Source organism: Mya arenaria, chromosome 15 (assembly GCF_026914265.1).
Source record: "Mya arenaria isolate MELC-2E11 chromosome 15, ASM2691426v1".
Lineage (NCBI taxonomy): Eukaryota > Metazoa > Mollusca > Bivalvia > Myida > Myidae > Mya > Mya arenaria.
Genome location: NC_069136.1, coordinates 28,180,779 through 28,314,700, shown reverse-complemented (window position 1 = coordinate 28,314,700; position 133,922 = coordinate 28,180,779). Strand labels below are relative to the sequence as shown.

Here is a 133,922-nt window from a genome sequence, read left to right as displayed (position 1 = left end):
AACGTATGTAAATCTAATGGATCTTTCTATTTCACTTGTCGGATATGTACTTTTAAATTATTACCTTTTTATTTTTGTGATGACTTACACTATATTCATGATAGAATTCTGTCAGATTTACATGACAATATGGAGAGTTTTACTGAATCGTGTAGTAATTTTAACTGCTTTGAACTTGAATGACTTCCTTTTATTCATTTCAACATACGATCACTATTACCAAAGTGGCCAGAAGTGAGACATTTAATATCAAAGTATAGAATTGCAGCCATAGCGTTTTCAGAGACCTAGCTGGACAATGCCGGAAATTAAAATTCAAGGATACAACGTAATCAGAAACAAACATATTTTGTTGATATTTTTGAAAATGTTTTATCTATGGTTAGATCTGACACAGAATGGTACATCCTAGGTGATTTTAATATTTGTTTTGTTTTTTGCCAAGAAATCAGCTCTTTTTAAAAGGTTTCAACAAGTTCTAAATATCTTTAATTTAAAACAGATCATAAATGACCCTACCAGAATCTTGGAGTCCTCCTCTTTTATGTTAGATCACATTTTATGTAGCCATCAAGATCACCATTTGAGATATATATTTAATAATTTATGTTAAAGCTGCACTCTCACAGATTGAACGATATGGAAACTTTTGTTGTCTTGGAACGAGCCATTCTTGCGAATATCAATGGAAACCAGTCATGTAAGACTAAAAAAAGAGATCGCAGATTTTTATATTTAAGTTCAAAAACTGATGTTTTATGCATTTTTCTTAAACCGTTAGCCATAAAAAATGTTTTTCGAACGGAAATAGATAAATCTACGATCTTATTTTTTTGTCAACAATCTTTGTCATTGGTTTGCAGATATTTACGCAAAAAAATGTTCTTTCAAAGACAACTTTTTTTCTAAAAAGTGGTAAAATTTGTATAACTGTGAGAGTGCAGCTTTAGTGTGAATGTGTGCTTGTGCGTGTGTGCGTACGTATCTTTCAGCGTAAACGTACGTTCATGTGCGTGTGCGTGTGCGTGTGTGTGTGTGTGTGTGTGAAATATATCAATCCTTCACATATGATATTATTGAAACGATTCAATGTTTTCGTTTATAATTAGTGCAACTCTTATTAAATAATTTTGTCATAACGTCAACAGAAAGAGAAGCATTAAACACATTACGCAATGCATAATCATCTAAGTGTGTGTTTATGTTAACGCCGGTGTAACTCTCAATTTTGACCACAGCAGTCATTTTTTCTGTTTAACGTGTTAACGGATCAGTATTGAACTGACCCCGGCCGTTAATTAATGTCCCATCGTTGCGTGAAAAATGACCCTTTGAAAGTTGATCAAGGGTTATATTCACTATTTAACTTAGTCAATCAAATGGCCATACGCTGGCGACGGATTTGTATATATATTTTTGTGTAGAAGAGAGTTAAATGTGCCTGTCTAATTTGTTTCTTTTGGTAAAGTTACCTAGTAATCTCATAATTACTTTCGCGAGTTTTAAATCAGTCACGTGTTTGAAGGTGTTTGGTCATTTTTTGGTGGAAAATTTAAATTGAAAGTCAGGTGTTCAGATTGAAGAATATCTTACTTGTACTTGCTTTATTCAATCTTCGGAAAGTCAGTGTTTGTTTTTTTAATCATTTATGTCATTATTTCAAATCGCATTGTTGGGAATCTGATGTGCATTTCGCAGATTTTAGTTTAAACATACATGTTCATGAGTATAATCTGTGATATATTGTCATTTTGAAGGTCTGGTTTAAATTACTAAGTCGTATTGTCATCCTTTATCTTTTTCAGAAGAGCTGGGTATTTCTGCACAAGGGGCACGTTGACTGTACATAGCAGCGTAAACATAGTGACGTCTGGCGTCCAGTGAAATGTTCTTGCGTGTTAGATATGCAGTTTTCAACAGATATGTGAGTAAAACAGCCAATTGTGATTGCTATTCAGAAATTGCAGTCAACTTTTTTTTATCTTGTGTCAATTTTGTTTTTGAAGGACTTGCAGTTTTGTTTTATCATTTGTGTACATGGATGTTGATCTTTTTGTTTATTCAGAAAAAAGAAGACGACTATTAATTTAATATTACACGTAATATACATTTCAGGAAGACCTATATTCACATATATATGTATGTGTTTTTTGTATTGGTGTAGGTTCTCTGATTTACTCGCGTTAGTTTCGGTGTTGAAGTGGTGGGACATATTATTTGCTTTAACCCAGTGTGGACATACCACGTGGTTTGTGACGTCACATTTAGTTATAACGTGAAGTAAAATACCGCTCGACTCAAAAAGGATTATCGCTGTAAGTGTGTTATTTTTATATCACTTTATAAAACCTAGCGGAGGCTAAGCGGAAAAATGTACACTACACTCGGTTACTAAGCGGCATGTTGAGTAATTTATAGTTTTTTCAAAAATCGTGGGCAAATGCTGAAAATGGACAAAATATTGTTTGTTATGACGAGAAGCAAATTACGTTTCTGGTCCAAAAAGTTGTTTATATATATATTCACCATGTTTGCCTTTAAACGGAAGTCCCGGAATGCATATTCTATCCTCAGGATATATACATACCTACAAATAAGGCATACCGTATATTGTTGTGATCTGGGAACCAGTCACATTATTCATTTATGATAACCAGTCTAATAGAAGCTGATGTAGGGAACCAGCTAGCAGGAGACAGACTTTGACTGACCACGACTGAGACCTGACGGACTTATTACTTCTTGACGATCATCTTATATCCATCATCATCCGATACATAGATTCGACGCTAGTGCTCATCTTTATCAGGTATGTTCGTATGGATATTAGTTATTATGTCGGGATCACAATAATGGCGCTGCGACTTAAACTGGTACATTTTACCTGCGTTTAAATTGTTGCCAAAAAGTCTCAATTTTGTGGTTGGCAGCCATCTTGAAAATTTGTGTTTCAAGATTTTCAAATCATTATATTGCAATTATTTCTCAATGACATGTTGAGAATACATTGGATGTATGGTATATTTATGAATTGCAATTGATTTGGACCAACTTTTGATATTTTGGTCCGTTATTTCAGGATTTAATATTCTGAATCTGATACTTTCACTTTCACTTTGAAATTTATCGGAACAGGCTTCCGTTTTATTTTCAATTGTAATATTGCAATAACTGTTCAGTGTAATGCTGAGATTACATTGAATCATTGAATTGTGTATAACATGCAATTGAAATAGACCAATTATTGGCCTTTTTGTATCATAATTTGGAATTTGAAATTTTGAAATTAGCCGGGAGATTTTCCGTTGAATATTTCTATTTCATCTATTTTGTTTGCACTAAAAATTGTTTACTGACATATTTTTTATGCATGTCTTGTAGAATTAGTGCGTATTTCATGCATATTACATTCCGACGTTAACCGGAAGTGACGTTTCATTGACCGGAAGTGGCGTGTTCATCGCCATAAGTTGGGGAATATTCAGCTCTCCTATACCTGAGGGCGCCAGTTGCTGACTTTTGACGGTGAAGTAAGTCAGTTAAACTAAACATCACATCCAAATTGTTGGATATTGGATGTCTGACAAATTAGAAATAATTGTCGGTGAATACTACTATGTTAAAGAATCCAACTATTGGATATAATAATTTTCACTAAATACTTCTGTGTCAAAACAACGACAACAAGTGTCTGATATAATAATCGTCACTTATTAACTAGGGTGTACTACCCTGTGTCAAAGATCCAACTATTGGATATACAACAATTGTCACTTAATTCTAATGTGTAAAAACAACAAGTGTCGGATATAATAATTGTCTATATAAGTTTCCAAAGTGTTTGGAAAAGCTATAAATATAGATTAAATATTGAATTACCAAGAACTTGGTATATATGTATTCTGTAGACAAATAATGCAAGCTGGGGAGAAAGAGTTTTACAGAGTGCTAGTTATTTATACCAATTATTTGGTAATATTCATAATGGATGAATATAATGAATTGACAGTTTAACCATAAAAGAAATTTTTTCAAGAAGAAGTGGATTGTTCCTAAGTTCTTAGGAAACACGTAGGTATTTTGAAATTGTGATTTTATAACGATAATAAATATAAGTAGTCAAACTGAATTAGGTTGTATTCTTTGAGAAAATAAAATCATAAAAAGGGTGTTAACTTATGCAATCATTAATTATTTAACATATTAATGAAAACTAATAAAGGTACTATATCTGCTTCTGGGAATAAGAATTTATTCCAAGAAATTGGATTTTCACCTTAAAAACAGCATTTGATTTAAGTTTGCTATCCGTTACAAGCGTATCTATAATAAAGATTCCAAGTAATTTGGAAAGTAATGAGATGAAATGAAAATAGCCAAAGGTTTAAATACAACTAAGCATTTTAGGATAAGGGTTAATTTGGTGAAAAGGGGGAGATGTTTAGGGTTGTATTAAATTAAAGAACTATGAATGAAGCAAGTGAAAAAGTAAGGGAGGCACAAAAGTTCAAAGCCACAAAGTTCTAATAATTAAACTGTAGGAAACGCATCAAGGGACTCATGGCATATTCAGTTCCTCTTGTTGGTACATTACCACTAGTGTATCCATCAATGCAACCAACATGTGCGTACCAATCCCATCTACCATTTCAACCACCCAATCCATATCCAATGGGTTCATTTCCGACTATGATGCCGCCTTGGATGTATCCATATCCCATGAATCCATACATGATGCACCCACAAATGCAACAAGGCCTGGGAATGAATGGCATGTGCCCAGGTTACATGGGTTATCAGCCAGGGTACCAATGTGTACCAAATGCTGGTTTCATGAATGGGGTTAGGAATAATGAACCTAATAACTTGAGCAGTGTACATGAGGAAATACCTCAAAGTAAAGTTCAGAACCCGATTTCGGGTACGTTAAGGGATAGTGGAGAAAGTATTGGGGTTATGAATTATGAACCTAATAACTTGAGCAGTGTTCATGGGGAAATGCTTCAGAGTAAAATTAAGAACCCGATGTCGGGTATGTTAAGGGATAGTGGAGAAAATACTTGTATAAGTGATGCCCAGGATAGATTGGACGATTTAGATAGAGGGCCCCACTTTGACAATTTGGGTAAATGTGGGGATAGAGAAAGTAACTCCCGAACAACAAATGGTAATGTCCGGGAAAGAAGGTCCCAATTTGATGATTTGGGTAGTTCTGGGGCTGTAGAGAGTGACTCCCGACCCACCTATGGTAATGTTCGGGAAAGAAGGTCCCAGATTGATGATTTGGTTAGTTCTGGGGCTAGAGGAAGTGACTCCCAAATAACAAAGGGTAATATCTGGGAAAGAGGGTCCCAATGTGATGAATTAGGTAGATTAGGAGCTGGTGAAAGTAAATTCCGACTTTCGGAGAGAAATGGCCTGGACACAAAGTCCACGGGAGACAAACTATCACATCAGTTTAGGTACAAGGAAATAACCCAAGACCAAACATGTGATGAACGTGCCATAAGAGAGAGGCCAGCTACTGTGGCACAAGTAATGGACAAAATGACTTGCTTGTGCCAAGGGTCTAAACCCATAAAGAAGGTGTCAGCAGAGAAAAGCGTAGCTGCGGTCGCTCAAATGTCCCAAAGTAAGATGCTTGAAATCTCAAACATATCCAGACATATTGGACTAGATTATTTGAACTGGGAGAGAGTAAAATCAAAGGTACTGATGTTACGCTCAATTTCAGCAAGTAAGCGATGTTTTCAATATGCACGAATGGGGCATTTCCAATCAGATTGTCCTGAACATCATCAGGTTAGGGTTAAAATAAAGTTGCAAGGAAAGCTTATTGTGGAAAGCTAGAAAGGGTTGTTGGTAGTAGTTTTTATCTCAAGTGCAATATTGATATTTCATGAATACAACACTCAACAGTTCAGTTCAATGTTTTATCAACAGTTTATGTTTTAACAGCAATGTCCAACAAATAAACTGCATATATACCACTTCAAGAGAAACACTATCAACAGTACATGTTTTATCAACACTAAATGTCCAACAAATAAAAGCATATACACCACGTCTAGAGCAACACTTTATTCAAAACATTCACCCATAATAAATGTCTAAATTAATAAAAAGGGGGAGAACTGTAGAAAATAACATTAAACAAATCAAAGCACTGAAAGCACTTAAAATAAGTTCAAGATTACCAAGCATGATATAAGGAATCATGATAAATTATTTTACAGAAAGTTTATTATAAATGAACTTATATAACTAGAATTTATATTGCTGCAGACGCTATTGATAACGCTATATGATTAAAAGCGAAGTGTATTGAGTTGCAATTAGGTGTTCAGAATTATTTAAAATAAAAACCTGAAGACGTTATAATTGTTATATGACTTCATCACAAACAGAGATTAAATGTAGGATACACTGTGATAAATGTAAGGATATGTTTTTATGAGCGCTGTGTGAATGATAGAGGAGAGGAGTGGGTGACTTTGAGTATGTATGATTGTACGGCTTGCGAGAAGGAGAATAAGGGCATCTCAGGATAATGGAATTTGATTTAACTTTACAGGATGACAGATTCCGAGTCTTTGGAAGGGAGCCCAAAAAGGTCATGGAAAGAAACAGAACGGATAATTCCAATTAATCCCGATGATATTGTACGGGAAATGGAAACCTTATGTTCTCGCAAAGTACAGATGCCATCTGCCAAATTATTGATCTTTCAATTAGGTTTGGTCAAGGACCAAGAAAAGATTAATAGGATTGTTACAGAACAATGTCAGATTGCACAGAGTCGTAGAAATTTTCCAAACAAAGGGTCAAAGGTGCGTATCAATGACCAATCGTGTCCACTGTCTTGTGGGGCTTTCAGAAATCTTCGTCAACACGTTGAGGATCATCATCTTCCAAAACAATTTCATCAAAAGAACATGAACAATTCCCAAATGCATAATTTTAGGCTTGAAAGTTTGTTTTGGCTCGCGGAGAAAATTGTTAGCAAACGTAGTATTGTCAAACTCTATCATTATTGTCAAAAAACAATTTGGATTTCCAGGAATGTTCCTATTACAGATGAAGTGAAGGAGTGGTTAGAATTATGGAAAGAACTTGAAAATTGGGATTGTCCCAAACATTTCCAGTTTAACCCAATTAATTCTTGGGCACTGGTTGGACATTGGAGGATCCTTTTAGAACTTATCCAAACTCTGTCAGTTGAAGATAGGCATCAATTTCGTAGAAACATGCCAGACACTCTGGAAGTTACTCTAACTGAAGGAAAAAGAACAGTGCATTCTACAAACACAGACGACGCTGCAGTCCAACTTTCTACTCGTTCGTCTACAGTACAACCAATTTCTATAAACACTTCAACGGCACCGGTTCAACAAGTCAGTTCAGTGCCAACAAATTCTGAAGCCATGGACAACAATTTTTCTGTTCAACAAGAGATTCCAGTGCCAACCAAACCTAAAGCCATGGATAGTCATTTCCATTTAGACCGCTCACTGTTCAAACTAAATTTAAACAAGTTCAGCTCTACCCAAGATTTGATAAATGTGTCTGTGGGTTCAATTCCAAGAAATGAAGTGGAAGTAGTAGGTGGAATAGCCAATTTTTGCGATCCCAAACACTTTTTGGGAGATTATACACATCTTGGGCATGGTTTTTCAGCCTCGGTAGGAATACATCCACGGAACGTTTCATCCATTGACAGTTTACCGTCAATTCTTTGTAAGTTAGATCAACAATTAAAACTTGCCAATGTTGTGGCTTTGGGTGAAGTAGGATTGGATCATACGGAACCAGAGGAGAAGTGGGAGAACCAAGAGAAGGTGTTGGTAGAAGATTTAAGTTTGGTCTCAATCCGGACTCCCGTGATTCTACATATAAGAGATCAAAGGGACAAAGAACCTGGAGAATTATACCGAAGATGTTTGAATCTCATCAAAACTAGTGGGAACACTGCCAGAAATCAACCTTTTCATTTACATTGCTTTACTGGTACAACTGAGACCATGAGAAGTTGGCTGTCTGAATTTCCCAATACTTATTTTGGGTTTACTGGAATGATCTGGTTCTTTGACAATTATCAGCAAGCAGCACTGCAGAAAGTACCACAGAATCGGTTATTAATTGAAACGGATTCTCCATATCTGAAAATGTCAAAAGCTGCAAGTATGAACAATCCCAAATTCATTGGGGATGTAGCTGCTGAAATAGCCAAATGTCGGAACTCGACCGTAAAAGACATATGTAGCATGACTATGGAAAATACCAGACGTTTATACAAATTATAAACGACAAGGAGATTGGAAGACAAATAAGCCATAACTCAGATTCGTTAAATAACATTCAATTTCTTTGTACTATAACCCAATGGTTGGGTCAAACTTTTATATTTTATTTGCATATAGCTCAATATGTGTATGGGCAGTTATGCATGGTAATTAGTAATCAATATTATGTGATAACCCAATGGCTGGGTAATTTTCAAGTGAGTAATACTCAGTTGACATTCATTTATTTATATATATGTAGATATTTGTAAATATCAAACATTTTAGTTAATGGGGTATCATCCAATGGTTGGGTGTTTTTAAGTGATCTTTTTAATGAGAATTTGGGAAGTTTTCACAAATAATAATTTCCCAATTGGTTGGGTATATTTTAGCTTTGTCAAATTGACATAAGGCTTATTTACTATTTTCATATATCTAGATAGATAATGAAACATCTTAAAAAATAGAAGGGGGAGGTGTGTTGTGATCTGGGAACCAGTCACATTATTCATTTATGATAACCAGTCTAATAGAAGCTGATGTAGGGAACCAGCTAGCAGGAAACCAGACAGACTTTGACTGACCACGACTGAGACCTGACGGACTTATTACTTCTTGACGATCATCTTATATCCATCATCATCCGATACATAGATTCGACGCTAGTGCTCATCTTTATCAGGTATGTTCGTATGGATATTAGTTATTATGTCGGGATCACAATAATATAGAAATATCAAATGTTTGTATTTTGTTATGACGAAAAGCAAAACCTATTTGGTTATGACGAAAAGCAGTTTAAATGAACAATTACCGACCTCTCTCAATCTTGCAATGAGCCCATTTTAAACCTGTTTTGCAATGAGTATCGGTTATGTTTTACAGCAATTAAAAGACATATACATATATGACAACTACATGTCACTGCTAAGTATGTCACTCAATTTATTGATCAGAAAACTTTATGATTCCAACAACACGTTGCATGTTCTTCATAAGCTTGTCTGGTATTTTTTGACAAAAATGGAGTTTATGTGTCGTCGGAAGGTTAGAGGTGCACCTACATGTAGTTCACAATAATTGTGTTTCAATTAAAACCCTTAAAACAATTGAATGTAAGTTAACCAAACGTTCATTGAAGTAAACGTTGCCATTTTGTCTTTTTTCATTATCAAACTTGATTAAATGCATATTGATAGGCATATGTTAAAGTGGATACGTCAGTGATAAACCTTGATGTCGAACAACTGAAGCAAGCCATGTGTATCGGCACAATATAGATGGTAAATGATTTAATCAAATAAAATGTTTTCTTTTTTCAGAATGATGCGGCCTCCCCTTGCCATGGGGAAGCGCTGCAGGCGAGCAAAGAAAAAACAAGGGGGAGGACGTAATTTCGTTTCATGCAAACATTAAGTGAGAATTTTTTTTCAAGGCAAACAAAATGGCGGATTTAGAATGAAAAGTACTGATTCAGGAACCAACTTTTGCCTGGTAAGTGGACGTTTTCTTGAAATTTTGAGTGTACGCGTCCAGTATGTGGCAAAAAACATCTTAGTTAGGTATCATAACTTTAAAGATAAAAAAGTTATTGAAAAGATTGTGGCTTAGGAGGCAAAGTGTACAAATAAACGTGTTGATTTTATCCACAATTTTTCGTATTTTCTCGGCAAATATGGCATATCGATGCATGTTGTAACTGTGCTTGCATGTATGTCTTCCTATTTTCAAAACTTCATGGTTATTGCTCGACTGTACACTTTTCCTGGACGATTTTTTGTGTCGCCTGAAAAGACGACATATAGGGGTTACTTTTGTCGGCGGTGTCGGCGGCGGCGGCATCGGCGGCGGCGGCGTCCGCGTCCCATTTTCGCTTGTCCGGGGTATATCTCCTAAACTATTAGTGGTATCAACTTGAAACTTCATATGTAGATAGATCTAATTGAGGGCAAGTGCAGAGCACAAGAACTGTTACTCTTGCTTCCATATTTTTTAAAGTTATTGCCCTTTGTTATTTTTCATGCTTAAAGTTTTGTCCGGGGCATATCTTGTAGAATATAAGAGGTATCAACTTGAAACTTCATATGTAGATAGATCTCATGGAGGGCAAGTGCAGTGCACAATAACAGTAACTCTTGCTTTCTTAGTTTTAAAGTTATTGCCCTTTGTTAATTTTCATGCTTAAAGTTTTGTCCGGGGCATATCTTGAAGAATATAAGAGGTATCAACTTGAAACTTCATAGCTAGATAGATCTCATTGAGGGCAAGTGCAGTGCACAATAACAGTAACTCTTGCTTTATTAGTTTTAAAGTTATTGCCCTTTGTTAATTTTCATGCTTAAAGTTTTGTCCGGGGCATATCTTGAAGAATATAAGAGGTATCAACTTGAAACTTCATAGCTAGATAGATCTCATTGAGGGCAAGTGCAGTGCACAATAACAGTAACTCTTGCTTTCTTATTTTTAAAGTTATTGCCCTTTGTTAATTTTCATGCTTAAAGTTTTGTCCGGGGCATATCTTGAAGAATATAAGAGGTATCAACTTGAAACTTCATAGCTAGATAGATCTCATTTAGGGCAAGTGCAGTGCACAATAACAGTAACTCTTGCTTTCTTAGTTTTAAAGTTATTGCCCTTTGTTAATTTTCATGCTTAAAGTTTTGTCCGGGGCATGTCTTGAAGAATATAAGAGGTATCAACTTGAAACTCCATAGCTTGATAGATCTCATTGAGGGCAAGTGCAGTGCACAAGAACCGTAACTCTTGCTGCCATATTTTTAGAGTTATTGCCCTTTATTAATTCGCATGCTTAGGTTTTGTCCGTGTCTCCTCTGAAACTACCGGTCTGGATAGCAGAGATGCTCATTTCACACCTGAAAACGTATTAATCCATTATCTTCAAATTATTTCTCAATGTCATTGACTTCAGTATTTATTGTGCTCATTTTTGCTTATATAACCAATTGCTTGCTCCTGGCTTAACGTTTGTTGACAGTAAATAATTCGTCAGGCGACACATCTGACTCGCGGAGTTCTAGTTTTTTTTTAAGAATATCTGAATGCATCATCTGTTGTCTGTGAATAGCGAATATGTAAATTTTTAATGCATAATTCATTTTTAAATTCCAAACACTCCATTACAGTTGGGGACTTGACCCAGCAGCTCTTCTTCCCCCATCATGCCCAGCAGACTCCAACATTTTTCAAAGCTCCACAGAAATGTGATGCCTGGAAATTGGCTGTCTTTGGAGTATGTGCAGAAGGCTCAGGTACATTGTAGATCTTAAAAACTGAGCTCATGTATTATTCAACTGTGTAAATAGACTTTTTTTTCTTCAACTTTTTATTTACTTTGAGTCAATTTTTTACTTGCTTCCTGTTGTTCCTAAATTGAGATGAAATACATGTGCGCAGTGCAGTTCAAAAGATTTATGTCGTAATGTTAACATACTTTTAAACATTTTATTCACTGTAGTACCATAGGTCAATGTCATTATGTTAATGTAGTAACATTTTAATAACTTTTTTCTAATTGACATGCGCATGTATCTGTTGTAGGGCTACATATGCGGATTTAGATATCTAGGATAGCCATTAGGAGCTCCTTGGCCATTTTCCATTGAAAACAACCTCAGATGTTCATGGACGGTTTACAAGGTCTGATATCTTTACATTTAACTATGCTGCAATAAAATCACACTGTAATTTAAATTTTCAATTCAGCAGTTAAATTTTATGATGTTTCTTATGGGAATCATAATTCTTAATGCAATATTTTTATGCACTTTAATCAATTTAAACGTAGATGTACAAAATACACATTAAAACACTACACTCTATTTAAACTATTATATAAATTGTTTATGAATTACTTCTACAGATGTACTGGCAAACAACGAGCTATTTTTTATGAAAAATGGCCGAGGAGTTCCAAATGCAATGATGGCAGGAAATACAAAGTTCCACCTGGATCTACACTGGAGCACTTCAGTCCATAGTAGGTTAATAGTAGTTCCCCAAAAGACTTGCGATTCACTTTTGTTTTAGCCTTAGTGTTGTTGTTGTTGTTGTTGTTGTTAGTAACTAACCTTGGTCAAAACTTAAATACTGTTGAAAATATTTGAATACAGTTTTGTTGACATGTTGCCAGAAGAATTATGTAGATGTGTAGCAAGAACCGTAGCTGTGTTTTAAGTAATTTTTTTATTAGTTTAATTCTTGAAATGAACAAAATAAGCAAACCCTCCTATGATTTCAGATGGAAAATCAAATGCTGAGCTGATAGGAGAAGTGGCTGCGACTGTGACCAGCTCATCAAGGAGTGGCCTTAACATTCTCCAACTTGTAGCTGATGCCTGAAAACCAGTCGAGCTCTTCAATCGGAAACACTACCTTATACAACTGTTTTTCAAGCTATAGAAAAACATCTCGAAATAACACCATTTTGTACTGAAGGTATGATAACATAAAATATTTCATATCACCATTTCTTTAAGCTTACATTTATAAGCATTCAATATTAGATTTCAATTTCCCAAGATGTTTAAATGAACATAGTTAGGCCCCAATTTCTCGAAACTTCTTAAGCTTAACAGCCTTATTTCAATAATTCAAAATGCATGCTGAAATTGAATTTTTATAAATGAAAATGGTTAATTGTGATTATCATGAACATAACTCCTATCTTAAGTATAAAAACTCTTAAAGTAGTAAATATTATGCAAATTATTGGGAACAAAAAAATAGTGAGCTTAGTTTAATCCTGTTATAAGGGACTTAAGAAGTTTTGAGAAAATGGGGCCTGCTGTTTAACATCATTTTAATATATTATAACTAGTCAAGTAATTTCCCACCTGGTCAAACATACTTTCATGATTTTTGTTTTAAAACCGGTACCTGATTCAGTATATAAAAACAAATAAGTAACATTTTGCTGTTTTACATAAAAATGATCAATTTGTCTTGAATTGTACTCGTCCTAAATCAACAGTATGAGCCGTTTTCCTCTTGTCCTAAGACGGCATTGGACCTTCCAAACCTAATTTTAAAACAGCATCCCATTCATGTTTTTTAACTCTTTTAATAAGATTTTGCTCAGCTTGTAAAATGGTTATCTTCTTTTTTTGTTGTGATAAACTTTTTACGAAGTATTAAGACTTATTTCATAGTAGTTTGGTGTTGGGGATGACATTCAGCCTATCGGCTTCAGGCAACAGTTCAGATGTCACCCCCTTCAGTGACCTTGGGGCAACAGTTTTGACTGTTACCCAAAATAACATGAAATTAATGTATACTGAACACAAGTTCTTGTTATTCTTTTGTGGAATTTTGTCGGTTTTAAATATGTTTTATCAATCCATAATTTCAGCAGATGGACCCAGATTTGAGCAGTGCAGAGAGATTGCTGAATCATATGCTGTGGAGTACAACTAATGCTTCATTGTTGAAAATTGGAGGAGTTGCCTGAACTCCCATGCGAAATCTGCACCAAGGGAATGGATCTTGAACAACAGTGATATTTACACGGGAAAATAAGGAAATACTTCAGAATTGACAATAATAAAGACAAAGCTTACCCTAGACCGTCTCAACCAAAGCAGTGAACACACTGTAACCTTTTCTTCTTACAATTTGTTTTAATATATCTGTCATACAACTGATGTATGAAATATGTTTTCAACTATAATACTGTTCTCTATTGAAGGTTGTCTATTGTAACTAACAACTGACATTTATTGTATTATTCACCTGTGAACTTTTTACAAAATTCCCTGGATAGCTTATCTTTAAAGATACTCTCTTACTCTTAAATAAGATATACCACATTTAATACAAATGTTTTTGTATACCATAAAGGTCAATAACATGTCAAACACAATTTTAAGTTCTTATGAAGGATACACAGTTAAGTTTTAAGGAAACCTGCAGAAAACATGATTTATACATTATAAGTGGATAGTAGATCACAATCTTTTAGCACTCAACAGTAATTAAATATTTTTTGCTTTTTTAGCTGTTTAAATAATACATGGTTTTAATCATGTTATCAGTAATTAATATTTTTCATAAATGCAAATATGTAGTATAAAGTAGTTAAGTATTCAAAATTTACATATGTTATTCGTGTATATGAATTGAATTTGAACAATGGTGTCACTTTAATGTAATTTCTGTAAACTTTTAATGTCTGCCTGGATCATTAATTTGAAATCCATTGTTTGACCAGGATTATAAGATTGCTTAACTGCAATGTCAAAACAAAACATGTATAATATATATTTAAATGTGTATTTAGTTTTGTCATGGTAACATTTCAGTTTGTTTTCTTTATCAAAATGATTATTTTAACTATAACTTTGTATCTTAGTAAAATAGGTATACAACATAAGAACACTTCAGAAAAAGAAAGGTTATTAGGACTTTCCTGTAGAATTCGGAGCTCCTGGGCCATTTTTATCGAAAACAACCTCAGATGTATTTGGACGGTTTACATATTCACAGAGTTGCACATTTAAGTCTGCTGCAAGAAGATCGCTAGTAATTTTATTTAGCAGTAAAACTTTATGACCTAACTCTTGTGAATCTTAATTATGTTTGCAATAATACACTTCACTGGCAATCAATTTAAACAATAAATACAACTCTTAAACACTACTTTTAATTAATGACATAATTAAAAAAAAAATATTTCAACTGATGTACCGCATTACATCCAAGGTTGTTTCGATAAAAATGGCCGAGGAGTTCCGAATTTTCCTGTTGTTGATAGAGATTGATTTGTGAAATAAAATTACCATTACTTTATCATTTAATTTATTTGATTTTCTATATTCGTCTTTAAAATCGTTGAAAATTGAGTTCTAACTGACTTATTGGGAAAGGTGTTAAGTGTATTGTTTTTTTACTAAGTTTGGTAAAAAAAAGAAAGGAATTATATTGTGTATAATGAGTATAGCTACAAATTGCATAAATACCAGAACAAACCTGTTAATTGTATTACTATTTCTGAATCTTTGGGATGTAGTTTTTTTGTACAACAATGATCCACTCTAGACATGATTGAACACATGTCTAAACATATAATTCATCACAAAAGTAAACAGGGTTCCCACGGTCAGGAAAAAGGTTGTTTTTTGAAAAAAAAAGAAATAGTACAAGGAGGTAAGGGTTGGCTATGGGGAAGGAAGGAGGCCAAGATCTTAAGTACATTTCATGCTCATAATGACCTGTATGTGTGGTTTTGAGCATGAGAATTGGACAGAGATAATTGCAATTTAGTCAGGGAAAAGTCAGGGAATTTTGCTTTCCATCTTTGTGGGAACCTTGGTAAAGTCTTTGCATGTAATTAAAGCGTTTTATGTCACCTGATGTATGGTCAGTCGAGTGGAAAGGTGGACTTATGCAAAGGGTTTAATTGTATTGGTCATTTTTGTGCTAGACTTAGAAGTTATCTTGATTTTATTCAAATTTGAGTTGTTGAATGTTGGCACAAAGATGTTTAATGCATTTAATGTAATAGGAAAGGAAATTATAATAGGAAAGTTGTTAAATTCATTGAGAACGTTTTTATAAACATGTGAATCGTTGGTTAGAAAAAAGGAAAGGTCACGTAATTTAGATATTTAAAAATGTATTGTTGAATAATGAATGAAATACGGATACATTTTGATCTCATAGAAAATATGAATGAATTTTGAAGCATTATGGTATTCTGAGGTACAGTTTTCCAGAGTTATTTTACAAATAGTTGAAGTTTTGATCTCTGGTTTTTACCCTGTCTTGGAATATCATTTTTTGTATAATATTGTATTATTCGAACATTGTATATACCGTAGGTGTTGTATGGTAACAATTTTTGGTAAATATGTATATTTGTGATTTAAAGTCTGCCATAGAAAAGTAATTTGATCGCAAGTCTTGCTCAAAGCAACAAATGTGTTTGCGTTTAGTTGTATTAAGACATAACTATAACAATATAAGTATTATTACACATACTCTTTCCTTTTAGTTGGTATTTCTAAAATGACTGCCTATACTTTTGTAATTGGTGTAGATTTTTAATGCCTATACTTTTGTGATTGGAGTGTTTTTTAAATGCCTAGCTAGTCCCAATTTATCGAAACTTCTTAAGCATAACAGACTTTGTTAAATGAAGCCAAAATTCATACTTGAATTGGATTTTGATACATGAACAATGGTTAATTGTAATTGACAATTCCTATTTAAAGTATAAAAATCCTCAAAAGAAGTAAATATAATGCTAATTATTATAAAACAAAAATAGTTAGCTTAGCTTAGTCCTGTTATAAAGGATTTAAGAAGTTTTGAGAAATTGGGGCGATCATGTTTGTTTTTCAAGTATTTTTTTAATGCCTTTATTTTTGTTGAGTAGTTTTTTTAAGATCTCTAGTCTGATCCCTGATGTGTTGCATATTGTATCGCATTTTATTGGCGTTACCATGGTAACATTGTTAATATCAATGACAATGAAAGTATTGCAATGGTAACTTTGTTAAAATCAATGAAAGTATTATCATGATATTACTAGAAATGTGTCACTACTAAGATTATGTTATTTTGTGTATGATATAATTATATAACTTCAAAATATATGAAGTCATGAAAAACATGTTTTCTTGGATTATTATCTCTAGAATTCGCCACATATAATAATCTTTACATTATTTGTAATAAAGACTATGCCATAATCGTGAAGGTTTCTTTAAAATCAATCAGCACTGCGCCATATATAACAGTCTGCACCATGTGTTTTTTGGGTCATGCACCATTTATAAAAACGAGCCAGGTCACAGGTGGCTTCCATCAGCATGGTTTCCATGTCCAAAACCTTTGGCCAAATCTGGACTCTATTGTATAAGGCCTAATGATGCATGTTGTCGGCAGGGTTATCTTAGACTAAAGTAGTGAACAAAAACTCATGGCCAATTTTTCTTTTTATTCATGCTTCGGAAAACCCCAGGTTATATGATTAGGGTATGCTGATGTTGGCCTTCTTATGTTTGCATCTTCGTCTTCGTCTCCTTCCATCCATAATTACCCAGCACGTACATTGTGCACTTAAGATAACATGCCGTTTTATTAATCAGAATACACAAAAATGCAATGACGCTAAAAAAGAGGTGTTGCACAAATTCAGACTGATATGTGAAGTGAATCCACGTGACAGTCAGTGCAGCTGTTTTGGGGACATTTTTTAAGATGACAACTCTTGAAAAACAACAGCATTGTTAATGTTAGTTTATCAAGTTCAGTTTTGAGGACTGTCTGCACCCGCTGGCTGCATTGTGGCTTGACCACACTGTGGCTTGACCATACTGTGATGTCATAACGACTTAAATGGTGTTTTAATGCCATATGTGACATGAAAGAGAAGTGACTGCTAAAAGAAGTGACATCAGTCACATCCAGACATTGGAAGACTAGAAGAAACAGAGTGATGTACAAGAGATCAGAGTGCAATAAAATTCATTAATCTTTGCAAAGAGACATCTTGGTTCTTTAACATATGCTTTGCGTAAAGCACCTATACACTGGGTTACAACTTTCCTGGGTTGAACCAGTTACAAAGTGAGTGCACAATTGTTTTCGTTCTAGAGTTAAAATGCATAGTACTGGGCAAGGTAGCTATTAGTACCATATTTTGACCTCTTTAGGTTCTACATGGCCAGGGTTTGAACCCCTGACCTTCCACACCCAAAGCAACACTCTACCAATGAGCCATCTGGGCAGTAAAATTAAACGCATAAATAGTGTGTAAGTTTAATTAAACACGCACTCGCAAAGCCCATTCAGCAAGTGCTGAAATGAGATCGTTAGTCATTTCAGTTTCTTTAGAACAAAGTGCACAGACATTTGGCCATCTCCCCCAATCTTCAATTCTGTTTGATACTGGCCATCATGTTTTGATTGAATGCACAGACAGAATGTTATCCTGGTTAGAGCTACCCATTTTCTTTAAAGCTGCACTCTCACAGATTGAACGTTTTGACAACTTCTTTTATTATTTGTCTTTGAAAGAGCAACTTTTTGCGTAAATATCTGCAAGCCAATGATATAAGATTGTTGACAGAAAATCAGACCGTGAATTTTCATATTTCCGTTCAAAAATTAACGTTTTATGGCGTAACTAGTTTTTTGTCAGATGTCTTGTATTTCTGGTTTTAATGGATTTTCGCAAATTTGGCTCGTTCCAAGACGAAAAATAAAAAAAATAATAATGTCATAACGTTCAATCTGTGAGAGTGCAGCTTTAATGTGCACCAATGTATAGCACTGGCACAGGGGACCACCATATTTATCGTCCCTCCTGGAGGATGAATAGTATGTGTTAGCGTTCCTCAGGGGTGTTGAACCTGCGACAACTGGATTGAAAGTCAAGTGTGTTACCTCTAGACCACCAATCACAGCTCCTCTTACAGACTAATATCTGCCACCACTGACTACTACAAATTCTCTTTCTTTCCAAGAGCTGTCTTCCATTGGAACAACCTCCCACCCAACATAGTGGCCTTCCACTACCCTGGAGCAGTTAATTCAATCAGGCTGTCTGTCAGATTGAACATGTCTTGCCATAGGGAGCTATCAAAACTATTTTTACTTTTTAAACCTAACCTGTACCTCCTTATTTTAACTTTGTTTAAAAAACATACTGTTTCTTTCACAACTTTTACTTACATTCTTGCAGCTTGACATGCAAATGTCTAGGTCCCCGGTAGGGGTTTCAGTGGCGGATCTACCGGGGGTAGGTTTAACTCAGATTAGTAAATGCTATCTTTTTTATTTAATTGATCTACCAAACATCATTGACAGTGAAGACAGATGTTAATTCCATTTCATTATATCATTAAAATAATGCATTCAAAAAAAGATTGATATGTTTATACTTAGTTGTGACCTCCCCCCCAATTTTGAAAGTCACTGGTTTTGACATTGATGGAAGATTGTATCTATCATGTGTTTCCGGTCAGATCGAAAATCCAACCCGAGGGCACGTGCGTAAGCCGGTAACGAGGCTCGCCGAGTTACCGGCCACGCAGCGTGCCCGAGGGTCGGATTTTTTTTAGCCGGACCGGAAAAAAACATGACGTAGAAAACGAACTTTTGTACAATTACACTTAAAAGCGCGTGCGACGTTGTATACTGACGTCACAGAAGGCAGTAATTTTAAACAACTTTAATAGCGTTTTTTTACGATTATTTATTTTCATTTTTAATTTAAATTCTTGAAAACATATTTATTTGATTGCGCTTAATTGAAATTGCATAATATATTTTTTTCATAAACCATACAATAAATGAAATAAGAAAGATAGATCCACCACCACTGGCACCGGATTTTCAAACTAAAAAAACATTTATTTATTTTTTAAATAAAAAATTCTTATAATTTCTCACTAAAAATTAAAATACCGGATATGTGAAAAAATATTGATTCTTTTAAACATGCACTTTGTACTGTATATTATACTGTATGTTAGTATAATATACAGTATAAAGTGCATATTTAAAAAAAATCAATATTTTTTCACATATTCGGTATTACAATTTTTAGTGAGAAATTATAAGATTATTTTTTTTATTTAAAAAAACAACAACATGTTTTTGATTTTGAAAATTGCCAGTGGTACCAATAACTGTACAAACGAAAAAGAAATATACTTATATCTGTTGGTGATACCAAACAGTATGGATAAGGTATTCAGTGCATAGACGATTATACCAAATTGTTTGTAATGATTATCACGTAAGAATTGTTCTAGTATGAACTTCATATTTTCATTGATTTTTCATTGATTAATTGTCAAAAAAAATCAGCCAATGAGCGCCAATTGCTCTCACGCCAACAATACAAATTTTTTGACCAACTTTTTAATTAGACAGTGTTAATTAACATGCCATCATTGTTGACCACATTTTCACAACTGCCAGGACCAATAGCATTTTATTCTGTCGGGTGCATGGATATCGGGCTTTTTAAAATAATTCTAGAGCCGATTGAAGGGTTGACAAAAATATGTCCTTTCCGCCTGGCGATAGATGTACACCATCGGGTAAAAACAGACCAGGCAATTTGTCGTTGAAGTCCGAATGTGTGATGGCCTTATGCCCATGCTGTATCACATAATGAATCAGTTCCCTATTTACACGATCTCTGGATTTTTCCATTATTTTGTCGTTGAATGAATTCCGCCAATTCAACCTAGAAAGAATGCATGTATAAACTATGTTAGTATATGGAAACAATTGCAGCAATGCAAGAATTACTTGTTTCATGTTTTTACGGAGTAGACCACAGTTCTCGGAGCCCAAATCATTCCCACCGAAATGAAGGTTTGGAGTAGGAGTACACTGACGTAAGGAATTTGCAATGTTCAGTACCTGGCTATATCGGAGGCCGGGCACACCGGCCCAAATGACCTTACATGCCAAGGTGTCGTTCTATTGGCCGTCCTTTTTACGTACGCCTCTGCCCGTTTGATAATTAACGAGCGCAGAATCAACACAGTTTGCTCTGTAAATATAGATGAAATATTTCAGAGTTTTATCAGTAAGTTATAACAATTATGGGATTATTTTATCAAGGCGAATATACCGCCTGTTAGTGCTTCCTCTACTTGACCATCGGCCCATTAGTTTTATGTCATCATCGGGTATGTTTAGCATACTTGCTAATGCTGTTGCACCGATTCTAAAAGAATGGCTTTTAATGATTGCTCTAATTCCACAAAATTCAAGGCATTTCATTAACATTGCTCTAAACTGGTATTTCGTCAAAGGCTCCTTTCTAAAACGACAAAACAACGGACCGTCAATGTTAGGACGTACCGATAAATACAACTATAAAGACAGTACAGGGCATATAGTATTATCCGAAGAATGTGTAAACATCAATGACTCAGAGTTGCTATACTGGTCTGTTTTTGAACACCTAATGAGAAGTGTGCACTTGCATTCGGATAATGATAAATCCGAAATCTGTGCCACCTTCGTGTAGGGGCCTGCTTTCGCATCTACTGCGATTTCTCCTACCCTCAGAAAACCAAAAAAATGCAATAACAAATGCTGCATTAAGCCTAAGTCACACATTCAGGATTTTTACTGCCGTCCTTGATAGGACCATTCCCGATTAAAATGTGTCTAAAGTCGGATCAAGATCCTGTTATTCGTGGCTGGAAATTCAAACTTTTATTAAAATTTGTAAAAACATTTATTTAATCACGACAACATATTGTTCAGGAGGCGTCCCGATCCAGCCGTTTCCAGCAGAATTCGTCCTGATTATCCCGTTCTCAATCCGATTCTGATCCGATTTGTATCTTTGTCATGGTAAAAAACGCCCGAATCTGTCACGACATAGTCACGATTGTAATCCGACTAGACAAAATCGGCTGTGTTTCCCGAATGTTACGGGACGCACCTAACTGTCGGGAGTGCTTGGCCGACCTCTCCGGACCATTCCCGATCCGTAGGACTCTATTACGAACATATACGACTGCGTTTAGACAATGATAGGACATTCCAGATCATTGAGGATAGTAATCCGACTTTTTCGCTTTTCGTGTCGTAGCGCTGTCTGATCTCAAACGGGAGCCATAATCGGCACTGTGTGAACGCCGCATTAAAGAGACTTCTTTCAAAAGCTGACGATGCTACAAAAGGCAACGCTCTCAAAATCTGCTTAAGAATATAAATGGTTAAAGGCATTCTGGTATCTTTTACGGGGCGATTCCGCCGTAAACCACATAACATTTTCTATATTATGAATGCTCGATAGAAATCTTGTAAATTGTTGAGCTTTAGAAAAAATGAAATCTCAGACGAATAAACATTTATTGTGGAAAATGAACATTTTTTGAATTTAGACAAATGTGCGACAAATTGAACAAAATGGGGCAATGAAGGAGGCCAGCAGTCAGGTAAACTGTATTCGTTTAAATATTTTTATAATGCAATGGCCTGATTATAAACTTGCTTGGTGTTTTTGAAGACAGACTAATTTAACAGGTAATTTACTTCATCTTTAAATATGTCCAAAATGCCTGCGGAATTGGCGTCGGCTGGGTATCCGCATTTGGGGCCAACTGACGAAAGATTTCCCACTGCATCCGTGAAATAGAGTCAACATGTTTATTATTAACACAGCCCTAATATGAAAACTAAATTGCATAGACCACATGCCGATTGGAATCTGAACAACGGCCATGTTATCACAATTAAAACATATTTTCAATGAGCAAAACCTGTCTTTCCATAAATAGCATGCTAATGCAGTTGGTACCATTTTCAAATATGTAATGTCTGACAGAATATCGCTGTTCATCCAAATTTCTGGCCACTGCAGAAAAGTCCAGGTTCCCTTACACTTTCTAAATAAGGGTATGACATGTGTGTGATCAATCTAAAACCATCTGTACGTTTTGGCACTAGGCCAATATGCGAAACTCTTAAATTTGAAATGGGTTTATTCACAAACGGTCCTGATATTATCCCAGCCGCTACTTCCGTTAAAAGTTTTTGCCGAACAATAGACCCATGACCGTTAACAGATTTCAAGTTTTTACATTCGAAAGGTTCACGCGGTCCCGAGAAACCTAGAAGAAACCCGTTTTCTAAACCATTAACTGAATACTCGGCTTCTTCTCTATTAGGATACTGATCAAGCAATTGCCTTAAAACGTCGCATTTTATTGGAGTTTAAACTTTTTCCAAAATAGGGATGAAAACTATGCGTGGCGGTTGCATGGAAATGTGACATGTTTATATGGGAGGGAGAGAACCGCTTTCCAAACTGGGGGCGAACATTAGGGAGAGTTACGTCCCTTGACTCTGGGGCGACGCTCTGAGGACAAGACCTGGTACAATTTACAACTGGATGAACCGCTTTGCAAACCATGCTTGTATGAGCGTACTTACAGAAGGGTTTTAAACAACCTGCCTTGTAGTTAAAGTCATAACATTGACCTACAGTTTTTGGCTTAAGCATCGGAGGTCCGCTGGCTGTTCCGAACAGACTACAAGTTATCCATAAATGACCGTCATCATTTGACCATGACCTTGAAGGGTCATTAGCCATACGGAGACGAAACTGGATATCGTACTGGTAACAACAGGTTCGATTGAGCAGCCCTCCTTACAAGTGCCATGTACTTCAAAGTCTTAGAGGCCATACTGGGGGTAATATATGAATGCGTCAGTTCATGTATCGATATTTTCAATTTTCTTGACTTAAGACTGTGGTTTTAACATCAACTGGTTATTAGTTAACGTCAATTGTACATTATTGTCAAGGTAATTTTGAACATATGGAAAAAATATATACAAATTTGCTATTCCAAATCATTTTCTTAATTTGATCCGAAACAAACATATCAATTTCTGTGGAATTTTACAATAACAAAGGATCTTTCTCACCTAATGTATTTGTTTTGCCATGCCTTGGGTCGTCATATTAACAGGGGCGGCAACGCTGTCTGCAAGGGAGAAACATCACTCACAGGAGGGACCGTTGGCTGGGCAACCGGAACTGCATGTGTCGTTGCGGAAAATCGGCCCTGGTAAAGTCTACCCTGCTAGCGGTGCGGAGGTCCCAACGCTTGTCGGAACCATTGTCTGGTTGCCCGGCTGACCGACATTACTAGCATCGTGGAAAACGTAAATTGCTCGCTTGCGGCAGAACTCGTGGTAGCCCTGGTCCACTGCACTGGTGTCGAAATACTGATGCATGGCAATTGCTGATTCGAAGACTTGGAGACTAATTGCTGTGTACCTGCACCTGCAGAAGTCAAAGTCCATTGGCATAGTGGCCCGTCAGCAGGTTGTTCCAAGATTGTTGTTAAGGTCGCTGTACATACCGGAGGTTGATGGCAAAGGCGAGAACCCGGGCCCGGATTCGCACGCCTTTGCTGAATATTACGTGTCTGCAAGTTTCTTACACGATCCAAAAAATGACAATATAGTCGCCGGTTGCAGGGCTTTACCCCTCTGCCCCTTGTAGTGGTCAAATGTTTGAGCCGGGAATTGGGCATAATCATCCGATGACAAGCAATTTTCTTAGTTAATTTTTTTGTTCAAAGAATGCTGCCGTTTTGTTCCGAGCTGAAAACATGTCGTATGACGTCACTAAACAAACGCTACATGGCATTATAATCTATAGCCGATCATTTTCATTGTCAACATTTATACCTTTGTTGGCACCAATTGCTTTGAGGCTGTTATAGAAGGTCTACAGGTACTGGTTCTTCGGAATCAGTTAATCCTAACCCTTACAATAAGAAAATTCCTTTACCCTTACCCCTAGCTCTAATCCTCGTCCTTCGAAACTAGATAAGGACCTTCCACAGTCTTAACGTCGGTGGGGAATGTAAAACATTAAGGCGTTTAGAAATGAAAGTGTTAGTAATTTATGAGGTGAAATATTTATCAAATGTAATCAAACATGTTTTTGTGTAATGAGGAAATGAGCAGATTTCACAAGGGAAAATCTTGTCTGAGATTTGTTAAAATTTCTTTGGCATTTTCACGTTATTCTTCAAAATGAGATCACACAATACTTACAATGTCATTTGCTTGATATCTCACTTTGGCAATTTAACTCCTGTGTATGTATATTTATTCACTATGTCTCTATTTCAGTTCATTGTGACCGAAGACTCACATTATTTGAAGTCGGTTCCGTTTCCGTTGGACACCGAAAGTATTGTCAGGGTTGTGTTTACTCTCAAGGAGAAAAAGTAAATATTGTTTTTTTTTGTGAAACTAAAACAATAAGCGCTCTTACGTTGACTTACTGCTGTTCTCAATCGGAGCACTTCGGGACTTTTTCTTCAAAAAACTTTGGATGCACATGGACGATTTACAATGTCAGAATTCTTTACATTTAAATACGCTTAAATAAGTAGTTCAAGTAGTAATTTCAAATAAGGAAATTACTCTGTATAAGGATTTATGAAATTATACATTTAATAGGGGATAAATTTCAACTGACTAATCAAAAAACATGCTTAAATGCTATAACTGATTAATATGAATACTATTATTAATTTTACGAACTACTTTTACTAATGTAATGGGATATATCTGATGCTCGTCGCATGGCGGAGATGGAAGAGGTATTCCGATTGTTTTGTGGTTTTGTTAGGTTCACAAACAAGCAAGTATCATGCCTATACATTAGCGATTACTTTCGTGATCTCAAGAGTACAAGAAAATCAAGTATCATAACATTGTGGTAAACTGAAAGCAATTTAAGTCTCTTTTTGAATTTTGCAAGCTGCCATTTATCATAATCACAATGCTAAAGAAGGACAACTTCAGGCGTATCAATATCTTGAGCAATATTGATTTAATTGAGTTATGTCAATTTCCTTTGCATATGACTGAGAATTAATTCTAAACATCATTTTTCGCCAACTTACAATTTTAAAATAATCTGGCATTGATATTATAGACGTAAAAACCACCAACAGGTTAAATACAACTGTTATATCAAACCGTGCAAAGTGGTTGAATAATGTAATAGGCTTGTGATTCAAAATAGGTTTAAACAAAGCACATTTATTTTCAAAACAGTCGGAAAACAAAAACAAAATAGCTTCCTTTTAAAATAATTTCCAGCATATTTTTCATATTAGGCAAGTTTCGACAGCCAATGAAAATGGTCGATTTTTCAAATCCTATATTTGGCGAGTTTTGTAGCCAATCAAAACAATATTGTCAACGGTATTATCCCCGTATCGCGATAAATACATAATAGTTGATTAATAATACAAATTATTGTTGTGGAATAGATGTTGTATATAACAGAAAATGAGCACACCTTCCTTCAAATACATGTCTAAATGTAAAACCTTTTTTTTACCTGTCTATGAATAAAAAAACACAACAGATGACGATCACTGACCGAAACGGTGACACTGATTTAATCCATTTCACCGCGAAACCAAAAAAAAGCATATGCGCCTTTTTCGACCATGATCATGTACGTCTGTTGATCCAAAAGTTTGCGGACACTGTTTTAAGATAAAGTTGACAACCAATGGTTATATTTTTAGATTGTGTATTGGATACAGTATCAAATGTTACATTCTATGCACTAGAGCTCTTTGACGACTATCGCGCGATACATGTAAAAGGGGCAATCTAAAATTTCGCGGATTTTGTCTTAAAATTTTGTTTATAACTATTAGTTTTATTTTAAACAGTTAAACTGCGATCGCTCGAGGACGCCGTGGTCCGAGCTAAAACCTCGAAGGAACCGATGTTTTGAACAACCCAAGTTTTAATTTCCCAGTCTGTTATGAAATGTCTTTCAGTGTATTTTAATTTTTCGACACGGAATATGCATTGCATTGTGGAAATCGCTCATATGTTCAAAGACTGTCTACTAAATGTAAAAAAAAAATACATGAATAAATAGTAAAGTTTATTTGTAAAAAAGGCACACTTTCTGAACAAACAGTGCATATTATGGCATATGTCAGATTAAGGATTGATAATTGGCGCATCTTGTCTGTCTTGCGTAACTGTGGATTTATAAGTTGGGTGGTGTGTAAGCTTATTTGTGCTCGCACTCGGGCCTCATAAGTTGGACCGCTATGATATTGCTTTAATAATATTTTATTACTCATTTACATTTCTGACAACTAACTTCTCATAACTATCTTCTCAATTGCCCTTATATGCGTAAACAGTGATAAACGGGTTTTCACACATTATCAAATTTCCTTTCAACGGTCATTGAATTTCAAAAATGCAACTAGCATTTTTTTCTTTATTTTGGAACACGCATTCGGGAAAAATGTTAGAATATATGACCTCGAGTGAGTCATAAGGTTTTTTGCATGATTTGTGTATTTGGGACCGGCTATTGTGCTCGACTCCTCGACTTATTTAGTTTTCGATGCAGAGTCTGTATATTTCATATGAAAATAGAAGGGAAAATGTTCGGGACTAAGCTTTGACCTCGAGGGACCGCTGGTTCTCGAACGACCCCATGTTCGAACGACCACAGTGTAACTGTAATTGACTTTTGTATTATGTATAAAATGAGATATTCGTTTCAACGGCAAAACTACTAACAGCTATATAATCATTTTTGTCTAGGGATGGAAGCGAATATCCGAGTATCCGGATATCCGGATATCACGCAAGTATTCGGATACCAAAATGGGTATTCGAATATTCGTTAAGAATTAAAATTTCAATGAAATAGCTTAGGAGAGACATAGCAATTGTTATAAAACTTTTCAGATGAAATATTTCAGGTGATCAACAGTGTCTGTCGCGAAGTGGGTATGTGTCACAAATCGTCTGCTAATTTGGTGTTTGTACAAGGCGTGATATTGTGTCCTTGTGCAGCACCCTGTGAAGTTCTATGACCTTGTTTACAATGACAAGTGTTGTTTTATGATATCAGATGTGCTTAATTGACACTAATTGATATTAAACGGATTGATCATTAATCCGCAGGAATTGATCGTCCAATCACAAGATAAGGGTCGTGCAATCAAAGCTATTAATGACCAATCGTATTTTTGATGAATATGCATGAAGAAATTATTGCTATCTGAACAATAAATATAAAAACAAATTTGTTTATCTTTTCACTTTTCAATCAAATTTCCATCATTTTGCATCTTGTAATTGTGTTTTGAATTATTAATCGTTATTCCTGTATCATGACAACGGAAATATGCCTCCAACATTGACTTCAAGTTTTTGGAAGTATTTCACAAAATCCGAGGATGGTAAAAGTGTTGTGTGTCAACTGTGTAATGTTAAACTGGTATATTGTGGTGGAACTTCAAACCTTAGAAATCACATGAAAAAACACCCCGTATGCAGTCCACCGACTACGCCTTCAAAGTCCACCATGAGGCAGACAACTCTTGACGTCACCATGTCCACTATTTTTTTTATACAATATGTTAACATGTTTAGTTTATTGATAAATAAAAAAAAGTACACGCATGTAAATAAAGAAAAATCAGATCGTTTTTTTGTCTTCTTATCTTTTCCGCAATTATATCCTTCATCAAAAAACTCCGCAGAAATTGTAGGTATTGCATTAAATCAAACAATATAATAAATAAAATTACAATCGACTATTCAAATAATCAAAGCGTCATTTAACATGAAACCTGCTGATAAATAACAAACTCGAAAGCACGTGGCAGTAACCAAGCAACCACCTCGGCCGAAGTGACTATCAAATTCGCGAGGTGTTTATGTGGTATTCATCATGAGTTTTATGACGTAAAATGAGTTGTTTAGCTTTGAATTATACATGATAAATTTCTAAGACTGATAAAGAATGAATGAAAAAGTGAAATTGCCATATGACGAATTATAAATTAAGTGGACACTTGTGTCAAATAACAGAAGGTGGGTGACATATAATTGGAAATTTACTTATTATGAAAACAATTTGATACGAGTATCCGGATAGTATTCGAATACTTGATACGAATATCCGGATACCGATTTGGTATACGGTTTCCATCCCTAGTTTTGTCTTAAGAGACGGACGCTTTATTATACACAAATATGACCTTTTCATTGAATTTAGTTTCACTTTTTACAGATTCGTTTTAAACCTGTATCTGGATGCACAACACATCTTCCTGCATGTCGTTGCAAATGGACGAGTATCGTTTGTAGATCATATGGTTGATAACGTGTGGCAACAACAATTGATAGTCGGTTTGTATCCGGGCAACATTGGCCAGAGACAAGAATTTATAGTTAAGATACACAAAAACTACGTCCAGGTATGTCATGGTGATCATTTTACTAGTATGGGCATTTATGCTGTGGCATTTAAGATGTCAATTTCGTAGCCCCTTTAGGATTTTCGTGTGGCATGTTCATCCTTTTCCGAGAATGAGTGCTTTCAGTAATACATGAAGGAACATGCGATTTATTTCGGAGAAAATGTATACGATAGTTATTCCAGAAGATCGAATACAAAAACTGTTATAAAGTAAATATGGTAGAAATATGAAATGTTCGGATTTATTTCATTTTCACATAATACTTTTCATCAGGTGTAAAATTTGGTAACATCGTGTTATAACATGAAACAATGTTTTTTTTATAAAATATCAGACGCAGCGCACACCAACTCACATAGTTATTAAGACATATTCCCATTAAAAGTCGACACCAACGTGCGTGGCTTATCATATATATATATACATATTCACGCATGTCGTGGCGCACTCTTACATACAGAGCTATATAGGCATTTCCACGCAGGTTGCGGCGCATACTAATGTACATACCTTACCATGTAAACATTTTCCAGCATGTCGCGGCGAAAACAAACGTTCATACTTTCAATATAGACATTTTTTGCACGTCGCGGTGCATTCAAACGTTCCTTCTTTCAATGTAGGCATTTTCCTGCATGTCGTGGTGCATGAAAACGTTCATACTTTCAATGTAGACATTTTCCTGCACGTCGCGGCGCACACAAACGTTCATCCCTTTCCATGTAGACATTATCCTGCACGTCACGGCGCATACAAACGTTCATACATTTTCATGTACAGCTATTTCTGCACGTCGCGGTGCACACAAGCGTTCATACCATTCCATGTAGACATATTCCTGCACGTCGCGGTGCACACAAGCGTTCATACCTTTCCATGTAGACACATTCCTGCACGTCGCGGTGCTCACAAACGTTCATACTACTCCATATAGACACATTCCTGCACGTCACGGCGCATACAAACGTTCATACCTTTCCATGTAGACACATTTCTGCACGTCGTGGTGCTTACAAACGTTCATACCTGTCCATGTAGACATGTTCCTGCATTTCGCGGTGCACGCAAACATTCATACCTTTTTTAAATATAAAACTATTCAAGCAGACATCGTTGTGCACTTATTCCCGCATGCTGCGGCGCACACAAACGTAAATACGTAGCTTATTAGGCATTTTCGCTGCCCTGCATACACACTCACTTACATACATTAGTTTATAACTTTATACACATATTCCTTCATGTTGCCACGCATCAAAGATTCATGCCTTACTTGTAGACATATTCCCGCATGTCTGTTTCGCGTAGGCATCGTGTTGCGATTTATAATGCCTTTTGCTATGAGTTTAGTCCATTGAGCTTTGTATTCGTTACAGGTGTTCCATGACAACGTGTTTCAGATTCAATGCAACACCATGCTACCGTCTACGCAGATACGAACCTTTATGTTTGCACCTATGACCCATTCAAGTGTGATCGAAATGCACGCCATGGAATTTGAGCGACCATAACTGTTGCGTTATACAATTCAATATGTAGCAATACATTTCGAGAAATTCATATACTCAAGACATTTCAGAGCCAATATTAATCCGATTCGATATATCACTTGGAAGGAAAGATTAGCGAATACATGTCGCTTTTATTATTAATAATGTTTTCATCATTCGTTCCCAGCTTTTGTACATTGATGCTTTGTATAATAAAACTCTATGATCACACAGTTTTAAACATTTTATTTTATAAGGCAGACTGTTTGGGATGTTTATAATAAAGACTGCATCGTATCTTTGAAAAGTTTTTGCATTAGGTGCTCTGAATTGTTTTCATCCGTCTGCAAATAAAGTTGGGATCTCTAATCATAGAAGTACTTGGGGATTACCTATACGTTTATTATTATTTGTTTTTTGATAAGTTTCCTCAAGGTAATGCATACTTTGATAAGATTTACCTTTTGCGTTTGATCTTTATTAAGAATTGTTGGTTTAAACCCACATTAAATTTACATTTTACTGACCGTTCCAAGGCGGTACCTAACCATTCTTGATAAGCATACCTATTTTTTATATATATAGTATGTATGAACTGTGCTGTTTGTGGAGTTTTGTGCTGTTCTTCTATGTTTCTTGTTTTTGATTTTGTGCTATATGTCTTTAGCGTTTGCCCAGAGCCACTAAACCGGGTTTATGTTTAAACTTTTTGCTACTGAGCTTTTTTCTGTAGCTTTTTGCAAAAATATTGCAATTCACATTTTGTTTGATAATGTCAACAAATTCGAGCTTTTAATATTATGGTGTAAACATAACACATGTTTTAGTCAGAGCAATAAGAAATTAAAATTCTGAAAAATAATGCTTCATATTGATGGAAATTTTGAGATTTTTAGGGTTTATTATTTTCCTTTCATTATAAGTCAATTTTGCTACTCGTTTCTCGGCCTTTCTAAACAAAGGTGATCTATGCATGCCAAAGAGATAAAAATCGTGTTTTAATCAATCTTCTTTAATCCCGAAATTTACTGAAGGAAATGAAGTCGCATTTCTTGACTTTCATTGTTCGGAGCTGTTTCTGCACACTTGAATTTTGCTTTATATTTCAAACGCTAAAAAATAGATTCTTCAAATTATGACCACGTGTTGTATCGTTTCAGATGAGTTCAATAAAAAGTTTGTGTTTTTAAATGTGCTGATTTATATATTGGCCAAACGCCATATTACAGTTGCCACCCAGCGCAAGAAACTAACAGATATAACAACCAAGCTGCGCTAAATAACCTCCTACTTCCGTTAGTGTTTCGGGAAATAACGTCTAACATGGAAACACCTTTTGTAAATGTTATATTGGTGCTAATGTTTATGTTCATTGATGTCACTGTTCCAGCTTCGCGAACAAAGGTGACGTTTGTTTTTGTCGTAACGTTGTTATGGTCCATCAGCGGAACGTAAAGTTCCCACGGGTATGTTATCTCCATCAAGAATCGATCTTTGTCTTGGGTTGAATAGAGATTTCCCCCGAGTCTTCCTGATTCGAAGTTCAGCTGCGTTTGTGAACTTCCATTCACAGTTAATATGAACTCTGGTTGAAACTCATTTCCGTAGATTCCGGTGTACTCGGAAATGTCCGGTAAAAAAGCAGAAATTTCCGTCAACCTCGAATCTGTCTCGTCTTTCCAGGGTTCGGGAAAGGAGCAGGCAGTTGAAGAGTTCAACCATGGTTCTTTGTCCAGTAATAAGTCTGCCAGGTAGTACATAGTTGTAGTCAAGGATGTGTACTGGTAATCCTCTAACATTCCTCCATTTGTACTAATAAATATCCCTGCAATAAGTATTTGTACATTTACTTCAGTGAATCAAGTCTTAAAAAGATCAAATGGTTCAATTATGTTTTTTCTCCAACTACGAAACAATTGTAGAACCAAAACATAAAATCATCAACTTACAAAAAGAAAAAACAAAAAAGAACAAGCTAACTAAATACAGTTTCGAACACAACTGATAAATATCCTTTGCTGCCGACTGTGGCGGTACCCATTTTCACCCCGTCCCCCATACATTAGTTTTCTAATCGGATGGGAACTATCAAGAAGGATATAGTGAGTCTTACATTAGTAATTGTTAGCTATGATATACCAAGTCCTTATGATGAGATACTAAGTCTTAATTTTGATATACTTAGTAATTCTTAGGAGATAAAAAAATATAATTACGAGACATTCCGTTTAGCACTCATAATCTCCTAATTACGAGTTAGTATCTCCTATTAAGGACTTCAGAATTCATAGTTAGAAAATTGTTCATTCACTTAAAGCATATATTGCGGATAGTGACCCTTCCAGTAGTAAGTCATTATTAAAATGTATATATTTTAATTTTCTACATCATGCTATTACTAGTTCATCGAAACATTGCAAAATAAAAACCGTTGGCTCGAACTCCCAAGGACCAGCGAAAATACAGCGAGCCTCGAAAAATTCGAGGCAAGCGAGATGATTTACCTTGATTTAAAGAAATTGGTCCTTTACATCAAGTTCGAGCCAACGGGGTTCGACTGTATATTACACTTTATAAATACCTTCATGTTAACATTGGAAATAATACATCACACTAACACGGTTTTAAATGTATTTTGTAAAAGCATTATAAATGTTTACATGTTAATCAAAATACACATGTAAGCATAGATACCAATATTTTCTTCCGGAAACAACCAGACTAGCGTTATGTAAGACCAAAATCCTCCACTGTGCCACAACGCTCTGTGACCTGGAAATAAAGACTAGGGTTTAAACCACAAGCCACCACTGTGCCACGCCGCTCAGCTCCTTGGAAACTAAGACCAGCGTTACGTAAGACCACAAGTCTCCACTGTGCCACACCGCTCGGCAACATGGAAATACAGACAAGCGTTATGTACGACCACAAGTCACCAATGTGCCACGCCGCTCGGTATTTTGGAAACAAAGACCAGCGTTACGTAAGACCACAAACATCCACTGTTCCACACCGCTCAATAACCTGGGAATATAGGCTAGCGTTATGTGACACAATAAGCCTCCACTGTGCCACACCGCTCTGTAACCTGGGAATATAGAGAGGCGTTATGTAATTCCCCAAGCAACGACTATGCCACACCACTCTGTAACCTTGAAATAAAGACATGCGTTATGTAATTCCACAAGCCTCTACTGTATCATAGCCGCTGTGTCCTAGAGTTATAGACCCGCCTTATGTAAAACAACAAGCCTCCGTTGTGCCTCACCGCTCTGTCTCCTGCAACAATAAACTCGCGTTATATAAGACCACAAACCTATCCCAGCAGGCACAACAACGTTGAAGCAACGTTGAAACAACAGTCATCCTTCAACGTTGAGAAAAGGTTGAAATATGGTTGTATTTTAAAGTTGTATTGCGTTGTGATTTCAACCTTGAAACAACGTTGCGGTTTAAACGTTGAAACAACATTGAAATAAGGTTGAAACAACGTTGAAATGAGGTTGAACCAGCGTTGCAGTTTCAACATTGAATAGACGTTGCTGTTAAACCGCTGAAGGGTTAAGGTAAGGTAAAAACTATAAAGAACACAGTTTTGTTTGGATTACCTTTATACAGTATGTACATGTAAATGGTATAATGAGTTTAAATTTAATACGAGTCATACAAAAGATATAATTTGCCAATGTCTCCTCATCCACTGCCTCATCAACAATGCGATGCACCACCCCTTCTTCATCCATGCTGGAATGTAAAAGATTAGAACAATAAATGTAAATAAACCATCCTTTATAAACATAATAGATGCAAAGAAGAGTAGTGTTGCCTTCCCACGTAACATATTTGACATAATTTATCACGTGCCAGTATACACACACTTGTAAATGAATAATTCAAATACCCCCAAAACCTAACATCATCTTATCTGATTTTTCGGGAATGGGTCCGGTACCACAGAAAAACCCTGTTACTAGCAAAAACAAATCGCCATGGTGCATTAGAAATAAAAAAAATCTGTTTAATATTTCAAAACACAATGCAAGTTCTATAAACTTGACAATAAAACATTTAATAAGATTAATACGTTAAGTACCTGTCAATTAATTGTTGAAGACTAAGAATGAAATCAAAGTTATACAGGTTTTGTGTGTGATAAGTAGAAATAAAACACATTAACTTATTGAAAATCTGAAATAAATAGTCTTATGATGTACAAATATAAGTTTATCTTTTTGTGTTACATTATATGTTAGGTGCAAGTTTTACTGATTGCTGAAATACTTGCAACTGTCGTAGGTCAATTAGACATTTAATACTATTAATTCAGATTTTTCATTTTAACATACTTTTTATAAACATATATATTTATCCATTTTGAAATCATTTGAAATTAATATTTAATACAACTATCCCATGTTTGTACCTTTGTTTACTCCCTTAGGAAAAGAAGATGTATATTAGGAACATTTTTCATCATAATTTGAACAATAGAAATGGTATCCGAAATCCCGTCGTATCCGAAATGCATGATTTTCAACAAATAATTCTTTCGAAAACATAATTTTTTGACATTTTGTAAATAAATACCAAACGTACTTACTCAAATGGAACCGACTGTCACTTCCCACACGTAGTTAGCTTGAACTAATGGAATTTACGATAAATCGGTATAACTCTGTATTGCGGTAGATGGCCATTCAGCCTCAAAAAAAGAAGTCTACTCGTCAAGCATGAATGGCTCTCTATAAAAGATTGAATGTGGATATGATAATATAAACAGAACAGAATATCGATCTATATTCGAATGTCATGACAACATCAATATGACAACCATTTTTCAACCATCCTCAATGTTGAGGTATCGACCGTATTTCAACGTCGAAATGTCGAAAAAAAAATTAACGTTGAAGCTTCGACGTTGTTTCAACGTTGAAATATTGTTGATCGACGTTGATCAGCCTTCCTGAGGTTGATAACTGGCGATAAATTACGTCATAAGGCAACACCGTGCATGACAGTTTACCTACAGTATATGGTTATATATATCAATTTATCATTTTGTTTACAGCTAAACTTTTGTACCGGCCTTTTACATCGTTCTTGAAATAGCGCTAGTTAACTAGCGACGGAGCCATTTAATAAAGTTAACCAAGACTCGCGATTTCTTTAAAAAAAACTACGCCAAAACGTCTTCGCACCACCCACTTTAGTAATAACACAAGTGAAAACAACAGGGTAAAACAATTGTAATTAAATATTTTTAGCGCAAATATGCACAATACATAAACTTGAATGCATACCATCATAATTACTGACGAACCATGCGTATCCATACCCAACTTGCACGTCAGATATGGGGAATGTGGGTTTAGATACGGTGTCCATCTCATCCGTAGGAATGACAGCTGAAATGCAAGCAAGATTCACAACATTTGACGTACAGTAGGGAATCCATTTACAGTTAATTGACACAGTTCAGTCTTGATAACATTTAAATGAACAAACGAAAAGAATCTAAAATTAAGAAAGCAAATGTAAATATTTGTTCTATATTTGCTTATTTTAAGTATCTGACTACCTGAGAAAGCTTCACCGAAGAGCTTAGGGTCTATCAGCTTGTCCCCAGTCGTTGTATTCACATTGTTCAAGACAAACTGTAAATAACGCACCATGTCCTCTGCAGACGACAATATGGCTCCTGCTGGCTCCACCGGGTGCAGTCTGAAAATAGTAACAAGCTCACAACATTTCTCAAATATTAATGTAAACATTTTAAACAAACATAAATCAATACGCTTAAATCCGTTTGAAATAAGTAACGTTCCGTTTTTTACTTCTTGCGTTGTTTAAGTGACTTTAATAATAAATATAGTTAAAACTATTGTCCTTTCCGATAACTCGATTATCTTTCCCTGAATACTCTTCAAGTGGGCATGCGCAAAAAGCGGAAATTTACTTCCGGGGACTACACAAACCAGGAAGTAAACAGCAACAAGTGAAAATGGAAAGTAAAGATTCAAAACTAATAAAGAAAACGGGCAGGAAAACCCCTAAGTACTGTTGTATTTGTAAAGGAATTTACAGAGGAAAGGTTATTGATGGGAGAAAAGTGTCATTGCACCGTTTTCCTCAGAACAAACGTTTAAAACGTGTGTGGGTGCAGCGATGTAAAACGGTCATGAGATCGTTCCAGTGGAATGAACACAGACGATTGTGTAGTGAGCATTTTGTTGGCTTCAGAGGACCTTCATTCCAGCATACACTTCCATCTATGTTTCCAACTGAGACTGGTGCTACCAAAACCTTCCAGCCAACGGTATTTTTTATTTCTTATATTAGTTTAAGTTCTTCCTTACATGCACCTCAAAATGAATTATGTTATATCAACGGTGCTTAAAAACAATGTCACAGCACTTATTTGTAAATTTTGTAATTTAAGAAATGATTAAAGAATTGTTTTCAAATACAGCCTGGAAAAATGTGTACCATATAGCCTGGCAGATTTTGTACTAAAACATTTATCTTATACAGTTTCATTTGCAATTTCAGCTCCTTGATGAAGACGTAGGTGATGATGATGATGGTGATACGGTCAATGACGATTTAGACCTAGAACTGTCAAATGATGATAGTATACAGCCACAACTGTCATTTGTATCCCCTTCCGGGCATGCCATTGATACCTCTGTCCACCTGCATGATTACTGCATGGGACCAGTACTACAGCCACAGAATCAGTCCTTTAGGTATTGTTCAATATATATATATATTGCTTCTTGTGCTATGAAATCGATCTGATAAGTTAATTACTTCTGATCATTTTTCTTCATTCTTTAACAAAAATAGGAAAATTTAAGTGTTTGTAAATGTTTAAGGCCAAAAAAACAAACATTTGGTTAGGGTTACCAGACTGTACATGTAAGATGTGGTAAATGGGTACATGATCAATTTGTATATGTTTCAGATGTTGTGACACACAGACTGAGAACAACTGTGCAGTGATGGAAGTACAAACTGAAGAAAGTTTCCTGGGAAAAACAGCAGACTTCAGTTCACAAACAGAACATTCTACTAGAGACTTTGGTGTACAATGTCAGCTACCTATGCTCACATATGATGACGTAAAATACAATGACGATTTGGTCAGTTTTTACACCGGAATCCCTAATCGAGTTGTGTTTGAAGCTTTGTTTGATGAAATCAAGGATGAAGCTGAAGTGCGGACATCAAGGCGGAAACTTAACTATAAAGATTCAGATGGAGGACGGCCAAGAACTCTAAGTGTTCTGGATGAATTTTTCATGGTGCTGATGCGCCTACGTCTAGGTCTGTTATTTGAAGATCTAGGTACTAGGTTTTGCATATCCACTTCACAATGTAGTGACATTGTTGAAAGATGGATCAACTATTTACATGTACAATTATCCTTTCTTGTTCAATGGCCATCTCGTGAGGTAGTGAAAAATAACATGCCTGAACAATTTAAAGAGAAATATTCTAACACTAGAATTATTATCGACTGCACTGAAATTTACAGTGAAACATCCAGTTCTCTTTCTTTGAAAAGTTTAATGTACAGTGATTACAAGTCTCACATGACTCATAAGATTTTGGTGGGTATAAGCCCAAATGGTGTTGTAACTTTTGTTTCTGACTGTTGGGTGGGCTGTACCAGTGACAAGAAACTCACAGAAAAATGTGGACTCTTGGACTTGCTTGAAGAAGGAGACGCCATAATGGTTGATAAGGGTTTCACTATTACAGACCTTACTACTCCAAGAGGCATTCATCTCATTATTCCACCATTTAAACAGAAAGGAAAACAATTCTCTAAACGTGAGGTTCTCCTTACAAAAGATATTGCAAGTTTACGAATACATGTTGAAAGGCAAATGGAGAGAATCAAGAACTTTCGAATATTGCATGGCAATATTCCTATAACACAGTCAAGGAGAATTTCTAAAGTGTTCAAAATATGCACATATTTGACAAATCTATGGCCACCACTTGTTCAATAATAACTCATGTGTCAATGAAAGCGTTTGTATATATCAAGCATTAGATTTAGGGATAAAAACTTGTATACTTCTAACTAGAACAATGAAATTACAATTTTGTTTTAAAATCATTTTTTCGAGCAAGTTATATGATAACATATGAGATTACACATTTGATTCAGGTTTGACAAAAATGGATAAGGAAATATGCTCATGTGAATGGATTTCAAGATTTGATTTGAAACATGTATGCATTAACTGATCAATTTATTGATATAATTTTTTGTTTGTGAAACATCTGCTTTGTATTTTGTGGTTTTATTATTTGTAACATTTCTAAGAATAAAAGTCAAAGATCACTTATTAAGTTTGGCTCTGAAATGAGTTTTTTTTTATTTGCCATGTGTAATTGATCTACCACGTACTTCAAATCATTAGTATTGAATTGCTTAAAGGATTTTTCAGTATGAACCATTTTCATATCAGTTTCATAATTGAACTAAGTGGAAATAAGAATAGGCAAGAGTGCCATAGATCAAACTGAAATGCCCGACAAATGTTAACTTTAAGATACATTAGATTAAAAAAACTAGCCCCATGCTAAATATGTCCCAATGTTTAAAGGGACTGTACACCAGATTGGCACCAATAAAGTTTTTTTCTGTAACAAATCTCAGGACAAATTATTTAATAAAATGTTTTACTCTTCTGATATGATAATGGTAAAGAAATACCAAAATGTAAAAGAAAATTGAGCTATGGATTGAACTAGTGTCACCAAAATAGCTGTCCAGTGTTGTATCCACTTTGCTACGAAGGCTTATCCGAAACCATATGAATGCTTAAGCTAATATACCTTACTTGGTTATATCCCATGATATCATCAACTAGCAAATCACGCATAAGAATGAATTCTACTAGGTATACATACCCAGTAAAAAAAAATTAATGGAGAAATATGGAAAAAATAATGCGAAAATAAATTAATTGTATACTACGGTATGTGGTACTTCAGTTAGTTAGTTTCAATGCATTGTACACATTGATACCAAGTTTATGTCAGTTTTTGACAAGTTTCTTTTTTTTTTCGATATTTCATCACACGGTGTATAGCCCCTTTAAGTTTTGCACCCTGCAAACATAAGAAAGTAACACTCATTTGTTGTTTTTAATTAGCAAGTCAGAAAAGGAGAACAACTCGACAGTCTTGAGTTATGGGCCGTGCAGTAGCTACATGCAAACCAATATTCAATTGAACATCTTCAATTGTTTTAGAGTAAAACTCAGCTACTTCTTTAAACAATGGCAATATAAACGCTATCACTATCCTGCACACAAAATGCAATAATAACACACTTGAAAGGTTAAACATATGTCCATTTATTAAGCTCAGAAATACATCCCTGAAAACTAGATAAATGGAAAGGAAAAGTAGAAAAGGTCAAACATAAAACACTTTCGACAGAAGGATCCAGGGTTGGTACTCTGGTGACTTTCTTTTGTCTGCAGTTGGAAATGATGGCAGCACGGAAGCTTGAACATAACAGTGGCTGCACTCTTCGCTTATGAGATGGACCTGAAGAATAAATTATAAATAATATTTTAATTTAAATGACAATAAATAAACAACATACATCATAGAACATATGAAAATTGTACAAAATACATTATTTTTTTTAAAATTAAGATAAGTATATAGTCAGTGTGGTTCGACACATACATGTGCTTGCATCCACCACACCCCCCTTAATTGTGGCTAGCCCCGCCTACATAAAAATGTTGAGTACATTTTTCACACCAAATTATTTTTATGTCCAAGTCAAAATAGTCCCCTTGAGCTAATTATATAACTAGATGAAGTAAACATGGCAGAAAAAACAGCCTCAGACTTATTATAAACTCACTATTTGACATACCTCAACTTTCTGTACATGTCCGTCCACATAATAAGTCCTCGCCTTCAATTGACGTTTCGAGTCTCTTTTCAGTACAATGTAGTTGTATATATCCTTTTCCTCTACAGCAGGAAACAGATCAATAGTGGACTTCCATGCCTTCAGTGTTGATGGCGGTGGAAGACCCTCGCCACATGGGAGGATAAAGCGTTCGGTTGCTCTTCTCTCTCTTTCTTCCCGATCTCTCTCCTCCAGCACGCGTTTGTCAGTTATAGAAAGTCTATATGCGCCTTTTATCCTCTCAATCAATTCGCATTTAAGACCTGATACATTCAATTTCCGGTTCGCAAGGTATCTTTTCAAATCGACGACCTTAAATGGTGTCAACTCATTGTTATTCATACACGCCCCAGTGATCTCATTGTCTACGTCGGCCATCTTGCAAAATGTATTCCCCGGAAGTAGGAAATGGAGTAGCCTCCCTTAGAAATCAGGGGAAGTAACCAAGTTATCGGAAAGGACAATTATGAACTAGTAGTATATAAGGGAGCATACTCATAAATATCTGAAGTTGAGTTTTCAAACGAGTTGTCCTTGTATATGTACGGATGCGCCATCTCACTTGAAAGAACGTCCGATTTCTTTTTCAGTATTTTAGTTGACTTCATTCCAAGGGGTACAAATATTCTTGACGTCACAAGATTTTCCCACGTGTCCCCACCTAACTTTTCTGCCACATGGCCAAGTAACATGTACATGTAATTGTTGTAGATGAAGGAGTCCCTAAAAGGGATTTGCTCTGGGAGATATCTCATTCGTCTGCAATAATTTATCATATGTGAACGATTCATAACGATTGATCCATTCTTAATATTGAACGTGTACGTATTTTGAGCTAATATGTTATAAAACTTGTGACTTTTACTAAACAAGATTACACTTTATACAAAAGTCCGCTCACGTTGCATTGCTCATTGTGTTGTGTGTATTTAACTAGAGCATGCAGCAATAAAATAAGACATATACATGATAATTGTGTACATATCAAGTGATTCATTACTTGCAAAGGTCTGCCCTCGATATGGATGGCGGGAACCCAGCCATAAAGCCATTGTCGGGGCTGGCCAGGCCTGTTCTATGTGACAAAAGGTCTCGAAGAGTTGTCTCACGTGTCCTATGGTCGTCAATGAACCCATACTCTGAGCCAAGAATATCGGATAGCTTCGCCGTCCACTGTAATCTGTACTAAATAGCCATGTATTGCGGATTTTGATTGTCATATAATTCAAATAACTGGTTTCACTCAACGATATTATCATTACAAGTCCTATATGAGAAACCGAAAAAAAAACTTACACCAGGCTCTGAAGCCCAAAACTCATCAGTGAGAGACAGTCGAGAGTGAGAGTACACCCGGCACTGGAACCAATGACCCATGAGTGAGAGTACACCCGGCACTGGAACCAATGACCCATGAGTGAGAGTACACCCGGCACTGGAACCAATGACCCATGAGTGAGAGTACACCCGGCACTGGAACCAATGACCCATGAGTGAGAGTACACCGGCACTGGAACCAATGACTCATGAGTGAGAGTACACCCGCACTGGACCCAATGACTCATGAGTGAGAGTACACCCGGCACTGGACCCAATGACTCATGAGTGAGAGTACACCCGGCACTGGACCCAATGACTCATGAGTGAGAGTACACCCGGCACTATAACCAATGACTCATGAGTGAGAGTACACCCGGCACTATAACCAATGACTCATGAGTGAGAGTACACCCGGCACTATAACCAATGACTCATGAGTGAGAGTACACCCGGCACTATAACCAATGACTCATGAGTGAGAGTACACCGGCACTGGAACCAATGACTCATGAGTGAGGGTACACCGGCACTGGAACCAATGACTCATGAGTGAAGGTACACCGGCACTGGAACCAATGACTCATGAGTGAGGGAACACCCGGCACTGGAACCAATGACTCATGAGTGAGGGAACACCCGGCACTGGAACCAATGACTCATAAGTGAGGGAACACCCGGCACTGGAACCAATGACTCATGAGTGAGGGAACACCCGGCACTGGAACCAATGACTCATGAGTGAGAGTACACCCGGCACTGGAACCAATGACTCATGAGTGAGTGTACACCCGGCAATGGAACCAATGACTCATGAGTGAGTGTACACCCGGCACTGGAATCAATGACTCATGAGTGAGTGTACACCCGGCACTGGAACCAATGACTCATGAGTGAGTGTACACCCGGCACTGGAACCAATGACTCATGAGTGAGTGTACACCCGGCACTGGAACCAATGACTCATGAGTGAGTGTACACCCGGCACTGGAACCAATGACTCATGAGTGAGTGTACACCCGGCACTGGAACCAATGACTCATGAGTGAGTGTACACCCGGCACTGGAACCAATGACTCATGAGTGAGTGTACACCCGGCACTGGAACCAATGACTCATGAGTGAGTGTACACCCGGCACTGGAACCAATGACTCAGGAGTGAGTGTACACCCGGCACTGGAACCAATGACTCAGGAGTGAGGGTACACCCGGCACTGGAACCAATGACTCAGGAGTGAGGGTACACCCGGCACTGGAACAAATGCTCAGGAGTGAGGGTACACCCGGCACTGGAACCAATGACTCAGGAGTGAGGGTACACCCGGCACTGGAACCAATGACTCACGAGTGAGGGTACACCCGGCACTGGAACCAATGACTCACGAGTGAGAGTACACCCGGCACTGGAACCAATGACTCACGGGTGAGGGTACACCCGGCAATGGAACCAATGACTCACGAGTGAGAGTACACCCGGCACTGGAACCAATGACTCACGGGTGAGGGTACACCCGGCACTGGAACCAATGACTCACGAGTGAGGGTACACCCGGCACTGGAACCAATGACTCACGAGTGAGGGTACACCCGGCACTGGAACCAATGACTCACGAGTGAGGGTACACCCGGCACTGGAACCAATGACTCACGAGTGAGGGTACACCCGGCACTGGAACCAATGACTCACGAGTGAGGGTACACCCGGCACTGGAACCAATGACTCACGAGTGAGGGTACACCCGGCACTGGAACCAATGACTCACGAGTGAGGATACACTCGGCACTGGAACCAATGACTCACGAGTGAGGGTACACCCGGCACTGGAACCAATGACTCACGAGCGAGGGTACACCCGGCACTGGAACCAATGACTCACGAGCGAGGGTACACCCGGCACTGGAACCAATGACTCACGAGTGAGAGTACACCCGGCACTGGAACCAATGACTCACGAGTGAGGATACACCCGGCACTGGAACCAATGACTCACGAGTGAGGGTACACCCGGCACTGGAACCAATGACTCACGAGCGAGGGTACACCCGGCACTGGAACCAATGACTCACGAGCGAGAGTACACCCGGCACTGGAACCAATGACTCACGAGTGAGAGTACACCCGGCACTGGAACCAATGACTCACGAGTGAGAGTACACCCGGCACTGGAACCAATGACTCACGAGTGAGAGTACACCCGGCACTGGAACCAATGACTCACGAGTGAGAGTACACCCGGCACTGGAACCAATGACTCACGAGTGAGAGTACACCCGGCACTGGAACCAATGACTCACGAGTGAGAGTACACCCGGCACTGGAACCAATGACTCACGAGTGAGAGTACACCCGGCACTGGAACCAATGACTCACGAGTGAGAGTACACCCGGCACTGGAACCAATGACTCACGAGTGAGAGTACACCCGGCACTGGAACCAATGACTCACGAGTGAGAGTACACCCGGCACTGGAACCAATGACTCACGAGTGAGAGTACACCCGGCACTGGAACCAATGACTCACGAGTGAGTGTACACCCGGCACTGGAGCCAATGACTCACGAGTGAGAGTACACCGGGCACTGGAACCAATGACTCACGAGTGAGAGTACACCGGCACTGGACCCAATGACTCACGAGTGAGAGTACACCCGGCACTGGACCCAATGACTCATGAGTGAGAGTACACCCGGCACTGGACCCAATGACTCATGAGTGAGAGTACACCCGGCACTGGACCCAATGACTCATGAGTGAGAGTACATCCGGCACTGGACCCAATGACTCATGAGTGAGAGTACACCCGGCACTGGACCCAATGACTCATGAGTGAGAGTACACCCGGCACTGGACCCAATGACTCATGAGTGAGAGTACACCCGGCACTGGACCCAATGACTCATGAGTGAGAGTACACCCGGCACTATAACCAATGACTCATGAGTGAGAGTACACCCGGCACTATAACCAATGACTCATGAGTGAGAGTACACCGGCACTGGAACCAATGACTCATGAGTGAGGGTACACCGGCACTGGAACCAATGACTCATGAGTGAGGGTACACCGGCACTGGAACCAATGACTCATGAGTAAAGGAACACCCGGCACTGGAACCAATGACTCATGAGTGAGGGAACACCCGGCACTGGAACCAATGACTCATGAGTGAGGGAACACCCGGCACTGGAACCAATGACTCATGAGTGAGGGAACACCCGGCACTGGAACCAATGACTCATGAGTGAGGGAACACCCGGCACTGGAACCAATGACTCATGAGTGAGAGTACACCCGGCACTGGAAACAATGACTCATGAGTGAGAGTACACCCGGCAATGGAACCAATGACTCATGAGTGAGTGTACACCCGGCAATGGAACCAATGACTCATGAGTGAGTGTACACCCGGCAATGGAACCAATGACTCAGGAGTGAGTGTACACCCGGCACTGGAACCAATGACTCATGAGTGAGTGTACACCCGGCACTGGAACCAATGACTCAGGAGTGAGTGTACACCCGGCACTGGAACCAATGACTCAGGAGTGAGTGTACACCCGGCACTGGAACCAATGACTCATGAGTGAGTGTACACCCGGCACTGGAACCAATGACTCATGAGTGAGTGTACACCCGGCACTGGAACCAATGACTCATGAGTGAGGGTACACCCGGCACTGGAACCAATGACTCAGGAGTGAGGGTACACCCGGCACTGAAACCAATGACTCAGGAGTGAGGGTACACCCGGCACTGGAACCAATGACTCAGGAGTGAGGGTACACCCGGCACTGGAACCAATGACTCACGAGTGAGGGTACACCCGGCACTGGAACCAATGACTCACGAGTGAGGGTACACCCGGCACTGGAACCAATGACTCACGAGTGAGGATACACTCAGCACTGGAACCAATGACTCACGAGTGAGGGTACACCCGGCACTGGAACCAATGACTCACGAGTGAGGGTACACCCGGCACTGGAACCAATGACTCACGAGTGAGAGTACACCCGGCACTGGAACCAATGACTCACGAGTGAGAGTACACCCGGCACTGGAACCAATGACTCACGAGTGAGAGTACACCCGGCACTGGAACCAATGACTCACGAGTGAGAGTACACCCGGCACTGGAACCAATGACTCACGAGTGAGAGTACACCCGGCACTGGAACCAATGACTCACGAGTGAGAGTACACCCGGCACTGGAACCAATGACTCACGAGTGAGAGTACACCCCGGCACTGGAACCAATGACTCACGAGTGAGAGTACACCCGGCACTGGAACCAATGACTCACGAGTGAGAGTACACCCGGCACTGGAACCAATGACTCACGAGTGAGAGTACACCCGGCACTGGAACCAATGACTCACGAGTGAGAGTACACCCGGCACTGGAACCAATGACTCACGAGTGAGTGTACACCCGGCACTGGAACCAATGACTCACGAGTGAGTGTACACCCGGCACTGGAACCAATGACTCACGAGTGAGTGTACACCCGGCACTGGAACCAATGACTCACGAGTGAGTGTACACCCGGCACTGGAACCAATGACTCACGAGTGAGTGTACACCCGGCACTGGAACCAATGACTCACGAGTGAGTGTACACCCGGCACTGGAACCAATGACTCACGAGTGAGTGTACACCCGGCACTGGAACCAATGACTCACGAGTGAGTGTACACCCGGCACTGGAACCAATGACTCACGAGTGAGTGTACACCCGGCACTGGAACCAATGACTCACGAGTGAGTGTACACCCGGCACTGGAACCAATGACTCACGAGTGAGTGTACACCCGGCACTGGAACCAATGACTCACGAGTGAGTGTACACCCGGCACTGGAACCAATGACTCACGAGTGAGTGTACACCCGGCACTGGAACCAATGACTCACGAGTGAGAGTACACCCGGCACTGGAACCAATGACTCACGAGTGAGAGTACACCCGGCACTGGAACCAATGACTCACGAGTGAGAGTACACCCGGCACTGGAACCAATGACTCACGAGTGAGAGAACACCCGGCACTGGAACCAATGACTCACGAGTGAGAGAACACCCGGCACTGGAACCAATGACTCACGAGTGAGAGTACACCCGGCACTGGAACCAATGACTCACGAGTGAGAGTACACCCGGCACTGGAACCAATGACCCACGAGTGAGAGTACACCCGGCACTGGAACCAATGACCCACGAGTGAGAGTACACCCGGCACTGGAACCAATGACCCACGAGTGAGAGTACACCCGGCACTGGAACCAATGACCCACGAGTGAGAGTACACCCGGCACTGGAACCAATGACTCATGAGTGAGAGTACACCCGGCACTGGAACCAATGACTCATGAGTGAGGGTACACCGGCACTGGAACCAATGACCCACGAGTGAGAGTACACCCGGCACTGGAACCAATGACCCACGAGTGAGAGTACACCCGGCACTGGAACCAATGACCCACGAGTGAGAATACACCCGGCACTGGAACCAATGACTCACGAGTGAGAGTACACCGGCACTGGAGCCAATGACTCATGAGTGAGAGTACACCGGCACTGGAGCCAATGACTCATGAGTGAGAGTACACCCGGCACTGGAGCCAATGACTCATGAGTGAGAGTACACCCGGCACTGGAGCCAATGACTCACGAGTGAGAGTACACCCGGCACTGGAACCAATGACTCACGAGTGAGAGTACACCCGGCACTGGAACCAATGACTCACGAGTGAGTGTACACCCGGCACTGGAGCCAATGACTCACGAGTGAGAGTACTCCGGGCACTGGAACCAATGACTCACGAGTGAGAGTACACCGGCACTGGACCCAATGACTCACGAGTGAGAGTACACCCGGCACTGGACCCAATGACTCATGAGTGAGAGTACACCCGGCACTGGACCCAATGACTCATGAGTGAGAGTACACCCGGCACTGGACCCAATGACTCATGAGTGAGAGTACATCCGGCACTGGACCCAATGACTCATGAGTGAGAGTACACCCGGCACTGGACCCAATGACTCATGAGTGAGAGTACACCCGGCACTGGACCCAATGACTCATGAGTGAGAGTACACCCGGCACTATAACCAATGACTCATGAGTGAGAGTACACCCGGCACTATAACCAATGACTCATGAGTGAGAGTACACCCGGCACTATAACCAATGACTCATGAGTGAGAGTACACCCGGCACTATAACCAATGACTCATGAGTGAGAGTACACCGGCACTGGAACCAATGACTCATGAGTGAGGGTACACCGGCACTGGAACCAATGACTCATGAGTAAAGGAACACCCGGCACTGGAACCAATGACTCATGAGTGAGGGAACACCCGGCACTGGAACCAATGACTCATGAGTGAGGGAACACCCGGCACTGGAACAAATGACTCATGAGTGAGGGAACACCCGGCACTGGAACCAATGACTCATGAGTGAGGGAACACCCGGCAATGGAACCAATGACTCATGAGTGAGAGTACACCCGGCACTGGAACCAATGACTCATGAGTGAGAGTACACCCGGCACTGGAACCAATGACTCATGAGTGAGTGTACACCCGGCACTGGAACCAATGACTCATGAGTGAGTGTACACCCGGCACTGGAACCAATGACTCATGAGTGAGTGTACACCCGGCAATGGAACCAATGACTCATGAGTGAGTGTACACCCGGCACTGGAACCAATGACTCAGGAGTGAGTGTACACCCGGCACTGGAACCAATGACTCAGGAGTGAGTGTACACCCGGCACTGGAACCAATGACTCAGGAGTGAGTGTACACCCGGCACTGGAACCAATGACTCATGAGTGAGTGTACACCCGGCACTGGAACCAATGACTCATGAGTGAGTGTACACCCGGCACTGGAACCAATGACTCATGAGTGAGTGTACACCCGGCACTGGAACCAATGACTCAGGAGTGAGGGTACACCCGGCACTGAAACCAATGACTCAGGAGTGAGGGTACACCCGGCACTGGAACCAATGACTCAGGAGTGAGGGTACACCCGGCACTGGAACCAATGACTCACGGGTGAGGGTACACCCGGCACTGGAACCAATGACTCAGGAGTGAGGGTACACCCGGCACTGGAACCAATGACTCACGAGTGAGGGTACACCCGGCACTGGAACCAATGACTCACGAGTGAGGGTACACCCGGCACTGGAACCAATGACTCACGAGTGAGGATACACTCGGCACTGGAACCAATGACTCACGAGTGAGGGTACACCCGGCACTGGAACCAATGACTCACGAGTGAGAGTACACCCGGCACTGGAACCAATGACTCACGAGTGAGAGTACACCCGGCACTGGAACCAATGACTCACGAGTGAGAGTACACCCGGCACTGGAACCAATGACTCACGAGTGAGAGTACACCCGGCACTGGAACCAATGACTCACGAGTGAGAGTACACCCGGCACTGGAACCAATGACTCACGAGTGAGAGTACACCCGGCACTGGAACCAATGACTCACGAGTGAGAGTACACCCGGCACTGGAACCAATGACTCACGAGTGAGAGTACACCCGGCACTGGAACCAATGACTCACGAGTGAGAGTACACCCGGCACTGGAACCAATGACTCACGAGTGAGAGTACACCCGGCACTGGAACCAATGACTCACGAGTGAGAGTACACCCGGCACTGGAACCAATGACTCACGAGTGAGAGTACACCCGGCACTGGAACCAATGACTCACGAGTGAGAGTACACCCGGCACTGGAACCAATGACTCACGAGTGAGAGTACACCCGGCACTGGAACCAATGACTCACGAGTGAGAGTACACCCGGCACTGGAACCAATGACTCACGAGTGAGAGTACACCCGGCACTGGAACCAATGATTCACGAGTGAGTGTACACCCGGCACTGGAACCAATGACTCACGAGTGAGTGTACACCCGGCACTGGAACCAATGACTCACGAGTGAGTGTACACCCGGCACTGGAACCAATGACTCACGAGTGAGTGTACACCCGGCACTGGAACCAATGACTCACGAGTGAGTGTACACCCGGCACTGGAACCAATGACTCACGAGTGAGTGTACACCCGGCACTGGAACCAATGACTCACGAGTGAGTGTACACCCGGCACTGGAACCAATGACTCACGAGTGAGTGTACACCCGGCACTGGAACCAATGACTCACGAGTGAGTGTACACCCGGCACTGGAACCAATGACTCACGAGTGAGTGTACACCCGGCACTGGAACCAATGACTCACGAGTGAGTGTACACCCGGCACTGGAACCAATGACTCACGAGTGAGTGTATACCCGGCACTGGAACCAATGACTCACGAGTGAGTGTACACCCGGCACTGGAACCAATGACTCACGAGTGAGTGTACACCCGGCACTGGAACCAATGACTCACGAGTGAGAGTACACCCGGCACTGGAACCAATGACTCACGAGTGAGAGTACACCCGGCACTGGAACCAATGACTCACGAGTGAGAGTACACCCGGCACTGGAACCAATGACTCACGAGTGAGAGTACACCCGGCACTGGAACCAATGACTCACGAGTGAGAGTACACCCGGCACTGGAACCAATGACTCACGAGTGAGAGTACACCCGGCACTGGAACCAATGACCCACGAGTGAGAGTACACCCGGCACTGGAACCAATGACCCACGAGTGAGAGTACACCCGGCACTGGAACCAATGACCCACGAGTGAGAGTACACCCGGCACTGGAACCAATGACCCACGAGTGAGAGTACACCCGGCACTGGAACCAATGACCCATGAGTGAGAGTACACCCGGCACTGGAACCAATGACCCATGAGTGAGAGTTCACCCGGCACTGGAACCAATGACTCATGAGTGAGGGTACACCGGCACTGGAACCAATGACCCACGAGTGAGAGTACACCCGGCACTGGAACCAATGACCCACGAGTGAGAGTACACCCGGCACTGGAACCAATGACCCACGAGTGAGAGTACACCCGGCACTGGAACCAATGACTCATGAGTGAGAGTACACCGGCACTGGAGCCAATGACTCATGAGTGAGAGTACACCGGCACTGGAGCCAATGACTCATGAGTGAGAGTACACCGGCACTGGAGCCAATGACTCATGAGTGAGAGTACACCCGGCACTGGAGCCAATGACTCATGAGTGAGAGTACACCCGGCACTGGAGCCAATGACTCATGAGTGAGAGTACACCCGGCACTGGAGCCAATGACTCATGAGTGAGAGTACACCCGGCACTGGAACCAATGACTCATGAGTGAGAGTACACCGGGCACTGGAACCAATGACTCATGAGTGAGAGTACACCGGCACTGGAACCAATGACTCATGAGTGAGAGTACACCCGGCACTGGACCCAATGACTCATGAGTGAGAGTACACCCGGCACTGGACCCAATGACTCATGAGTGAGAGTACACCCGGCACTGGACCCAATGACTCATGAGTGAGAGTACACCCGGCACTGGGCCCAATGACTCATGAGTGAGAGTACACCCGGCACTGGACCCAATGACTCATGAGTGAGAGTACACCCGGCACTGGACCCAATGACTCATGAGTGAGAGTACACCCGGCACTGGACCCAATGACTCATGAGTGAGAGTACACCCGGCACTATAACCAATGACTCATGAGTGAGAGTACACCCGGCACTATAACCAATGACTCATGAGTGAGGGTACACCGGCACTGGAACCAATGACTCATGAGTGAGGGTACACCGGCACTGGAACCAATGACTCATGAGTGAAGGTACACCGGCACTGGAACCAATGACTCATGAGTGAGGGAACACCCGGCACTGGAACCAATGACTCATGAGTGAGGGAACACCCGGCACTGGAACCAATGACTCATGAGTGAGGGAACACCCGGCACTGGAACCAATGACTCATGAGTGAGGGAACACCCGGCACTGGAACCAATGACTCATGAGTGAGGGAACACCCGGCACTGGAACCAATGACTCATGAGTGAGTGAACACCCGGCACTGGAACCAATGACTCATGAGTGAGGGAACACCCGGCACTGGAACCAATGACTCATGAGTGAGGGAACACCCGGCACTGGAACCAATGACTCATGAGTGAGGGAACACCCGGCACTGGAACCAATGACTCATGAGTGAGGGAACACCCGGCACTGGAACCAATGACTCATGAGTGAGGGAACACCCGGCACTGGAACCAATGACTCATGAGTGAGAGTACACCCGGCACTGGAACCAATGACTCATGAGTGAGAGTACACCCGGCACTGGAACCAATGACTCATGAGTGAGTGTACACCCGGCACTGGAACCAATGACTCATGAGTGAGTGTACACCCGGCACTGGAACCAATGACTCATGAGTGAGTGTACACCCGGCACTGGAACCAATGACTCATGAGTGAGTGTACACCCGGCACTGGAACCAATGACTCATGAGTGAGAGTACACACGGCACTGGAACCAATGACTCACGAGTGAGAGTACACCCGGCACTGGAACCAATGACTCACGAGTGAGAGTACACCCGGCACTGGAACCAATGACTCACGAGTGAGAGTACACCCGGCACTGGAACCAATGACTCACGAGTGAGAGTACACCCGGCACTGGAACCAATGACTCACGAGTGAGAGTACACCCGGCACTGGAACCAATGACTCACGAGTGAGAGTACACCCGGCACTGGAACCAATGACTCACGAGTGAGAGTACACCCGGCACTGGAACCAATGACTCACGAGTGAGAGTACACCCGGCACTGGAACCAATGACTCACGAGTGAGAGTACACCCGGCACTGGAACCAATGACTCACGAGTGAGTGTACACCCGGCACTGGAACCAATGACTCACGAGTGAGTGTACACCCGGCACTGGAACCAATGACTCACGAGTGAGTGTACACCCGGCACTGGAACCAATGACTCACGAGTGAGAGTACACCCGGCACTGGAACCAATGACTCACGAGTGAGAGTACACCCGGCACTGGAACCAATGACCCACGAGTGAGAGTACACCCGGCACTGGAACCAATGACTCACGAGTGAGAGTACACCCGGCACTGGAACCAATGACCCACGAGTGAGAGTACACCCGGCACTGGAACCAATGACTCATGAGTGAGAGTACACCGGCACTGGAACCAATGACTCACGAGTGAGAGTACACCCGGCACTGGAACCAATGACTCACGAGTGAGAGTACACCCGGCACTGGAACCAATGACTCACGAGTGAGAGTACACCCGGCACTGGAACCAATGACTCACGAGTGAGAGTACACCCGGCACTGGAACCAATGACTCACGAGTGAGAGTACACCCGGCACTGGAACCAATGACTCACGAGTGAGAGTACACCCGGCACTGGAACCAATGACTCACGAGTGAGAGTACACCCGGCACTGGAACCAATGACTCACGAGTGAGAGTACACCCGGCACTGGAACCAATGACCCACGAGTGAGAGTACACCCGGCACTGGAACCAATGACTCACGAGTGAGAGTACACCCGGCACTGGAACCAATGACCCACGAGTGAGAGTACACCCGGCACTGGAACCAATGACCCACGAGTGAGAGTACACCCGGCACTGGAACCAATGACCCACGAGTGAGAGTACACCCGGCACTGGAACCAATGACCCACGAGTGAGAGTACACCCGGCACTGGAACCAATGACCCACGAGTGAGAGTACACCCGGCACTGGAACCAATGACCCACGAGTGAGAGTACACCCGGCACTGGAACCAATGACCCACGAGTGAGAGTACACCCGGCACTGGAACCAATGACTCACGAGTGAGAGTACACCCGGCACTGGAACCAATGACCCACGAGTGAGAGTACACCCGGCACTGGAACCAATGACCCACGAGTGAGAGTACACCCGGCACTGGAACCAATGACCCACGAGTGAGAGTACACCCGGCACTGGAACCAATGACCCACGAGTGAGAGTACACCCGGCACTGGAACCAATGACCCACGAGTGAGAGTACACCCGGCACTGGAACCAATGACCCACGAGTGAGAGTACACCCGGCACTGGAACCAATGACTCACGAGTGAGAGTACACCCGGCACTGGAACCAATGACTCACGAGTGAGAGTACACCCGGCACTGGAACCAATGACTCACGAGTGAGAGTACACCCGGCACTGGAACCAATGACTCACGAGTGAGAGTACACCCGGCACTGGAACCAATGACTCACGAGTGAGAGTACACCCGGCACTGGAACCAATGACTCACGAGTGAGAGTACACCCGGCACTGGAACCAATGACTCACGAGTGAGAGTACACCCGGCACTGGAACCAATGACTCACGAGTGAGAGTACACCCGGCACTGGAACCAATGACTCACGAGTGAGAGTACACCCGGCACTGGAACCAATGACTCACGAGTGAGAGTACACCCGGCACTGGAACCAATGACTCACGAGTGAGAGTACACCCGGCACTGGAACCAATGACTCACGAGTGAGAGTACACCCGGCACTGGAACCAATGACTCACGAGTGAGAGGAGTGAGAGTACACCCGGCACTGGAACCAGCGACTCATCTTCTACGCAGTAATTTTCCTTTAGCGGAAATCAATTCAAAACTTTAAATGTGTATTCCATTAAGACATTCAAATATAGTTGATGTGGAGGGAAGACATCTGCACCAAGCACAAACAGAAGGTTTTTGTTGTATCGCGCACTGGTTTGTTTCAAAAATGAATGTTTCGAATTTAATGGTCAAACTATACTTGTTTTCAAAATATAAAACGCGGAAACGTGATTTTGCTCAGAATCTTATTATGTATCAGACGGCAATAATTACTGTCATGTAAAAGGGATGTAGCCGTTGCGTTGTGTTAGCACTCATTCTACTTTACCACATCATTATCAAACAACAGAATTGGAATTTATGCACTTTCATCATTAAAAAGTTTCATCATATTTAGTGTAAATGATGTTACGTTTTATTGATCGGTCACTGTATTTTATAAACTGATTATGAACCGAAATAAATTAGAACAAATGAACAAACATCGCTTTCAATTCAAGAGTTTAAAACTGTTCATTAAATACAATCCATATATTTCAAATCATTCTTAAGGGTTTTGTTATTATTGCATATGTCTTGCTTTTACTTTAATTTCAAGTTACAAGCTTTTTAGGCTATGTCGGCAATACAAATATATTTGAAAATGAATCACTGCTGGAAACACTATGATATCTAACTCTTTGATCTATCTCTGAAACTGCTTTTTATGGATATTATTAAGTGGGTCGAATTCCTATTTAAGGTCATATAAGATAAAAAAAAAGAATTTAACGTATCTTACATTGTAGTAATGTATAAACAATGAAATATGGAATTTAAAACTAGGTGAGGAATAGGATACAATAATGTTAAATAAAAACATGTGAATTCTATCAGTTATTTCTTGCAAAGCAAGGCTTCTGCTTGATATACAGGACAATAAAATCATCGAGTTTCAGAGTAAACAAAAGATATAAAGTTCGACCAAAGCCTGTAAATCTTTAAAACCTATAAGTATCATGATGTCATTTTTTAGTTTCTATATTTGCCCTTCCTAGCGACGCGTAAAATAAACTAACTGCTTTACTAGATTTATTATACGCCAATATTGCAAAGAGATAAGAAAGGGATATACACCATAGATATCCTGATAAGCCTCAAAGTTGGCAATGACTATTAGCATTATCCACACCATACTTTATCCGTGCCACTGCATCAGTTTACTAGCAGGTATACATAGTCTGGTATGTGATGATCTGTTTCCAACGTGAAGTAATTACCAAAGACAATAGAAAAGTTGCAAAACACTACTTTTACGGGTACGTGTACAAGAGGACTTCTTATTTTTATACGTCATCATGGTAAGTGTCTTTTGAACCCGTTAAGAATGACACGTACGGTAATAACAGAAAAGTTGATAATGCGAGTTTAACAGAGGATACCAGTATAAATTTAAACTAAAATTTCGCAAACTAGTTTAAAACTCATCCGCAGTGCTAGGAAAGCTACACACACAAGTGCACGAACACTTCGTTTATCGCAATTTATTTTTGTTTCAGTTCCGTGACAATGTATATTACATATGCGTAAATACTTCCACATTCCTTCATTCGATAAAATGATGTGTTCATATAAATACCGCGTTGCTGTCATACTTGTTCTCTTCCAGCAGGATTGCCAGCAGAGCCATGGTAAATGACTTGGTTACAGAACCAATGTTGAACAATGTATCTTCGTCAACGGGCCGCCCGCTCTTTAAATCAGCCGTCCCAAACCCTTGTGTCCATTTATCGTTTTCTGTATAAAACAGTAAGTTGTCCACACTTTAACATGGAGTGAACGCTAAAGTAGGCCAATGTAAGCTATAATATGAAATACAATGTAAAGTATACTTGTGGCGTATATCACACCAATGCGCTATAGTATACCAATGCGCTATAGTATACCAATGCACTATAGTGTACACATTAATGATAAAGTATACCAATGCGCTTTAGTATACAAATTAATGATGAAGTATACCAATGCGCTATGGCATACAAATAAATGATATTGTATACCAATGCGCTATATTGTACACATTAATGATAAAGTATACCAATGCGCTATAGTATACAAATTAATGATGAAGTATACCAATGCACTAAAGTATACCAATGCGCTATAGTATACAAATTAATGATCTGTGCACTTTAGTATTCCAATGCAAGCTACAATACACAAATTAAAGGTATATTATACCGAATGCACGCTGAGAAAATGAAGTCTGATGTTTGTTAAGCTCTGTTGCTTGGTGACCCCGTAACAGATTGATTTCAATTGCTTGTCACCAGTAGGCATAATAAGGGGATGGAAATATTTTACCAATATTGCAGTGACTGTGGTTTTTTTCTTTATTCTGTATTTCAAATCGGGTGTGGAATAACCTATTTCATGAACATTTATGGCCAAAACACCTTTTGGTAATTTATTAAATAAATCAAATATCTCTCTACACATAATTCAATAATGAACAAAGCTTGTGGCGATCCATAAGTGTTGTTTAAATAACCATATGTTAATATCTTATGAAATACTCGTGGTGGCATTTCAATTTCACGGTGTTAATTTTTGCAATTTTAAAAGTTAAATAGTTCACATTCATTAATTCACAGTGCATACAATATAACTTTTCGTTTGTCTATTTTAATTACAGAAACTTATATAATATAAATCATGATGGTCGTATGTAAAAGTCATTGTAGATTTATTTCATCGTTAACGATGGTCGAATATAAAAGTAATTACGGAATCATACCATACCGATTCGAATAAAAAAACAACTATATACCCTCTCCTCATAAATAATTTTGTTACCTTTGAAGATGCCGACCGTCATACCTGGAACGTGATGGCATTCTATCGATGCCTGTATAAGTTTCACAACGTCTTGTTCCGTTTCACCGTCAAACACTGCTCCATGTGCGCTGGTTAACAGGAAGGTCGCAACAAAATAACGGAGAACGTACCGCATAGCTTACTAAGTATTTGTAACGTGAGTGTGAGTAATCCAGCTGTTACCTCGTTTTTTCAATACAGTATGTTCAATTAAACTTCACAACTACTGTTTGTTATTGGCTTACTTTCTTTGCAGAGGATATTTGAAATGAAGAGATAGACGTTCAAAAACCTTTTTCAAAGTCATATACAGATAGTAAAATGTCTATATATAATATCGTTTTGTAGAACGTTATCTTGTTAGGTTTCAAGTGTTCAGTTTTACCACCGGCAATATAAATAACGTCTTCGTTTAATTTGCAACTCAAGCAAATATTTACATATGCTTTAGTTGTTAAGGTACGTTATAACTACGAATTACATGACGTGGTCTAGGATGCCCTCTCCATGTATAATGCTACTTCAGATTGATATGTTTTTGAAACCTGAGTAATGCACACAATTTATAGTTGTTATACTTGAATTTAGTCAGATATATTAATTATTTTTAAAGAAAGAAATATAATATAATCAATGAAAACAATAATTGTATAAAACACTATGAGGATCGACAAACAAACAGAGGCATATTATGTAAGATGATAATACGCTATATCATGTCGGGAGATACTATCTATACATGTATAACACTTACTTGAATTAAAGATACTCGTAGTACATTAACAATGGTAAGACGAAGAATAAATACTTCTGAAATACATATAATTGTATATTTAGTGTCTTGCATGAGATCAACTAGCCTTTCTACGTATTTTCGTTTTCAATTCAATCTACGTAGTTCGACATATACATTCCTAACATTTTCTTTAAAAAAGCGTCTTGTTGTAACTTTTTATCGCATTTTTATGTTTGAAGTATTGAATATTTCAAGTTGATCGGTCAAAATATCACTGTTTTCAATAATTAGAACACTGATATTTGATATTGATTATAAGCACGTGTTTTCCGCAACGACAATGAAGTGGATTTAATCTTTGTGTTCTTGTGCCTTTATTTGTTTGTGGAAATAACTTGTCTCTATATCGGACTTAAATCATCAAGAACAGTTTTAGAAGCAAATTGGGATAACTGATGTTTAACCTTTGATTTTGCCTTTAATATATGGAAAGAAACAGGGTCTAAAAGTTTATGGCCTAACTATCATAATATCCAAACAAAACGTTTGTACTTAAAACTGCCATGCGGGATGAGAATTTTAAACTTCAATCTGAAAACTAGAAGCGAAGCATGTCGACATTTCCAAGATTTTAATATAGACAATCAAAACTAATAGTCAATAACTTTCTTACATCAGTTACTAAAAATAGCAGTCCTTAACTTGACTTCAATTTTAAATTATCAAAAAGAGACGTATCTGAAAATTACTCTAGTTAAGTATCTTATATGTTTAGTTTCCATCAATTCTAACTAAAATTCTTCGGCGGGAACCATTTTCCTATTTTAAGTGACACTGGCTTTTCCTTAAAAGCAATCCTAATCTAGCTGTTTACACCTACGTACATTTCTATCCATCAATTTTAATTCAAGTTCTCGTGCAGAAACCATTTATCTATTTTTGGTAACAATGACTTTGGCTCAAGACCCTCAAAGGTAATATCAGCCTAGAACTTTACATAACCTTCCTACACACCAACCCTCATTACTATCCATCGATTCTTACCAACTTTATTTGGTAGAAAACATTCTATTTTTAGTAACAGTACCTTTGACCTTGACCCAAAGTCTCTGAAAGCTTACTGCGTTAGCTGTTATACTATTCTAAACATATATTATACTTAAAATTGTCATGTGGGATCATGAAAAATGGCTACTACAAAATGGATAACACCATACTCAAAATAAGGTAATGGTTGATTTGAAGACAAATAAAAGACATAAAAACATCAGCTCAAAACAAACAACAATCCAGAAATACATCGATAAGTTTCCTAAGCAATTATTTAATACTTTATAATATAGAACAATGATGTAGTGCATTAATTCGGGATCAAATCCACAATACTTGTCAACAATGTAATAACCAACTTGATCGCTACAACAATCAGTTTGTCATACGATGAATCCAAAAACAGCCAACCTCAATATTTATATGGAAATGAATACCTTACAATAAACCTTTCAGTTCCGGCTTCCAATAGGTCTGAATGTCTCTAACAAATTGTCAACCCACTTTTTTGGAAAGAATTTACAAAATGTAAGCCCGGTAGGTAAAATTCGTATTCGGATTTCTAAAAGCAGTTGGTCCAAAGTACCAGTAGAGTTTTTAACAATGTGTAAGAGACATTGAAGTGTGACTGATTGGTTAATTGTTAGGTTAAATAACTTGAGGTTAACAATAGCACTAAGACATACAACAAAGCGCTATATTTGTTCATTTTGCAAGCTGCGGGCCAATAGATCGTGCCATCAGCGCAGGCGAATGCTCTTCTAATTATGTATTATAATAAATGGCGAGAAGTTATAAAATAGCAATCGCTAAATTATTTTTGAGCGATATTTTACAATATATTTCTGCATTTATCACATAGAGAAATTCCTGACTGTTTGCAAGTTAAACATAAAAGACTTGCTCCACATATTATTTAAGAAAAATAAATCACTTCATTTTTCCTCAGTCATTGTGACTTAATAATGCCGGGCTTATTAATGTATTTTGTATGTCAAAAACACTGTCGTTTTGATCACAAATCAGAGCATTTGGTGAGTGTCAATGTGTGTCACTAACAGAAGTAATCGCTATTCGCTGCATAGTTGATCTCACCGCGCGGGGAGGCATTAAAGTGTCCACAAGGGTTCACGTGAATTGTGTTTATCTGACTTGCCAGCTCTATAAAATACATGTGTAGCTAATTACCGCTCGATTTCTTTTTAAGTACAAGTTTTTGAAAAATAGTCAATGAACAAGTAGATTCTTACTTTAAAGAAATTTACCATATTTATAAATTTCAGTCTGCCTTTAAAAGTGTATAAAATATAAATGGATAAGGGTAATGTAATAGGCACTATTCAGAATGCGTTCGGAACTGATAACCGTGCCCGATACCATTGGCAAGACATTCTGCTTATGAAACATCTAGCATCGGGTCTGGGTGATGACACACTGAGCTGGATTAAATCTTTTTTTAGACAACAGCTTGTATATACCGCTGCTGTACATTCTGCAACTACCCAAGTACATGTGTTGTTTCTCAGGGAACACTTTTATTTTTAATCTATGTCAATGACATGTCCATAGTGGTTAAAACAAGCTTTTGTTTAATGTAGATGGTTCAGGCATACTTATATCTGGTCTGATATTGATAAGATTTTACTGAAGATCTAACTGTTGTGAGTCAATGGAAAGTTGATTATAATGTGTCATTGCACCTGAAAGACTGAGTCAATTTTGTGAGGATCCAAGTCTATATAAATATCTACCTCTACCCTGTGATAAGGAATGGTACAATTAAAGAGTCCACAGCTTCTGTCAAATATTTTGGAGCTAATTGGATCAGAATTTGTCTATAATAAATTGACACAGTCAGGTTTTTAGAAGGCAACATCCATGTTAAGGTTCTTGTACGGCGAGAAAACATTATAGGCGCCGTTGTGTATGCGATTGCTGTGGTTAATCGCCATTTCCCCTCGAATGAACATGGACGTAGTTATTTTAATTCAGCAGTTAAGCCGAAGGATTTGAGTCTAAAGAGAACCTAAGCAATAAACCACTTAACTGGGAATCAATTTGAACTAAGTGATAAATAATACTTACTAAAATGCTATAATTAATTAATATTATTATTATCTTTTTTACGAACTACTTTTCACCTATGCACCGGTTTACATGGCGGAGATGTAAGATGTGTTCCGAATATATTGTTGTCTTGTAAATTTCACGATCACGATATTATAATGCTTGTAAACCAGCGATTGCTATCTTCAACTTAAGAGTGGATGAAAATCAGGTATCATAACATTGTGGTAAATTTTATGCAATATTAGCCTATTTGCCTATTTTGGACCTTTGCAGGCGGACATTGACTTGAGTTATATCATTGTAAGCTTCTAATATACACAATTCAGAGTAATTGATCAGTCAATTCCTATGGATCTGAGTTAAAACTTATTCCAGGCGGCCATTTGCATCAGTTAAAATAGTATTTACACACATTTCTAATTGGAATCGCATACTCAGAATACTAAGAATATGAATTCAATCTACTGATTAAATGCAAATATCAGGGAATGATCATTCCTTCCTAAAAATACTTGTTCAAATGTTAAACTTCAATTTCGGTTTCACCGTTTGATAATTAACAGATGACCATCACTGACCGATACAGGGACTTCTGCACTTATTTAATCCATTTTGCCGCGAAACCAAATGTGAGGCGCATATACTGTATAAAATGTATAGGAAGTATAAAAAGGATATATTATCCTAAAATATTTTATCAGATGTATATTTTTTTATATATTTTTTAATTTATTATGTAATTATTTAAATATCTTGTCAGATTAAATATATAATATATTTTTTTAATAATTTTACTGTGAAGATTTGAAACGAAAATCACTATAAAACAGTTATGGTCAAGAAAAGTATAATATTCTTAGAATTCCAGCAAATTATTTGGCACTTGGAGGCACTTTTGGCAATTGAATTGACGTGGGTTCATGTTTCTTTAGAGATGATTTCGCTTTAAACGCATACAAAAAATAATTATTTTCATCACGACCCGACGTTGTATCGTTACAGTTTGTTTTTGTGGTAACGTTGTTATGGTCCATCAGCGGAACGTAAAGTTCCCACGGGTATGTTATCTCCATCAAGAATCGATCTTTGTCTTGGGTTGAGTAGAGATTTCCCCCAGTCTTCCCGATTCGAAGTAAAGCTGCGTTCGCGAGCTTCCATTCACAGTTAATATGAAATTGGGTTGAAACTCATTTTCGTAGATTCCAGTGTACTCGGAAATATCTGGCAAAAAAGCAAAGTTTTCCGTCACTTTCGAATCTGTCTCATTAACTTCTTTCCAAGGTAGAGGAAAAGAGCAAGCAGTTGATGAGTTCAGCCATGATTCTTTGTCCAATAATATGTCTGCTATATAGTACATGGTTGTCGTCAACGATTTGGACTGGTAATCTTTAAACAGGCCTCCATTTGTACTTATACATATCCCTGCAATAAACATTTGTATATTTACTGCAGTAACTACTACAGTTAATCATGCTGTTAATAAGTTTAAAAAATCTCCAACTACGAAGTTGTTGTTGTAAAACCTCAAACATACATTCATCAAACTACAATAAAAATCACAAAAACAACAGTTTCGCAATCCAATGAGAAATATGCTGCTGACTTAAGCATACCCTATTGTTATCCCCTACAAAAATTAGCCTTTGTAGTTTCTATAGAATGCATGTTCATCAAAACATTGTTCTATGTCTTTGACGTTGACCAAGTGTCATTAAACCGGGTTGACAAATAAACTTTTTGCTGCTGAACTTGTTTCTGTTTCAATTTTATAATAACAGTTTATAAATACCCTGTAACCACTGGAAGTGATTATGGTCTAACATTACTTCATTCTAACACGGTTTCAAGGGTATTTTGTATATTCATTATATATTTTATGCCGGTCGGGACGAGTGCGACTGTCGAGAGTTGTCAAAATAGGAGGTCGCGGGAGTTGTCGGGTCGCTGAGGAGATTGTTCCCGAAAATGGGAGCTTCACTGACTGAGCTGAATAATGAAGATGAAGTTTGTTTAAAAATCAAGTCCTATATTTATTTTGAAAGCAAACACACATATATATATATATATATCAATAAACACAAAGTACAAATGGATGTTACAAATACTTAAACTAATTTGGGGATACAACTCGCTTTTAAAAATGCATGTGAAAGGTTAACTGGTTGACAACATTTCATATTACAATTAGTTTAATTTAATAATTGTTTGTTTAGTAACTTTAATAAAATGAGCTTTATAAATACTTGCAAACAGAAATAACATCTGTACATTTCTAAGTGAGTTCATATTTTAAGACAAATAATTGAATAATCATAATTTCCACATAATTCAAACTTCTTATTATATGAATATAACTTCTAAATGTTTTAACAATAAATTCACAAAATATTAAAACTATTATATTTAAAAGTACTTTGATAAAATAAATTGAGTTAAACACAAAAAGTAATATATAAAAATAATGACAACATACCTGAATAATGAAGATGAAATTTGTTTGAAAATCAAGTCCTTTATGATTTTCAGGACACAGGCTTCATCTTAAATACTAAGTTTTTAACAATATGATGCAGATCTCAGATTTGATAAGCATCATTAAATCATTAACTTGTCAGTACAAAAATTCTAAAATTGAAGCTGAGTAGCCTGAGGGATTGTGCTACTGTTTTGAAGAAAAATATATGATAGGTTGACATCAATTAATGTAATTAAAGGAAACCACTTAGCCTAAGGTGGCCAAATTATTAAACTAAAAAACAAGTTAAGAATCTAAAAAGATATTTATCAACTGCCAAAAATAGTATACAGGCTGCAGGCATTAATATGTTTACATGATTTATAGACATACAAAGTTCGAAAAGGAGTTTTTAGTCATAATAGTTATTCTTAAACTATAAATCTAAATAAGTAATTCTGAGTTATTTAACAACATACACATCCTCCACTGTGCCACATCGCTCGGTGACGTGGAAATACAGACTAGCATTAAGACCACAAACCTCCAATGTTCTACACCGCTTTGTTACCTAGAATTGCAGACCAGCGTTAGGTAAGATGACAATCCTCCACTGTGCCACACCGCTCGGTAACCTGGAAATACAGTCCAGCGCTATGTAAGACCGCATTCCTCCACTGTGTCACATCGCTCGGTAATCTGGAAATACAGACCGGCGTTATGTACGACTGAAAGCCCCGATTGTGCAACACCGCTTTGTAACCTGGAAATAAAACCAGTGTTATGTAAGACCACAAGCCTCCACTGCGTCACACTGCACGGTAACCTGGAAACACAGACAAGCGTTTAGACCACAAGCCTCTACTGTGCCACACCGTTCGGTTGCCTAGAAATACAGACAAGCGCTATGTAAGACCACAAGCCTCTACTGTCCCACGACGCTCTGTCACCTTAAATATACATGATAAGGATAAACAATATTTTAACTGAGGAATCTGTGGCCATGTAGCTTTTTATGGACAAACCCATATACAGTGTGTGTATACAACGTAATAAATTACAACATTTTCTACGTCGGAAGGCAACCTTTCGCTTAAAATGAACACTTAAAACAAAGATAACTCTACTTTTACTATACCATTTTAAATGAAACAAAGGGCAGCCTATGCCGCTTATGGAGTCCCGCCTTCGTTTTATAACAGGAGTTTGATCAGGCAGGGCACTGTAAGCGGCGTACACTGCGCTATGTTTCATTTAAAATGGTGAAGAAATAGTGATATTATCTTTGTTTAAAGCTTTCATTCGAAGAAGTATTCTTTTCCAACGTAGCATTCATGACGCAATTTATCACGTGGTATACACACACTGATATATAAAGGCTTACATTTTTATTTGTAAACAGTGTTTTATCATTATATAAATGCAAATGAGTTACACATAACAATGCGTTAAAATTATTACTTTTCTTTCGTGCTTCTATCTAGACTTGATACCTGAATACCTTTAACTCTTGATGCTAAAAATGTGATGAAATAGACGTTCTTGACATTTGTATTTTATCACTGGAAGTGCGGATAGTTATATTTTGTGTCTGAATTCGAGGTTGATTTCATCACTCAATCTAAGGTTAGCCTATTCGAAGTGAGGTACTATAATGACCTTGTCAGACTATCACGATACATCCGCCGACTAACATCAAGAAACATAAGCATATTATACATCTCAGCCTATACTTTGAATAAATGTTTGCCTATTTTATGTTAAAAAATCTATGATTTTGCACCTATAATACGAGTCTAATGCGACTTTCTTCCGAGTTCCACATTTTTACATAAGTACAAACTAACTTCAATATGTATTCGACATTTTAATGAATATATGGGTTTTCCTGACAACGATGGGAATACTTAAAAGTGTACAGTAACTTCATTGTAACTAAATTCAAACATTTCTCGAGCAATGCTTCATAGAACTCTCTTTTGCAAAATGGTGTGCATGATCCGTCTTGCATTGTACGTTGACGCCTTATATAGACAGGGTTATTGAGGCTGGTAAATGACGCGAAAAAACGACGATTGGCAGCACCGTGCAAGGCAGTTTAACTACAACATATGGTAAAGTAAAGGACTTTGATAGAGAATAAAGAGACAACAGTCTAAAAGTCCCTAAGACACTGTCCAGACATGTGCGAAAAAAACAACAACAGTTTAACTGCGAATGGAAAAGTTCCCGTCAAATTTCCACTAATATGACGCTAGTTTTGTAAATATAGTGATCAGTGACGTGGACCCTATTTCTGTATTACATACGCAGGGGAAGTCGTTTGATACAAAGAGTTGTCAATCGCGATTTTTTTTTATTCTAGACCCCTGTGTTTATGTAATAAAACAATAGGGTAAACCAATTATATCATCAATCCGTAAAATGTGTAATTAAATAGTTTTTGCGAAAATATGTAAACTACAAATACTTAAATGCATACCATCGTAGCTACTCTCGAACCATGAGTATCCATACCCGACTAGCAAGTCAGATATGGGGAATGTAGGTTTTGACACGGTGACCTTCCCTTTCTTCGCAGGAATGGCAGCTGAAATGCAAATACGATTCTCAACATTTGTGGTACAAATGGGAATCCATTGAGAAACAATTGACACAGTTCAGCATTGATAACATCTAAATGTAACACGAAAATAGTCGAAAGGAAGTAAGCAAATTTAAATATTTGATCAACATTTGCTTATTTTAAGTAACTGACTACCTGAGAAAGCTTCACTGGAGAGCTTTGGGTCTGCCAGCTGGTCCCCATTCGTTGTATTCCCATTGTTTAGGACAAACTGTAAATAACGCACCATGTCCTCTGCAGACGACAATATGGCTCCTGCTGGCTCCGCCGTGTGCAGTCTTTAAATAGTAATAAGCTCACAACATTTCTAAATATTAAATTAAACATTCTAAACAAACATGAATCAAAACTCTAAATTCGTTTGAAATGAGTAACGTTCCGTATTTTTCAAGTCTTGCTGGGTATTAGTGTTTTTTATTATAAATATAGCTACAACTATTAGGTTATAGTAATATATAAGGGATCTTACTCATACATATGTGAAGTTGATTTCTCAAACGAGTCGTCCTTGTATATATACGGATGCGCCATATCACTTGAAAGAACGTTTAATGTCTTTTTCAGTATTTTAGTTGAAATCATTCCAAGGGGAACAAAAATTCGTAACGTCACAAGATTTTTCCACGTATCTCCACCTAACTTTTCTGCCACATGGCCAAGTAACATATACATGTAATTGTTGTAGATGAAGGAGTCCCTTAAAGGGATTTGCTCTGGCAGATACCTCATTCGTCTGCAATACAATATTATGTGTGAAACGATTCATAATGATTGATCCATTCTGAGTATTGAGCGTACACGTATTTTGATATTATATGTTATATAAATTGTAACATTACTAAACAAAATGACACTTTTTTACAATAGTCTGCTGACGTTGCATTGCTCATTGCATTGTTTGCATTTAACTAGAGCATTGCGCCAATGCAGCAATGAAATAAAACAGTTTAACTATACTTATTACATATGAATTATATTTGTATATATTTGGTCAAATATGAGAGGAGTTATTACTTGCACAAGTCTTCACTCGATAAAGATGATGAAAACCCAGCCATTATGCCATTGTCAGGATTGGCTAGGCCTGTTCTATGAGACAAAAGGTCTCGAAGAGCTGTCTCCCATGTCCTAAAGTCGTCAATGAACCCATACTCTGAGCCAAGAATATCGGATAGCTTCGCCGTCCACTGTAATCTGTACCAAATAACCATGTATTGGAACCCAAGACTTATTAGTGAGAGACAGTCGGGTTGACCAATCTTTTACTAACTTTCCTTTGAATCAATTCAAAGTTTTAGAAGTATATTAAATAAAAGCATTGGCAAATACAGCTGAAAGAAGGGGGATAGCTGCCACCATGTACGAAACAAAAATGTATCGTTTTACGTTATTCGTGTGTTTCAAGTAGTGAATGTTTCGGATTTAATGGTCGAAATATACTTGTTTTCAATATATTAAACGCGGATACGTGATTTGGCTCATGATCTTGTTATATATCTTACGGCAATAATTATTGTTCTGCAAAAGGGAAGTAGCCGTTGCGTTGTGTTTGCAACGTCCCTACTTTACTACTTTTACCACTATCAAACAACAGAGTGATTCGCATTTATTGAAAAGTAGTTACTTCATTTGCCAAAAAATCCACGCAGAGGGTACTGCGAATTCGAACCCACAGCATTACAGATTGTTTAGCAATGTCAAGTAAGAGCAAACTTGACTGCTGCAGCAATCAATATATCATGCGATGATTGCACTTAACTACGGATTAATATCGAAAATGGCAACTAATGGATAATGATAACTTTAATCCTGCCCTTGGTAAACGATAGCTAAAAGTGCGAATTTGTCACCCGCTTTTTTATAAACAAGAGCGTCTGTTGTCTTTATCTGAGCGTAGGGCTTTTATCAAGCATACCATCTTTTCCAACGATTCGTGCTATCTTGGTTGGACTGTCCTTGCATTTATACTTTTATCATCTAAAAATTGATCCATTTTAGTGTAAATGATGTCACGTTTAATGAGTTTTGATCGGTCACTGTAGTTTATCAACTACTTATAAACAGATGTAAAGTAGAAATCAAGAACAATACATATGTGAACAACTAGAGAAACAAGCTCAGTAGCATTTAACATAAACCCGGTTTAAAAGCACTGGGTAAACGCCAAAGAAATAGAACAAAAAAATCACAAACAAGAAACATGGAAGAATATCACAAAACTCCACAAACAGCACATTGCATACATACTATATATAAAAAAAACTTGGTATGTTTATCAAGGATTGTTAGGTGCCGCCTTGGAACGGTCAGTAATTATAAATGTAAATTTACTGGGGGTTTAAACCAGTTTGTGCGCACAACCTCACCCTTATCCCAACAATCCCGAATAAAGTAATAAAGTAAATGGTTGAACGTCATCAATTTTCAAGGTGTTTCCTAAACTTTTCCTTTTTCTAGATTTTGCCAAAGTCTCGTTTAAAATAGGACTTCTTTCATTTTCTATGCATATTTTAAAAAAAGGTGCATTTATTAAGGCTTGTGAGGTACCGCCTTGGAACGGTCAATAAAATGTTAATTTACTGGGGTTTAAACAAGTTTACGTGCACAAACCTCACTCTTATCCTAACAATAGTGAATAAAGAAATAACGTAAAAGGCAAATTTTATCAAAGTATGCATTAACTTGAACCTCATTTACCTCACGTAAATATGTTTGTTTTATCTATTCTACTGTGTACAACTCTTTTATCAAATACACTAAAAAAACATCAACCCATTAATATGGATTATGTTGTTATTGCATGTGTCTTGCTTAAACTTTAATTTAAAGTTTCAAGTTTTATTGGCCATATCGGCTATACAAAGGCTTTGGCCATTAAGAAAACATGAATGAGATATACATCAATTGTTTAGTTGACAAATACAAAACACTTTTGAAAAGTAAATGGAATATAAAAAATAGTTAAAAACTAATTCATTAGAGACTACGAATCACCTGGATCAAATCATTGTCAATACATTTAGACAAACAACTTATATTAGTATTTTGTATTGTCACTTTCAGGCATATATCTTTTAACTCCATTGTTTCCAGTTATGTACATTTGATACTATATAAATGCTTCTAAATAGTGTTTTTTTTTAAAACAATTGTAATTTGAACGATGTTTATAATTAACTTCTGTTACTTAACTATGTTTGAAAATGAAACACTGCGGGAAACCCTTAGATTCCTAAATCTATGATCTCTCACTGAAGCTACTGATGATGGATAGTGTTAAGTGGCACAGATTCTTATTTAAGGACACATTAGATAAATAGTTCAGAATATCCAACAGGGTTGTAATGTTGAAACAAGGAATTCTATAATTAAAAACTAGCTCAAGAATATGATACAAGTTTGATCAATAAAAATGTGATCTATATCAGTTATTTCCTGCATAGCACGGCTTTTGTTTGATATACAAAAACAAATCATCGCTTCTTCAGAGGATACAAAAGCACAAGTTTGGTTAAAAGTATGTCAACCCTAGCTAAAGTTATTCAATACCAGGTGGTTGTCAATCTTTTGTATCAACAGCCATGACCATAGGGGCTCCAAACACAATCCCATGAAAGGTCCATTATCTCTTCCTATATGAAAAGTTTGGTCACAATATGTCAACCCTTTCTAAAGATATAAGTAATAACTATTTTTAGCAACAGTGACCTCGACTTTGACCATGACTCTAAGGGCCCAAAACACAATACAATGAATGGTCTTTATAAATGTCTAATATATACCAAGTTTGGTCGCAAATCGTCGACCCTAACTGAAGTTATTCAATACCAACCATTTTCTATTTATAGTAACAGTGACATAGGGGCTTCAAACACAATCCCATGATAAACTCTTCCTCTATACCAAGTTTGGTCACTAGATGTCACACCTAACTAAATGATTCGATACCATAAGTGAGTTTGTTGTTGCCCTCCCTACGGCCAACCAAAACAACTGATAATCAGTTTCCACTTTGGGTAAACCTGTTAAAAAATATTAAAGCGTGCCTGTCGAAAGAAATAAAAAAAGTAGGAAATAAGTCCACCAAGGGCAAAAATTACTAAAAGGTTCAAATCGAGTTATGTAACCTAATTATTAGATGGTCGTCAATAATTGTGCTAAGCATTAAGACAATTGAATGAAGGATATAAAAGTTATTGACAAAATAGTCAGTGATAATGTCGACCTGCTCTAAATCATAAACCGGACGCCGACGCCGAAGCTGGGACGAGTAGTAAAGCCTTCTTATTGTTAGAATAATCTAGCTTTATTATACGTCAATATTGCACAGTGATAAGGAAGCGATAGGGATCATAGATACGAGGATAAGCCCTAAAGCTTGCAATTACCATCAGCTGTATTTGGTTCATACTGAACGCTTGACATTGCACAAGTTTAATAGCAGGTAGACCTATAATCGTATAAGGTGGTCGGTTTCTAACGTGTAAGTTATTGTAAAGACAAAAGAGAAGTTGCAAACCACTACTTATAAGGGTAAGCGCTTCGTCATCAATGTATGTGTCTATAACACCTGTTTATAACGACATGTACGATAATACGAGCAATGCGGATAATACTGTATCACCGAGCATACCAGTACAAATTCAGACAAAAATATAACAAACGAGTTTTGAACTTAACTGTCATTTTTCAATGTTCGGATTGCTACACCCATTTTTTTTTTCGTTTTGTTTCTGTTCCGTGATGAAATATACTACATATGCAATCTCATATCCGAAATAGTATGTGTTGATATAAATACCGCTATGCTGTCATACTTGCTCTCTTTAAGCAGGATCGCCAGCAGAGCCATGATAAATGACTTGGTTATAGAACAATGTATCTTCGTCAACAGGCCGTCCACTCTTTAATTCAGCCGTCCCAAACCCTCGTGTCCATGTAAAAAAAACAATAGGTTTTTCACAACTTAACATAAAATGTTAAACATATAAGACTAGGACGTAAGCAGTCAAGGTAGAACAATGTAAGCTTTAGTATACCAGTGCAAGCTATGGTTTACCAATTCGCTATAGTTTACTAATGCAAGTTCAAGTATACCAGTACAACGTATGACATACCAGTGCAAAGTATAGCATATCATTCCGCAAAAGAATGATAATTATATAATAATACATGGTTGACCATGGCTTTTGGTTGATAATTGCCCCTGTGGAAGGAATAATTGCCCGAGGGCAAATATTATCACTGGGGCAATTATCAACCAAAAGCCATGGTCAACCATGTATTATCTTGTGTAATACATATGTTTTGTCATTTCTCAATGATTTCAAATGGATTTAAAAACATGGTTTTGTAGAACAATAAAGGATATGTCATATAATTAGCATGTAGTCAGAAAGTCTTTAAACTGAGATATAACCAAATGGTTTTGAATAACATTAGCTGCAAAAATAACGAGTGACTGAAAATCAAAATAGCAAACCTTTTCGTACGTGTTTTCAGAATAAGCCTACATTTTTCCATTATTAACCTTCATGTTTTACATCTGCTGAGTGTGATGTTCATTTCAATAAGTGAGTACAGCTAGGGTCGATCAAGCCTAGAAGCAGTTTCATAAGAATCTCGGCTTGAATATCAATATTTTAACACTAACTCCAGTTTAAGATACATGAACTACACTAGCAATGATTTACTACACTTTTACTTTCATGTAAATATTGACGACGAATAAATGCTTCTGAAATAAACTCAAATGAGTTGAACTGTATATTTCGTGGCTTACATTAGATTAATGAATTTCATTACACTATGTTAATTACGTAATTCTAAGAAGATCGACATGTTCATTTTAAATACAAACCCTGCCGAATTCATAAGGGCTCGTATACAAGTTTTATCAGTCTTACTTCGTATTTTCTTTTTAAATTTGATCAACGTAGATCGACATATACATTGTATATAAACAAGAATGGAATTCATAAGGGTTTGAATAGCTTTTCTATCATCAAAATCCAATTTGTAGGTAAGCTTCTCTCGAGAAATGCGTGAATAACACGAGATGTCCAGATAGAGGGTAAAGAAGAAAGTCAGAAGTGAGTCAATCCTGTCCTGATTGTTTTGTTTTGTTTGTAAACCACTTCTTCATTTTTTACGTATAATTGCGACAGTAAATCCGTTGTTTGTTTCGATTTGAACTAATAATGTGATTCATTCATTCATTCATTCGTTCGTTCGTTCGTTCGTTCGTTCGTTCGTTCGTTCGTTCGTTCGTTCGATCGTTCGTTCGTTCATGCATTCGTTCATTCGTTCATGCATCCATTCATTCATTCATTCATTCATTTATTTATTCATTCGTTCATTCATTTCATATATTCATTCACTCATCTATTCGTTCGTTCGTTCGTCAGTCCGTCCGTCCGTCCGTCCGTCCGTCCGTCCGTCCGTCCGTCCGTTCGTTCGTTCGTTCGTTCGTTCGTTATTTCGTTCCTTCGTTCATTCATTCATTTATTTATTCATTCGTTCATTCATTTCATATATTCATTCATTCGTTCGTCCGTTCGTTCGTTCGTCCGTCCGTCCGTCCGTCCGTCCGTCCGTCCGTCCGTTCGTTCGTTCGTTCGTTCGTTCGTTCATTCATTCATTCAATCGTTCGTTCGTTCGTTCGTTCGTTCGTTCGTTCGTTCGTTCGTTCGTTCGTTCGTTCGTTCGTTCGTTCGTTCATTCATTCATTCATTCTTCCATTTATTTTTTCAATATATCCTCTGCAAGGGAGATTTGAATACAATGTAACATATATGAGCATGTTTAAATATGTAAGAACTATGAAGAAAAAGTAAGATATTTCATGCGTGAAATAGCATGAGAATAATACGCAATATATGCACAAAAAAAAATGTTTCAGTATAATTTAAACACTATCGAAGGTTTTGTATACATTGAACGCATCTTGTACATAACTAAACTAAGCTTGCATAATAGCAATTGATTATAGTCTTCATTTTTATGTAATTGCTCCCTAAAACAAAATCTCTGAAAATGGTCGAATCTTTTTTAGCTATTTCGGATCCGACATGTTGACCCAATACCATGTTAAGATCACAATAAAAACGTTAGCGTACAGCTGCTGTGTACGGACAAGCAAAAGCGATATGCTCGGTTTTGTCAAAGAACACGCGTTTGCAAATTAAACACACGGAGTGCAGTAAAGAGATAAAGTGCGCAAGTTTTAAGTCCGAGCGATTATTTGCCAACTGCCACACAACACATGGCTCAATTTGATTATGGAGATTGTTGAACAGTAAAAAATCCCTGTCACTGTTAAGGTTTGGGCGCCATAGAGTTAGTTCTGTCTGTTTGACAGTTTTATGGATAGAGCTTTTCCAGCTCGACTTCGAACGTGCTACATTATGCAATATGAAATCGTTAAGGCTATCTTGTAAGCGGTACTTGTTTACCAAAGCAAATATGTAGGTATTAAGCCAAGCATTGGATTACTTGTTCCACGATTAGAAAAGTTACATATTTCCTTAAAAAAAGTTGTCACGTTAAACTATCGGAAGGCAGCGTCATAATCTTTTGCAGAAAAGATAATTTGCGGATCTCTACTAAGCTTACTAGACGATATTGCCACACCATTGAATTACACATGTCGGAACGAGTGTATTTATTAAAGCCTTGAATTATTTTAACAACATAATGTTAAGTTCTATTGATGATATCCGATGACTTGAGGTTATTCCACAATTTGCTTCCTTATAAAATAGTTTAATGATTGTTTTGTATATGCTTGTGGAAGTTAATGGACTAAGACCCTCGCCATGTAGTCCATAACATTTCATAGCATGGAATGAGTATTTGCCCTTTTGGCACCGTTCTTAAATACGTGTTGCAGACCGCATTCCATATTTAAAGTTTACTAATATCCCTAAATGAGTGGACGATTCGACGTAATAAAGCGATTGTCCGGCAAATGTTACTGATAATGGAATTGACAAGCGTTTGGGGAGAACGACAAGTAACGAAATTTCATAGTATTGATTTCAAAATTGTGAAGAACTGCGTAGTCTTGTACAATATCAAGCATATGCTGAAGAACGGAGGGCCTCAAAGCAACCAGTGTAATGTCATCTGCGAGGGTAGGATTCCCTGCAGCAATTGTACCAACTTTGGCTCCATAGACTGATTTTTCTAATTGATTAAGCAAGTCGTCAATATGCACTAAATATTAAAAGCCTGATAATACGCCTTTTTGGGCATCTACGTACATTTATAGGGTCGGACGTTAAACCAGACCACCTCACGTATGTTGTAAGGTTTTGGAAACAATTTAATAGCGTTTTTCATAGCTTCTCTTGAATTGCACGATCGTACAATTTCAAAACTAAGGAGTCGTGCAAGACAGCATCAAAGGCGCATTTTATATCTAACCGAGCTACATATACATTAATTCCACTATCGTGATTATTACCCGAAGATTAAAGGCTGCAGTATTACAACTTAGTTCGTTTTTAAATCCTTGTTGTTGTTTGTTTCGAAATTTAGAACATGACATTTTACCAAATCTAATTACGATGGCAAAATATTTTGCAAAACGTAGAAATAAGCGAAATCGACCTTTAACTACTAGGCCTTGACCGTGGCTTGCCATTTCCTTTGTAAATAGGGATGATGTAAATAAGTTTCCATGACACTGGATACTCTTCATAACGTACTATATTAGAAAACAAAACCTTAAGGGCCATAATAACTAAAAACGTGTTCATTTAATACCGAGTCTGGACCGGGAGCTTTTCCACAATTCCTTTTAATCGCTTGTCAAACGAAATCATTAATTGCGCAATAATTGTTGATAGACTTAGCTTGTCTTTGGTTAACATGGACATCTTCAGTTTTTAATATAATTGCATTCATTGATAAGATTCAAGATACAAGATTTGTTTACAGAATATCCAGAAGGCCATAGCCCATATGGACAAATAAATATACAATATTGTGTTTTCAGGTGATTACATGCATACATGATTACGCATTACAACTGAAATATGTTTCGTGAAAGCCTACAGCGATCAGGGTTAGTCTGAGAGTTGATGTAGGCAAGCACCTGTGCTAACGTTGCTCCATTGATTTGGCAAAACTTAATTCGATATTTTTTCCAAATATTAATCAAACATCCTTTGTAACATGTTTTCTGTAATAAGGCGCTGAACGAATTTTACGAAGGAACATTTTGTTAGAGATATGTTGCAATTCCGTTTGCATTCATACGGACAAAAATTTGATAGTATGAATATGTTTTATATCATAATGTTCCAGATAATCCAGCAATGTCATCAAATTCTTGCTGTTTCTTGATGATATAGTTTCACATGTGAATGCCATCTAGTTAGAAGTAGGAACATTAATTACATGGTTTCAATAGTGCAAATATTGTTTATCTCAAAGCTACATGACATAAGATATACAAACATGACAGGATTGGAAAGTGATGAACCCTGGAAGTATTCATACTCTTGTTTTACTTTTGCATAAACATGCAGCTGCGTTTGAAATAAAAGTCTGGAAATCATTATGTTTGCTTAGCTTTTTAAACACTTTCAACTGTATGGTATTTCTTCTTGAATAAGTCACGTAATAATTACAATGCCATTTGTTTCAACTAAGTGATAACATTACTTTCTAAAATGCCACAATAAATTAATATAATTATTATTATTATTACGAACTACTTTTCACTAATACACCGGTTTACGTCCAAGGCTCGTCGAATGGCGGAGAAGTCTGAAGGTTTCCGATTTTGATATGGTTTGGTTAGTTCAAGAGCACGCTATTATAATGCTTAGATTCTAGCGATTGCTTTTTTCAACTCAAGAGTAGATGGAAACCAGGTCTCATAGCATTATGGTAAATTTAATGCAATTTTAGCTTATTTGTCTAGTTTTCCCTTTTACAGGCAGACATCATCATAATTGACTTGAGTTATTCCATTTTTTCAATAAGGGAATTTTGGTGTTAATAGTTTAATGCAAGCTTCTAATATACACAAATCTAAGTAATTTTCAGTCATTTCCTATGCATCTGAGTTAAAAAACACATTTCGAATTCGAATCGCATACTTAGAATATAAATTCAAACTACTGATAAAATGCAAAATTCTTGTATTGTATACGACTAACAAACAAAAATGAAAGGCCATTTTTCGTTAAACGTTTTATAAAAGATCTGATTGGTTTATTAAAATTACAAATTCTTGTGTTTGACATAGATGGTTTGAAATACATGTTAAAATGTTAACCTTAATTTTCATTTTCACCGGTGAATAATAAACAGATGACCATCACTGCCCGATATGGCGACCTCTGTACCAACTTTATTCATTTTGCCGCGAAACCAAATATAAGACGCATAAAATGTATAAAATGTGTACGAAGTATAAAAAGAATAATTATATTATCCTTAAATATTTAATACTTGATCAAATGTCCAGATTTATCATTTTCAAATTAATTATGTTATTAATCAAATATCTTGTCACATTTAATAAAAAAAACAGAACTTATTTGATTAATAAAAAGTTTTGTTTATTATTTCATAAATTTACGGTAAAAAATTGAAAGGAAAAGCTTTATAAATAAAAAAGTTGCCTCAGTAGAATTCTCTTAGAATTCCAGAAATTCATTTCGCGAAGAGAGGATTTTTTTTACTATTAATTTGGCGCCGAAAGGGTTCATATATTATAAATCAGTAAAATTTTCTTATTTTGAAGTCTTGGACATATATAAGCTCGTTATGAAAATCTTTCTTTACTGTCACCATTTATAGCTGTTCTTGCTTTAAACGCAAAATAAATTGATTCTTCACATCAAGACGCAGTGTTGTATCGTTACAGTTGAATGCACATCAACAACACATTAATTTATCATGTTTCTATAAAACGTGTGTGTTTTTAAAGGTGTTGATTCTATTATAGCCATACAACGCATGTAGCTAACAGATATACTATCAACCAAGCTGCGCTAAATAACCTACAACTTCCGTTAGTGTTTCGAGATATAGCTTCTAAGATGGAATCATCTTTTGTATATGCAATATTGGTGCAAATGTTTAGTATCATTGATATCACTGTTTCAACTTCGCGAACAAAGGTTACGTTTGTTTTTGTGGTAACGTCCATAAGTGGAACGTAAAATTCCCATGGGTATGTTATCTCCATCAATAATCGATCTTTGTCTTGGGTTGAAAAGAGATTTCCCCCGATTCTTCCCAATTCGAAGTTAAGCTGCGTTTGTGAACTTCCACTCACAGTTACTATAACATCATGTTGAAACTCATTTCCGTAGATACCGGCATACTCGGAAATGTCCGGTAAAAACACAGAAATTTCCGTCACGCTCGGATCTGTCTCATTAACTTCTTTCCAAGGTAAGGGGAAGGAGCAGGCAGTTGATGAGTGCAGATGCGATTGCAAAAAAAGTTTGACAATATCTTCTATCATAATGATTGCTTAGCTTTCAAACGCTTTAAATTGCATATTATATCATCTGGAATGAAATCACAGGATGATTTCACTGCTTTTTGCTTAATATTTCACACTGACAATGTTCCGTCCTTTGTATGTATATATAATCATTATGTCACTATTTCTGTTCAATGTTACCACAGACTGAAGTAATTTGAAGTCAATCCCGTTTCCGCTGGAGACCGGAAGTAGTGTTGTTTAAAGTCCCACGGAGAAGGAGTAAATACTGAACTTCGCATATGAAACAAAAATAACAGGCGCCGAAGCACAGGCCTTACTGCTGTTGTCAATCAGAGCACGTCGGCCATTTTCAATTGAAAACACCTCAAAAGTACATGGACGTAGCTTTGTTGATTTAGCAATGAAGCCTTAAGATTTGACTCTAAAAACATCTTATGCAATAATTCACTTAAATGGGAATCAATTTGATCCAAGTGATAACACATACTTTCTAAAATTCCATAATAAATTAATAATATTATTTTTATTTTTATTTTTCACTAATGCACCGGTTCACATCCGAGGCTCGTCAAATGGCGAAGATGTTAGATGGTTTCCGATTGTTTTATTGTCTGTGAGTTTCACGAGCACACTATTATAATGTGTATGCTTTACTGTGAAATTTTGAAAGGAACATTTCTATAAAAAAAGTTTTGGTCAATTAAACTGCCTTGGTAAATTCTCTTAGAATTCCAGAAAAATGGCGCCGAAAGGGTTTATGTTTTTGTAGAGATGATTTCACTTTAAACGCATTCACTATTCATTCTTCACATCACGACCAAATGTTGTATCGTTACAGTTGAAGGCGCATCAACAACACATTTATCATGATTCTATAAAACGTGTGTGCTTTTAAATGTGCTGATTATATTTTGGCCATAAGCCATTTTACAGTAGCCACACAGCGCAGCAAACTAACAGATATACCAAACAAGTTGAGCTAAATAACCTACAACTTCCGTTAGTGTTTCGGGGTATAACGTCTAACATGGAAACATCTTTTGTAAATGTAATATTGGTGCCAAGGTTTATGTTCATTGATGTCACTTTTCCACCTTCGCGAACAAAGGTCACGTTTGTTTTTGTCGTAACGTTGTTATGGTCCATAAGCGGAATGTAAAATTCCCATGGGTATGTTATCTCCATCAAGAATCGTTCTTTGTCTTTGGTTGAATAGAGATTTCCCCCGAGTCTTCCCGATTCGAAGTTAAGCTGCGTTTGTGAACTTCCGTTCACAGTTAATATGAAATCGGGTTGAAACTCATTTCCGTAGATTCCGGTGTACTCGGAAATGTCCGACCAGAAAGCATTAATTTCTGTCAACCTCGAATCTGTCTCATTAACTTCTTTCCAAGGTAGAGGAAAAGAGCAGGCAGTTGATGAGTTTAGCCGTGGTTCTTTGTCCAATAATCTGTCTGCCAGATAGTACATGGTTGTCGTCAACGATTTGGACTGGTAATCCTTGAACATGCCTCCATTTGTACTAATAAATATCCCTGCAACAAACATTTGTACGTTTACTACATTTACTACTACAGTTAATCATGCTGTTAATAAGTTAAAATTGTACAACTATGTTTTTTTCAACTACGAAGTTGTTGTTGTAAATCTCAAACATACATTGATCAAACTACATTAAATATCACAAAAAAACAACAGTTTCGCAATGCATAAATATGCTGCCGACTTCAGCGTACTCTATTTTTATCCCCTACCCCCTTGCATTAGTCTTTGCAGTTGCTATTGAATGTTACTGTTCATAAAACATCGCATGTTTTAGAGCTACATTTTATAAATATCTATAACCATTGGAAATGTGGTACAATGGTTGTGGTATTTTCTATACGCATTACAAATATTCAAAATGAATGTTTATCAAAATGTACATCTTTAAGTAAGATCATACTCATGGACTGTAAGTTTCAAGTTAAACCAATCATCTCTTCCATTCTTTACCTATATTTTCCTCCGGGAACAACCAGACTAGCGTTATGTAAGACCACAAGCCTCCACTATGCCACACCGCTCTGTAACCTGGAAATATAGACAAACGTTATGTAAGACCACAAGCCTTCACTATGCCACACCGCTCTGTAACCTGGAAATACAGACAAACGTTATGTAAGACCACAAGCCTCCGCTGTGCCACACCGCTCTGTAACCAGGAAACACAGACCAGCATAACGTAAGACGATGAGCCTCCACTGTGCCACACCGCTCGGTAACCTGGAAATAAAGACTCGCGTTATGTAAGACCACAAGCTTCCACTGTGCCCAACCGATCCGTTACCTGGAAACACAGAACAGTGTTTTTTAAGTCCACTAGCCGCCACTGTGCCACACCGCTCTGTTACCTGGAAATACAGACCAGCGTTATGTGAGACCACAAGCCTCCACTGTGCCATGACGGTCTGTATACTTGAAATATACTTGTCGCTATTCATGGACAAAACCTATATATAAAGGCTAACATTTTTATCTGTTCACATTTTTTTATCATTATATAAAGGCAAATGAGATAAATATAACACTGCATTTAAATTTATGTTTTTCTATCGTTCATCCATCTAGACTTTAAACATTTAACTTTTATGCTTAAAATGTAATACAATAGTCTTGCTTGACAACTTATTTGTATTTCATCACTGTAAGTGCGGTTACTTAAATTTCGTGACCAATAGCGAGGTTGATTTCATCACTCAATCTGAGGTTAACCTCACTTCGAGTAGGTTAACTTCAGATTGAGCGATGAAATCAACCTCGCTATTGGTAACACCTTGTCAGACTATCGCGATACATCCGCGGACAAACGTATATTAACATTACGCATATTATTCAACCCTGCTTATACTTTGAATAAATGTTTGCCTGTTTTATGAGAAGACAAATCGATGATTTTGCACCTATTAGACGAGACTAATGCGACTTTTTTCCGAGTTTCAACTTTTGTTATATAAGTACAAACCTTCTGTAATATGTAATTGACATTGTAATGAATACATGTGTTTATCTGACAAAGATTAGGAATTCTATGGCAAGACGGTCTTGCATCGTACGTTGACGCCATATCTAGATAGGGTTTTAATGCATTCTATGGCAAGAGGGGGTGCATGATCCGTCTTGCATCATACGTTGACGCCATATCTATACAGGGCTTTTAATAATGATAACTGGCGAGGGAATACGACAGTTGGCAACGACATGAAATGCAGTTTTACTACAGTATATGGTTTAGTACAGGGGTTTGAAGAGTAAAGAGACAACAGTATTAACGTTTCTAAGACACCTCCCAGACATGTGCAAAAAACAAAAAACAGGTTAACTGCGAATGAATTGTTCCCATCAAGTTTCCATCCACATAGCGCTAGTTTTGTAAATTTAGTGATCAGTGACGTGGACTCCTGTTTCTGTAATATACGCTGGGGAATTCTTTTTGATACAAAGATCGCGATTATTTATTCTAGCCCCCCCCCCCCCCCCCCCGTGTTTATATATCAATGCATGTATGCATAATACAGATACTTTAATGCATACCATCGTAGCTACTCTCGAACCATGCGTATCCATATCCGACTAGCACGTCAGATATGGGGAATGTGGGTTTTGACACGGTGACCTTCCCTCTCTTCACAGGAATGGCAGCTGAAATGCAAACGTGATTCTCAACATTTGTTGTACAAATTGGTAAATTTACGGAGAATTGACACAGTTCAGACTTGATAACATTTAAATGAAAAACGAACATAATCGAAAAAAAGTAAGCAAATTGAGATATTTGTTCAACATTTGCTAATTTTAAGTAACTGACTACCTGAGAAAGCTTCATTGAAGAGCATTGGGTCTGCCAGCTGGTCCCCAGTCGTTGTATTCCCATTGTTTAAGACAAACTGTAAATAGCGCGCCATGTCCTCTGCAGACGACAATATGGCTCCTGCTGGCTCCGCCGGGTGGAGTCTTTAAATAGTAACAAGCTCATAACATTTCTCTAATAGTAATGTAAACATTTAAAGCAAACATAAATGAAAACTCTAAAATGGATATGAAATGAGTAACGTTCCGATTATGTTTACGTTTCGCTTGGCATAAGTGATTTAAATTATAAATATGACTAAAACTATTAGGTACTTGTAGTATATAAGTGAACATACTCATAAATATCTAAAGTTGAGTTCTCGAACAAGTCGTCCTTGTATATGTACGGATGCGCCATATCACTTGCAAGCACATCTGATGTCTTGTTCAGTATTTTAGTTGACTTCATTCCAAGGGGAATAAAAATTCGTGACGTCACAAGATTTTCCCATGTATCTCCACCCAACTTTTCTGCGACGTGGCCAAGTAACATGTACATGTAATTGTTGTAGATGAAGGAGTCCCTGAAAGGGATTTGCTCTGGGAGATACCTCATTCGTCTGCAATACAATGTCATGTGTGAAATTTAAAATGATTGATCCATTCTGAGTATTGGACTTGTACGTATTTTGAAATGACTTTTATAAATTGTGAAAATACTAAACAAAATGACACTTTTTTAATGAAATTCCGCTGGCGTTGTATTGCATATTGCATTGTTTGCATTTAACTAGAGCATTGCGCAAATTCAGCAATGAAATAAAACAGTCAAACTATATTAATGACATATGAATTATTTTTGTATATATTTGTTCGAGTATGAGATGATTTTTTACTTGCAAAGGTCTTCCCTCGATATAGATGGTGGGAACCCAGACATCAGGCCAATGTCAGGGTTGGCTAGGCCTGTCCTATGTGATAAAAGGTCTCGAAGAGTTGTCTTCCGTGTTCTATAGTCGTCAATGAACCCATACTCTGAGCCAAGAATATCGGATATCTTCGCCGTCCACTGTAATCTGTACCAAAAAGCCATGTATTGCGGATTTTGATTGTCATATCATTTACATAACTGGTTATACTTAACGATATCATCATTACTAGTCCTTCATGAGAAACCGAAAAAAACGAACATCCGTCACTGGAACCCAAGACTTATTAGGGAGAGACAGTCGGGTTTGCCAATCTTCTACGCGTTGATTTTCCTTTCAATCAATTCAAAGTTTTATAAGTATATTCAATAATGGCATTGCCAATACAGTTTAAGGAGGGGAACGTAAAAGTATCGCTGACCGTTATAGGTTTATTTCAAGTAGTGAATGTTTCGGATTTAATGGTCGAAATATAATTGTTTTCAATATTTTAAACGCGGACACGTCATTTGGCTCATGATCTTGTTATATATCTGACGGCAATATTTATTGTTCTGCAAAAGGATGTAGGTGTTGCGTTGTGTTTGCAACGTCCCTGCCTTACCACCTTTACCATTATTAAACAACAGTGTGTCGCATTTATTGAAAAGTAGTTACTTCATTTGCCAAAAATCCACACAGAGGGTACTGCGAACCCACAACATTGCAGATTGTTTAGCAATGTCAAGTAAGAGCAAACTTGACCGATACAACAATCAATATGTCATACGTTGATTTCACTACACAACGGATTAATATCAATTATGGCAACTAATGAATAATGATAACTTATATCCTGCCCTTGGTTAGCGATGGCTAACATGTGATAATGTGTCACCCGCTTTTATAAACAAGTGGGTATGCTATCTTTATCTGGGCGCAGGACTGTTATTACGCATACCATCTTTTCCAACGTTTCGTGCTATCGTGGGTGGACTGTCCTTGCATTAGTACTTTTATCAGTTAAATTTTGACCCATTTAAGTGTAAATAATGTCACGTTTTATGATACTTGGTTTATTAAGTGATTATGAACAGATGTAAAGTAGAACTCAAGAACAAACCAAATATATCTCGCGTACATATATATTTGTTTTCCGAATTCCACTGTTTACAACTTTTTATTAAATACACTCCAAAACATCAACCCATTATTAAGGATTATGTTGTTATTGCATGCGTCTTACTTAATCTTTAATTTGATTTAGTTTTGTTTGCTATATTGGCTATACAAAGCCTTTGACCTTTAACAAAACAAATAGAATGAGATGTACACGAAATGTAAAGTTGACAAATACAAAAAAAAACTTTTAAAAGTGAAAGGTATATAAACAAGATAGTTTTAAAACTATTTCATAAAGGACTATGAGGCAACTGAATCTAAATCTTTGTCATTATCTGTAGACAAACACCTTATATTAGTGTTTTGTATTACCTTAATTTATTATCTTTTGATTCCATTGTGTCCAGCTATGCACATTTGATAATAAATGAATGTTTCTAAATGGTTGGTATATTTAAACATGTGTAACTTGAACGAGGTATATAATTCAACTTCTTTTGTATAACTACATTTGAAAATGAAATACTGCGGGAAACCCTAAGATTCCTAACTCTATGATCTCTCACTAAAGCTGCGGATGATGAATATTATTCAGTGTCACAAATTCCTATTTGAGGGCATACAAGATAAAAGAGGTTTAGGATGTCTTACATTGTAGTATTGAAGAACAAGGAATTATATAATTAAAAAACAAGCTCAGGAGAAAGAAACATGTTTGTTAAATAAAAAGGTGTGAAGTATATCAGTTATTTTTGCAAAACATGGCATTGTTTAGTATATACAAAACAATAATATTATCGCTTCTTCAGAGGATACAGAAGTACAAATTTGGTCACAATATGCCAACCCTAATTGAAATTTATAATAACAAATTATCTATTTTTTAGTGGCTTTCACCATAGAGGCCCCAAAGACAATCCCATGAAAGGTCTCTATTAACTTTCCTATATTTCAACTTTGATCACAATATGTCAACCCTTTCTAAAGCTAGTCAGTACAAACCATTTTTTCTGTTTTAAGCAACCGTGACCTTGACTTTGACCATGACTCTCGGTGCCAAAAACACGAAACCATGAAAGGTCTTTATAAACTCCTCATATATACCAAGTTTGGTCGCTGACTGAAGTTATCAAATAGCAACCATTTTTTCTTTTTATAGTTAAAGTGGCATTGACCTTGATTATAGGGGCCCTAAACGCAATACCATGAAATGTCTCTATAAACTCCTCATATGCACCAAGTTTGGTAACTATATGTCAAACCTTACTAAAATTATTCGATACCAAAGGTGAGTTTGTTGTTGCCCTCCCACTGACCAACCCGAATAACGAAGCAAGTCATTCTGATAACCAGTTTTCACTTTGTGTAAACCTGGTTAAAATATAAAGAATGTGCTTGTCGAAAGAAATAAAAAAGGAAAACAATGGTTAACAAAATAAGTCCATCAAGGGCAATATTTGTATAAATGTTCAACTGGAGTAATGTAACCTAATTGTATGATGGCCATCAATAATTATGCTAAGTATTAAATCAATTGAATGTAGGGTATAGAAGTTGCCCTAAAGCTTTAACCTTCCCTGAAACTTATTTAAGTCAATCAGGTGTCGTCATTTGTATAAAGGATAATATGGAGTTATGTAACCTCTATGTGTTATTGTCCTGAACAACTGTGTGAAGTATTAAGTGAATTAAATGAAGGGTTTCGGAGTTATAAGTGAAAATGCCTACCTGCTCTGAAACTTTAACCGGACGCCGACGCTAGGGCGAGTAGTAAAGCCTTCTTATTGTTCGAATAGTCGAGCTTAAACAGCTATATTAGCTTTATTATTCATCAATTTTGCACAGTGATAAGGAAGCAATATAGACCATAGATATGATGATAAGCGCTACAGTTGGCAATTACCATCAGCTATATTTGCACCATATGTAATCCTTGAAAATGCAAGTTTTATAGCAGCTAGATCTATCGTTACACCAAATACAAAAGAGAAGTTGCAAATAATTACTTCTAAGGGTAAGCGCTTCATCATCAAGGTATGTGTCTATTATACACGTTTATAACAACATGTACGATCATACTAGCACAGTGGATAAAACTTGTTTCACCAAGCATACCAGTACCAAATCAGACTAAAATTTCACATACGAGTTTTTTTCAATGTTCGGGTAGCTACACACAAAAGAACACTTACATGTCGTTTTTCAACTTTCGTTCTGTTTCAGTTCCGTGACCATATAAACTACATAATTATTATGCATATTCATATTCGAAATAGTATGTGTTGATATAAATACCGCTATGCTGTCATACTTGTTCTCTTTAAGCAGGATCGCCAGCAGAGCCATGGTAAATGACTTGGTTACAGAACCAATGTTGAACAATGTGTTTTCGTCAACAGGCCGTCCACTCTTTAATTCAGCCAGCCCAAACCCTCGTGTCCATGTATCGTGTTCTGTATAAAACAGTAAGTTTTTCACAACTTGAATTGAAATTTTAAACATATAAGACTAGGACGTGAGCAGTCAAGGTAGATCAATGTAAGCTTTAGTATACCAATGCGCTATGGTATACCAATGCAAATTCAAGTATACACTACAACTTATAGCATACCAGTGCAATATATACTTAGTATATCAATCTTCAATAGGATAATAACGCGCTCTACATTACCATTGCGCTGTAGTATACCAATGAACTGAAGTATACCAATACGCTGTTGTATACCAATAAAAAGTATAGTTTACCAGATGCACGCTTGTGGAATATGACACAATTCTACCGAAACAAAAAACAGAAATCTCAGTTTAAGGAACTTCAGATTGTTCGAGTATGAGCCTGCTGTTTGTTAAATGCTGACGCTTGGTGACACCGTAAGAGTTTGCTGGTCACCAGTACGCAAACTAAGCGGCTGAAAATACTTTACCAAGATTTTTTTTCCTTTGTTCTGTTTTTCAAATCGGGCATGAAATAGCTCATTTGGTGAACATTAATGGCTTAAACAACTTATGCGTTTTTGTTATCTTTAATATTTCTCTAAATTACAATTAAAACAAGAAGAAAAGACAGCAGGCTTTCAAAAATCACAAGCAACTGACTATCGGAAACCTTAAACATAAAAACATGCTTTCGAACAAAACTTTGTGGCGATGCATAATACTTGTTTGAATAACCATAAGTCCTTGTATTACGAAATACCTGTGGTGATATTTCAATTTTAGAATGTCACCTTCACAATGTTTAAAGTTTCATGAATTCTACTTCATGATTTCACTTATTAACAATTTCACGAATTCGTACTTGAATATTTATTTTTCACCTATAAACGATTTTAACTTTTCTTATTAAAACTTAAAATAGTTAAAAGATGAATTCATTACGTTTAAGTCAACGACGATGTCCTTGTATAACAGTATTTACAGAAATACACCATTGTCGAAGAAGGTAGTATACATTAGTAATTACAGAAACGAATTTACGTTTGACCGATTCGAATAAAAACAAACCTTTGAAGATGCCAACCGTCATACCCGGAACGTGACGGCATTCTAACGTGGCCTGTATAAGTTTAACAACGTCTTGTTCCGTTTCATCGTCAAACACTGCTCCACGTGCACTGGTAAACACGATGGCGGCAACACAATAACGGACAACGTACCGCATAGCTAACTACGTATTTGGTGCTTGAGTGTGAATAATCCAGCTGTAACCTCGTCTTAAATACAGAGTATTTGGTTTTATTTCGCAACTTGTTTATTATTTTACCTCACTTTCTTTTCGCGTGATTTAAGTTTAAGTGTTAAGATTTACAACAGGCAATATAAATAACTGCTTCGTTTAATTTTCCAACTCGAACAAATATTTACAAATGCTTTAGTGGTTAAGGTGCGTTATAACTGTGGTCCAGGATGCCCTCTCTATAATTGATGCTATTTTAGATTAAAATCCTGTTATAGTCTCAATGATGAACATAATGTATATTTGTTAAACTTTAAATACTGTCAGTGAAAGATAATGTTTGTGGAAAGATAACAAGACAAGCATGAAAGAAATATGATATAACCAATCAAAACAGGTATTCTAATAGGAACGATGAGGATCGACTAACTATCAAATAAACAATCCAAATGTAAGATAAGTATACACTTTGTTGTGATGGGAGAAAATATATATCAATATTTTAACACTAACTTCAGTTTAAGATACATGTTCTACACTAGCAATGATGTACTACACTTTTACTTTCATGTAAATATTGACGACGAATAAATGCTTTTGAAATAAACACAAATAAGTTGAACTGTATATTTCGTGGCTTACATGAGATCGATGAATTTCATTACACTATGCTTACTACGTAATTCGACGTAGATCGACATATTCATTTTAAATACAAACCCTGCCGAATTCATAAGGGCTCGTGTACAAGTTTTAACAGTCTTTCTACGTATTTTCTTTTTAAATTTGATCTACGTTGATCGACATATACATTGTATATAAAGAAGGAATTGAAATCATAAGGGTTTGAATAGCTTTTCTATCACCAAAATCCAATTTGTCGGTAAGCTTCTCTTGAGAAATGCGTGAATAACACGGGATGACCAGATACAGGGTAAATGAGAAAGTCAGATAAAGTGAGTCAATCCTGTTCTGATTATTTTGTTTTTTGCGTATACCACTTCTACACTTTTCACGTATACTTGTCACAGTTATTCCGTTGTTTATTTCGATTTAAACTTATCATGTGATACTAAATATACACAGAGTTCACATATTTTGCAGCTGAAGCCAAACATTACTTGGATTAAAAACAATTCCAAACATTAAGTTTAAAAAAAGGATTTTGCTATAACTTAATATCACATTGTTTTGTTTCAAATATTGAATGTTTCAAGTTTAAATGTCGAAATATCCTTGTTTTTAATATTTTGAATGCGGACACGCGATTTTGAAAACGATCCCGTGATATCCGCAACGGCAATGATTACTGAACAGCATCTGGATATTTGTATTTCATTTTTGAATTATTGTGATTTATTTTATTTGTTGACGTAGCTGGTCTATATAATATTAGATCGGAATCATTAAAGAAACATTTTTATATTAATATTATATTTATCCTTTGATTTTGACCTAAATATAATCATAGAAACAGGGCATCCCAAATTTTCTGAAAGCTTATAGATTAACTATCATGATATCCTAACAAAACACTGGTATTAAAATTGCCGTGTCGGTTGAGTAATTCATACTTCAAGCTTAAAATGTATCCCGCCCTTTTCAAAGTCGCGGTTTCTTTTTGCAAGATATTTACACCATTTGTCAAATATCCAAGCAGTGGTTACTTCTCTTTGCTGTACAGTAATCGTTCGTCAAACGAAATCATTAATTGTATAATATTTGTTAATGGACTTAGCTTGTCTTTGGTTAACATGGACATCTCCATATTTTTACTATCATTGCATTCATTGAAAAGTAACTATGGAATTTGCCCTTGGCATCCCAGATTCTCTCAAAGTTTATTGCCTAGGCTGTTATAATATCTCAACACAATTGTCGTTTGGAATGAGAAATGGCAACTTGAAACGATAAAAGGGATAGAAGCATTCTCAAAAAAGAAGTTTATATGAAGAAAAAAAAGCTGGAAAACAACAACAACAACGATATCAGTTAAAAAAAAAGCAATCAAGAAATACATCGAAATTCTTCTTGAACAAGTATTTAAAACCTAATGTTATCAAACATGATAAAGAACCGTCATTTTGGATAAAACCACAACACTGCCATGTGCCAACTTGATCGCTTCATCATTCAATATGTCATACGATGATTGCACTTCTTTAAAAATCAAAATAATATTGTAAAATAAGGGCACCTCTTGAATAATGATTATTTATACCCGCTGTTCGGTTTATAAGCTTAAAATCGTTCACAATAGCTAACATGTACGTGTTGTTTCCCCGCTTGCAGTGTATACATTACGATATCATAAGGATACAAGGCAGAACAATTGTACTAACGTAAGCGCGACTGTTAGTTTTAACTTAGCGCATGACTGTTATCACGCATAACACCCCCTTCCACGTTTCATGCTATCTTTGACTGTCCTTGTATTAATATTGATATCAGTTAAATGTTGCTCCATAATTTTGTAAATGGTGTCACCTTTTATGTTCAAAAGAATATTGCCTAAACCAAATGAGAACATCGACATTTTTTTATGCAAATTAAATAGAAACTTTTGAAGGCCATGCAATTTGTTGTGAAAATAAAACTAAAGCACATGTTCGATGGGTCGAATAAAACTGGTACATGAAGAAACACCGTCGCTGATTTCAACTGAAATATGTTTCCTGAAAGCCTACAGCGCTCACGGTTGGTCTGAGAGATAATGTAGGTAAGACCGTGTGCTAACGGTTCTCCGTTGGTTTGGCAAAACTTAATTTGATATTTTTCGAATGTTAATCAGACATCCTTTATAACATGTTTGCTGTAATAAGCTGTTGAGCAAATTTTACGATGGAACATTGTGATGCCATACGGACAATAATTTTGACAGAATGAATATGTTTTTATACTGAAATTTTCCAGATGATCCAGTCATACATTCCTTGCTGTTTCTTGATGATATCGTTTCACATGAGAAGACCAACTAGTCAAAAATTGGAACTTCAATTAATTGCATGATTCCAATAGTGCAAACATATTTCACCTCAAAGCTACATGACATAAGACTTACACACTTGAAACGATTGGATAGTGAAATCACCTGGAAATATTCATAATTTTGTTTCACTTTTGGGTAAAATGCAGATGCAATTGCAACAAAAGTCTGAACATAACTTCTACCATAATGTTTGCTTTGCTTTTTAAACACTTAAAACTGCGTGTTATATCAGCTGGAATGAGATCATAAATGATTTCACTGCCATTTGCTTGATATTTCACACTGACAATGCTTCGTCCTTTGGTTGTATATATAATAATTATATCTCTATTTCAAGTCAATATTACCACAGACTAAAATCATTTGGTCAGTTCCGTTTCCGTTGGATACCGGAAGTAGTGTCTGAGATGTTTAAATACCACGAAAGGGTAAATACTGTCCTTGGCATATAAAACAAAAATAACAGGCGCCGAAGCGTAGGCCTTACTGCTGTGGTCAATCGGAGCACGTCGGCCATTTTCCTTTGAAAACACCTCGAAAGTACATGGACGAAGATATTTTGATTTAACAGTTAAGTCTAAAGATTTTACTGTAAAGAATCCTTATGCAATAATTCACTTAAATGGGAATCAATTTGATCTAAGTGATTAAAAACTTTCTAAAATGCTATAATATATTAATATTTCTTTTTTTACGAACTACTTTTAATTTCATTAATGCACCGGTTCACATCCGAGGCTCGTCAAATGCGGAGATGTCAGATGGTTTCCGATTGTATTGTGATCTGGTGCGTTTCACGAGCACGCTGTCATAATGCGTATAAACCAGCGATTGCTATCTTCAACTTAAGAGTGGATGAAAATCAGGAATCAGGATAATCAGTCATTTCCTTTGCATTTAAGTTAAAAATTATTTCAGGCGGGCATGTGCATCAATTTAAATAGAATTTGAACACATTTCGAATTGCATACTAAGATTATATAATTTCAAACTACTGATAAAATGCGAAATGCTTGTATTGCATATGACTGAGAAACAAAAATGAAAGGTCATTTTACGTTAAAATTTACATAAAAGGTCAAAAATTGATTGATTGAAATTAGAAATAATTGTGTTTGACATAAATGGTGTTAAATATCAGGGTATGATCATTCCTTCCCTGAAATACATGTTCAAATGTTAAACTTCATTTTCGGTTTCACAGTTTAATAATTAACAGATGACCATCACTGACCGATACGGCAACTTCAGTATTAATTTAATCCATTTTGGCGGGAAACTAAATAATGAGACGCATATAATGTATAAAATGTATAAAAAGGATATATTATCCTAAAATATTTGATCAAATGTCCACATTTTTCATATTTCATACTTCATACTTTATTAAATATATCGTCAAATTAAATTTTAAAACAAAATTATTTGATTTATCAAATGTTTTCTTTTTAAATAACTTTACTGTGAAAATTTGAAAGGAAAATATCTATAAAAAAAGTTATGGTCAAGTAAATTGCCTTGGTAGAATTCTCTTTGAATTCCAGGACAATTTTTCACATCACAACCCAATGTTGTATCGTTTCAGTTGAAGGCGCATCAACAACGCATACATTTATCACGATTCTATAAACCGTTTGTGCTTTTAAATGTGCTGATTATATTATGGCCATACGCCATTTTACAATTGCCGCTCGGCGCAAGAAACTACCAGATAAACCAACCAAGCTGTGCTAAATAACCTATTACTTTCGTTAGTGTTTCGGGATATAACGTCTAACATGGAAACATCTTTTGTATATGTTATGTTGGTGCCAAGGTTTATGTTCATTGATTTCACTTTTCCACCTTCGCGAAAAAGGTTACGTTTGTTTTTGTCGTAACGTTGTTATGGTCCATAAGCGGAACGTAAAATTCCCATGGGTATGTTATCTCCATCAAGAATCGTTCTTTGTCTTGGGTTGAATAGAGAATTCCCCCGAGTCTTTCCGATTCGAAGTTAAGCTGCGTTTGTGAACTTCCACTCAAAGTTAATATGAAATCGGGTTGAAACTCATTTCCATAGATTCCGGTGTATTCGGAAATATCCGGCAAGAAATCAGAAAATTCCGTCAACCTCGAATCTGTCTCATTAACCTCTTTCAAAGGTAGAGGATAAGAGCATGCAGTTGATTGGTTTAGCCATGTTTTTTTGTCCAATAATTTGTCTGCCAGATAGTACATGGTTGTTGTCAACGATTTGGACTGGTAATCCTTGAACATGCCTCCATTTGTACTAATAAATATCCCTGCAAAAACATTTGTACATTTACCACATTTACTACTACAGTTAATCATGCTGTTAATAAGATCAAATTGTACAATTATGGTTTTTCCTCCGACTACGAAAATGTTGTTGTAAAACCTCAAACATACATTCATCAAACTTTGATTAAAACCACAAAAACAACAGTTTCGCTCTGTAATTATAAATGTGCCGCCGACTTCAGCATACCCTATTTTTACCCCCTACCCCCTTACTTTAGTCTTTGCAGTTTCTTTAGAATGTTACTGTTCGTCAAAACATTAAATGTTTTATAATTACATTTTATAAATTTCTGTAACCATTGGAAGTGTTGTAAAATGATTGTGGTTTAACTTTAATTTATACTAACACAGTTTCAAATGTATTTTGTCTAATCATTATAAATAATCAAAATGAATGTTTATCAAAATATACATCTTTAAGTAAGATCCTACTTAAGGAGTGTAAGCTTACAGTTCAACCAATTAGCGTTATGTAAAACCACAAGCCTCAAATGTGCCACACCGATCTGTAACCTGGAAAAATAGACCAGCGTTATGTAAAACCACAAGCCTCAAATGTGCCACACCGATCTGTACCCTGAAAATATAGACAAGCGTTATGTAAAACCACAAGCCTCAAATGTGCCACACGGCTCGATAACCTTGAAATACAACCATCACTGTAACAACAGGCTTCCACTCTGCCAACCTGCTCTGTAACCAGGAATCAAAGACCAGCATAATGGAAGACGATGAGCCTCCACTGTGTCACCCGGCTCGGTGACCTGGAAATACAACCATCACTGTAACCACACACATCCACTGTGCCAACCCGCTCTGTAACCAGGAATCAAAGACCAGCACAATGGAAGACGATGAGCCTCCACTGAGTCAACCCGCTCGATAACCTTGAAATACAACCATCACTGTAACCACAGACATCCACTGTGCCAACCCGCTCTGTAACCAAGAATCAAAGACCAGCATAATGGAAGACGATGAGCCTCCACTGTGTCACCCGGCTCGGTAACTTGGAAATACAACCATCACTGTAACCACAGGCCTCCACTGTGCCAACCTGCTCTGTAACCTGGAATCAAAGACCAGCATAATGGAAGACGATGAGCCTCCACTGAGTCACACCGCTCGATAACATTGAAATACAACCATCACTGTAACCACAGACATCCACTGTGCCAACCCGCTCTGTAACCTGGAATCAAAGACCAGCATAGTGGAAGACGATGAGCCTCCACTGTGTCACCCGGCTCGGTAACTTGGAAATACAACCATCACTGTAACCACAGGCCTCCACTGTGCCAACCTGCTCTGTAACCAGGAATCAAAGTCCAGCATAATGGAAGACGATGAGCCTACACTGAGTCACACCGCTCGATAACCTTGAAATACAACCATCACTGTAACCACAGGCCTCCACTGTGCCAACCCGCTCTGTAACCAGGAATCAAAGACCAGCATAATGGAAGACGATGAGCCTCCACTGTGTCACACCGCTCGGTAACCTTGAAATACAACAATCACTGTAACCACAGACATCCACTGTGCCAACCCGCTCTGTAACCAGGAATCAAAGACCAGCATAATGGAAGACGATGAGCCTCCACTGTGTCACCCGGCTCGGTAACCTGGAAATACAACCATCACTGTAACCACAGACATCCACTGTGCTAACCCGCTCTGTAACCAGGAATCAAAGACCAGCATAATGGAAGACGATGAGCCTCCACTGTGTCACCCGGCTTGGTAACCTGGAAATACAACCATCACTGTAACCACAGACATCCACTGTGCCAACCCGCTCTGTAACCAGGAATCAAAGACCAGCATAATGGAAGACGATAAGCCTCCACTGTGTCACCCGGCTTGGTAACCTGGAAATACAACCATCACTGTAACCACACACATCCACTGTGCCAACCCGCTCTGTAACCAGGAATCAAAGATCAGCATAATGGAAGACGATGAGCCTCCACTGTGTCACCCGGCTTGGTGACCTGGAAATACAACCATCACTGTAACCACAGGCCTCCACTGTGCCAACCCGCTCTGTAACCAGGAATCAAAGACCAGCATAATGGAAGACGATTAACCTCCACTGTGTCATCCGGCTCGGTAATCTGAAAATACAACCATCACTGTAACCACAGACATCCACTGTGCTAACCCGCTCTGTAACCAGGAATCAAAGACCAGCATAATGGAAGACGATGAGCCTCCGCTGAGTCACACCGCTCGGTAACCTGGAAATACAACCATCACTGTAACCACAGGCCTCCACTGTGCCAACCTGCTCTGTAACCAGGAATCAAAGACCAGCATAATGGCAGACGATGAGCCTCCACTGTGTCACCTGGCTTGGTAACCTGCAAATACAACCATCACTGTAACCACAGGCCTCCACTGTGCCAACCCGCTCTGTAACCAGGAATCAAAGACCAGCATAATGGAAGACGATGAGCCTCCACTGTGTCACCCGGCTCGGTGACCTGGAACTACAACCATAACTGTAAACACAGACATCTACTGTGCCAACCTGCTCTGTAACCAGGAATCAAAGACCAGCATAATGGAAGACGATGAGCCTCCACTGTGTCACCCGGCTCGGTAACCTGGAAATACAACCATCACTGTAACCACAGACATCTACTGTGCCAACCTGCTCTGTAACCAGGAATCAAAGACCAGCATAATGGAAGACGATGAGCCTCCACTGAGTCACACCGCTCGGTAACCTGGAAATAAATCCTCGCGTTATTTATGACAACAAGCTTCCACTTTGCCCAACCGATCCGTAAGCTGGAAACACAGACCAGTGTTTATTAAGACCACGAGCCGCCACTGTACCACATCGCTCTGTAACCTGGAAATACAGACCAGCGTTATGTAAGACCACAAGCTTCCACTGTGCCGAACCGATCTGTTACCTGGAAACACAGACCATTGTTAATTAAGACCACGAGCCGCCACTGTACCACATCGCTCTGTAACCTGGAAATACACACCAGCGTTATGTAAGACCACAAGTATTCACTGTACCATGAAGGTCTGTATACTTGAAATATACGTGATAAGGATAAACAATATTTTTACTGTGGAATCTGTGGCCATGTAGCTATTGATGGACAAAACCCTCATATATAAAGGCTAACATTTTCATCAATCCACATTTTTTTTTATCATAACAGAAAGGCAAATGAGTTTAACATAACACTGCATTTAAATTAATCTTTTTCTTTTGTTCATAACTCTTGATGCTTAAAATGTAATGAAATAGTCGTGCTTGACCGCTTATTTGTATTTATCACTTTAAGTGCGGTTAGTTATATTTCGTGACCAATAGCGATCGAGGTTGATTTAATTACTCAATCTGAGGTTAGCCTATTCGAAGTGAGGTTCTATGGCAACACCTTGTCAGACTCTCACAATACATCCACCGACAAACATCTATTAACATTACGCATATTATACAACTCTGCTTATACTTTGAATAAATGTTTGCCTGTTTTATGGAATTTTTTTCGAAGATGTTGCACCTATAATACGAGACTAATGCGACTTTCTCTCGAGGTTTTACTTTTGTTATATAAGTACAAACCTTCTTTAATATGTGATTGACATTGTAATGAATATATGTGTTCTCCTGACAACGATAAGGCATTCTACGGCAAGAGGATGCGCATGATCCGTCTTGCATCATACGTTGACGCAATATCTAGATCTAGGGTTTTTACCGGTGATAACTGGCGAGAAAATAGAGAAAATTCGACAACAGGCAACACAGTTCAAAGCAGTTTTACTACATTCTATTGTTTAGTACAGAGGTTTGAAGAGTAAAGAGACAACAGTATAAAAGTTCCTAAGACACTTTCCAGACATGTGCCAAAAACCCAGGTTAACTGCGAATTTATAAGTTCCCATCATGTTCCCATCAACATAGCGCTAGTTTTGTAAATTTAGTGATCAGTGACGTGGACGCTGTTTCTGTATCACATACGATGGTGAACTCGTTTTAATACAAAGAGTTGTAAATCCCGATGTTTCGTTCTAGCCCCCCCCCCTCCCTGTGTTTATATATACATGTATGCATAATACAATTACAAACACGTCAGATATGGGGAATGTAGGCTTGGACACGATGACCTTCCCTCCCATCACAGGAATGGCAGCTGAAATGCAAGCGTGATTCTCAACATTTTTGGTAAAATGGGTATCCATATACAGAGAATTGACACAGTTTAGCCTTGATAACATTTAAATGAAAAACGAAAATAATCGAAAGGAAGTAAGCAAATTGAGATATTTGTTCAAAATTTGCTAAAGAGCATTGGGTCTGTCAGCTGGTCCCCAGTCGTTGTATTCCCATTGTTCAGGAAAAACTGTAAATAGCGCGCCATGTCCTCTGTAGACGACAATATAGCTCCTTCTGGCTCCAACGGATGAAGTCTTTAAATAGTAATAAACTCACAACATTTCTCTAGTATTGTAAACATTTTAAGCAAACATAAATCAAAAGTCTAAAATTCATTTAAAATGACTAACGTTCCTAATTTTTTACGTTTTGCTGGGTATAGGTGATTTAAATTATAAATATAGCTAAAACTATTAGGTACTTGTAGTATATTAGGGAGCATACTCATAAATATCTGAAGCTGAGTTCTCAAAACGAGTAGTTCTTGTATATGTACGGATGCACCATCTCACTTGAAAGAACGTCTGATGTTTTTTGCAGTATTTTAGTTGAATTCATTCCAAGGGGAATAAAAATTCGTGACGTAACAAGATTTTCCCACGTATCTCCACCTAACTTTTCTGCCACGTGGCCAAGTAACATGTACATGTAATTGTTGTAGATGAAGGAGTACCTAAAAGGGATTTGCTCTGGGAGATACCTCATTCGTCTGCAATAAAATGTCATGTGTGAAACGATTCAAAACGATTGATCCATCCTGTTTATTGAACGTGTACGTATTTTTGATTTTATGATTTATATGAATTGCAACATTACGAAACAATATGACGATGACGTTGAATTGCATATTGTATTGTATGCATTCGACAAGAGCATCGCGCAAATTCAGCAATAAAAAAACAATTAAACAATACTTATGACATATAAACTATAATTGTATATATTTGTTGAAGTTTGAGATGATTTATTACTTGCGAAGGTCTTCCCTCATTATGGATGGTGGGAACCCAGACATCAGGCCAATGTTGGGGTTAGCCAGGCCCGTCCTATGTGACAGAAGGTCTCTAAGAGTTGTCTCTCGTGTCCTAAAGTCGTCAATGAACCCATACTCTGAGCCAAGAATATCGGATAGCTTCGCCGTCCACTGTAATCTGTACCCAATAGCCATCTATTGCGGATTTTGATTATCATATAATTCAAATAACTGGTTTCACTCAACGATATTATCATTACAAGTCCTATATGAGAAACCGAAAAAAACTTACACCAGGCTCTGAAACCCAAAACTCATCAGTGAGAGACAGTCGGGTTTACCAAGCTTCTACGCATTGATTTTCTTTTGAATCAATTCAAAGTTTTAGAAGTATATTAAATAAAGGCAGTTGAAGGAGGGGGATATCTGCCACTACGTACTTAAAATGTATCGCATAACGTGATTGGTGTGTTGAAAGTAGTGAATGGTTCGGATTTAATGGTCGAAATATAATTGTGTTTTTTTTTCCAATATATTGAACGCGGATATGTGATTTGGCTCATGATCTTGTTATATATAGTTGACGGCAATGAGTTTTGTTCTGCAAAAGGAAATAAGCCAATACGTTGTGTTTGCACAGTCCCTACTTTACCACTTTTACCATTATAAAACAATAGAGATTGTCGCATTTATTAAAAAGTAGTTACTTAATTTGTCAAAGATCCACGCAGAGGGTACTGTGAGTCGAATCCACATCACTGCAGATTGTTTACCAATGTCAAGTAAGAGCCAAATTGACCGATACAACAATCAATATGCCATGCGATGATTCCACTTCACAACGGATTAATATCAATAATGGCAACTAATGAATAATGTTAACTTATATCCTGCCTTTGGTTAACGATAGCTAACTGTGAGAATTTGTCACCCGCTTTTTATAAACAAGAACGTCTGTTATTTTTATCTGAGAGGCAGGGCTGATATTACACATACCATCTTTTCCAACGTTTCGTGATATCGTGGGTTGACTGTCTTTGCATTAGCACTTTTATCAGTTAAATTTTGACCCATTTAAGTATAAATGATGTCACGTTTTATGATACTTGGTCGGTCATTAACGTGGTTTATTAACGGATTATGAACAGATGTAAAGTAGAACTAAAAAAAATGCCAAATATATCTCGCGTACATATGTTTTCCGAATTCTACTGTTTACAACTTTTCATCAAATTCAGTCCAAAACATCTACCCATTATTAAGGAGTATGTTGTTATTACATGTGTCTTACTTAAACTTTAATTTCAAGTGTCAAGTTTTTTTGCGGTATCGGCTATATAAGGTGTCCAGTAACAAAATATATAGAATGAGATTTACACCAATTGTAAAGTTGATACTACAAAAAAAAACTTTTGAAAAGTGAAAGGTATATAAACAAAATAGGTTGTAAACTATTTTAAAAAGGACGACGAAGCAACTGAATCAATTTTTTGTCAAAACATTTAGACAAACATCTTCAATTATTTTTCTGTATTACTTTTATTAATTTATCTTTAGATTCCATTGTATCCAGCTATGCACAATTGATGATAAATGAATTCTTCTAAATGGCGGCTATATTTTAACATTTGTCACTTGAACGAGGTATATATTTTAACTTCTTTTATTTAACTAAATTTGAAAATGAAAAACTGCAGGAAACCCTAAGATTTTTTACTCTATGATCTCTCACTGAAGATGCTGATGATGAATATTATTTAGTGGCACACATTCTTATTTAAGGACATATAAGATAAAAAAGTCAGCATATGTAACATTGTAGTTATCTAGAACAAGGAATTATATAATTAAAATCTAGCTCAGGAAAAGTAAACATTTTTGTTAACTATATCAGTTATTGCTTGCAAAGCACGGCATTTGTTTGAAATACAAAACAATAAAATCATCATTTTTTCAGATGATACAAAAGTACAAATTTGGCCACCATATGTCAACCCTAATTGAAGTTTATAATACCAAATGGTTATCTATTTTTTATAGTGGCCTTCACCATAGAGGCCCAAAAATCAAAGGTTTCGGGAGGGGGTATTGTTTTGGCGTTGTCCGTCCGTCCGTCCGTCCGTCCGTCCGTCCGCCCGGAACCATATCTTGGTAGACATTGATAAAAAATGTTCAAATTTAGTCATAATGTTCCATAATGTTTAAATCTCGACCACTTGTTTAATTGGGTCACATGGGGTCAAAATCTAGGTCACTAGGTCAAATCTGAGATAAATCTTTGGAACAACCTAGAGGCATTATATATGGTCAAATACTCATGAAACTAAGTCAAAATGTTTTCCTTGATGAACTTTTGGACGTATATAAAACTTGGTCTCATATGATCGAACATTATGTCACTAGGTCAAATCTTGTTAGGAACTATATCATGGTAATGATTGGTCAATAATGTTTAAACTTGGTCAGGATGTACCCCTTGATGAAATATGGACCGCTTGTAAAAGTGGGTCACATGGGGTCAAAAACTAGATCACTAACTCAAACCTTAGAAAAATCTTTGGAACACTTTAGAGGCATTATGTATGGTATTTATATTCATGAAACGTGAATGTTTTCCTTGATGAACTCTTTGACATGTTTAAAACTGTGTAACATTCAAAGAAACTATTACAAATGTTACTCTACTTACAAAACTTTTATTTCAAATAATTCTACCATATTACATTATAATATAGGAATATTCCATCTAGTTTTCATTTCCAATCCATGAACTTTGCCTTATAAGGCGGGGGATATCAATTCAACGAATTTGCTTGTTCTATTTATAGTAACAGTGACATTGACCTTGAAGACAGGGACCCTAAACGTAATCCCATGAAAGGTCTTAATAAACTCTTTCTATATACCAACTTTGGTCACTATATGTCAAACTTTACTAAAATTATTCGATACCATAGGTGAGTTTGTTGTTGCCCTACCACCGGCCCGCCCGAACAACGACGCAAGTCATTCTGATAACCAGTTTTCACTTTGTGTAAACCAGTGTAAATATATAAAGAATGTGCTTGTCGAAAGAAATGAAAAGTCCATCAAGGGCAATATTTGAATAAATATTCAACTGGAATTATGTAACCTATGGTCTTCAATAACTGTGTTAAGTATTAAGTCAACTGAATGTAGGGTATAGAAGTTATTGATAAAAATCCCAACTTGCCTTAAAATTTTAACCTTCCCTAAAACCTTAATCTTAATACTTTAGACAATCAGGGGTCATCAAATGTATAAAGGATACTATGGAGTTATGTAACCTCATTATGTGATTGTCATGAACAACTGTGTGAAGTATAAAGTGAATTAAATGAAGGGTTTCGGAGTTATAAGAGAAAATGACAACTTGTTCTTAAACTTTAACCGGATGCCGACGCCGACACTGGGGCGAGCAGTAAACGCGTCATATTGTTTGAATAGACGAGCTAAAAACAGCTATTATAGCTTTATTATACATTAAATTTGCACAGTGATAAGGAAGCGATAGGGACCATAGATATGATGATAAGCCTTAAAGTTTGCAATTACAATTAGCTATATATGCACCTTACTTAATCCTTGACATTGCCTAAGTTTAATAGCAGATAGACCTATTATCGTTATACCAAATACAAAAGAGAAGTTAGAAATCACTACTTCTACGGGTAAGCGCTTCGTCATCAAGATATGTGTCTATTATACACGTTTATAACGACATGTACGATCATACTAGCACAATGGATAAAACTAGTTTCACCGAGCATACCAGTACCAATTCAGACTAAAATTTCACATACTAGTTTAAACTCACTTGCCATTTTTTCAATGTTCGGGTAGCTACACACAAAAGAACATACATATCGTTGTTCAACTTTCGTTTTGTTTCAGTTCCTTGATCATATATACTACATAATTATTATGCATTCGTTTTAAATACAGAATGTTTGGTTTTATTTCGCAACTTTTTTATTGTATTTCCTCACTTTCTTTTCGCGTGATTTAGTTTCAAGTGATACGTCATCCGACAGGCAATATAAATAACTGTTTCGTTTCACTTTCCAACTCGAGCAAATATTTACATATGCTTTCATTGTTAAGGTACGTTATAACTTATTGCGACGTTCAGGATGTGGTCAAGGATGCAGTCTCAATAATTTATGTTATTTCAAATTAATATCATTTTTAGCCTCAATTATGCTCATAATGTATATATGTTATACTTTAAATACAGTCAATGAAAAATGTATAGGGAATGATAACAAGACAAGCATAAAACATCCTATATAATCAAGCAAAACAAGTAATTCTGGTAGGAACGATGATGATTGACTAACTATCAGATGATCGAACAGGATGTAAGATGATTATTCACATTGTCATGTTGACTGTATATTTCGTGTCTTACATGTGATCAGAGAATTTCATTACACTATGCTTACTACGTAATTCTAGATAGATCGACACATTCATTGTTTATACAAAACCTGCCGAATTCATAAGGGCTTGTATACAAGTTTTATTAGTCTTAAATGAAAATGTCTGAAGTGAGACAGTTCTGTCCTGATTATTTTGTTTCGTACGTATACCACTTTTACAAGTAATTGCCACAGTAAACCTGGCATATATATATATATATATAGCGTGCATTGATATATATATATATATAGCGTGCATTGATATACTATATACTATATATATATGTTTAATGGTATACAATGCAAGGTATAGTATACATGCACGATATATATATATGCCAGGTATACTATACCTTGCATTGTATACCATTAAACATATATATATATATATATATATATATATATATATATATATATATATATATATCAATGCACGCTATACAATATTCCAATGCACGATATACAATATATCAATGTACGATATACAATATACCAATGCACGTTATACAATATATCAATGCACGTCATACAATATACCAATGTACGTTATACAATACACCAATGCACGTTATACAATATATCAATGCACGCTATACAATATACCAATGCACGATATACAATATATCAATGTACGATATACAATATACCAATGTACGATATACAATATACCAATGCACGTTATACAATATACCAATGTACGTTATACAATATACCAATGCACGTTATACAATATATAAATGCACGCTATACAATATTCCAATGCACGATATACAATATATCAATGTACGATATACAATATACCAATGCACGCTATACAATATATCAATGCACGCTATATAATATTCCAATGCACGTTATACAATATATCAATGCACGCTATACAATATTCCAATGCACGATATACAATATATCAATGTACGATATACAATATACCAATGCACGTTATACAATATATCAATGCACGTCATACAATATACCAATGCACGTTATACAATATACCAATGCACGCTATACAATATTCCAATGCACGATATAATATATCAATGCACGCTATACAATATACCAATGCACGTTATACAATATATCAATGCACGCTATACAATATTCTAATGCACGTTATACAATATATCAATACACGCTATATAATATTCCAATGCACGTTATACAATATACCAATGCACGCTATACAATATTCCAATGCACGATATAATATAACAATGCACGTTATACAATATATCAAGGCACGCCATACAATATATCAATGCACGATATACAATATAACAATGCACGTTATAAAATATATCAATGCACGCTATACAAAATATCAATGCACGTTATACAATATAACAATGCACGTTATACAATATACCAATGCACGCTATACAATATTCCAATGCACGATATAATATAACAATGCACGTTATACAATATATCAAGGCACGCCATACAATATATCAATGCACGATATACAATATAACAATGCACGTTATACAATATATCAAGGCACGCCATACAATATATCAATGCACGATATACAATATAACAATGCACGTTATACAATATATCAATGCACGATATACAATATAACAATGCACGATATACAATATAACAATGCACGTTATACAATATATCAATGCACGCCATACAATATATCAATGCACGATATACAATATAACAATGCACGTTATACAATATATCAATGCACGCTATACAATATATCAATGCACGTTATACAATATATCAATGCACGTTATACAATATACCAATGCACGCTTAAGTAAACCAATGTAAGGTATAGTAAAGCAATTAAAGGTAAAGTATACAAATGCAAAGTATAATACACACTATATCAAACGAACGTTTTTACGATTTCAACTTTATATTTTAGAATTTTATAAATCGTAAAATCACGAACTTATTAAGTCTTGATTTTGTGAATAAATGAAAAATTGAAATCGTGAAATCAAACCATCGTCGACGATGGTCGTATGTAATAGTAATTACAGATTCATACCATCGTCGACTATGGTTGTGTATATTAGTTATTAAAGATTTATACCATCTTCGACCATGGTCGTGAATAGAAGTAATTACAGAATCATATAATTACCATCATTGACGATGGTCGTAAAAACTTATAATTAAATAAACATACCATCACTAACGATGGTCGTATACAATTGTCTCAAAGTGTTGACCTATTCTGATTAAGAACATAGTCACCTTCTCCTCATAAGAAATGTATTACCTTAAATGATGCCGACCGTCATACCCGGAACGTGACGGCATTCTAACGTTGCCTGTATATGTTCCACAACGTCTTGTTCCGTTTCACCATCAAACACTGCTCCACTAACACTGGTTAACAAGAAGGCGGCAACAAAATAACGGAAAACGTACCGCATGGCTTACTACGTATTTGTTACTTGAGAGTGAATAATCCAGCTGTTACCTTGTTAAGATACAGTATTTTTAGTTTAAGTCCACAACTGCTTTTTTGTCATATGGAGATAGTGAAATATCTTCTTTGAAGAACTAAATCTTGACAAGTTTGAATTAGATTTAACGGGACTTGCTCATGGTTTGTAAAATGCACTCTTTTTTTAATTATGGAAAGGATTGCAAATCATAACGAGAGTTAAAACTAAAATTACCAAAAGCAGGAACCCTTCAGCAATTGTTGATTTTCACTCAAATATCATCATTGAAGACCACAATTTTTAAAACCGTTGCTTACGGGTTTCAGTAATTACAGCGATTTTCATGTGGTGTCAATTGCATAAATTTATTATTAATCGTCAGAAAATCTGGTTCCTTTTAAAATCTTGGTGGTGTAGAGGTAAATGTGCCCGTTCAACTATGTCTACTTGACTTTCCCGGCATGGGTACGCACCCAACTAAATAAATAAATAATGTTATACTGGAATTGTATTTTTCTGCAATATCATAAAATAATTATAAAAAAGTGTTTTCAGGTTCATAATTAATTATTGGTAAAAAAACAACCTGAGCGCGTCCCTTTAAGTGTTCAGTTTTACATTAGGCAATATTAAATAATTTCTCCATTAAATTTCAAGCTAAAACACATATTTACACATGCTTGAATTGAAAAGGTTCGTTATCACAGCACAGGATGTAGTCAAGGACACACTCTCTATATCTAATCCTACTTCAGATTAATATTATGTTAATGCCTGAGTGATTCACATATTTTATAGATGTTATACTTTAAATTCAGTCCAGTGCAAATTTCAGATAAATATATGTGTTTATAGTCAGTGAAAGAAATATAATATAATCAATCAAAACAGTTACTCCTATAGAAACTATGAGGATCGAATACCAGAAAAACAGGGTGTAAGGAAAATATACACTATGTCATGTTAGAGCTATGATCTATACATGTATAACCTTAAGTTTGAGATACATGCACTACATTAATTATGGTTTGATAGATAATACCTATACATGCATATTATTAAGTTTAAGATACACAAACTACATTAACTTTGGTTTGACAGATATAAATACCTATACATGTATACCATCAAGTTTAAGATACATGAACTACATTAACTGTGGTTTAACAAAGTATAAATGCTTCTGATATTAACTCAAATAAGTTAAGCGGTATAGTTCGTGTCTTGCATGAGATCATTAAATGTTATAATACTATGCTTGCTATACGAATATTGCCTTGATTTCAAATTCAAAATTTAATAAGGCTCATGCAAATTCACATGTTTTTAAAAGATTCATGGTGAATAATTAAATGGAGATTGGGGAAAGACATTATTTTCACATATGGAGTATAACCTAAAACAGCTTTACAAATAATTAAATTAAAAATGAACTGTTGAAGGAAGCCCAGGAACATGGCAATAGGTCTTGGGTAATCAATGTCAAAAACATAGTTTACAGCCAAAAGCTGTATAATATAAACCATATTGCAATCTCCATAACATTTTATGGTTACATCGTCTCTTGTGATGTAAGCACAGTTGACATCTCCTTTTAGGATCGTTAATGTAGGGGCTGTGCCGGTTTTCGATTTCTGCAAGACTTCTGTGTTCGCTTCACACTATAAAAAATGAGGAACACTGCATATCAATTTAACGAGTATGTTTCAAAATAATCATTCAACCATAGTTGACAGCAAATTCTAGTGATCAAATTATTGCTGTTCATTCTTAAAACAGCAACAAATGCCACCAGTTTTTCCAACTTGGTTTCTGCCAATGCTATAAATATATATATAAAAACATGTTGATGTATAATATGGTCAGAATTAAGACTCATTTCCTTAATTTAAGCTGTAATGTACTGAAAATTGCCATAATTACCAGGGGTTTCAAATGACTCAGCGGGTCTATTGTTGTAGGACTACCTGGATACTTTCTTACAGTCCCTTCTTCATATCATATGACAGGGTGTTCAAGTCCCCGCCTACTTTTACTACTTTTACTGTATGTATTAACTGTATGCATAAAAGGATTACCTCGCACACTTGAATTGTGGGTTGATGGCGTTTTGTGCCCCTTTTCCCCCCGGTCAAACTTCGTCTCGCTTTCAATTAGCTGCAGGGATCCAAGGACAATACTCCAGATCTCATTTCGTTTCTGGAATGATGGAAGTTGAAATAATTTCTTTATCAATAAAAACATGCATTTATTTCCTTACCAGCCCTAATATGTTTTGCAGAGACATGTGTATTAACGATGTAATAAGTCAACACTTTTGTCATTTAACCATTGAATACATTGTGAACAGACAAGAATGAGAGAATGTCCTATATATTTAATAGTTCTTTTTTACCTTTCCATCATCATCAGCATTCAATGCATCTGGCCCCAAAACCGTATCCATTAGCCTTTGAATAGCCCGCACCAAAACTTCTGTGTTTTCTACAATGTCTGCAAATTTTCCCGCAAGCATCTTCTTGAACTCATACAGCACCTTAAAAAGAACTTATGTTTGAAAAGGCGTACAAAACATTTAGACGAATACTTTGATCATGAACTTTTAAACTGCTATATGAATATTTTGCATGTTGTCTATTGTAATTTGAGAGTAGTAATTCATTTCAATACTGAAAGTACTTTATGTGTTATGGCACTAGCATTTTCACAACCAAGCAGATAAAAAGGCAAGGATGTTATAATAGACTCCCTGATGTTTTCTTTTTTAAATAAGTAATATAGCAATCACACTAACGATCTTGTCCAGCAGATCAGAACTACTTACATATTTTCCTTCTCCAAAACAAGGCACCGACTCAATGACACTCTTTAGGATGGTCGTATTTGTTTTCAACAGCTCACATCTGTATCTTCTAGTTTCATCTAGAGCAAGCAACTGAAAAACCAGGGTCATCCTTGTGATAGCGTATTGTATGATTTTGAAATGACAGAAATGTATCAACAATAAGACAACACATGTTTACATGTAAATCCAGACGTTATATCATCATTCATTTTCAGTAAAACGATCGAAGTCGATAATTTCATACTTTTCAATTTTATATGCAATGCAATGAGTTTTCGCGAGGAAATAAAATCAGAAGAAACATTGGATTAACTGGTGATTAAATTGCGACATGTGCAATACAAATGGCACTGTGAATGCATGAGTATAAAGGGGTGCGTTTTAACCATGCATGCAGTATCTGTTTGTTTGGAAAGTATGATTAAAAGTAAAAAATATGGTCTACAATTACCTTTCTTCTATTCCAATCTAACACGCTCTGTTACCCAGAATTCCATGAACCGGTTGCGCTATTTTTAGCTTTGGCTTTCTTTGTGATAACGGCTGGTGTTCAAGATTGGATGCGATTTGAACGCTGGTGTTCAAAAGTTTTAATTCAGTAAAAAGTTCGTTCAAATTACTCATTTTCAAGATCGTTTGTAAAATATGATATATTTAAATATAATTTACATCCACTTTAAAATCACCTGAACATATTTTAATGGCAATCTTTATGTCAAGATTTTTTTATACACTTGAAGCGTTAAGAATTTGAATACCAAAGTGAACACCCGATACAAATTAATCAAATGTTTACACTTATTTGAACACGTGTGTGTTAAGACTTGAACACTTGTACGTTAAGATGTCTAAAATTGAACGCGTCCGGACGCGTATACCGTCCGGTTAATTTGCAATGTACGTAGATCTACCTAGAGCGACATTTACATTGTAAATTCAAACCAGGTCATATACAAGGTAAATGAGGAAATCAGGAGTGAGTCAATTCTGTCGTGATTAATTTGTTTGGTGCGTAAGCCACCTGTCCATTTTTAACATATATTTACCACAGTAAATCCGTTAATAATTTCGATTAAATCTTATGTAATAATACTTATAATAACGTACAGATTATACATATTCTACAGCTGAAACCCAATAGTACACGAATAAAACACCATCCCTAACCTTTCCTTAAAACAAAGTGATTCGTTGTTACTCATAATCGCATTGTATCGCCTTAAATATATAATATTTAAAGTTTAAATGTCAAATACCTTTGTTTTCAATATTTTGAACGCGGATACGCGATTTTGATGACGGCCACGTGAAAGCGCAACGGCAACGGCAATGACTACTGTATAGCAACAGGATATTCGCATTTTATCTTTGAGTAACCCTGTCTTGTTTGTGAACGTATCTTGTCATCAAATACATTTTTAAACAAATCGCACCGTAAATATCGAACCTTTGCTTTAGATTTTATATACGAATAGAAACAAGGTATCCCAAATGGTCTAAAAGCTTTTGGCTATCACGATATCCCCAAAAACATTTGTACCTAAAACTGCCATGTGTGATGGGATGTTTCACCTTCAAATTAAAAAATAGAAGCACAACACTACGATGAATCCCAGCAGTGATTATATGCGATCAGATATTTTGCCAATTCATTTCTGTATGTTTATGACAAAAAGAAGCAACCTTTATCTTTAGTTTTATTAAATAGAGACGTATGTGTTTAGTTCCCGTCAATTGTAATTAAAGATGTTGGGCGGAAACCATTTTTCTAGTTTTAGTTACAATGACCTTGACCTTGACCCTACCCCCATCAAAAGCAATACCAAGCTAACGCCTCGCGTAAGCTACCTACTCAGCTTTCAAATAATAATGAAGTTATTTTACTTAAGTTATTTGGCCGAAATCATCTTTATATATTATGTCACAGTTACCTTGACCAAAAGCAATCTTAAGTTAGCTCATTACAAAATCTACCTACACGCCAATTTTAATTACTATCTATCGATGCTAGCAAGTTTTTTGTGCGTAAACACATGTTTGACGCCCGCCCGCCCATGTGACCAACGACCTTCCATTTCTAATTTCCTTGTTTTCGATGAAAACCTTGTTAATGAATCAGGCTGATCTCAAAGGTTTTGTTTATTACAAGATATTAACTTTATTGTAAAAAATCAACGCATAGTTTACTTCTCTGTCTTTTGCTGTACAGTAATTGTTCGTCCAGGGAAGTCACTGTGTAGGAGATTAGTATTTTGTCTAAGAGCTCTTTTTGCGGGTCTGATTATGTAATATTTCTTGATGGCCTATGTTTTAGATCGAAACATTTTTTAAATCATTGCATTCATTGATTAATAATCTTTGATTTTGACCTCAAAATCTCAAATGTTCTTAAAGCTTATGGTCTTAGATCTAATATTGTCCTATAAATTAAAGCTTCCACTAAAAAGTGCATACTGGAATGAGATATATTCCAACTTTAAAGTAACAATGTTACACGCCGTTCTTAAAAGTTGCGTTATTTGCAAGGTATAACATTTGTCAAACATCCACGTAGTGGTTACTTCTCTGTCTTACAGTAATTGCTCAAATGAAATCACTGAGAACGGTATTTGTGTTTTGTCTTAGAGCTGATGTGGGTTTTGATTGTGTGATATTCGTTAATGGACTAAGCTTGTCTTTGTTGACATGAAATCCTAGCGCAGGGCTGTTATCACGCATTGTACCTTTTCCCACTTTTCATGCTATCTTGGCCTTACAATGTTTTAATATTGTTATCAATTTGATGTTGATACATGATTGTGTAAATGTTGTCAAGTTTAATGTAATTTAACCGGTCACTGTAGTTCATGAACTGTTCCTATGTTCATAAGAACAAGTGTACAATACTTCGTTTATCGTAAAGTTACAATGTTTATATAAAATATTTCCTAAACCAAATTAGAACATCAAAAATTTGAAATGTAACTAGTTATGGTAATGCAACTTTGAGCTGAAAAATGAGACTAAAACACGTGTGGAGAAACTGGACTGTATATCTCACATTGAAACAAGTCGATTTCAGTCTCTTAACTAGATACCAGTGGATAAGAGAGAGTTATTGCTCATGTTTTCTACGGAAAAGAATGGTCTGGCTCTGGCTCCAATAATATGGGAGAACACTATTTCACAAGACAAAATTCATTTCAATAGTATAACACTGAGAAAGGTGAATTTTATTTAAAAATATCAATAATATTTTATAAATAACTCAAAGTAGCAAACAGATATACCCGCATGTTGCAACGCAGACAAATGTACCAAGCTTACTATATTGGCATATTTTCGTATTTCGCGACGCACACCAACGTGCATGCCTCAATATACAGACAATTTCCCGCATGTAATGGGACACACCAAAGTGAAAAGCGTACTAAATCGATATAGTTTCGCGCAGACGTATATGACATTCCATCTATAGACATATTACGCATGTCCCAGCGCACGCGAACGCCAATCGATTATTATATTGACTTATTCTCTGCGCGCACAAACGTGCATTACTTACTATATAGAGATATTTTATTCTTGAATGTCGCGGCGCACACCAATAGCTTACCTTATTGGCGTGTTGCCGCTATTCCGGCGCCACAAACGAACTTACATTTATATATCTGCATACTCCCGCATGTCTCGGTGCCACAAACTCACATACATTTCTATATAGACATACTCCCGCATGTCTCGGCGCAACGAACGCACATACATTTATATATCTGCATACTACCGCATGTCTCGGCGCCACAAACGAACTTACATTTATATATCTGCATACTCCCGCATGTCTCGGTGCCACAAACTCACATACATTTCTATATATACATACTCCCGCATGTCTCGGCGCCACGAACGCACATACATTTCTATATACGCATACTCCCGCATGTCTCGGCGCCACAAACGAACATACATTTCAATATATACATACTCCCGCATGTCTCGGCGCCACAAACGAACATACATATCTATATATGCATACTACCGCATGTCTCGGCGCCACAAACGAACATACATATCTATATATGCATACTACCGCATGTCTCGGCGCCACAAACGAACATACATATCTATATATGCATACTACCGCATGTCTCGGCGCCACGAACGAACATACATTTCAATATCTGCATACTCCCGCATATCTCGGCGCCACAAACGAACATACATATCTATATATGCATACTACCGCATGTCTCGGCGCCACAAACGAACATACATATCTATATATGCATACTACCGCATGTCTCGGCGCCACAAACGAACATACATATCTATATATGCATACTACCGCATGTCTCGGCGCCACAAACGAACATACATTTATATATCTGCATACTACCGCATATCTCGGCGCCACAAACGAACATACATATCTATATATGCATACTACCGCATGTCTCGGCGCCACGAACGAACATACATTTCAATATCTGCATACTCCCGCATATCTCGGCGCCACAAACGAACATACATATCTATATATGCATACTACCGCATGTCTCGGCGCCACAAACGAACATACATATCTATATATGCATACTACCGCATGTCTCGGCGCCACAAACGAACATACATATCTATATATGCATACTCCCGCATGTCTCGGCGCCACAAACGCACATTCATTTCAATATATGCATACTACCGCATGTCTCGGCGCCACAAACGAACATACATATCTATATATGCATACTACCGCATATCTCGGCGCCACAAACGAACATACATATCTATATCTGCATACTCCCGCATGTCTCGGTGCCACAAACGAACATACATTTCAATATCTGCATACTCCCGCATGTCTCGGCGCCACAAACGAACATACATATCTATATATGCATACTCCCGCATGTCTCGGTGCCACAAACGAACATACATATCTATATCTGCATACTCCCGCATGTCTCGGTGCCACAAACGAACATACATTTCAATATCTGCATACTCCCGCATGTCTCGGCGCCACAAACGAACATACATATCTATATATGCATACTCCCGCATGTCTCGGTGCCACAAACGAACATACATATCTATATATGCATACTCCCGCATGTCTCGGCGCCACAAACGAACATACATATCTATATATGCATACTACCGCATGTCTCGGCGCCACAAACGCACAAACATATCTATATATGCATACTCCCGCATGTCTCGGCGCCACAAACGAACATACATATCTATATATGCATACTACCGCATATCTCGGCGCCACAAACGAACATACATATCTATATCTGCATACTCCCGCATGTCTCGGTGCCACAAACGCACATACATATCTATATACGCATACTACCGCATGTCTCGGCGCCACAAACGAACATACATATCTATATACGCATACTCCCGCATGTCTCGGTGCCACAAACGAACATACATTTCAATATCTGCATACTCCCGCATGTCTCGGCGCCACAAACGCACATACATATCTATATATGCATACTCCCGCATGTCTCGGTGCCACAAACGAACATACATTTCAATATCTGCATACTCCCGCATGTCTCGGTGCCACAAACGAACATACATTTCTATATATGCATACTACCGCATATCTCGGCGCCACAAACGAACATACATATCTATATATGCATACTCCCGCATGTCTCGGCGCCACAAACGAACATACATATCTATATATGCATACTACCGCATGTCTCGGCGCCACAAACGAACATACATATCTATATATGCATACTCCCGCATGTCTCGGTGCCACAAACGCACATACATATCTATATACGCATACTACCGCATGTCTCGGCGCCACAAACGAACATACATATCTATATGCCACAAACGCACATACATTTCTATATAGACATACTACCGCATGTCTCGGCGCCACAAACGAACATACATATCTATATATGCATACTCCCGCATGTCTCGGTGCCACAAACGCACATACATATCTATATACGCATACTACCGCATGTCTCGGCGCCACAAACGAACATACATATCTATATACGCATACTCCCGCATGTCTCGGTGCCACAAACGAACATACATTTCAATATCTGCATACTCCCGCATGTCTCGGCGCCACAAACGCACATACATATCTATATATGCATACTCCCGCATGTCTCGGTGCCACAAACGAACATACATTTCAATATCTGCATACTCCCGCATATCTCGGCGCCACAAACGAACATACATATCTATATATGCATACTCCCGCATGTCTCGGCGCCACAAACGAACATACATATCTATATATGCATACTACCGCATGTCTCGGCGCCACAAACGAACATACATATCTATATATGCATACTCCCGCATGTCTCGGCGCCACAAACGAACATACATATCTATATATGCATACTCCCGCATGTCTCGGTGCCACAAACGCACATACATATCTATATACGCATACTACCGCATGTCTCGGCGCCACAAACGAACATACATATCTATATGCCACAAACGCACATACATTTCTATATAGACATACTACCGCATGTCTCGGCGCCACAAACGAACATACATATCTATATATGCATACTCCCGCATGTCTCGGTGCCACAAACGCACATACATATCTATATATGCATACTCCCGCATGTCTCGGTGCCACAAACGCACATACATTTCTATATATACATACTACCGCATGTCTCGGCGCCACAAACGCACATACATTTCTATATAGACATACTACCGCATGTCTCGGCGCCACAAACGAACATACATATCTATATATGCATACTCCCGCATGTCTCGGTGCCACAAACGCACATACATATCTATATACGCATACTACCGCATGTCTCGGCGCCACAAACGAACATACATATCTATATACGCATACTCCCGCATGTCTCGGTGCCACAAACGAACATACATTTCTATATATGCATACTACCGCATATCTCGGCGCCACAAACGAACATACATATCTATATATGCATACTCCCGCATGTCTCGGCGCCACAAACGAACATACATATCTATATATGCATACTACCGCATGTCTCGGCGCCACAAACGAACATACATATCTATATATGCATACTCCCGCATGTCTCGGTGCCACAAACGCACATACATATCTATATACGCATACTACCGCATGTCTCGGCGCCACAAACGAACATACATATCTATATGCCACAAACGCACATACATTTCTATATAGACATACTACCGCATGTCTCGGCGCCACAAACGAACATACATATCTATATATGCATACTACCGCATGTCTCGGCGCCACAAACGAACATACATATCTATATATGCATACTCCCGCATGTCTCGGCGCCACAAACGAACATACATATCTATATATGCATACTCCCGCATGTCTCGGCGCCACAAACGAACATACATATCTATATATGCATACTCCCGCATGTCTCGGTGCCACAAACGAACATACATATCTATATATGCATACTCCCGCATGTCTCGGTGCCACAAACGAACATACATATCTATATATGCATACTCCCGCATGTCTCGGTGCCACAAACGAACATACATTTCAATATATGCATACTCCCGCATGTCTCGGCGCCACAAACGCACATTCATTTCAATATATGCATACTCCCGCATGTCTCGGCGCCACAAACGCACATTCATTTCTATATCTGCATACTCCCGCATGTCTCGGCGCCACAAACGAACATACATTTCTATATATGCATACTCCCGCATGTCGCGGCGAACACAGAAATATAAAGGTTACTGCATTGAAATATCGCATCATGTCGTTACGTACATATTCCTTTATGTCGCGGCGCATCATAAGGTACATGCTTACCATATATGCATATTCCCAATAGTTGCGGCCCCACCAACGAAAACAACTTACAAAAACTACGACACATTAGCGCATGTCGGTATTTCGTTAGCGCTGTGTTACGGCTAGGCCCCTTGATTAACTTAGAACAACTGACGAATGTGTTCCATGACAACTTGTTTCATAATTAACACACAACACTGTACTACCGTCTGCACAGATAAGAAAGTCACAAATTAGGCCTGAAAGTGGTTCAATTGTTATCGCAGTACACCTCACCAAAACATACAATTCGAGAAAATTATATCAGAGTAAATTGATATAAAGACAATTCACCTATAAAATACAGTTATAGAAGTTTGTTGTACATAAGTTTATAAATCGTATGCAAAGTGTACAAGAAAACAAAATAAAACAAACAAAAATGTTTTAACGAAAAAAAAGCACACAGATTATTTAACATTTATTTAATTATTGAATTTTGTATATTGTTTTGTAGGTCTTTCTTTACAAGTAAACATTTAATCTTGAATTTGAACTTTAGAACTAGAAAATGCTTTCTAAGATTGAGATTTAGTATAACGTATCACAGTTTAGAATTATTCAAGTCAATAAGAAATTAACAATTTAAAACGCTTCATTTTTGTGGTAATTTGGAGAATATTAGAATTTGGATGCCTATTTATTCTTTGCTTTGAAAGTCAAATTTGATACTCTACAAGAAATCCACTTTGTATTGGAAAACAAGCTGGTGTAAGACTGATGTATTTACACCTCAACTTCCATTCCTTAAATAAACTGCCTTTCATCGATTGATAAACGCAACATCTACGGATATGTTCGGATCGCAATTCATCGCATAACAGTATACATGAACAACTTTGATTTTGTTAATGTTTGTATAGTTTCAGCAGGTGCGGTAAAATACAAATACAGATTTTAGAAAGTGTTAAATTATGATATGTTAAATGTATCGTTGCCATAAGTGTTTCAATTTTACATTTAAAAGTGATTTTAAGTGGTTAATCTTTTCCCGCGTTATCGTGACGTCATTTGATAAAACGTTTCCGGTAACAGTCGGGTCGTTCTATTTACAGAATGGGAAAGAAAGGAGTACTGAAAGGTTTTCTTAAATGAAATAAAGTATTTTTTAGTAATTCTTGAATGAAATATTGCACTTTTGGTGTAAATATAAGTAATAAATTGCGGAATTGATGTAATTATCGGGGATATGGACGCAATTTGCCTGGTCAAAGTACGCGTGGAGTCCTTCGGACTGAATTACTGATTAAGAGACTAAATGATGAAAACGTTTAGCAATTAAGCAATTAAGTGTCTATATGTTAGCGTTTATAATCATTTTTATCATATTTAACTATGTTTGAATATAAGGGTCCTCATAAACTCATAAGTATGTAGTTTTATTAGCGCTTTAAAGTTAATTGTAAATATGAGATAAGCACTGTAAAATTTGGTATATATAGCAATACTAACACTATTATAAATATTAATATTAATACTTTAACTACAACTAAAACTATTTTTTAAGAGATTACTTCTTTCCTTTATACTCTTCAAAGTGTTTCAAATGAAAAATAGATAGATATCTCTGTATCAAACCTCAGTGCTTTTAGAACGAAGTGCGTTTATTTCAACCAAACTCCAATTTCCTGTTGCCACATGATGCACGTACCTAAAAATAATACTACCAACCAGACTGAACTACATAACCTAGAACTTCTGTTAGTGTTTCGAGATATAACGTCAAAAATAGAAACCTCTTTTGTAAATCTAAGATCCGTTCCGATGTTTAGTATCATTGATGTCACTTTTCCACCTTCGCGAACAAACATAACGTTTAGTTTTATCGTTACGTTGTTATGATCCATAAAATGAACATAAAGATCCCATGGTTGTGTGATTTCCATCAAGAAGCGTTCATTGTCTTGAGTTGAATAGAGAATTCCCCCGAACCTTCCCGATTCGAAGTTAAGCTGCGTTTGTGAACTTCCGTTCACAGTTACTACAACATCGGGTTGAAACTCATTTCCGTAGGTTCCGGTATACTCGGAAATGTCCGGCAAGAAAGGAGAATTTTCCGGTGGCCTTGAATCAGCCTTGTAAACTTTTTTCCAAGGTTCGGGAAAAGAGCAGGCAGTTGAAGAGTTCAGCCATGGTTCTTTGTCCAGTAATAAGTCTGCCAGATAGTACAGGGTTGTAGTCAATGATGTGTACTGGTCATCCTTAAACATGCCTCCATTTGTACTAATAAATATCCCTGCAAATAGCAATTTACAATTACTACAGTTAATCATGCTGGCGATTAGTTCTATTAATTCAACTACATTTTATAATCCCTCAACATAAAGTTTATAAATTGTGTTTTATTTTCTATAAAAACAAAAATATATAAATGTGGAAAATTGATACAACTTTACAATTAGAATTCCCTAACCTAAATTCTTCAACTTACATTCAACTCATTCCTTCAGTCAACAATAGAACTCACAAAACGTATCGACCTTAACTCGAATAAAGCTAGTAAATATAGTTTGAATGGCGTCAAAGAAGATTCTTGGTACCTCCAAAGTATATTAACTGTTCTCTCTAATATCTTTTGAAGTAAAGTAACTGCTGTTATTCAATTTAAAACATCATAGTGCGTCAGTCGATATTATCTTTGAGAGATACTGTCTCCTAATTAGAAAATACTAAGTCCTAATTAGAATATAGTAAGTCCTAATTTAGCAATGTAAACTCTAAATTAGTAGAAACAATGTTTCGAATAGGAGTTTCTCAGTCCTAATAAGGGGATAGTAAGTCATTATTACGATTTACTAAAACAAGAGTCAACTCCCTGTTATTATTACGATTTACTTAAACAAGAGTCAACTCCCTGTTCCACAACGCGTTTCGACTTTATTCAGATTTTATCAGGTGAATGCCAAACAGAGATACCATGTCTTGATTTGATATTTACAATAGTAGATCATATCTCGCAATTAAATGAGTATACGTCTTAATTATGCACCAGTCAATTGTAACCACGTCCCCCCCCCCCCTCAGGTCCGGGGGTATACCGGGGATAGCCGGGGAAATAGGCCGTCTTTTTACCTTTCCGGTGGCTCCGCAGTGCCGGGTGAATGCGGTGGTTTTGTCTTCGCACTCTAGCGGGGAAAGATCCTTACCTAGGGTCCCTGGGGTGTGGGGGCATTATGGCGGGGATTTTACTTCCAGTTCGTCTCCGCAGGGCGGGGATTTTACCCGGGGTTGGCTGAACCGAAAGTCAAAGTCCCCGCTATTCCCCGCACCTGGGGGGGGGAGGGGTCGTGGTTACATTTGACTGGTGCATTATGATAATGATACTTAGTCAATTGAACAAATATGTACTTGTTGAAAAGATATATCTTTCCTTTATATAACATGTTATTTTTCATCGTAACATTGCATATTTTATACTTTTATGTTCAAAATAATGTTTTATATACATGTATACACGTACTTGGGTTGTATAACAAGTTGAAACTACCTTTATGTAAACATTCGATATATTGCTAAATTATTGTGTTTTAATTATACTTTACACTCAAACGAATATTCAAATGATCATATAAAATGTATGTCTATACAGTCATATCTAGCTCATGGACTGTAAGTTTGTATCCTTTAGTTATATGGGTCTATGATAAGTAAACTTCATAAATGTAAATATTGTAATGAAGTAGATTATCTTTTTCTCTTCTTTACCTATATTTTGCTCTGGGACCAACCAGGCAATCGAGTAGTAAGCCCATAGGGTTCCTCTGTGCCACACCGCTCTGTAGCCTGGAAATATACATGCCAATGATCAACGTGTTATTGAAATAATGGATGCTTTATCGTGTGTTCGTACCATACAGGCGAATCATTGATGGAAATATTGACGCGTGGAAAATCAACATTATATTCCATACCATAATATGACTACCTTGCGTGGTTTAATCTATACTCTTCGCATTTTCCACCAATGTGTTTGTTTCCACTGCGCAGCGACTTTAGCAGTTAGCAAGACTACATAATGAAGGGAATGAAAATGCGACACAATGCCATAGGATTCAAAGTTCGACACCATTTTTGTCGAACTATTGACTATATTATAACTTTGATAGGCGTGGGTTATTAAAACACACTGCATGAGAAAAAAAACGTCAGTTAAAATGGCAAGCGGCATGTGTTTCTAACTGACAATAAACGATATATCAACTCATTTGAATATATCAAAACGCATACCAATGCAACATTTTACCCCTTTCAGCATGGCCTAACCAAACACAATAAACACGTAAGTGACATACTTATAAAGTCACAGTGCCATTGCACTAACCGGCGCGTTGACGTGAAGGTCAAATGAACAAAATGTGCAGGGAAGAATAACGGTCATTATTAAAGGAGTAAGAAAGGTGGCCAAAACAGGGTGACAGACAAGGATCAAACCGGATAAATTACGTACTTGTATATTTCCTTTCGTCATTCGTAATGCACTTTATTTTGCCTAGGAAGAGCATGAACATGCATACCGCCTTTAAATGTAATAAGTACAATTTCGACATTTTTTTCCATAATAACTAAAGTAATTTATAAAATAAGGAGAACACTTAAAAGTCTTTTAAGTCCAAATCCCCTGAGACTCTTTCAAAACATGTGCAGCACGTCAAAAAAAATCTCATCTAGTTCTCGTGTGTTTATATAGCAAATTGTCATGTCATTTAAAAGTCAATTAATGACAATGATGTTCCTAAAAATATCTTGTTTTCAAATAACGACGCAGTTATTTTATAGACCAAGACCGATTCTTTAAAAAAATACCACAAGATGGTAATTGTTTCAGATAAACTTTGGAAATAAAACTAGTGAAAAAGCAGTATAAGACAATTAAATTTTAAATTTAAAATTCATATGTTTTTTAATACTCGCCTTAAATAACTTATGTCATAAAGATTCACTTTATAAATGTTTGAATGCATACCATCATAACTACTCTCAAACCATCCGTATCCGTATCCGCCTACAACGTCAGACACGGGGAAAGTCGGTTTGGACACGGTGACGTCCCCTCTAACCACAGGTAAAGCAACTGAAATGAAAGCGTCATTCTCCGACTCTATGTTACAAATTGAAAACCATCTACAAAAATCATGTTTAACATACAAATGCTTCATTTGATAGCATCGACATAAAAAACTGCAAAGTATCAAGTACCTGAAAAAGCCTCTCTGAAAAGCATAGGGTCTACCAACTGGTCCCCAGTCGTTGTTTTCCCATTGCTCAGAACAAACTGTAAATAGAGCACCATGTCCTCTGCAGACGACAATATCGCTCCTGCTGGCTCTGCCGGATGTAGTCTGAAGATAGTCAAAATATCAACATGTCTCCCAAAAGACATTTTAAGCAAACATGTATCAAAGGCTCAGGGCACTATTTGACCAGTCTGGGATCGAACCTGTGCCACTTGCTTGCAAGTCAGATGTAAACAAACGGAGCTCATTGGCCAGGAATTCTCAAATATGTTCTAACCAGAGCGAGTCAGTCAGTATCGTGTCATTCACACGTTTTGTGCTTGAATTCGTCCCCGGGTTTTCACACCGTACCATATTTTACCAGTGTGGACTAATGCATTAATACAGGAACCATGCTCCCACGTTGAACAAAATTGTCAGGACACATACGCAAAATTCACCTCCAACACCTCTTTTCTAGGAAAGGGGGAGGGGACATTGCGCCCCTTAACAGCGCAAATAATACCGCTTTCTTTTAGTTTGTGTTCATGTTAATGTTTGAATATTTCAATTTCATATCAATAGTTTAAACATACGCATATTGTTTTTTTAATACGTCCAAGTTACGGAGAACGTTAAATTCGTTTTAAATGGGTATCTCCAGTGTTTTTTCTTTGAAAATATTAAGTAGTGGGTATTAGTGGTTTTAAAAATAAATGAATACATAGAGGATATTTGTTTTAGGGGGTAATTCAGAAATAAATAAAAAAACAAATAAAACTCCAAAAATAAGCATAAAAGAAACAGAAAATTTGTTTATTTAATTTCACTCGTGATCATAAAAAAACTACATTTTCACTCGTGGTTTCGCCACTCGTGAAAATATGTTTTTCTATGACACTCGTGAAATAAAAAACGATCTTACACTGAAATAAACAAATTTTCTGTTTCTTTTATGCTTATTTTTGGAGTTTTATTTGTTTTTTTATTTATTTCTGAATTACCCCCTTTTTTTGAAAAGGGTGGGCTTTACGCCGCTACCCGTGGGGCGCCCCTTATGCATAATTATAGCTGTCAACTTTTCTACTTTCGGTTTGCTGAGAAATAGTTCTCTGCTATTCATACTTATACCTTAATATTCGCTCATTTTTTATTGCAAAGCTTTATGAACAGTAAGAAATTAAGTATTATTAGTGCACAAAGGTTCCAAAAAAATATGAAAACACTTTTTATTTTAACCAAATTACTACGCCGCTATTTAAAGAATGAAAATTTGGAAGGTCAAATGTGTTAACAAAACAAATGTTGATACTCACTGGATTTTAACCATTCTTCTTAGTTTAAGACTGCATATACGCGTGTTTTTATAGTAAGTTAATATTCAGTCATCTTACTGTCAGAGACCAGTCTGTTTCGCTATAAAATGTTTGTTTTCCAGAAGAGTAAATGCCACGCTAGTTTGTTGACAGATTTTGAGATGTGGGTGGGGTAAAAAATATCGGATATATCTGTAAATTGTTGTGTGAATTCTCCAGGAAGCTCATTTTACGTACTACAACGGTTAACAGTTCAAAATACATTTGAACGATGCTATAAAATTTTATTTATGTTCGAACAGTTGTTTTTGTCTGTAATTTGTTTGGAATGAAAGCAAATGTTCGAACATTCAGCTTCAAAGATCAGTAAAATGTTTGATTAACGGGATAACCGGTAATAAACGGTAAGTTGTTAATTTCCAATTATATATTTATTTAAATTTATAAAATATTTCTTTATTTTTTTAACATGTTTTGACATAATTTACTGAAGTCCAGTGTTCTGTTTTGACCAAGGGAAGTACATGTAACAACAAAGGATTTTAAAAGTAGTTCTGAAAATTGATATTTTCACTCCTTATTTTGCAGTGAAAATATCAAATTGATATTTTCACTGTTGTTATTTCACTGTTAAAACCCCATATTTCATCGTAAAGCATGAAAGAAAGTAAAATATATAAGATATTTGTAGCACATACCAAATGAAATTTTAAAAAAACAACGGCAGTGTTGAATTTTACGTCACTTCCTTTTTAAGATTGTGTATTTATCTACTGGCCCCCATTTCTCGAAACTTCTTAAGTCCCCTATAACAGGATTAAGCTAAACCTACTATTTTTATTTTTTTAATATTTTTTATATTCACCTTTAAAAGTTGTAATCCTCTAAATAGAAATTATCGTTACGTTAATCACAATTAACTATTTTTCATTCATCAAATTTCACTATAAGTATGTAGTTTGGCTGTTTGAAATAAGCAACTTATACCTGTTAAGCTTAAGAAGTGTCGAGAGATTGGGGCCAGGTGAAGATGTTACTCAAAAAAGTATAGATATAAAAGTGTTTAAGAAAGCTCAACGTGTTTGTGTGAGTGTTTATATAAAAGCATATAAGGGAGCATACTCATAAATATCTAAAGTTGAGTTTTCAAACGAGTTGTCCTTGTATATGTACGGATGCGCCATATCACTGGCAAGCACGTCCGATGTCTTCTTCAGTATTTTAGTTGACTTCATTCCAAGGGGTACAAAAATTCGTGACATTAGAAGATTTTCCCACGTGTCTCCACCTAACTTTTCTGCCACGTGACCAAGTAACATGTACAAGTAATTGTTGTAGATATAGGAGTCCCTAAAAGGGATTTGCTCTGGGAGATACCTCATCCGTCTGCAATAAAAGTTCATGAGGAAGAAACGATCGTTATGACTGACTCATCATATTTTTGAGCATTCAAGTGATTTCATGGATTTATTATTATAATATGTAATAGCAATATTACACAATTATACTATTAACAAACAAAAAATTGCAGCAAACAATACGTCTAATATTTAATATTATTTACATATAACATTGTTAGATATAATTATTTATAAGATGAGTAATTACTTGCACATGTCTTCCCTCGATAGGGATGGAGGAAACCCAGCCATGAACCCGATGTCGGGGTTGGCCAGGCCTGTTCTATGTGACAAAAGGTCTCGAAGAGTTGTCTCCCGTGTCCTATAGTCGTCAATGAACCCATACTCTGAGCCAAGAATATCGGATACCGTCGTCTTCCAATGTAATCTGTAACAAAGCAATTGTGTATCGTTGATTTTAAGTTTAATAAATATTAAAATAGCTAGATTCATTCAACAATAGCGTAACAATATTTATGCGAAAAGCTACAGAAACAAGCTAAGTTGCAAACAGTTTTAACATAAACCCGGTTTAATAGACTGAGTCAACGCCAAAGACATACAACATAAAATCACAAACAAGAAACATGGACGAACAGCACAAAACTCCACAAACAACACAGTGCATACATACTATATATAAAAAACTAGGTATATTTATCAAGGATAGATAGGTACCGCCTTGGAAAGTTCAGTAAAGTGTAAATTTATCGGGGGTTTAAACCAGCTTAAGTGCACAAACCTCACTCGTATCCCAACAATCCTAAATAAAGAAAAAAAGTAAAAGGTAAATCTTATCAAAGTATGCATTAACTTGAGGAAACTTTACAATAAAACGAATAATAATAAACTTATAGGTAAACCCCAAGTACTTCTATGATAAGATATCCCAACTCTATCAGCAGACGGAGAAATACAAGTTCTTTATGAGCGTACAAAAAAAACCCCGTAAAACCTAGACTAGACCCACGACTAGTTGGTAAGAGCCAGTCTAGCTGACAAATCTTCTACGAAGTCATCTCCCTTTACCGAGAAACCAGGTCAAAGTTTAGCATATTCAATTAGAACATTGTCAATACCTTTTGAAAAGAAACTCGGACACCGAACATGACATATGAAAAACAAAGAAATAAATACATCAAAGTATTTGGTACGACAATTCAAAACTTAATATTATAGAACAATGATAAAATACCTTTATTCGGGATCGAACCCACCAATAATATATGCGATGTTAGCATCGACACTAAATATTGATAATAAAAGTAATAATAATAATAATGATAATAATAATAATGATAACGATAATAATAATAATAATAATACTAATAATAATAATAATAATAATAATAATGATAATATTAATGTTAATAATAATAATGTTAATAATAATAGTGTTAATAATAATAATAACTATTGGAAAAAAGATTGTATCTGCTATAAAAGCACTGGGTTCAGCGAACGAGTACAGACGTTCAGGGTAGCCAATGTTATTCCCACATGCAGAGTATTCGCTACAAAATAATAGGGATAAAAAACAAAACAGCTTGATAACATGGGCGACTGTAAGCTTTTACTGAGAGCAAGGCTTTTTCCCACGTTTCATGCTTTCTTTCGTGGACTGTCATTGTCAATACAGTTATTAGCTGAATTTAATTGACAGTGATGTAGACGTTCTATGCTATTTAATCGGTCGCTGTAGTTTATGAACCGTGCCTATGCTAAACAGAACAATTGAACCAGACCTATGTAGCAAGCGAACCGATATAATTTGTTTCTAAATTATACAGATAATGACATAAAAGTACTTATTTTCAACAAATGCCTGATTATAAACAATCATTAAACTGTCATGGCTCTTGAAAAAGACTGTGTGAAGCTATGAAACAAAATTTCACTCATAAATTTCCTTTTTCTTTTCGTTTTTCCCTCATATAGCTTAACGTACATTACAGAAAAACAGCTGAACTAGACTTTGTATACGCCTGTATTACACGGAGCTTATAAAGCAATGCAGACTTTTGGTACAATGATAATCCCAAAAGATGGCAAAGACTTTTCCTGAACATTGCATTAGTTTTATAACCAGGTAGACCTCGTATATGATGTTCGGTTTCCGACGATTTTGAATTTTCAAAGATAATGCAGATGTTGCAAAACACTTCTTATACGTCCGACAGCGGACTTCTTTTAGCACACTACGTCATCAAAGTATGTGGTATGTGTATATTGTACCTGTTAAAAATGGCGTTTATGACAATACGAGTTAAGCGAATATTAAAGTATCAGCGGGTCCACTATTTAAAAGAAATTTTGCAAATGAGTTTTAAACCTTACCGCATGTTTTCAAAACTACGTGTACATACAGTTTCTTTCATTTTCTTGATACTAGACAATATATTTATAAATACATACACATTTTATAATCTGAGGTGGTATGTGTTGATATAAATTTAATACCACTAATATGTCATACTTATTCTCTTTAAGCAGGATCGCCAGCAAAGCCATGGTAAATGACTTGGTCACAGAGGCAATGTTAAACAAGGTGTCTCCGTCTACAGGCCGCCCGCTTTTTAAATCAGCCATCCCAAAGCCATGTGTCCATGTTTCGTTTTCTGTATTAAAAACCAGAAAGTTGCTCATACCTTTACAACAACGTGTGAAAATGGAAAACTTAAACATAAATAACACTACGGCGCGAGTAAATAAATGTTATGGTAAATAAATGCACGCTATAATATCTTATGCACACTTAAGTTTTTAATATCTCGTACGTTATAGTAAACAAATAGACGCTATGGTATACCAATGGACGTTAGTGTAAACTCATTCCAGCCAAAGTATATCAATAGACAATAGATATAGTGTACCAATTTAAGCTAAAGTAAACCAATACGCCAAAGTACACTATAGCGTCCATTGGTATACTTTTAGCGCATTGGTATACTTTTGCTTCAATTGGTACACTATAGCGTCCATTGGTATACAATATTGTCATGTTTCCCAATGGACGCTATCGTTCACCAATATACTTTAGTATAGCAATGGACTCTATAATATCGCAATGCGCTATAGTATACCAATGCGCGAACTCTCGTTTACCAATGCATGCTATAGTGTACAAATTCACGCTTTAGTATACAAATGCAGTGATGGTATATCTCGGCGCGTTAAAGCACACTTATAAACGATGTAATAATAATCGATATCGATATATCGATATAAAGTAGTGTACATACGTATTTTAAATTATGTTTCTGTGACCTCTTCGCTAAAAGTATATAATGAAACATTAACAGACTGGAGAAATGGGGTATCTTCAATACCATTGGCTATAAAAGGGGATTTACCTTATTACCAGTACATGACTGTATACCGTTGTCGTCTTATAACCTGATAAATACTTTCTTACAAAACATGATACGTTCCCTCCAATTTTATGTTTCATTCGATTTATTTTCTTCTGTATCACCAACCGGCTTCATCATATTAAATCAGTTTATTTAATCTAGTACACAAAAACTTATTTGATCTGTTTCAGTAGTTATATCATGTGGCGTTACAAATAGGCTAGACATCAGGCCTTAATTTTGAGCAATGTTAAGCATCACACCCTTAAATACCATTATTTTAAGCCAAAAATAATCCCACTTATAGTACAAATAATTGTGGTCAGAAGCAGTGATACAAGGTACAAGAATCTTTATTTAAAGTCGGGTATGTGTTAACTAGAAACATTAGCTCAATGACCTATTTCCCGACATGAATAACAGACATACATATCATATCAAATAAATAGCAATAGGCTGAAATCTGAGTTTAGATTTATGACTCTAATTGCTAATCTTCATTTCATTATAACTTTCTTTCAAGATGAGTTGTGAAGATGGAAGTTGCTAGATTGTGTTCGAAATTATTGAACAGTATTTCACACTTATTTTTGTTAAAACGTGGAATAAAGACGATTCTTTGTAAATTACAATAAATGTTTTTCTGAGTCTGAATCTAGATCTGAACTTGAGAATGTTCGTTATTATGGCCACAGATGTTTGTGAAATGTTGATTCTTGGTGACCCCGTTACACTCTGATATATAGAAATGCAAATACTTTACACAGATAGCAGTGATTATTTCTTTATTTGACGTCAAATCAAGCGTTTTGCAGTGTATGTATTCTTTATTTCTCTACACATATCACACAAACGGAATATTATGTTTTTGAGCAAAAATTATTTTTTAATCACAAAACTTGTTTATATAACCGTATGTCAATATGCCGTCAACTTGACCATTTCAACTTCCTTATTTCACAGATTAATGACTCAAACTACATGAATTCACAGATTTAAGGAAATTAGTAATTTACACTTTTTCACGAGTTCATCTTCAAGAAATTATGAGTTCATGTATTTAATAGATTATTTAATAGAATGTGTTACGCTATGATATCATAATTGTAAAAAAAAAACCAGATCCAAAATTTAAAAAAAAAATGTGTCAGAGACCGGGTTCGATCCTTGTCGCCAAAATTGCAGTACAGCGTCGTATCCACTGAGCTACGACGGCTTATTTTAATCGGGTGACAAAATGAAGCTATATACCTTACTTGGTAATATCCCGTGATAACATCGGCTAGCCAATCACGCATAAGGAATGGATTCTACTACATAGACATACCCAGTAATCTTTTTTAATGGAAAAAGATGAAATAACTGCTAAACTTAAATACACTGTAAACTATGTGGTACTTCGGTTAGTAAGTTTCAATGCATTGACACATTAACAAGTTTATGACAGTTTTCGACATTTTTCTTCTTTTTTTTGCTTTAAGAATGGTGAAATTGTGAAGACAGCAAAATGAAATCATGAAATAGTGACTAATTAAAAAGTGAAGTTAAAACAGTGGAATTATCCCAGCATTAATAATGGTCGTATACAATAATAATTGCAGTGAATACATAAGGTTTTGACCGATTCTAATAAAAAACTTCTCAGCTTCTCGTTAAAAAGAAAACATTACCTTTGATGATGCCGACGGTCATTCCCGAGACGTGACGGCATTCTAACGTTGCCTGTATAAGTTTCACAACGTCTTGTTCCGTTTCACCGTCAAACACTGCTCCACGTACATTGGTCAACACGAAGGCGGCACCAAAATAACGAAGAACGTACCGCATAGCTTACTACGGATTTGCAACGTGAGTGTGAATAATCCAGCAGTAACCTCGTTTTAAATACAGTAGTTTTCGTCTAACATAAAACAGTAATTGTGGTTTAATTTTGAAACTTATTTAAGATGATTGCCAAAAAAACTTTTTCAAAGTCATATTATGATGTTGCAGCATCTTTTTTGAATACCTGTATCTTGTTTAATTTAGTTTTAGAGTTTACAACAGGCGACAATAATAACTTCTTCGTTTATTTTTAAACTCAAACTCATCTTTGTATAATTATGATTCAGTTGTTAAGTGAATGTAAAAAAATAGTTTTTATAACTCTTTTATCACCAAGATCCCGTTAAAATGTAAACTTCGCTCTTGAAAAGTGTAAATGACACGGAATGACCAGATGCGGTGTAAATAAGGCGTAGCACCTCGACAATTTTCTTTTGAAAACAACCTCGGATATTTATGGACGGTTTACATTCATGTCAAACTTATACTACGCTTCAAATATGTCGCGCAATAATTTCAAATGACCAGTTAAGCCATGAACACACAATCCTTAGTTCTATATTTACCATTAGGCCAAATAAAAATTAGGTCTGTTTCAGGTTACCCGACCGACCCTATTTTTTCCCGCCGACCCTAACCTATTTTTCGCTGAAAAATGTGATTTGGGTACGAAAAGCATTTGGTTACGAAATGTATGTACGTAAAGTTGACAATGTTAGAGTTGGATTTCTGAATGTATTTACCGTACTTCACCTTAGAGTGCGGACACCTTAAAATAATTAATTTTTCGCTCTCCGAATTCATAGAAAATAACCATTTTTGCATTTTATCTACATGTATGGTAAACCTGCCTATTTTCTTCATGTCTGCATTTTACCGTAGTTATCAATGGTTATTACGCCTATAAGTGTAACTCCTTCATCAAGTTGTTTAAAATCCCATTCAACACCATTTTAAACATGCATTGAAATGAATAAACACCTTTTATCGGCTTCAGATCAAACAGTCACATTGTGTGACGTCATATAACTCTCAGGTATACCCACGAGGATCTCATGGAGAGCATGGATATTGTTATGCAGGATTAATGTGTCTGGGTGGTGTTTTCGATCGTAGCTTAAGTATTGCATTTCTAACTTTAATTCATCACATTAAATAGTTACCTATATCATTGAATGTGTTGATTTTTATTGTTCTATTGATGTTTCAATGAGTATTACTGTACGATTATTGCTTCATAGAGTCTATATTAAATGTGTGGTACAAGTTTCAAAGTTTATTGGCGGATTGTTTTACAAACATGTCATGTCTGTGTTTCTTAATCTCTTAATTGCCCTTGTTGTTTCTTTAATCCTCCATTAAATATATCACACGTCCTTTTCAACAGGCAATAAATCGATTAGGATGGGTAGTAACTAACTAACTTATCACAGTGATGTATACGGTTAGGTAATTTAGCCAGGCATTGTACCGATAAAGATCAATATTTTTTGTCTGTGAGACTTAGTAACTGTAAGTTACAATCGATGTCCTTTGGGTGTCCGAAAATTAGGTACCTAAAATAAATTATTTTTGAAAATAATAACGGATGTCCGAATTTTTAGATTGTCCGAACTCAAAGGTGAATTACAGGTAGTTTGTGCTTGTGTGGCAGGTATATTTCAATTCTTGAACTATATTTTCTTGTCAGATACAAATGTGTCAGATACTGACTTTCGGATTGATATGTCAGACTTAAGTGTGCAATTTTGGCAATAAAACCTGCAGGTTACTTGTTCTTCAAACCTGAACCCCCAGGTCCTCTTGACAGCATTGAGGTTTCCTTGGCTGATGGCTTATTTGGTAAATTTGCTGTCCCACTCTTCATGTAATTATGTTACAGGGAGGTTAGCATTCTACAGAGGGTGATTGAAAGCAAAAGGGTGCATAAAGAAAAGTAAAACCGTTCCTGGAAAGTCTTAAATAATAGCAGAGTAGTGTACCATAACTTAGTTGAAATCCAACCATCATTGTCAAAGTATAAATGAAGTATGTTTCCTTTGAAGCATGGAACATGTTTAAAAACTACTGATAAACCTGAAAATTGATGACTTTTACTTTTGTTACTTTCTGAGCCAACAGTTACTGAAATCAATATATCAAAAAAATAAAAAAATATTCCGACCTACCTACCCTATTTTTTTTTGGCAGCGTTACCTGAAACGCACCTATTTTTTATTTGGCCTTAGTAACATTCTTTCTCGCATAGAACATACATATCGTGTAATCGTCAATCATACGCATTTTTCTGGTAAATGAGTAATTAAATTCCTACGGATAACAACTTTATAAGCTGTGTTTTGGTTCCAATCCATTTCAATAATATATCGATATTCTGTATAGTTTGTGTGTATATATTGAATTAAATGTGTTTAAATAAAAAAAAACATATGAATATACTCCAAGTACTAATTGATGCAATAATACACTTCAATGGCAACCAATTTAAACCAAGTAATAATGGTTACACTTTTAAACACTACAGTTAGTGAATAGTTGTATTTATAATATAACGAACTAGTTTTGTTGTTCATATAACGAACTACTACAGTAGAAACCAGTTGGCTCCAACTAGTTTGGTTTGAAATTCTCGTTGGCTCGAACTAGATGTAAAGGAGAGATATCTCTAAACTGAAGGTAAAACATCCCGCTTGGCTCGATGTTTCTAAGGCTCGAAGTATTTTCGCCGGTCACTTTTGAGTTCGAGCCAACGAGTTTCGACTGTATCATGATTACACCGATATAAGGCTCGTAGTATGGCCGAGATGGCCGAAGTGTTCCAATTGGTAATCCTTACCTAGTCCTTCTAGATCAATTAGGGACCTTCCCTAACCCTAAACCCTAGCCCTTAGACCCTACCTTACCTTAACCCTAGTCCTTCTGGGTCATTTAAGGACCATCCCTAAACCAAACCCTAGCCCTTTGGGATCAGATTAGGACTTTCCATAACCCTAAACACTAGTCCATAACGATCAGTAATGGACCTTCATTTTCCCTTACCCTAGTTTTATGATTTCCAAAGTGGAAATTGCTTATAGAAGCAATTAAGAGGTTACGGTGTCTGCTTCTTACCCAAGGAGTTATTGGTTCGGTAACCACCAGGAGTATCATCCCTTTGCCTCTCGAAATGAACGCCAGTGTGTGTATTATTTGACGACTTGTGACTAATCCTATATAGAACATCACAAGCTAATACCTCAAGTACTCGACGATCAGATATTACGAATACCTGCAAATAGAACAATGAATTCATCCATACTCCAGAGTATGACATAAACATACCCAGACAGCTATCTGGCGTAACTCGCATAAACAAAGGTTTAAAACTATATATTTGAATGGTCTAAAAATGAATTTTAAACATCTTTACACTTGTTTACCTGCTGTGGATACCCAAAATAAGCGTAACTCGTATGGGTGAATGAGAGGATAGTTTAACCATTAATAAAACAACGTTGTTCAACTTAATATTAAATAAGTCATTAATTAACCAAATGTCTTGTTGACAAACACACATGTGATCAATGATGTTATTGATGCTGTGCACATTGTAAAATATTAACTTTCGCATCATTCATAGCTTTAATACGTACTTTTATATACCATGTGACCGTTTGAATGCGATCATCGTGGTGTCTGTTATGCTTTTAAAATTCTACTATGCCTTTGTATTTGGCCACAGTGTAGTTGTGTATTTTTTCTTGTATCTTTCTTAAATACTTTAACCGTAACTAGTGCCATTTGCAGCATTGCCATTCTGAGTGTGGGATATGTACTGGTACTGTTTATTTCCTACTTAGGCTTTGATTATCATCGGATAGAATAATTGTCTAAGTCGATGCCTTAAGCCTCCCTTGAGGGCGATGCATTTCAATCGAACCGATATGACGTGCAGAGTCCGGATGGCTACCCATTTAACCTATACGGAACCCTCTTCCTTAACTGTTGTTTAACGTTAAGATGTCATTCTCCCGTGCTATAAAACCATCTTTGAGGACAAAATGATATTTACAGCAGTTTTATGAGTGCCGTGTGGAAGCTGTAAAAAGTCGAACCGCACCTACATTTAATGTTTTCATTATTTCAAGTTTTACAGACACTGAGAACGGTAGTCTTTAGTATACATAATCTTTGCCGTATAATCTTTGTTGAAACCGGGTTTATTTTTAAACTTTTTGCAACTAAGCTTGTTTCTGTAGTTTTTTCACACAAGCATTGATATTTACAGCAGTTTGTAAGTGCCGTGTGGAAGCTGTAAAAAGTCGTCCTGCACTTACATTTAATGTTGTCATAATTTCCAGATTAACAGAGACTGAAAACGGTAGTCTTTAGTTTACATATTTGCTTCTGAATACCTCTTAAGCACGGGGCTGAAGTTTTTGCTTCTTAAGGTTTCCTCTTATAGAAAATAATTGCATTTCCTCGCGATCACTTTAATTATCAAATATCACGGTTGTAAAATATAGGGTTAATACACCTTTTAGAGGTCGAGACCATCTGCAGAGGCCCGCAAAATCGTTTTCAGCCCGATTGCGTAGCTCGAGGGTTGTAAACTATTTTAAGGGCTTTTGCAGATGGTAACGACCGAAAAAATGTGTTTTATCGTAATTATTGCATACAATTACACACCATGAGTAACTTTTGTGTTAAAAACGCTGTTAAATGTCATAAAAATGCAAAAATCAAAGAGTTCAAAATAACCTCAATAATAGGTACTTGTGTGACGTCACGAGTTATATCATTGAGAAAAAAATGGCATTAAGCTCGATTAGGACCGCAACATAACTCGGAGTTGCATTTTTGTTTCGACGTCATTTTTTTCCATGTTCAGTCGATTGGGAAGTGTTTTTAAAAATTAACTGGATTGCTTGGATTATTTACAGACAATACCTACCGGGTAATCGAATAATTACCGATATAATCCTACTTTAACATTTATATGTTTTTGCAACTAATTTTAACCGGATAAATTTGTAAAAATTGTCTTGATAATATACAGCATCTTCAGCATCATGGAAAACAATATTTGAAAACTGTGTCCATTGCATACGATGTAATGGAATCATGTCCAAATAAGTCGTTTTTTTTCTGAATAAAATCGACATAAATTACTAAAGTTAGGAGGATTTTACGTTTGAGACGTAATTTAGTGCTTTAAAAGCAAACAAATAGTCAAAACAACTGCTGAAAGTAGTAAACACACATCAGCTTGCCGGGAAAAGACAACTTAGAAGATAATATGTAAATTAGATGCGGTTTATTTGTTGATATTGGTATACTGAAATTTGTTTTTTTGCAAAATTGTTCATCGTTGACCCACTTTCGGTTACAATACAATCTCGCCGTGTTGTTTGTGGGACAATCATTTAATTACTTGTTCCATTTCGTCGGTGATTTCCAATTTGTTCTGACCATAGAACCAATAGCTTACCTAATTGTTCTCCACTGTACCTTATTCATGATAGATAATTGTATTTTGTCGGATTGTATGCTGTGTTGGACCCCTCC

At 37.1% G+C, this 133,922-nt stretch overlaps 4 protein-coding genes, 1 long non-coding RNA gene and 1 pseudogene across 5 annotated transcripts; 2 read left to right on the top strand and 4 right to left on the bottom strand.

The window, feature by feature from the left end:
* The first annotated feature begins 2,700 nt into the window (after nucleotides 1-2,700).
* LOC128219527 (uncharacterized) lies at nucleotides 2,701-6,796 on the top strand. The gene is made up of 3 exons (XR_008258566.1): nucleotides 2,701-2,809; nucleotides 3,382-3,530; nucleotides 6,575-6,796. It is a non-coding gene; the product is annotated as an uncharacterized LOC128219527 (long non-coding RNA).
* Nucleotides 6,797-23,867: 17,071 nt separating this feature from the next.
* On the bottom strand, nucleotides 23,868-34,509 carry LOC128219269 (uncharacterized). The gene is made up of 4 exons (XM_052927080.1): nucleotides 34,235-34,509; nucleotides 33,262-33,339; nucleotides 31,834-32,392; nucleotides 23,868-24,078 (listed from the first exon to the last, which is right to left on the bottom strand). The coding sequence occupies exons 1-4, from the start codon at nucleotides 34,308-34,310 to the stop codon at nucleotides 23,868-23,870; spliced, it is 924 nt and encodes a 307-aa protein (XP_052783040.1). The 5' UTR covers nucleotides 34,311-34,509.
* A 2,236-nt stretch (nucleotides 34,510-36,745) lies between these two features.
* Nucleotides 36,746-38,304, top strand: LOC128219268 (uncharacterized). The gene is made up of 4 exons (XM_052927079.1): nucleotides 36,746-36,883; nucleotides 37,117-37,313; nucleotides 37,532-37,893; nucleotides 38,243-38,304. Exons 1-4 carry the CDS (start codon nucleotides 36,746-36,748, stop codon nucleotides 38,302-38,304), a joined length of 759 nt encoding a protein of 252 aa, XP_052783039.1.
* A 2,679-nt stretch (nucleotides 38,305-40,983) lies between these two features.
* On the bottom strand, nucleotides 40,984-71,778 carry LOC128219267 (uncharacterized; annotated as a pseudogene).
* A 6,750-nt stretch (nucleotides 71,779-78,528) lies between these two features.
* On the bottom strand, nucleotides 78,529-87,285 carry LOC128220734 (penicillin-binding protein 4-like). The gene is made up of 8 exons (XM_052929238.1): nucleotides 87,084-87,285; nucleotides 85,891-86,032; nucleotides 82,446-82,625; nucleotides 81,906-82,169; nucleotides 81,569-81,711; nucleotides 81,292-81,399; nucleotides 79,714-79,791; nucleotides 78,529-79,253 (listed from the first exon to the last, which is right to left on the bottom strand). Exons 1-8 carry the CDS (start codon nucleotides 87,238-87,240, stop codon nucleotides 78,646-78,648), a joined length of 1,680 nt encoding a protein of 559 aa, XP_052785198.1. The 5' UTR covers nucleotides 87,241-87,285; the 3' UTR covers nucleotides 78,529-78,645.
* A 28,274-nt stretch (nucleotides 87,286-115,559) lies between these two features.
* Nucleotides 115,560-128,378, bottom strand: LOC128219265 (penicillin-binding protein 4-like). Its single transcript, XM_052927078.1, has 9 exons — nucleotides 128,222-128,378; nucleotides 125,675-125,816; nucleotides 123,407-123,586; nucleotides 122,921-123,184; nucleotides 120,466-120,608; nucleotides 120,233-120,340; nucleotides 118,975-119,052; nucleotides 117,202-117,505; nucleotides 115,560-115,563 (listed from the first exon to the last, which is right to left on the bottom strand). The coding sequence occupies exons 1-9, from the start codon at nucleotides 128,376-128,378 to the stop codon at nucleotides 115,560-115,562; spliced, it is 1,380 nt and encodes a 459-aa protein (XP_052783038.1).
* Nucleotides 128,379-133,922: the final 5,544 nt, after the last annotated feature.

What these genes read in the sequence shown, in the direction of transcription:
- LOC128220734 (XM_052929238.1), bottom strand. Translation starts at nt 87,240, where the DNA reads ATGCGGTACGTTGTCCGTTATTGTGTTGCCGCCATCGTGTTTACCAGT. An exon ending in TCGAGGGAAGACCTTTGCAA is followed by an intron (nt 82,170 to 82,445) that starts GTAAAAAATCAT and finishes ATTGTATTGCAG; the next exon opens with ACGAATGAGGTATCTCCCAG. An exon ending in GTTCGAGAGTAGCTACGATG is followed by an intron (nt 79,792 to 81,291) that starts GTATGCATTAAA and finishes CTATATTTCCAG; the next exon opens with GTTACAGAGCGGTGTGGCAT.
- LOC128219265 (XM_052927078.1), bottom strand. Translation starts at nt 128,378, where the DNA reads ATGCGGTACGTTCTTCGTTATTTTGGTGCCGCCTTCGTGTTGACCAAT. An exon ending in GACCGTCGGCATCATCAAAG is followed by an intron (nt 125,817 to 128,221) that starts GTAATGTTTTCT and finishes TTTTTAATACAG; the next exon opens with AAAACGAAACATGGACACAT. An exon ending in TTTCAGAGAGGCTTTTTCAG is followed by an intron (nt 120,341 to 120,465) that starts GTACTTGATACT and finishes CTTTCATTTCAG; the next exon opens with TTGCTTTACCTGTGGTTAGA.
- LOC128219269 (XM_052927080.1), bottom strand. Translation starts at nt 34,310, where the DNA reads ATGGATGAAGAAGGGGTGGTGCATCGCATTGTTGATGAGGCAGTGGAT. An exon ending in GTTTCCGGAAGAAAATATTG is followed by an intron (nt 32,393 to 33,261) that starts GTATCTATGCTT and finishes TACTTATTGCAG; the next exon opens with GGATATTTATTAGTACAAAT. An exon ending in AGGTTATTTAGCGCAGCTTG is followed by an intron (nt 24,079 to 31,833) that starts GTTGTTATATCT and finishes TGACTTCTGCAG; the next exon opens with GTGCAGGTACACAGCAATTA.
- LOC128219268 (XM_052927079.1), top strand. Translation starts at nt 36,746, where the DNA reads ATGAGATCGTTCCAGTGGAATGAACACAGACGATTGTGTAGTGAGCAT. An exon ending in CCACAGAATCAGTCCTTTAG is followed by an intron (nt 37,314 to 37,531) that starts GTATTGTTCAAT and finishes TATATGTTTCAG; the next exon opens with ATGTTGTGACACACAGACTG. An exon ending in GCTGATGCGCCTACGTCTAG is followed by an intron (nt 37,894 to 38,242) that starts GTCTGTTATTTG and finishes GGGCTGTACCAG; the next exon opens with TGACAAGAAACTCACAGAAA.